This window comes from Phyllobates terribilis, unplaced genomic scaffold, assembly GCF_046119375.1.
Source record: "Phyllobates terribilis strain yellow unplaced genomic scaffold, ASM4611937v1 Scaffold_3__8_contigs__length_932513732, whole genome shotgun sequence".
NCBI lineage: Eukaryota > Metazoa > Chordata > Amphibia > Anura > Dendrobatidae > Phyllobates > Phyllobates terribilis.
In genome coordinates, this window is record NW_027362763.1 from 465405793 (window position 1) to 465549971 (window position 144179).

At 43.9% G+C, this 144179-nt stretch overlaps 2 protein-coding genes across 2 annotated transcripts; one reads left to right on the top strand and one right to left on the bottom strand.

Moving 5' to 3' along the window:
- Positions 1-765: 765 nt before the first annotated feature.
- On the bottom strand, positions 766-51426 carry RTN4IP1 (reticulon 4 interacting protein 1). Its single transcript, XM_073675790.1, has 9 exons — positions 50846-51426; positions 49645-49796; positions 45080-45148; positions 43146-43270; positions 42725-42773; positions 41581-41717; positions 29573-29756; positions 29334-29426; positions 766-4159 (listed from the first exon to the last, which is right to left on the bottom strand). Exons 1-9 carry the CDS (start codon positions 51102-51104, stop codon positions 4040-4042), a joined length of 1188 nt encoding a protein of 395 aa, XP_073531891.1. The 5' UTR covers positions 51105-51426; the 3' UTR covers positions 766-4039.
- Positions 51427-51455: 29 nt separating this feature from the next.
- QRSL1 (glutaminyl-tRNA amidotransferase subunit QRSL1) lies at positions 51456-111659 on the top strand. The gene is made up of 11 exons (XM_073675791.1): positions 51456-51586; positions 56238-56397; positions 61118-61216; positions 61467-61563; positions 90965-91141; positions 97744-97919; positions 97993-98105; positions 101880-102072; positions 105465-105582; positions 109513-109718; positions 110112-111659. Exons 1-11 carry the CDS (start codon positions 51563-51565, stop codon positions 110321-110323), a joined length of 1575 nt encoding a protein of 524 aa, XP_073531892.1. The 5' UTR covers positions 51456-51562; the 3' UTR covers positions 110324-111659.
- The last annotated feature ends 32520 nt before the right edge of the window (positions 111660-144179 follow it).

Genomic DNA, 144179 nt, shown 5'->3' on the forward strand with positions numbered 1-144179 from the left:
CACATAACACATCTGCATCTCTGGCTGCTATGGGCATAAAAGGGGACAAACTTATGGTGTGGCACCCATGCTCCCCTGACCTCAACCCCATTGAGAACCTCTGGAGCATCATCAAAAGGAGTGTCTATGATGGCGGGAGGCAGTTCACATCTAAGCAACAGCTCTGGGAGGGTATTCTGTCCTCATGCAAAACAATTGGAAGCAGAAAGCATCCAAAACCTGACAAATTCAATGGACGAGAGAGTTCAGAAGCTCCTTTCGAACAAGCGGTCCTATGTGCAAATGTAACATCACCTAGAATAAAGTTTTGAGTTGAAAACTGTTTGATTTCAGTTTGTAATAACCTGCTAATGCTTATAATTTCAAAAATGACCATTTTTTTGTTCTTTATTAAAATGAAAAGGTTGAAAACTCTGCTGTGCATAATAATTTGGAACATGCATTTTGAGTGCAGTTTGAGTTTATTTTTTTAAAAAGATACTGTTATCATAGGCAGTTTGTACAAAAACCTTTCAATTGTACTCTAATAGTTATTTGACTGGAAAATTACAATGACTGCAATTCATATAGGTAATTTGGGAAAATCTGAGAAAATATTATTTGCATAATAATTTGGAACACAATGTAAAGTAACACTGCCATCTAGTATCCAGGTGATGGAAAAGAACTGGAAGCTAAAATATTTTAATGTATTGTCAGTTACTAGATCTATTGATCTAAAATATCATGTTTAGCCAAAATAAATTGTGCAAAAATATTGAAACATCAAGCTGCTTGAATGAATTAGGAAAGCCTGCTGATAGAAGATTAGATACAACTAAAATTATATTTGAGGAGTGAAAGTAATGTCATATCCCCTCCATTACAGCTAACTAAGCTGTTTTTTTTAGAATATGTTGCTGTGTAAAAAGTTGTCTCCTCCCCATTTTGCTGGATCTCATCTTCTCTTACATAATTAGGGATCCATTTAACATGCGATCCAACCGTACCATTAATATTTCCATCCTTTCATCAGAGCCATTAGAGATGACCCTACTAAAATGGTCAAAAGGCACTTTAACATGGTTTAGTCAATCTGCAATTCTCAAAATAAAATATACTACCCCATTGTTATTTTTTTTCCCAAGAGCTTCCTATATTTGTACCAGGCTAATTTTTTGCCACTTGCGCATCAATTACAACCAAATTTGGTCTAAAAAAAAATTGGCATGTATTGCCAATGCAACACTTTATTGACTAAAAGATGAACACGTAAATGCACAAATAAAGTGTAAAAATATAATTTATTAAGTAAGGTGCAGGGCAAAATGGAAAAAAAAAATCAAAACCCCCATAACTGGCAATTACAAGTAGTTGAAATTCCCCCTTCCCCACCAAAAAAGGCAATAAAACCTGATCAAAATGTCATGTATACCCCAAAATGGTACCAATGAAACCCAAGCTTAGCAAGCAAAAAAACAAGCCCCCACAGAGCTCCATCAACGGAAAGTCAAAAAAGCTACAGGTTTTTTTAAAAAAAGAAAAAATGGTGACAAAATCAAATTTGCTGTAACTTTAATTGTAGTGACCTGAAGAATCATATTGCCAGGATTTTTCTGGTTATACTGCACAATGAACGTCGTAACATGAAACCCAAAAAACATTGGCGGAATTGTGTTTTCTTTACCATTTCACTGCACTCTAATTTTTTGCTCTTGATTTTCAATACCTTCTCTGGCAAAATGATTCAGCACAGTGGCTCAGTGTTTAGCACTGTAGCCTTGTAGCACTAGTGTCCTGGATTCAAAACCCATCATGGACAACAACTGCAAGGAGGTGGTATGTTCTAAAATAAGGACAGTGATAATGTCTTTAAAGCGCTGTGGAAATTAATGGTGATATATCAGAAAATAAAATAAGTAATTCAAAATTACAGCTCATCCCACAAAAAACAAGCCTTCATATGATAGCGGTCAACAGAAGGTAAGGAAAAAAACAAAAGCGCAAAAACAAAAGTCACATGTTCCTTAAGGACTTAATAACCCATCCAACATTCACTGGCCACTGTGGAGCAATGGCCACCATCTCTTTGAGAGGCCTTTTAACGGACTCATTTCCTTACCTTATATTTTACAGTTAAAAAAAAGGACACGTCTACCAAGTTCAACCTAGGCACGTGAAACAATAAGGGCTCCGTATGTAAAGTTTTTATTTTTTTTCCACTAATAGCAAGATAGACTTGAACAAATTGAAATTGATTATCAAAAAATTTTACAAGATATTCCTAAACTCTGCTTTTTCACAAATGTCTGCAAGAATTTCTTAACCATGTTTTCATTTCTGACATCTACTTAGAAAAATATTTGGGTAGTTTGTTGCGCGCACAGCCATTCTCAAATCCCCCCCAACGCATCTCGAAGGGATTCAGATCCTTGTTTTGAATTGGTCATTCAAGCCAATTTGTTAGCTTTCTTTCAATAACTCCTACTCTGAATAAGTATGCTGCAATGTCATTATAACACAACGGGTCATCATCTTGCATCAATGCCTTACGGTATCATAGGCAGATGGTACCTTCAAACCCACCCTTTAAAAGCAACCCGTTATTCTGTGCTTCAGGCAGCAGGATTCTGGCACTGGCTGCACTATTGCAGCTGTGTATGTTTTACTCTGAAATGATTCATGGTTTCAGAGAAAACATACTTTGAAAAGCCAGCCAGGAGCTATGCATCTTGGAAGATTGGTTTGAGGCAGGTCCCTGACTGGCTTCTCCCCACCCAATCCCCTTGACCAATAGGTCTCTACCTACGAATGTCAGTTTTGAGTGGTGGGGCTGGAAGAAACCATTGGAGACTTGCCTTGGACAAGTCTTACGAGACGCACAGTAAACGGGTGGGTTTTCTAAGTATGTTTCTCTGAAACAGTGTGGCCTCTAGGGTAAAAACCTACAAGCCAGTGTCTAAGTCACCCTGTCCAGTGTCAGACTGAAGTGCCAAGTGCCCACAAGTAACATTGACTCTGGGGTCCCACTGTATACAGCTATGTGCAGATATTACATTACCCGCTTTCACAAATTTATTTATGATTCTATATAATAAAAAATTAAATAGGTTGTTAAATGAATGAGGAGTTGCTTCTTTTGTCATAGTGAATCAACAGTATTGTGCCAACTATTGCTCATTTTGGGAGGTGAGGTACCCACTCTTGCTCAGAAGCCCACCGGGAAATTCACCTGTTCCCATGAATGAAAGTCCAAGCCTGATTCTCCCTGTGGTTTGGTGATTGGTTACCCTAAATGCTATTGAAATAAAAACATACAATTAATTGGGTTTGGAAAAATACATTGTGCATTATGACAGTTTCTCTATTAAAGACAGCACAAACGAATTTTGGGCTGTGGTTGAATGACCTTTTAAGATCCACTCCTATTGTATTTCAAATAAAGCTGTGTGATTAAAATAGGGTTGTCTAAGATTAGGAAACAAATGGTCTATGTATTTTTTTTGTTCTCACAAAAAAGTGAGTGTTGTAGCACGACCATGTTTACTTGAGTGAAGCTGAGCTAAGAGCTAAGATCTATGGACAAAAGTGATGCTAGAAAAAAAAAAAATAGGACTTCCCTCTACAAGCAACACTTTGCTCCACTCATCCACTCCACTCGTTACCCAAGGTTAAATTCACAAGGCCTGAAATTTTAGTTCCCTCATCCAAAATTACATGGCAGTTTTGTGTACAAATGCCAAACAATTATTGAGGGTGACATCTGCAGCAATTCCATTACTTATCCACATGAAAGACATGCTGATGTTGCAACGGATTTGCCAGGACCCAATTCAATTTATCCTAAGAAATTTCTGGATCTTGAACTCCTAATCAGAAAAGGATTTTTATCAGTATTTAGCTACTTCCATTAACCTACTTACCATGACCTTCTGATATCACTCATTATGGACAGAATTTAAAATGGGGCAAAAGATCGCAAATTAGAAAACATCACTGACTCCATGCAAAGAAAAAGCCAGGCAGATAAAAAATGAAGGAAGTACAAAAATGTTTTTTTTTATTTTTTAGGATCAACAACTTGGATGACCGTCTTTCCTCTAGCATGTCCTGCTTCTAACTTTTTGAAGGCTTGAGGGATGGCAGTAAATGGAAGTACTTCTTCAATTACAGGACGTATCTGGAAAAAAAAGAAAAATGGCTTCTGATTTACATGGAATAGTAAATGCAAATGCAATAGGTTAATAAAAGGGTTTTCCCACAAATCACATTTAATTTATTTTTAACTTATTATACCAAAATCACAATACAAAAGAATAGTACAATAAAACAAACTGAACATACTATTCACATGTGTTTTTTCGGTATTGTGTTTTTTTTTTAACAAATATTGAAGGCCGCAAATCATCAAATATATTACGTCAGAATTCTGGCATAAATGGCTTTGAAAAGTCGCAAAACTTTTGCGCAATGCCGAGTTGTGCAAAAATTTCCACGACATTTGGCGTTTTCACACACGTTTTTCCCAGATCTGCTAAAATGGGCCTAGCTGGGGCAGGTGGGGGACATGAAGTTACAGTTGTTCTAAATCAGGACAAGCTATGGCATTCCTTAGTCAGAAATACTATATTACGCCATTCTTTGACTGGAGTAAAATTTGTGGTGAGGCATACCGAGGCGCACGGCACTTGTCAGACACTCCCAATTCATTAAGACATGTGCGCCTCTACATGAATCAGGAGCATCTGACTCCACTACACTCCCTCATCGAGACTGACATGAAAGATCACTGGTCTTGATGAATTGGGGGCCACAGTGATGTTAGTGATTATCTGAGTATGTTACATTCCAAGAGGACCTGTCACCAGGTGAAAAGTGACTCTTATTGTATTCCTGCTGCACCCCTGAGTATTCTGGTTTTAGCGGATTTAAAAGTAACAATATGGTTCCAGAGATATGGGAATTTTTATTTAGTGCTAACTTTCATAGACTTTACAAGAGGGTGTGGCTAACAGGGGAATTTTGCAGAGCAGCCGAAAAACACCCCCCCCCCACCCCCAGAGAATCCTATGAGCCACACCTTTGGAACAGTAGCGAGTATTTGAAAAAAAAAAATACTCAGTTGGAGCAGTGGAATAAAATAATAAAATTGCCCACTTTTCACCCGGTAAAAAGTCCCCTTTAAATCAGATTCTTAAAGGGGTATTCCCATCTCCAAGATCCTATCCCAATATGTAGGAGGTGTAATAATGATGATATTAGCAAATACCTCCAATTAGAAATGTAGTATAGTATTTTTGATTCGCCATCTCTCTTTCCTCTTGTGCAGGCATTGCAGGACCTTAGGTATCCATGGTTACATCCAGTGATAAAGTGACAGTTAGCTAGCTGCTTGTGGTCGTAACCATGGATGCCTAAGGTCCTGCGATGCCTGCATATGAGGAAAGAGAGATAGTGTAGGTTTTCAGAAGAACATGAGGCTAGATGCATTCCATATTTTAGAGAAGGAGCCATTCCTTATTTTTACATACATTTTTTTTTTTTGAATGGTACAGCTTTGTTTTCTAACTTTCACATAGCCTGTTGGCGTCTTTCTATCTCCCATCTTTTTAACAGCAGTTGCTTTACATGCAGAAAAAAATGTCTCATGGGGAAACAGTCCTCATGATAAGGCCGTATCGACTCATGCATAAAATCTAGCAGGCAGATCTCTGGTGTCTGGCTGTTAATTTCTCTAATACTTATCACCCAAATTACCCCAATACCGTGTGCCAGAAATTGACATTGGGCGTCATAAAGGGGTGACATTTGTTCTGGTATAATCTCCCCATTTTTTTAGTTGTGAAGGTGAAAAGCTCCGCCACCTTTGTAATCATGTGGTAATGTATGGTAGCCACACAACTGCTGTTGAAGGTGGGTGCTCTGTGGTAGATTTTAATGTAGACATAGGAAGGTAACACCAGGCACTCCAATTCAAGGTGAAATATTTACGTGTTTATTTAATTTAATCAGAAAGAGGTCTGTGTGCAAATAAGCCAACGTTTCGGTCACATGACCTTGTTCACGGCCTAGGAAGATACAGACTGGTGTAGGCGGAAACGTTGTGACCGAAATGTTGGCGTATTTGCACACAGACCGCTTTTGCTGATGTAGACTTTCAGATTTTAAGTGGTTGAACAAAAATATCCTGTGGGTTGTTTCACAGAGTGTTTTGTGTTATTGTCCATCTGTACTGTGAAACACCGTCCAATCAACCTTGTTGCATTTGATTTAATCTGAGTAGAAAATGTACCCCTGTACACTTCAGAATTCATCCGGCTGCTTCTGTCTTTAGTCATATCATCAATAAACACTAGTGACCTAGTGCCATTGGAGGCCATGCATGCCCATGTCATCATACTGCCTCCACCATGTTCTACAGAGGATGTGGTGGGCTTTGGATCATAAGCCGTTTCAAGTCTTCTCCTCATCATTCTGGTACAGGTTGATCTTAGTTTAATTTATCCAAAGAATGCTTTTCCAGAAATGGGCTGGCTTCTTTAGATGTTTTTTTGGCAAAGTCTAATCTGGCCTTTTTCATTTTTAAAGGGAATCTGTCACCACTTTGGAGTTATCAGACCTCTACTATGGCCATACAGGGTATAGAAAAGTAAATCTATACATACGTGTATGGCCCATAGTAGAGGTCTGACTGCAGAGAAATGTAGTTTTATCTTCTTGGTTTTTCACAGGCTATCCCCGCCCATCTGCTTATTATTACACCAATTCTCCGCCTATGTCCACGTTTACCATACTCCCCCCCCCTCTCCCCGCACGTCACAGGGCCCTGTGACATGCACTTTTCTCTCTCACCTCCCGGCGCATGCGCAAAGCACGGCTCACAGGGAGTGCGCTTTGTTTCCTCCCGGGCCCGTTTGGATGAGCACAGGGAAAAAAGTATACGTCACAGGGCCCTGTGACGTGCGGGGTGGTGGGAAATATGGTAAAGCGAGTGTTCTTCGCTTGGGTGGATGTTGTGGAGGGGTTTTTCTTGACCATGGTAAGGATTCTGCAATCATCCACCACTGTTGTCTTCTGTGGACATCAAGGCCTTTTTTGAGTTCTCGTCCTGACCAGTGCGCTCTTTTTTTCACAGCATGTACCAAACTGTTGATTTGGTCACTCCTAACATTTCTGCTCTCTCTGATGGATTTCTTCTTTCTTTTTCAGCTTAATAATGGTCTGTTTAACTTCCATTGAGAGCTTCTTGGATCGCATGTTGTGAGTTCAAAGCAACAGCCTCCAAATACAAATGGCACACCTGGAATCTGCTCAAGACCTTTTACCCGCTTAATTGATGATGGATTAACAATGGAAAAGCTCATGCAGTCAATTAAAGAGCTTTTGAGATGTCCAATTACGTTTGGTCCCTTGAAAAAGAGGCAGCTACATATTAAAGAGCTGTAATTCTTAAACCCTTACTCCAATTAGGATGTGAAAACAATCAAATTAAAGCTGAGAATTTGCACTTTCTGCCCATATTGATTATATAACGGTATCTTGAATATGTTTTGGTAAAAATCTAAAATGGCAAAACTTCAAACAGCAGAAGATTGGCAAGATTTGTATCTTCCATGTATTGTCTACTATGAATTGTGTAGAAGTGAGTTTTGCCATCAGCAAATGTATCTATAATGCAGATATTAAGCCCCTAGTATCTTGAGAGCAGTATACACCTATTAAACGGCATTGTAAGGCTGGGCTGTCAGTAGTTAGGAACTGGCATGTATATAGGGTAGAAAGCGTTCGATAGGTTACACATTCCTGTAGCTTTGTAAAAGATTTGCTAGGATTATCAATGTGCACATTTCCTATACACTCCAAGCAGATGAGAAAACTTGGGAATGTGCTATAATGTACAACCGGGGGAAAGTTTGTGAGATCGGGCCACTTACTTAGCGGCATGCCATACCTGTATAGCCAAATTATCAAGCAAGAGACTATGAGGGTAAAGTGTTGGCTGCTTTAGAATAGCCCATAAAGATGGAGGTCTGTAAATAATAAGTCAAGCAATATTCATATGTGAGAAAGAGGTTCAACCCATTTGTTGAGGAACCTCAGACACCCAGATTTATACAAAAAAATTGGGTAATGCCCTCCCTGAGCCCTGTGCACAAATTACCATCAACTAGTTGCATGACTATTTGCATTGTTGCTCCATTATTGGTTTCAAATACACAGCCACTAAACAATCTAAAAATAATTAAAATATATATGTGTTTTATATTAAATATCATTTTAAATATATAGTTCACCAGTTCATCCTGTTTACTATATGGTCAGTCATATCAGGAATTTATTTGAATATTGAACTGATATTTGTATAATAAGGAAGCAAATGATTTGTTTTCACCAGAAACCAGAGGTCAGTAGGTTTGATCGATATCACTTCATCTCTTGTATTGTTTAAGTAATTCGATTCTATTCAATGATAAAAAAAACACTGAGACGTGAATACCAGAGTGGTGATCCCCTCCATCTAGCATTGCACAATTACGCTATTTGCATTGATCGGCGACATTGTGTATCTAATCCTGCAACGGCTGACCATACAGTGGGACAACATAACACTGAGCCACTGCTAAAATCAACTGAGTCAGTTGAAAGTCCTTCCGGTATTAAGGCAGCAGAGGCGGCGAAGGCTTGGTGCAGGATGAATGCACAATGATCAGGGGAGATTAGGTAAATAATAAAGTCACAGCCTATGTTCTGCAGAATATCAGATTCCTGGCACAAGGCACTTTTGTTGTGTTCTGGGAAGAGGGATTAACACGTAGGTCTACAGAGAGCAGGGATTAGAAAAATCTACATTTGTTTATGCAAAATTATCATGAATGACACAGAGTTTACTCTCCACATGGTGGTTACTTCCTCTATTTCTCCCACCACAAAATCATAAACAACGTAAAATTAAGTCTACACTAAGTGGAAATGCTCAATTACTAGAGTTAAAGAGGGTTGTCCATTGAAAATAAATTATACCTATCCACAGGATAGTCAGTAATTTGTTGATTGGTGGGGTCCGGCTGTTGGAATCCGCACTGATCGGCAGAATGGGGAACTTTAATCCTCGTTAGAAGGGAGCGGCAGTGTGCATGCCCAACCTGCCGCTCCATTCATTGCTTATGACTTTTTCGAAAGCTCCATAGAAAACACACGTCTGCGACTAAAAAGCTGTTTGATTATTTTCATATAATTTCCATCCTAAGCGTCAGGACTTGCCACAAACCTATAGGTTCTTCTGCAAACTCTGGTGTGAATCATCGGCAGGCAGCTTATTTTCTTTCCCCATTAACATCAATAGGAACTGCACGATTGGTTGGTGGCAGTCAGGTGGTTAGTGAAAGGTCCTTATGCTTTCAAGAAACTTGCATTGGAATTTCATTAATCAACAGTGTTTCCCCAAATTAGCATTATGGCTTTCCACAAGTGTATTAATTCGCCTTACCGTTTCTGTTTCATTTGTGGTGAATATACAGTGTTGAATCAACAGCTGAATATTACAGACTTTGTGAAAAAAGTATACTTAACATACTTCAGACTAAAACTTGGAGATCAAGATAAAGTTTAGGCGCCTCATAACGTGTGCAAATGGCGTGTTGAGGACCTCCGAAATTGGTTCAAGGATAAGAAATAAAGCTTTCCGTTATGGGATTCCTATCGTATGGCGAGAGCAAAAGAACCATAGTGACGACTGTTACTTTTGTTAATGCAACGTGAAAGGGTATAATTCCAAATGGAAGCATTCCATTTCATACCGCAATATTCACTCAGCAATTCGTCCCATCCCTCTTGGCACAGATATACCAGTACCCAAGGCCCCTGCTACCTTGGAAGAGATACCTAGCTCCGATGAAGGTGGAATCATACCTGAACCAGATGACGAATCAAGTTCTGACTTTGAAGAGGATACAAGACCAACATTTTTTTCCCAGGAGGAGATGAAGGATTTAGTAAGAGACTTGAATCTTCCCAAAGATGCCGCTGAGTTACCTGGATCAAGGCTCAAAAGCAGGAATTTATTGTTACCAGGAGTGTCTTTTACATGGTTCAGACATCGTGAAAAGGAGTTCATTCCTTACTTTGCCCAGGAAGAAAAGTTGGTTTATTGCATCGATGTCGAAGGTTTGATGGGTCAATTCAAAATCCAATATGATTCAGCGCAATGGCATCTTTTTATAGATTCTTCAAAAAGAAGTCTCAAAGCAGTTTTACTCCACAACGGTGGTTTTTACGCTTCTATCTCTGTAGGTCATTCCGTACACTTGAAGGAAACCTACGAGAACTTGGAATTTGTTCTTTGTAAACTTAAATATGAAGACCACGGTTGGCAAGTGTGTGGGGATTTGAAGGTCTTGTGCATGCTGCTCGGGCAACAAGCTGGGCATACCAAATACCCTTGTTTTCTGTGTCTGTGGGACAGTTGAGACCGACAAAATCACTGGACCAAGATGAGTTGGCAGTCGAGGGTGCTCACAGTTGGTGAAAAAAGGTCCTCCAAGAAACTTTGGTACCTCCCTATAAAATTGTTCTACCACCTCTCCACATAAAATTGGGCTTAATGAAGCAATTCATAAAATCACTTCCAAGAGATGGGGAATGCTTCAAATACTTGGTCACCAAGTTTCCAAGCCTCTCAGAGGCAAAATTGAAGGAAGGTGTGTTCGTTGGACCAGACATTAGAATGCTTATAGGTGACAAAGAGTTTGTCAATACCATGACGGATCCTCAAAAAGAAGGTTGGAATGCATTTAAAAAGAGGTCGTAGAGAAATTTTTAGGCAATAAAAAAAGATCCTAACTACAAAAAGATTGTCGGACGAATGCTGAAAGCATTTCAAGCTTTAGGTTGCCTGATGAGTTTGAAAGTGCATTTTCTCCTTTCCCACCTTGACTAATTTCCTGAAAATTTGGGAGCTGTGAGTGAAGAGCAAGGTGAACGATTCCACTAGGACATTAAAGAGATGGAAAGAAGATACCAGGGAAAATGGAGAATTACAACGATGGCAGACTATTGTTGGATGCTTCAGAGAGACATTCCAGATGCTACTCACAAGTGTAAATGTACCAAGAGAAGCCTCACAGGGGTAAAAAAATAAATAAATAAATAAATCGATTTTAGTGATTGTTAGTAGTGTTGAGCCACCCCCGTAGTGTTCGAGTTCGGTTCGGTTTGTCGAACACCCGTGTGTTCGCCGAACTGTTCGTCGAACACCTTCGAACACCGTTAAAACCAATGGCAGGCAAACAAAAACACATAGAAACACATAGAAAACACCTTCAAAGGTGTCCAAAAGCTGACAAACTGCTCAGAAGACACAACTAACACATGGAAAAGTGACAAGTACATATAGTCATGCGAAAAGAAAAGAGGTGGAGGAGTAAAAGGAGGGGGAGACACAGATATAGGCATGTCATGCCCTTCTAAAATCCAAAAAGTGAGAAGCCGACACGTTCAGTCCGCTCCTGCCCGTGCCACCTCCGCGTCGCCGGGTTTGTGCCAGAGCCGCGGTGAACCCTGACGGCCAGCCCCCCCTCTCCCAATACTGGTGCCTGTCCGCTGGTGGGTCGAGCGAGCCCCCCTGTGGTGGAGGCAGCTCTAAGCTTTTTAATTTAAATTGTCTCTCTAATTTGAATGAATACACTTTAAATCCATTTACAAGGATCTATTGGAGGGCAAGTCTCATGCCAGCAGCCGCGTAATTCCAGCTCCAGTAGCGTCCACTAAAGCTGCTGCAATTAAAAAGCTTTTATAAGGATCGAGCTCGGCTGTCCACCGCAAGGCATCCTACTGCCAGTCCCAGCCCATATGCCTTGGGGTGCCTCCTGATGCTCTTCACTGAGTATCCCATGGTCCCGAAGCATTTCCTTTGAAAAAATTAAGTGTCCAAACTACAGGTGGTGTAGCTTGCTTAACAGCCGGGATAATCCGCTGACTAGCAGACACTGCTACTAGGCACAAAGTATTTCCTGGGCTAGATGCAGTTAAAAATTTGTAATTAGATACTCTCGTTGGATGCTGAGAAAGCATTCCATAGAGTCTCCTGGCACGCCATATATGATTCTCTTAAAAAGCTTGGGGTAGGGGTCTAGGGGACCCTTTTATAGCCAAAATCACGGCCCTGTATCGCAATACGTCACCTAGGCTGAAGATAAATGGAACTGTAGCACCCTGAGGGCTCGGTTGCTACAGAGGTATTGCACCTCACCCAGAGGTGTGATATCTCACTCTCAGGTAAGGATGTAGTGTGGATCAGGACCCGACACCTGCATGCATTACACCACATTGCCGTGGGGCAGGGCGACCAATATGCCCCTGAGATGGGCACGACAGTCCCTGTCCCTGACTGGAGTGGGGGGAGGGAACACTGAGGAAGGGGAACCCTGTAGTGCAGGAGCAGGGAGGAAGCAGTTCCTGGGTGCATTGAGAAGGGAGTATAAAAGGTGGGCACCATCTTAGTTCAGTGCAGAGAAGTCTGAGCAGAAATGACAGGGAGCAGGGGCTCTGCATGAGCTCTGCTCCGGAGGCGGGCCTAGTAACAGAGGCCCAGGCCTGGAAGAGGGAGAAGGAAGGAAGAGGAGCGGAGAAGGCTCCAGGAACGAGGAACGAAGGGATCCCAGGGGTGCGGACGGGCGAGTCGCCACCGCACGCCCGAATCCACCTGCGTGGATGGGTCAGGCCAAAGGGGGAGACCGGTCCCCGAAACTAGTGGAGGCAGGAAACGACCCTCAGCTAGAAACAGGAGGCTGTGACATTTTATGTGGCGCAGCCCCTCGCTACACCCGCTAGGAAGGCACCACATAGGGTCAGGGAAACTGGCGCCAAGTTTACCAAGAGGAGGCCCGAGGCAGCCGGACAGAAGGGTTGGTAAGAAAGGCCAGACAAAGGACACACAAAGGGGGTCCTGTGAAGCGCTCCAAAGTTATCTGGGAGTTGTCTGAGCCCCTCACCTGGTGAGCACAGTACGACGTGGGCAGCCGTTACCTGCAGACGTGGTCTGGATAATAAGAACTGTGAGTAAAGGCCCTGGACTGCATCACTGACTCCGTGTCGTTACTGCTGCTGCCCTGCACCATCACCCCCATCCTCCGCATACACTGCCCTGAGGCTATACTCCTGCCGTGAGGAGTTATGCTACGCTCTGCTGCACCCACAACATCAGCCTCAGCGGTCTGCCCTGGAGCGGCGGTTCACTCTGACCGCAATCCACGGGTGGCGTAGTCGGACATTTAAACATCAAAACCACATAAATAGTTCCGCCACTGGTTTGACCGCCCTGAGCCACGGAACCGGGTCGCCGCCACGGAGACTCAACCACCAGCATCCACCAAAAAGGGTCCGGCTCCGGGTGTCCCAAGGCCCAGGGGGCGCGTCAGAACATTTTCATCACCTTTCACAATCACCAATGGGACAAGGCAGGGATGTTCTCTGTCCCCTCTCTTATACATCCTAGTGACGGAGCACCTGCTCTCATCAATTCGCCATAACCCCAATATTAGGTGGATTGAGGTGGGAGGCACCGAGTACAAGTGCTCTCTATTTGCTGATGATGTCCTAGTATATATCACTCAATCACATATATCCATCCATGCTGTTATGGCTGAAATAGATCACTTTGTTACATGGTCAAATTTTAAAATCAATGCAGCGAAGTCTGAGGCCCTCGATGTCTCCCTCCCCAAATCCATATAGGATTCCATCCAGTCCAACTTTCCCTTTGCCTGGCCCTCACAGGGTATCAAATACTTAGGAATTCCTATTCATAGAGACCTCTCCCATCTATGTTATCTTAATTTTGGGCCCTTTATTGAACAACTCCATACAGACCACGGTTGGCAAGTTAGAACTGTAAGATTCACTACGTGAACCACTGGTGTTTTGTGGAAAAGCACATGTACACTGTGTTCCAAATTATTATGCAAAAAGTGTTTAGGAGTGATAAGGGAAGAATTTGTTTGTCAGTTAAACTCATTGATGGTGATGTGTGTCAGGGCTCTTTATATCACTGTAAGCAATTGCAGACACCTGTGCTAATTAGTTTGGCAGGTGTGTCCAATGAAAGGCAAGACTACTTAAGAAGGCTCTCTCACATTATTAAGCAGCCTACATTTTCTGCCAAAATGGGAAAGAAAAAGGATGTGTCGGCTGCTGAGAAGCAACAAATTGTGGAATGTTTAGGTCAAGGCATGACTACAATCAACATTGTGCGATGATCAGGATGAAGTGTCTTGGCAATCAAGAAGTATGTAGCTGATTCACAGTACACACGTGTGCGTGCTGATAAGGGCAAATTGAGGACTCTTTCCTACAGGCAATTACGTCAGGTTGAAAGAGCAGCGGCAAAAAAGCCTTGTCATAGCAGCAGACAAGTTTTTGAAGCTGCTGATGCCTCCAACGTCCCCCGAACAACAAGATGCAGGGTCCTTCAGAGGTTTGCAGCTGTGCATACGCCATCCTGTCGACCTCCTCTATCCACTTCACACAAGCAGAAACGGCTCCAGTGGGCCAAACATTACATGAAGACTGATTTCAAAACAGTTTTGTTCACGGATGAGTGCCGTGCAGCGCTCGATGGTCCAGATGGATGGAGTGGAGGATGGCTGGTTGATGGACACCCCACGCAAACACGGCTACAGCGCCAACAAGGAGGAGGTGGAGTAATGTTTTGGGCTGGAATCATGGGGAGAGAGATTGTCGGCCCCTTTAGGATCCCTGAAGGCGCTAAAGATGAACTCCATAATGTATGTGGATTTTCTCAAACAGCACTTCCTGCCATGGTTCAAGAAGAAGAACCGTGTATTTCACAGCAAGATCATTTTTTTGCATGATAATGCACCATCTCATGCTGCACATAAAACATCTGCATCTCTGGCTGATATGGGCATAAAAGGGGACAAACTTATGGTGTGACCCCCATGCTCCCCTGACCTCTACCCCATTTAGAACCTTTGGAGCATCATTAAAAGGAGTGTCTATGATGGCGGGAGGCAGTTCACATCTAAGCAACAGCTCTGGGAGGGTATTCTGTCCTCATGCAAAACAATTGAAGCAGAAACCATCCAAAACCTGACAAATTCAATGGACGAGAGAGTTCAGAAGCTCCTTTCGAACAAGGGGTCCTATGTGAAAATGTAACATCACCTAGAATAAAGTTTTGAGTTGAAAACTGTTTGATTTCAGTTTCTAACAACCTGCTAATGCTTATAATTTCAAAAATGACCATTTTTTTAGTCTTTATTAAAATGAAAAGGTTGATCGAAAAGTTTGGGGGATCTAAGAGTGTGGCAACCCAGTAGTCATGATTACTTCGAATTCTGACAATATGAGGGTCATGCTGCAGGTAGTGCAGCAAGAAGGCACTTATGTGTCTTGCGCATCTCGGAGCCCCAAAATTATTTTCCGGGCTAGATGCAGCTAAAAATTATTATTAATTTTAAATCTGGTGAAGCTTTAGTATAGATGGCCTAATAGGATCAGTGCTGCACACTGCTACAAAGCCCAAATTATTTTCCAGTCAAGATACAGATAAACATGATTAGTAATTTTAAATCTGGTGGAGCTTATTATAGATGGCCTAATAGAATCAGTGCTGCACACTGCTACAAAGCCCAAATTATTTTCCAGCCAAGATACAGATAAACATGATTAGTAATTTGAAAGCTTAAAACGGTTGGTAGGGTGATTTTAACCAATCATCAAGCTTTTACTCTCCCCAGGATGACACAGGGGTAGAAAAGTCGTTTCGGATCCATGATTTGTTCATCTTTATGAACGTGAGTCTGTCTACATTATCAGTGGAGAGCCGCGTGCGCTTATCTGTCAGCACACCACCAGCAGCGCTGAACACACGTTCAGACAGAACGCTGGCTGCGGGGCATGACAAGATCTCCAAGGCGTAAGTGGCTAGCTCCGGCCATTTATCCAGATTGGAAGCCCAAAAAGAGCAAGGGTCCAGTGACACAGTCATGGCTTCAATGTTTACTTGGAGATACTCCTGTACCATCGTCTCTAGGCGTTGACTATGTGTCAGACTTCTTGTCTCCTGTGGCCTTGCAAAGGATGGGCTAAAAAAGTGGTGAAATGATTCCGCAAAATTGATGTTACCAGCAGATACTGTGGTTCTGTTACGGTTTGAGTGCTGAACACTTGACGGTCCCACGGTTGGCAAGTTGGAACTGTGAGATTCACTACGTGCACCACTGGTATTTTGTGGAAAAGCACATGTAAGATTCTGCAACAGTCTCTGCTGATACTCCTGCATGCGTGCATCCCTTTCTATGGCAGGAATAATTTCTGCAAATTTACTTTTGTACCGGGCATCTAACAGTGTGGCAACCCTGTAGTCAGGATTATTTCTAATTCTCACAATTCGAGGGTCATGTTGCAGGTAGTGCAGCAAGAAGGCACTCATGTGTGTTGCGCATCCAGGAGCACCAAGTCCCTGTTGTGTTGGTGGCGAGGTAACAATCATGCTTCCTTCCTCTGTCCTCTCCCCCCAACCTCGCACAACAGAAATGTGATCAAGGTCTCCCTCATCTGATGAGTCTTCCATCAGTTCGTCCTCCACTTCTTCCTGGGCTCCTGCACCTTCCTCACTAGTTTGGCTGCTACCATGCGCCCTGGTAAAACCATCTCCCCCACCCTCACATGCCTGCCGCCTTGGTGCTGCCGACCGTCTGGACCTTGCAGATGTTAGCCCTTCCGCATACAACTCCTCCTCCTCTACTTCCTCCACCTCCTCTTGTGCCACCACCTGACTCCGAATTCTGTTTAACATGTGCTCCAGCATGTAAATCACCGGAATAGTCATGCTGATAATGGCATCGTCAGCACTAAACATCTTCGTCGCCATTTCAAAACTGTGCAGAAGGGTGCATAGGTCCCTGATCTGAGACCACTCCTCCAGCGTGATTTGCCCCACCTCTGGATCTCGTTGGCCCAGGCTATACGTCAGAACGTATTGCACCAGGGCTTGTCGGTGCTGCCACAGTCGCTGCAACATGTGCAGAGTCGAATTCCACCGGGTAGGCACATCGCATTTTAGCCGGTGAAGTGGCAGGCCCAACGACTTCTGTAGAGATGTAAGTCGCTGAGCTGCGGGATGCGAACGGCGGAAGTGAGCACACAGCGACCGTGCCCTCTGCAGAAGGCCATCTAGTCTGGGATAGTGGGCTAAAAATTGCTGGACAACCAGGTTCAACACGTGAGCCATACAAGGCACGTGTGTGACATTGCCCCGGCGAAGGGCCGCACCCAGGTTTGCAGCATTGTCGCACACGGCCTTCCCTGGTTTCAGGTCCAGTGGAGACAACCATTCATGAAATTGGTTCTCCAGAGCTGACCACAACTCCTCAGCTGTGTGACTCACATTTCCCAGACATTTCAATGTAAAAACCGCCTGATGACGTTGAGCCCTACTGCCAGCATAGTAAGGAGGTGTGCAGGATCCCTTCTGCGCAGTTAGAAAGCTTGTGGCATGACCAGACAGGCTTTGGGTGCAGGTGGAAGACCGAGAGGAGGTTGAGGAGGCAGAAGCAGTGGAGGAACTTTGACATAAAGAGGATTGACGCACAACTCGTGGGGACGGCAAGACTTGGACAGCAGCCCCTTGTCCTGCTGTCACCATAGTTACCCAGTGCCCAGTCAGCGACATGTAACGCCCCTGTCCATGCCTACTCGTCCAAGTGTCTGTGGTGAAATGCACCCTGTCACACACAGAGTTTCTCAAAGAAGCGGTGATGTTGTGTGCGACATGCTGGTGGAGCGCAGGCACACCTTTCTTTGAGAAGTAGTGCCGACTGGGCATCTGGTACTGGGGCACTGCGACGGACATAAGGTCTCGAAAATCCTCTGTGTCCACCAGGCGGAAAGGCAGCATTTCTGTAGCCAAGAGCTTGCAGATGGTGAAATTAAACCTCTTAGCTTTCTCATGGCTAGGAGGAAATGGTCTTTTACTTGTCCACATCTGAGGGACCGAGGGCTGGCTATTGTGCTTAGACGGGGTTGATAAGGGTGTCCCCGGCAAACTGCCGGTCTGTGAGGAAGATGCAGGCGGACATGTTAGGTTGCCTTGATCCAAAGGTGGTGCTATCGATGTCGGACAGCGCTCAACACCAGCTGGTGTTACCACCTCCAAAGAAAATGATGACCTGCCAATCACGCTGGCTGTTGCGGGTAAAGAGGTGGCAGGTCTGCGCCCCAAAACAGGTGTGACTGCTGTCCCCCCAGTCACAGAGGATGAAGAGGCTGCGGATGCACAAGATATGGCAGACGGTGGTTGGCCCGGCCGGCTAGGCCGCATTGTAGCACACTGAGCTTCCCACTGCAACTTATGCTTCATGTCCATGTGCCGGTTCATGCATGAAGTACTCAAACTATGTATTTTTTGGCCTCTACTTAGCTTTTGCTGACAAATGTTACAGATAACACGAGTTGGGTCATCTTTATCGATCTGAAAAAATGCCCAGGCTATGCAAGGCTTAGCACCCATGCGACCTGAAGAGCCACCACGACTTGTGGTGAGAGGCAGAGTTGTGTTTGAGGATGCAGTTGTTGACGTGCTTCCAGTACTACGTCTCTGTCCAGGAAGGCACAACCTGACCTCGTCGTCACTAGCATCTTCCTCCACCTCCTCTGCTGACCTCATCTCTTGGCTGACTGTGGGTTGACAGTAAGTGGGATCTCCAACCTCATCATCATCACCCTGTGCGTTATCACACCCGTCGTCCTCAGAGCCAACCTCTTCCTGCCCTGACAAAAAACTAAAGTTGTCGCTCCAATCAGGTATTTGAGTCTTATCATCGTCTTCCTCATTGTCTCCACCAACAGGAGTTACAGTTTGGGAATGAGGGTCTACATTATGGTCAGAACCTTCTGCGTCTGGTCCTGGATCCGACTCATAAAGATTCTGGGCATCAGTGCAGATCATTTCCTCGTCTGGATTCACAGAAGCGCTGGAGTCGACCTCTGATTCCCAGGCTATAGTATGAGTAAACAGCTCTGCAGACTCAACCATCTGTTCTACCTCATACTCAGACGGGCAGCTGGAGATTTGGGAGCTGTGAGGAAGCAAGTGCGATTGGGGTGACACCTTTGAGGACTGGAGTATTTGTGATGTTGAAGTTGATGTGGAGGAGAGCCCACTTAAAGGAGCACTTGATATCCGTTGAAGCACCTGCTGTTTTTGTGCCTCATCTGGAATTTGTAGCGATTGGCGTGGCCGTAAGAAAGGGATCTTATCACATTGTCCGCTAAAAGAAGTAGACATTTTAGTTTGGCTGGAAGATGGTCTTTCTTCTGCAGATGTTACTGTTGCTTTAACACCTACCCCACGGACACAACCTTTTTTCCCCTTCCCAACACGCCTATTCCCCTTTCCACCAGCAGCAGGCCTTTTTCCACTCATTTTGGTGGTTAACTAATTCACAACTCTGGAGTTGTTTGCACAAAAAAACAATGGATGGGAACCGAGCAGAGCTGAGTGGCCAAACTGTGGTATTAGGCCACAACTATTGGCTGGGTTAGATGCAGAAAAAAATTATATTCAATTTGCAACCTGATGGAGGTCAGTATAGATGGACTAATACAACAAGTCCCACACACAGCTAGAAGCCCAAATATTTTTTCAGAGGTAGATGCAGAAAATTTTTTTATTCAGTTTGCAACCTGATGGAGGTCAGTATAGATGGACTAATAGAGAAAGTCCCACACACTGCTAGAAGGCCAAATATTTTTTCAGAGCTAGATGCAGACAAAAAATTATTTTGAATTTGCAACCTGATGGAGGTCAGTATAGGTGGACTAATAGAACAAGTCCCACACACTGCTAGAAGGCCAAATATTTTTTCAGAGCTAGATGCAGAAAAAAATTATATTCAGTTTGCAACCTGATGGAGGTCTGTATAGATGGATTAATAGAACAAGTCCCACACACAGCTAGAAGCCCAATATTTTTTCAGAGGTAGATGCAGAAAAAAATATATTCAGTTTGCAACCTGATGGAGGTCAGTATAGATGGACTAATACAAGTCCCACACACAGCTAGAAGCCCAATATTTTTTCAGAGCTAGATGCAGAAAAAAATTATATTCAATTTGCAACCTGATGGAGGTCAGTATAGATGGACTAATAGAATGATGCTATGCCCAAAAGATTTTACTTCACTAGGTGCAGTAAAAAAATTGGTATTCTATACACAGGTGGTATATCTTGCAACACAGATAGGCTACTCCACTGACTAACACACTCTGCAATAGGCCAAAAAGGATTAGCTTTGCTAGATTCAGCCAAATGCTGTGAAAAAAACTTGCACAGCACTGGCACAGACCTGTCTGTCAAAAACTGATAGGAACTGATGTAACCTAGTCCTGAAAAGGACTGCAATTACAATTAGTCTTTACTCCCACAATCTATCTATTTAAGAGCACAGACCTGCCTGATAAAAGTCGTAGGAAATGCTGTAACCTAGTCCTTAAAAGGACTGCAATCACAACTATTCCCTACTCCCAAGCTATCTGTAGATTTGTGCGAAAATTGGCTTGAAATTAACAAGGTATAGCGCACACAGCAACAGCGGTGCCGTCTAACACGCAGCTGCAGCAGTGAGAAAATGGTGGCGACGGGGAAAATGGCTTGGTCTTATAGGGCAAGGACATGTGACATACACTGCCAATGACACATGCCCTTGCTTGTGTGAAAAAAAGCACTTCGCTCCGTGTGTGTGCTGCTGATAGGCTGACAGATTGCACCTCCCCACTGTAAATGCGGGAAAGAGAAAAAAAAATGGAGATCTTCATTGTTCCTGCAGAGATCCATCCCCTGCCCCTCCCCCCACCCCGCTGTACACTCAAACTGCGTATTAACATTAATTTTCATCATTACTGAGAAAAAATCCAGTTATGATTTTGGTGCACGAACAGTTATCGAACATAACCTCGAACAGCCGAATTTTTCTCAAATTGTTCGTGTTCGCCGAACGGCTCGAACACCGCCCAAAACAGCTCGAATTTGAGATTGGCGAACAGTTCGAGTAGAACAACGCTCATCTCTAATTGTTAGTGAGCTCATTTCAGTTCAAAAATGATTTTCATGAAAACTTTGTAATAAATTTTTTTTTTTTATAAGTCTATTTTAATTTATTTTGCGTTATTGCCTTATTTAACATAGTTACCTAAATTGTCAGGACTCGTGATGTCCTATGACAAAACTGAAGTCTTTTTTAGATTCAGCGCACCAAAAAACAAAGATTATGTGGAATAACCAAAATAGCTCTTGAAATTTTATTTTTTGCAGACCTGTGAAATTAATGCATCAGTGATTTTTTCGTCCGACCTGCAGCACCAATCTGTAAAATGGGATAAAAGTTCCTTGTTTTGTCGATCAGTGTTTGTTCCAACAGTCGGAAACCTGCTGATCAACAAGTTATCACTAGTGTTGATCGATACCTTCAGATATCGGGAAATATCGGATTGGATCGGACCGATACCCACAAAATATCGGATATCGCCGATTCCGATACCCGAAACCAATGCAAGTCAATGGGACACAAATATCGGAATGAAAATAAACCCTTTCTTTCCTTGTAGGTTAATTCTACATGAAGGAAAACAACTAATAATAATGTAGAATGTATTACATGAAAAGCCGGCAATTCAGCAGGGGCATACACCGGTACCAGACAATTTACAACAGAAAGAATAGAACAACACACATAGATTAGATAGATAGAAACATGTCAGTCAATATATAAGAAGTACAATGATAGTGTTGATTACTGTACTTGTCATTTAGTGTTAAAATAAAGGATTTATTAAAAAAAAAATTGGCGTGGGGTTCCCCGTAATTTTAGTCTCTAGCTGAGGTTAAGGAGATGGCTGGGGCAGATGTTTGAAGCCTGGGAAGGGGGTAATACCCACGGAGCTTCCCAGGCTACTAATATCAGCCCCCAGCTGAATACCTAGCCTTTACTAGCTATTAAAATGGGGGACTCCCAAAAAATGACGTGGGGTCCCCCCTATTTTAATAGCTAGCAAAGGCTAGGCAGACATCTGGGGGCTGATATTAATAGCCCAGGAAGGGTGCCATGAATATTGGCCCCCTCCCAGGCTAGAAATACCAGCCGTCATCTGCCCCAGAAATGGCGCATCCATGGGATGCGCCAATTATGACACTTAGCCTCGCTCTTCCCACTGCCCTGTAGCGGTGGCAGTGGGGTAATAGGGCTGGGGTTGATGTCAGCTTATAATGCCAGCTGACATCAAGCCCAGGTTAGTAATGGAGAGGAGTCTATAAGACACCCCCATTACTAACCCCATAGTCAAAGTTAAAAAAAAACCACAAACACCCAAAATAAAGTCCTTTAATTGAAATCCAGCTTGCCATGCCGCAAACACTGAGAAGCGCAGGCATGCTTGCGCTCCTCAGTGTCTGGTTGTGACGGCATCCAGATGAGCAGAGTCCATGTCCAATGAACTCAGCTCACCTCATGCATGTCACTGACAGCGTGGGAGAAATCTCCTGCGTTCAGTGCTTGAGCAGGAGAATTCTCCCATGCTGGGATAGCATTGAGATGACAGGCTGGATCGCAGCTGAGTGCTGCCATCCAGCTTTTCATCCTTCAGAGACACTGCAGAGCGCAAGCAGCAGGGGAGCTGGAGGACGCCGGACCGGGACCACAGCGGTGAGGGGAACGGCGTCTCTGTCCGGCAGGAGTCAGAGACGCTGACGCTTCAGTACCCCCCCCCCTTTACGCCCCCTCTTCTTTAGGCCCGCAAGAAATTTTTCTAGAAGACGAGGGGCATGAAATGTTCTCCCTGGGCTCCCAAGATCTCTCCTCAGGACCAAACCTCTTCCAATCCACAAGAAAGAAAGTCTCTTGATGGCCAAAATGTTTTCTACCTCAAAAACGTCCTCAGCGGAGACTGGAGCTAGAGTGGTACATGGATCATCAGAGAAAGAATTAAGGACAACCGGTTTGAGGAGAGACACATGAAAGGAGTTGGGGATCCGTAAGGAGGCCGGTAGTTTCAGCTTGTAAGCCACTGGATTTATTTGGTTCACAATCTCGAACGGACCGATGAACCGCGGACTCAACTTGTATGAAGGTATCTTGAGATGGACATATTTGGAGGAAAGCCAGACCTTGGCTCCCGGATGGAATTGAGGCAGATCCAGACGTCTCTTATCAGCATGCTTATTCATCCGCTCGGAGGACTGAAGGAGAGCAGATCTAGTGTCTTCCCAAATCGCAGAAAATTCACTGATGAGAGACTCCGCGGCAGGATGGTCCACTGAAGAAGAGACGGGAAATGGAATCCGGGGGTGTTGACCGTAGACCACAAAAAACGGAGACTTAGCAGAAGATTCACTCACATGATTGTTATAGGAAAACTCGGCCCAGGACAGGAGCTCAACCCAATCGCTATGGTGAGCGTTGACAAAGTGCCGAAGAAAACTGGTAAGTATCTGATTGATACGTTCCACTTGACCATTGGACTGAGGATGATAGGTTGAAGAAAAATCCAAAGAGACATCCAGCAGCTTGAACGTGGCTCTCCAAAAGCGAGAAGTGAACTGAACTCCTCGGTCCGAGACAATGTGGAGGGGTAAGCCGTGGAGACGGAAGATGTGACGGATGAAGTCCTTAACCAGCACAGGTGCAGACGGAAGACCAGGCAGAGGAATGAAGTGAGCCATCTTGGAGAAGAGGTCAGCGACCACCCAAATGACAGTACAACCGGCCGATACAGGGAGATCCGTTATGAAATCCATTGCAATATGTTGCCATGGAGCGTAAGGCACGGGAAGAGGAAGGAGACGACCGGCTGGAAGGTGCCCAGGTATCTGTTAGGGCACAAGAGGAACAAGCCGCAACAAAATCCGCAACATCCTTGCGCAGGGTGTGCCAGCCAGTTTGAACGAATGGCCCCAGAGTAAGACCCTCCTCCGATCCTGAGCCACTACAAAGGTCTTACCAGGAGGTAGATGAGTCAGGTCAAATGGAGCAACAGTCATAATTCTGGAGGGGTCAATGATGTGTAGAGGCTCCTCCTCCAGGTCAGAAGACAAAAGAGCGGGATAGAGCGTCGGCTTTAATGTTCTTATCTGCCGGGAGGTAATGGAGAATGAAGGAGAATCGAGCAAAGAACAAAGACCATCTGGCCTGATGCGGGTTTAGTCTTTGGGCGGTCTGCAAATAAGCAAGGTTTTTATGGTCAGTGTAGCAGCAAGTAGCGCCATCCTCCAGCGTTAATTTGATGGCCAGCAGTTCTTGATCTCCTATGGAGTAATTGCGCTCAGACGGAGAGAAGAGTTTGGACAAGAAACTGCAGGTCACCATTTGCCCGGACGAGGATTTCTGGGTGAGCACTGCTCCGGCTCCGGAGGAAGAGGCATCAGCCTCCTGGAAGAACTGTTTATTGCAATCCGGACGGTGTAGCACAGGAGTGGAGGAGAAGGCTTGTTTAAGTGAGATAAAGGCATTCTCTGCCTCGGAAGTCCACTCCCTGGGATTTGCTCTCTTACGGGTAAGAGCAGAGATGGGAGCTGTCCAGGAGGAGAACTGAAGAATGAAGAGGCGGTAATAGTTAGCGAATCCCAAAAATCGCTGAATAGCCTTCAACCCCTCAGGTCGGGGCCACTTTAAGACGGCAGACACCTTCTCGGGATCCATCCGCAGTCCAGTCTCCGAGAAGATATAACCCAGAAATTGTAGGGAGGTCTGCTCAAAGAGGCATTTCTCGTACTTAGCGCACAGGCGATTCCTCCAGAGCCTCAGCAGAACCTGACGAACATCCCTCCGGTGAGAGGGCAGATCAGGGGAGAACACCAAGATATCGTCCAGGTACACCACCACACAGTAATACAGGAGATCTCGGAAGATGTCGTTTACTAACTTCTGGAAGACGGCTGGAGCATTACAGAGACCGAAGGGCATCACGCGGTATTCGTAGTGACCATCCCGAGTGTTGAATGCCATCTTCCACTTGTCTCCCTGGCGAATCCAGACCAGATTGTATGCCCCACGAAGATCAAGGTTAGTGAAGATCTTAGCGCCTTTTAGGCGGTCAAACAGCTCAGAGATAAGAGGCAGGGGGTACTTATTTTTGATGGTGATCTGGTTTAGGCCCCTATAGTCGATACAAGGACGAAGAGAGCCGTCTTTCTTTTTGATGAAAAAGAATCCTGCTCCAGCCGGAGAGGTGGATTTCTGGATAAATTCCCTAGCAAGATTTTCTTCAATGTATACAGACATGGCATGGGTCTTGGCCAGCGACAAGGGGTAAGTTCGCCTGCAAGGAGGTGAAGCACCAGGTATCAGGTCGATGGGAGAATCATACGGCCTATGAGGTAGTAGTGTCTCTGCCTCCGTTTTATCAAAGATGTCCGCATAGGACCAGTAGGGTGCTGGCAGGCCAGGTAGGTTAGCGGGAGTAGACGGGGGTCGAGCAGGACGAACCGGAACCAGACAAGTCTTATGGCATTCCTAACCCCAACGGAGCACCTCACCCGAGCTCCAATTCAGGACGGGCTCATGTCTCTGTGACCAAGGCAGGCCAAGCAAGAGGGGGTGAGAGAGACCGGACAGTACGTAAAAGGAGATCTTCTCCGAGTGCAGCATTTCCACCTGAAGAGTTACCGGCTCAGTGACCAGCAAGATGGTTTGAGGGAGAAGCTTTCCATCCACAGAGGAAACCGCTAAAGGATCCGCCAGATGTATGGTAGGAATCTGAAAACGCTCTACAAAGGCCTGTTGAATGAGATTCCCAGCGGCTCCGGAATCCAGATGGGCAGTCTCGAAGAAGCGGGTCTCACCACTGGAAACAGAAACGGACAGAGTAAAGGGCAGAGAGGAAGAACTCTTGCCTAGGACGACCTCTCCGAGCGGTCCTAGACACTGGAGTTTCCCGGTCTCACCAGGCAAGAGCAGATTTGACGCTCTATATTGCCACAATAGAAGCAGCTCCCCTTGGCACGACGGGTCTCCTGGCGAGACTTAACCATCTTAACTTGATCAATTTGCATAGGCTCTGGAGAAGACACCCGGGGGAGTGCAGGTTACGAGACTGGGCTTTGGAGGACGCGAGCGAGGCGCAGAGGTTTCCTCTCATGGGTCATCTCCTTAGCGCGTTCCAGAAAACGGATGTCAATCCGGGTAGCTAATGACACCATGTCGTCCAGGGAGGGAGGTATGTCATGACCGGCTAGATCATCCTTGATCCGTCCGGAAAGGCCCTCCCAAAAGGTGGACACCAGGGCCTCATTGTTCCAGGCAAGTTCAGATGCGAAGGTTTGGAAACACACAGCATACTGGCCCACAGATAGACTCCCTTGGCAGAGTCAAAGAAGTGAGGAGGCAGTAGAAGATTTTCGTCCGGGCTCATCGAACACCTTCCAGAAAGCCGCGTGGAAAGCCTGAAGATCAGACACCAGAGGATCCCCTCTCTCCCACAGAGGGTTAAGCCACGCCAACGCCTCTCCGGTGAGGTGAGACATGATGAATGCCACCTTGGCCCGGTCAGAGGTGAACTGGTGTGCCAGGAGTTCAAAGTGCAGCGTGCACTGATTTATGAAGCCCCGACATAGCACAGGGTCACCACCAAAACGTGGAGGCACAGAAAGCTGGGGTCCAAAGCCGGGTGCCACAGTGCCACTGGGTTGAGGTGCCGCTGGTGCCACTGGGTTGAGGTGCCGCTGGAGCGGGTGCCGCTCGGTTAGAGGCGGACACAGTCGGGGTGGACAACGTGTCCGAGCGGGAGTTGACTGTTCGCAGATAAGACAGGATGGTATCCTGTTGGGATCTCTGGCGAGAGACCTCTTGGTACAGGTCTGAGAGCAAAGGAGCTTGGGAGCCACCGGGTTCCATGGCCTGTGTAAACTGTTACAGATCCGGATGGTGGACCCTCTGTGCTGCAGTGCAAGGAGGGACCAGAGGGTTAGTCGACTCCGTGAACCAGGGAGGGACCGGGCAGGTGAACCAGGTGCCACTCTGGGACGGACCTTGTGTGAGAGCAGGCGACTCCCACAGGTCAGGTGGCTCAAGCTGACAGGAACAGCGGATGAGCACGCCAGGAAGCTTGACGGGTGATCCGGGTAGGCAAGCAGGCAGGCTCGGCAGGTAGCCAGACAGGTGATCCGGGAAGGCAAGCTGGCGGACACAGCAGGTAGACAGGCAGGTGGGCATGGCTGATAGACAGACTGGCGTTCACTGGAACCTGATGGGCTGAGGAGAGTGTTAGCGCACAAACAACAACCTTGCACTGGCACCTCCAATTTGGAGGAGGTGCTTTAAATAGGAGTGGTCCTCTGGCCATTGGCCGGGGACTCTTTAGGACGGCGCGTGCGGCCCCTTTAAGAGGGAGGGAGCGCGTGTGGCCTGAGCACAGTGCCCGGGAAGCTGCGCCCAGTGCGTGCAACAGCAGCAGCAGCAGGGGAGCTGGAGGACGCCGGACCGCGGCGGTGAGGGGAACGGAGTCTCTGCCCGGCAGGAGGCAGAGACGCTGATGCTACAGTATGCACTATTGCTTTTAACTTATATACTTATAGAAGGGTATATATTCATTTTGTTTCTGCCTTAGGTTTTGTCAGGGTATCAATTTTGCCTGAAGTATTCATTTAATCTCTACCAGATATGTGTAGAAGAGGTCCTGAGGCCTGAAGGAAATGTGCAAAGTGGGTACAGAAGTTGAGTCTACTCCATAGAAGTCGGGTGACGGCAATGTTATAGACCCGGCACCCGCTTGCAGCTGCTAATCTCGCAGTGGGAAGGTACTAAACTGCAATCTGTGATATAAAGAACAATTTAAAACTAAGGAATTTTCCACCACTTACATACTCTTTGTATTGAATAATAAAAAAATCAATACTGCACAACACCAAGAACCGATTCATTATTGCATTTGCACCTGTATTTTGTCGTATTTTGTTGTTTTGCACCTTTTTTTGGTTTAGGAGATTTCTCAACGACCCTAGTGTGTGGAAGATTAATAAACTTATAATTAATCACTATTTTGCAAAGAGCAAACAAGAACCCAAATTCAAATACCACTATATTCTTATTTTAAAACTTAATCTTTATTAAATATCAAAGTCTAAACAAAAATTAGAATGAAAGATATGCAGGAATAGCAACTCTCTCATTTCTACATACATATTAAATTTTGCTATATAGCCATGCATGGTACTAAATAATTGCCCATCAGATTTATACATGCCTGCAGGTTGCCGTTTGTTGTAATCTATCTGGTCTTAAATCATAAAGTCCCTAGTCCTATGTGTTTAAAATATTAATTCTGCCCGCCCTAATATGTTTCACTGGTTAAACCTGCTTCATCAGGGGTAGGGAGAAGTATGGCAAATTACGGTATTTCTGTTGTGTATTGAGGCTATAAAAGCTCGGTTAAGGCATCACTGGAGGTGTGTTAGTTACTAACCAATGAGAATATACTCTTACCATATTGTATGACTGACAAATTAAGTCGTCAAATACCGTAAATGCTATGAAAGCAACCAATGTGATAGATATCTCTGTGCATGTGTCCTGGGTCCTTCGACCATGCAATTGTGAGCCATTCCCCATGCATGTGCATTGCATAGTGGCGCTGTAATTCGGCACCATCATGCATTCCCCATCAGTACGTTGTGCCATAATACCACACACCATCATAAACCCGGCTTCTTCCTCATACAGATGTCCTTGAAAAAGACCATTGTACTGGTCGGAATAGTGGAGTTCATCTGTTTTCACTAATGCCGGATCCCAATAAATATATTCACGTTTGAAAATGCATCAATTTTTCATCTTTTACTATGCTGAGGTTACCTCTTGTGATATGATAAGACCACCATCCTTTTCTACTAAGCACAAACCTTTACAGCAGTGTTGCCTACCCCGTAACTATTTGTAATAGTATTTTATATGTGTCCTGATTTTTTTTTTAGCTAACTACTGTGGACGGGGTTTACGGCTTTTTACATGTTTTCTCCTAATTCATCCTTTGTGAGTTTTATAAGTTTGGTCGTAGATGTACATCAGTCACCTCCTGCAATTATTTCATGCATGCCAAAAATGTTTTGCGACTTTTTATGAAACGTGAGACTTTTTATCTCAAAAAGTCACAAAAACAGTTGAAGACAAAAACAAAAGCTTTTTTGGCTTTGAGGCAAAATCATGAACCATTTTGATGGATTTGGTGCAAAAAGCTTCAGTGATCAACACAAGACATGAAAAAAATAAAAGAGCTAAAAAAAAAATTCTCAAATGGGCAGAGTCATCAAAATGAATAAAGGTCTATGACCTAGTAAGAACTGCCACGTACCTTTCCAGTGTCGACAAGCTCTCCAATTTCATCTAGTGATGGACCACTGGGAGCAAAGAATCCCCATCGGTAGTGGATTCCTTTGTAGTAGTGCTAGAACAGAAAAAATGGCAGGAGACTTACTACATCTTAGCATAACACTAGAACCACTCTAATGGTTCCTGAGCACATATAGCAATATTCTTCTCAGCACTTTGCACAGATCTACATTTTGATTATTCAGAAATGGGAGACATTACCTTCATTACTTTTGATGCCAGCGTAACACCTGTACGCATCATGCCATCTGCTATCCCCAGCTGGTCGTTGTTATACAAGAAAGGGGTGACCAGGGTGACATATGTTGCTCCAGACCATGGTTTTAGAAACTGAAGAGCCAATTCTTCACTACTTCCTCCAATGTTATCTAGAATGGCATCAAATCTGAAAATGTAATTATAAAAACACTTAATAACCCCTTCGTGACCAGAGCATTTTCCGTTTTTGCGTTTTCATTTTTTTCTCCCCTTCTTCCCAGAGCCAAAGCCTTTTTTATTTTTGTTAAATATGGCCATGTGAGGGCTTATTTTTTGCGGGAAAAGTTGTACTTTTAAACGCCATCACTGGTTTTACCATATCGTGTGCTGGAAAACGAGAAAAAAATTCTAAGTGCGGTGAAATTGCAAAAAAAAAAATGCAATTCCACGGTTGTGTTTTTTTTTTTGTTTTTTTTTACCACGGTCATTGAATGCTAAAACTGACCTGCCATTATTATTCTCCAGGTCATTACAAGTTTGTAGACACCAAAGATGTGTAGGTTCTTTTTTATTTAAGTGGTGAAAAAAAAATCCAAAGTTTACTAAAAAAAACAAAAAATGGCGCCATTTTCCGAGACCCGTAGCGTCTCCATTTTTTGGGATCTGGGGCCAAGTGAGGGCTTATTTTTGCGCGTCGAGCTGACGTTTTTATTGATACCATTTTGGAGCAGATGTGATGTTCTGATCGCCCGCTATTGCATTTTATTTCAATGTTGTGACGACCAAAAAAAAGTAATTCTGGCGTTTAGAATTTTCTCGTTATGCCGTTTACCGATTGGATTAATTCTTTTTTTATATTGATAGATCGGGCGATTCTGAACGCGGCGATACCAAATATGTATATGTGGGGTTTATTTTTATTATTTTATTTTGAATGGGGCGAAAGGGGGGTGATTTAAACTTTATTTTTTTTCAGATATTTTTAAAAATATTTTTTTCTCCACTTTCTGCATGCTTCAAAAGTCTCCATAGGAGACTAGAAGCTGCAGTTATCTGATCGGCTCTGCTACACAGAGGCGATGAGCAGATTGCCTCTGTGTAGCAGAAATGCTCATGTGCTACGAGCACCGACCACAAGGTGGCGTTCATAGCAAGCGAGACATGACAACCACAAGGGTTTGCTGCAGACCCCAGGTTGTCATGTCCATGCATGGGTGACCCGCGATCACGGGGTCACCGATGGGCGGGGCTAATGCAGCGCTTCTGGTGCGGCGATGTTAAATGCCACTGTCAGAGATTGACAGCGGCATTTAACTGGTTAACAGCTGCGGGTGGATCGCGATTCCACCCGCGGCTGTTGCGGGCACATGTCAGCTGTAAGAATCAGCTGACATGTGCCCGGTTCAGTGTGGGCTCAGCGCCGGAGCCCTCACTGAACCGGTGGTGATGGCCTGGGGTGTACTAATACGCTGCAGGCCAGTAATGGGTTAAAAAAAAACAAAAAAAAACCCAAGAACTACACATTGATAAGGAAAATGCATGGGCTGTGCTTCCTACATGGGAAGGTCCATATTGTTTTGTTCTCATGTTGGGATGGTAAAGTTTGTGTTTTTTAAAATAAATACAAGTTTAGATTTTCCTTCTAGAATATGTCTAAATAATATTGGTGAAAGACTGCACATATATACCAGACACCACTGCCATAAAAAGACTACCGTGCCTAGCAGAGACGTGCCATGGTCACCAAATAGGTCATTACACAAGCAGATGGGTTACTGCCCCACATTCATATAATGAGCCGCGGTGACCGTAAGTATCACTACAGAAAGGGGATTTCTGCTAAGTGGATAACAAGTAGTGAACATACATGATTTATCTATGTACGCCCATGGATGAGCAGGGTCATGTTTCAAAAGTGGAAATCAAATGCAGATTTTGGTTGTGACCATCACCATATAATGGTATGCAATTTAGAGGATTGATTTACAAGGACACAGGTGGATAAAGTCAAGAAACTTTGTCATCCACTAGGCCAAAGAGATAGTACTTGGGCTTAGACATAGTTATACATTTTTGTCACTAAATTATCTATATCCCACAATATTATCTGTATCGAGGAAATCATCCAGCCCTTTTTTGAAAGCTGTTATAGTGTTGGCCATTACTACCTCTTGTGGTCGGCATTCCACAGTCTGACTGCTCTGACTGTAAAGAACCCTTTTCTATTTAGCTGCCAGAATCGCCTTTAGTCCACCCGTAATGAGTGCCCCCTGGTCCTTAGTATGGTCTTAGTATGGTCTTTGGATGGAATCAGCTACGTGCAAGTCCTTTGTACTGACCACACATGTATACAAAGGACTGGCACATGACTTATTCCTTAGACTATCATAAGTAAATCCCACAGTGTAAATGACTTATCACGTTTAGAGCACAGACTCCCAAGTTAAGAAGAAGGCCTCTACCCCTAAGGCCACATTCAGAAGTCAGTATATCTCATATGAGTGCCATCCATGTTTCTGACGGATAGACTCGTACCTATAATAGTCTGTAGGGCAGTTCACGTCGGAATTTTCCTTAGACTGAGTGGTCCATGCAAAATCAGGTAAACATGTGCGAGATTGATCCAAATGTCAGATCAAATGTCGGCAATGCAAGTCAGTGTGTGGGGGGGGGGGGCAGCGCCCGTGTACCATCCATGTGCTGTTCATTTTTCACAGACTGATACACAGGAGAAGCTTCCCCACCCCCATCAAAGAAACATTGATGAAAATCACTGATGAAACTTCATCCATTTTTCCTCGTAGTTGAAAAAAATGTCGTCTGAATGAGGTCCAAGTGTGTTAAGTACAAGAAAACACATTTTCTTTTAAAGCTCCTCTTTAGGGCTCGCTCCCACTGGAGAGTAGCCAGCTTATAACTCGGAGGAGTGCTTCCGATGTTTCATCAGATACCATTCGCTCCAATGTTATACTCTAGGGCAGCGAGTCGGCATGAGGGGGAAAGAAAAAATAAAATTGCTGCGACTGACAGCGGATATCAGACGGCGTGCACCGATACAAGTCTGCGGGTGCGTGCAAAACATCAGACTGCAGTCGGATGTCATCTGAGTGCAATCTGATATATGCTGACTCACAGAATAGAGAAGATGGAGAAATTAAAGTTCTCCATCTTCTCCGCACCTGTGATCCGATTCACACATGCGAGAGAATCGGATCACAGTAAGTTCGGATCAAGGTCGTAGCAGAGTTTGAGCCGAGGGTCAATGAGAGAATCATCGGATGCTACTAGCCACTGTGAGCGAGCCCTTGAGGTGCATTCCTATGCGGAAGTTTTCAATGATTGACAGACTTTGGTAAATATATTTTTCTTGAATGGTGGCATTTTTCTGTTTTGTTTTTTCTTATTGTGGCAGCCAAAGTGACACCAGAAAGTGGAGACATACTGGTTGTCACTTTTGCATTAGCTTTTCAGCAACTGAAGGCAAGTGGTCACCTTGGTATTGCCCGAACAAGCTGCACAGAGATAGCTGGATCTCCAACCAATATGGACATGTCTTGGTGTCATTTTTGCAAAGATGGCTGCCTTATCTAAATACAAAATGTCATTAGCAATAAAGAAACACCACAAGTAATAATACATTGAAGGAGAACTTTACTCCAGTCTCAAAATATTATCAAATTATCTCATCCGCTCATCTCATTCTAAAGCTATGTTCACATGCACCGTTTTTCACTGCCTTTTTTGCTGCAGATAAAACCTGCTATCATGGCAGTAAAAACACTATATACAAAATGTCCCGTCTGTTTTTCAACGTTTTCATGTCGGTTTTTGGATTACATTTGTGCTTTGTCCACAGTAAATGTTTAATTTAGCTTAATTCACCAAAAACGCTCCTGTAAAAAGCAGCTGTTAATTTGCATTAACAAAAATGCAGCAACAATGGTGCATATAAATACAGCCTAAAAATGTAAATTCCCAAGAAAGGGATAATTTTATGGTTAATTTACAATTACTCATACACAAGATAAAATAATTCATTCATTTGCGGGGTCCTGATGCTACAATGTGTGCGTGGGGGGACAACCATGACACAGTCAAATCATTCAGCTAAGTAGGAAAAGCCAGTTAAAGCTCCGATTTCCATGCCGCAGCCCACGTGGGATAGGACCATGGCGTAGGAGGAAATATACAAAATGATCTGCTTTGCAGCAGTATTTGTCAGTAGACAAGACAGTCATATTCTCCACACAATGAGAACATGTATTTGTGGTCAGCAAACAAGGGACTAATGACTTGTCTTTTGCATTAACCGCCTTACCAATTGTACTTACAGAACATCTGGCCCCTAAAGAATAAACAGCCAATTTCAATAAAAATGGAATATAATAATACACTTTCCTGAATATGGCCAAGCGGGCGGACTATGTGTCTCAGATGACAAAGCCGAGGCAGATTTCCACTCTGCTCCCTGTAAGACCACGTTCACACGTTCAGTATTTTACATCAGGCTTTGTAAGCCAAAACCAGGAGTGGGTGATAAATGCAGAAGTGGTGACGTGTTTCTATTATACTTTTCCCCTGATTGTTCCTCTCCTGAGTTTGGCTTACAAATACTGATCAAATACTCAACGTGTGAACATTGCCTAACTGAGAGGCATCTCCCTATGTGCGTATAGGGAGAGTCTGGGAAGTCAAAGGGATAGGGCAAGGTGGAACCTGCTGGAGACCTACCTGAGACAAGTCATCCGAGATGCATAGTCCCCTGGCCATAATTTCAGAGTATGCTTTCTCTTAAACCCCCCTGGATTTCAGAGTAAAACATAGCTGAACTCTTATTCGTGCTACCCGTGGCTCAAGCAGTATGAACCAGCTGACAGGTTCCCTTCAAACCAATTACAATTTCATATACTTAGTGTTTCTCTTCCTCACTATTTTAAGGCCTCCACTTGCAGACACTGAATGGAAACATTCATTTCAGCATCCATTGTCTTATAATCTGTTCTGATCATGGCTACCTGAAAAACTTCTGTCAATCTTCCGCACAGGCAGGCATCCATAGACTGGATAACCATTGTGATCAGTAAGGAGAACAAGCTCATTTGGGGAAGACCCAGTAGGAACAGTGGCATGACCTTAAAGGTTGTCCTCTAAGGCTGTGTGCACACAGTTTTTTGAGAAGTTTTCAGAAGGGCGTCCACTCAAAACAAAAAAAAACACCTGGAAAAATTGCTCAACAAAACATTTGAAAAGACGCTTCCTATTAATTTCTATGATGAAAAACCATTTTTCTGTTCATATGTTCAGTCTTTTAAGATTTTTTTTCCCCACTTCAGGTCTTTTCAATGGGAAAAATAAAAGTGCAGTTCACTTCTTTAAAGTGGCTTCTGATGGAATTCACTCTAAGCTAAGAACTTTCCAATTAAAAAGGCTGAAAAAAAAATCACTCCAGGAAAAAGAAAGTTCTTCCAAAAAGCTTCAAAAACTTTTCAAATCTGCTTCAGGAATTGAAAGTTCTCCAAAAACACCTGCAATGAAGCAGAGTTTCCTAAACCGGTTTCCGAAGTTTTCTACTCCCTCCAAAAACTCCATGTGCACATACTCAGCCTGTAGAATGAAACTGTCTTTGACTGCCCATTAGGCACAGGGACTGAATCAGGTCCAACAAAGATTGAAATTCATGAATAGTATAGGCTCAGAAGGCTGGCATTGTAAAGATAAATCAGGAGAGTAAGGATACCCTTTAGACAAGCAGACAGTCCCCATTTCCAATTCTTGGTAGGACTCCCCTGCTAAGCTGTAAATAGGAGGCATGGAGAATTTACCGAGGGTACAGACACAGCACATGGGCAACTGAGCATCATTCTCAAACTTAATCCCCAGAAAAGTTATTAGGGTGCAGTTCACAGTGTCGGAGACATGTCAGACCTGTGGCTTAAAGGTTTATTCCCATCTTCATGAATGGGCATCTTAGATTGTGCTTGTAAATATAAGTAATTCACATGTTCAACTGTTGTTGGGATATTGACACACAGATAGTTTCCTTGGAGACCGACCACCGTTAGACAGCTGAACATGTGCAGCATTTACAAGCTTTTTTCTATTGAGCTTGTAAGCACTGTCTTGAAGCTGGTCATGATCGATGGAGAGTGCTGTTACCTTCTATTCCCAGCCAGCTTCAGAGTCGAGCTTACAAGCTAGAGTGCTTACAAGCAGCAGTGGTCAGTCTCCTAGGTAACAGCTGTAAACCAAAAACTTCTAGAGTTGATGCAAATTTTAATAAAGTAGTAAGTTCCAAAAGTGATTCTTTTTACAAGAACTATCCGACAATATCAATTTATGAAGATGGGAATAAGCCTTTTATGTTGCTGCCTCGAAGCAGTACTGATCTGTCTGAATCTAGCCAGCAACCGGAAACTAGAATTAGACTTACTGGTAATTCAGTTTCTAATAACCCACCATGACAACATACCGGAGGATGTAACCCCACCCTAGTAGGGACAGGAAAAGACAAAGAGGTTTAAATAGCCCCTCCCACATCCTCCCTCCAGTGTTATTATAAAAGACCACAAGAGTAAATTATATTTTTATTCTCACTGATACGATAGTGTAAGAAATAATAAGCCAAAGGCAGGGAATTACCCGTGCTGTCGTGGTGGGTTATTAGAAACCAAATTATCGGCAAGTCTAATTCTATTTTCTCTAATAACCCCCCACGACAGCACACAGGAGGTATACCCAAGAGTAAACTAGGGAGGGACAATAGCCTGGAGGACTTTCCTCCCAAACGATAGATCTTTAACAGACATTAAGTCTAGTCTGTAATGTCTGGAGAACGTATAGACCGAGGACCAGGTAGCAGCTCTGCAAATCTGTTCGATGGAGGCGCTAGCTTTCTAAGTCCAGGAGACAGATACCGCTCTAGTGGATTGAGCCTTGAGCTTCTCTGGAGGTGGAAGGTTCTGACTCTGGTATGCCTGTGTTATTGCTTTCTTGATCCAATTGGCAATCGTGGACCTGGAAGTTTTCTTCCCTTTATCTTTGCCCTGAGAATGGACAATTAGATTCTGGTCCTTTCTCCACTGTTGTGTCTCCTGGAGGTAATGCAGAACCACTCTTCGAACATCCAGAGTGTGTGTGTGTGTGTCTTCTTTCTCATTTGCTGGATTATTGCAGAAGGAGGGAAGAATTATCTCCTGCGATCTGAGGAAATCCGAGACCACTTTAGGTAGGAATGAAGGGTCCAGACGAACAATGAGACGATCCTCAGGTAAGGTTCATTAATCGAGAGAGCCTTTAGTTCGCCCACCCTTCTGGCCATGGATATTGCTACAAGGAAGGCTGTCTTCCAGGAAAGTCTGTCTGTTCTTATGGTTGATAAAGGTTCCAAGGGTGGAAGAGTGAGTCCCTTAAGAACGATGTTAAGGTCCCAGGGGGGAATTAGGTTAGTTACTCTAGGGTGCATGCGAGAAGCTGCTGTCATAAATCGCTTCACTCACTGATGTTCAGACAGGCTCTGGCTAAAGTAGGAACTCAGCACTGCCACTTGGACTTTTAGGGTACCGAGTCTGAGACCCTTATCTAGGCCTTCTTGTAGGAAATCCAATATCTGGGCGATGTTCGCCTTATGTGGGTCTGGATACCTAGGCGCACTCCAGGATACAAAAGTCTTCCAGATCTTAAAGTATATAGCATTTGTCACTGGCTTTCTGCTCTTTTGGAGAGTTCTAATGACTCCATCTGAAAGCCCTCTGGACTTTAGTATTGAAAATTCAGTAGCCAAGCTGCTAGGTGTAGTCTCTCGGAGTCCGGATGATGTACTGGTCCCTGGAGAAGAAGATCTCTGATAGGAGGAAGGACTAGGGGGCAGTCTATGCTTAGGGTGGTTATAGTGCCGAACCAGCTTCTTTACGGCCAAAGAGGTGCTACCAGGATCACTCTGGCCCTCTAGGCTCTTATTTTCTGTAGGGTTCTTGGCAACATTGGAACTGGAGGGAAGGCATATGCCAGCCTTAACTTCCATTGGTGGGCAAAGGCAACTACACTCAGGCAGGGATCGTTTGGATCTATGGAAAAAAAACTGAGGTACTTTCGCGTTCTGATATCTTGCGAAGAGATCTACCTCTGAGTAGCCCCATCTTTTGGTTATAATTTGAAAAACCTCTGGGTGTAGACTCCATTCCCAAGGGTGAACCTCTGTCCTGTTGAGGAAGACGGCCTGGATGTTGCTTGAACCCTTTATGTGAAGAGCAGACAGGGAAAGAAAATGTTCTTCTGCCCAGGAGAATATTCTTGCTGAAATGGACTTTAAGTCCTCCGGTCTTGTACTTCCTTGGGGCCGGAGACGAGCTACTGTAGTCATATTGTCTGAGAGGATCTTCACATGGGAATTCTGGATCAGGGAACTTGCTGATCTGAGGACTTCTTCTACAGCTTTTAATTCTCTGAAGTTGGAAGACTGTTCCTCTCAGACCAAACTCCCTGGAATAATTCCTGGGAGACCATGGATCCCCATCCCCTTTTGCTGGCTTCTACCTGTATTGTGATCATAGAGTCCTGAATCTAAGGGACCACCCTGTTTTTTGGGCTTAGCCACCAGGATATGGAGGTTCTTAATTCCTATGCTGCTGAGAGTTTCTTGTTCAGGGACTGCGGGGGATCCATCCCAATTTGCCAAAACATAGGTCTGTAATGTTCTGGTGTGGGCTTGGGCCCATGCCACCATCTGAATACAAGATGTCATGGAGCCGATGACGGACATGGCACTCCTTAGTGACACCACCTCTCTGCTTCACAGTCTGCTCACCCTTGACTTTAAAACGATCTGCTTCTTTTTGGTCAGAAAAGATGTTTGGTTGTGAGAGTCCAATAGCACCCCCAGGAACATCTTTGTTGTGAAAGGAACCATATCTGATTTCTTGTGGTTCACTAGCCAACCCAGAGAAGTCAGGACTTGGGTTGTTAACTGTAGATGTTCCTGGAGTAATGATATTGAGGGAGCCACTAGTAGGAAGTCGTCGAGGTATGGTACAATGCAAACATCTTGATTCCTGATGAAAGCCATGATCTCTGCCATGATTTTTGTGAAGATCCGTGGTGCTGACGACATCCCGAACGGAAGAACATTGAATTGGTAGTGTATTGTTCTTTCTCCTAGGGCTACTGCGAATCTTAGGAATTTTCGATATGTTGGGTGAATAGGGACGTGATGATATGCATCCCGAAGATCGATTGTGGCCATAACAAAGTCGTGGCCTATCAGGGGAACTGTTGATCTTACGGATTCTATACTGAATCTCCTGTAAACTACATGCTGGTTCAGAGGTTTCAGGTTGATTATGATTCGATGGGAACTGTCTGGTTTGTTTATCAGAAAGCGCTTGGAATAGTGTCCCCTGTTTCATTCCTCTACTGGAACCAGGGAGATTACCCCCGAAGATAGTAGATTTCCCAGACCGGATATTAAAGTGGACTGTGGATCCGGTGAGGAAAGCCATGTTGTTCTTACCCTTCGTGGGGGATAAGAGGAAAGTTCTATTTTTACTCCTGTTTTAACCGCTTTTAGGGTCCATGGATCGGAGCATATTTTGCGCCACTGGGGGAAAAAATTTGAGATGCGGCCCCCACTTTTTCGGCGTCATGATTTATTCTGGCGCTGGTTTTGGGAGAGGAAAAGATTCCTGACCCAACCCCTTTTCAGATAAGCCTGACTTCCCTTTTCCTCTATATTGAGGAGTTTGCTCTTGGGAGGGGTTGGGCGGGGGCCTTTTCTCTTAACTTCTAGGTTCAGAAGGGATTTCTTTTTATCTGAGGTCTTCTTCAGCAGATCGTCCAGGGCTGGCCCAAACATGTATTTCCCCTTAAAAGGGAATAGAGCATAATTTCATCTTTGACGCTAAGTCCCCACTCCAGGATTTTAACCATAGTGCGTGTCTCACCGAGTTAGATAAGCCCGATGCTCTTGCCGCTACCCTTACGGATTCCGCCGGATGCGTCTGCCAGGAAGCTTTCTGGAGAAGAGGTAATGAAGCCAGGATGTCCTCTCTATGAGTACCTGAGGCCAGAAGTTCCTCTAGCTGACCTAGCCAATGGGACATTGACCAGGCGACACACGTGGTGACGGCATTTGTATTTAGCAGTGTTGCTGAGGTTTCCCAGGACTTCCTTAATAGTCCCTCCATCTTGCGCTCCAATGGGTCTTTCAGCTGGTAAGAATCCTCAAACGGCAAAGTTGTCTTCTTTGCCACCCACGCAATCTGGATGTCTACTTTTGGGACTTCAGACCAGCATTCTGCTGTTTCGTCATCTACCGGGAACCTATCCCTTAACTCTGCGGGAGTGTTCAGCCTCTTCTCCGGGGAATCCCATTCTTCTAGTACAAGGTCTCGAATATTCTTATGTATAGGAAAAAATAACTTTTTCCTTGAACATAGCCCTCCAAACATTTCTTCTTGTACTGACTGGGAAGTTTTTTCTTCCTCTACTTCCATAAGGAGTTCCTCCATGCTCTCTGAGGAAAAATAATACTTTTTCTGCTGGGAATCATCAGGGCCTGGACTTAGCTCGCCCTCTTCTGGAGGTTCTTCGGGGATGGACATTTCCCCCTGAGAATACTCGTCTCCTTCCTCTTCCAGGCTAATTTTTCTCTTTTTTGCAGCTGGGGGAGTAATGGGGGAGGTAGTAGGCTAGGAGAACAAGGCCATAGAAGACCTGATTTCCTAGTTGACTAAACCTTTGATTTCTTCCATTAAAGATGGTTGTTCCTCACTGATAATTTTTTTCAGTACATCCTTTACATAAAGATTTCTTGTAGGAAGAAGACAGTCTCTTTGCACACACTGGACATCTACATGATGACTTAGTACTGCTTCCAGGTGCAGGTTCCTTGTCCCCCTGCAAGAGAGGGGAGAAGGAAAGAGGGCTATAATATCTATTACCTGCACTCTGGTGGACTACCAGTGCCATACTTACTGGGACTGGAACAGCGCTGGGCTCCACAGATGCAGAGTGGGAAGACCCTAAACCATCCATGACAAACACAAAGATTTGGTCCTACCTTCAAGTGTCTTCTTATCCAGGGTTCCTTTATGGGCGACCAGATACAGCACCTCCCCCCTCTCCCAGAGGGGGCTCCTCCTCCTGGAGTCCAGGTGAATATAATTTTATTCATTTGTGGTCAATGCAGCCATCTCCTATTCCATGCGTTCCAGCGTGGAATGCAAAATTGCTGGAAGTGACGTCATCATCCACCGCCCGGCATCCGACGTCCCTTCTGAGAACATGCACGCCTCCCTGTGCGAGGCACCAGAAGCATGCCAGAGTCAGTTTACCGCCGAGAGGAGAAGGAGGAGGAGATGATGATGATGGGCCAGAGAGCTCACAGAGGCCTATGGCCCAAAAATCCCCCAGACCTTGCCAGAAGGTGCGGACTGGAGGAAGGAGTTCCGAGTCCCTGAGGAGACGGGAGCAGCGTTCGGGGAGGAGAGGGTGAGTCTGCTCTATCCCCTGATGCCCGGCTAAAAATTTTTATCTCCCGGTGTCTGCCACCGGCGCAGCACACCTCAGGGTGACCTCTTCATCCCTGATAGGGACAGGAAAAAACACTGGCGGGAGGATGTGGGAGGGGCTATTTAAACCTCTCCGTGTTTTCCGGTCCTTATTAGGGTGGGGTTACATCCTCCGGGGGGCTATCGTGGGGAGTTATTAGAGAAAAATTCTCTACAGTTGCCTCTGGAACTGACAGACACTAGTCAGTAGTCTTTTCAGGCAAGAAGAGGATTTGTTAACCCTTACAAATGCTCCAAGCAGCTCATATTACACTTACTTATAGTATGTGAAAGAGCTGTATACTGTATACATATACAGATATTTGTAATACACTATTTCGACAATTGGTGCCTTAGATATGATAAAGAAACCAGCATACAGATCTACACATATCATTAAGACAAAACAGAATACCTGAATCTGAACAAATCCTACCACTAAGATGTTTAAATTAAGTATAAACTTACAGATCCCTTGTCTGTAACTGGTCCTGTAACCTCGCTACAGTATAGTCAATTATGTCATCAGCTCCCAGATCTTTCATCAGGTTAAAGGCGTTTCCAGAACAAACGGCAGTCACATGGGCACCCCATGCTTTCAGCAGCTAAAATAGATGTATCTGAAGTTATTATTAAAGTAAGAAAATAAAAACAATTAATAAAACATAGCATTAATATGGACACATATAAATTGGTTCCTGAATATCGTAAATTGCATCAACATAGGTTTGAAACATAATATTCAACCTGCCACTAGAGGGAGCGCAAGAGCCTACTTCATAAAGTGTTATTATTGACTGCCATGTATAATAGTATGCAGTTAGCTCCCACTAGTGGTCGCTGCAGGTAGCCATATCATAGAGCACATTGGGGAACTTAAAGGGGTGGTCTGAAACCAAAATGTATTTTAATCTTAAATGTCTGTCTATTTAAGCTGATAATCTAATCTCTTTTCTAATATACTTTTTAATTAAAGTCTTGCATTGTTCCCTCACTACACTATCTAACTGTTTTTTTTTTTTTACTACTTTCTCTTCGATAACACTTCATTTGAGAATCCCAGTGCATACTGGGATACTTAATCAGGGCAGAGGCTGCAGTCACCAGTGACGTCCATTTCGGGGGCTGGGCTAGTCCCTGCTCTGCTGAGCATGTGTCGGTGTCAATTCCAACGTATGTTCAGTACATTTTTCTCACTGTGCTCCCCCACAGGCTCTGATCAGAAGTAACAAGCAGGAGAGCGCACTGTCAGTACATGTTGTAATACCCGGTGTGCAGGAAAAGAAGGGACCAGCGCCGCCCCAGCAGGCATCGAAGGCCCCTGCTGATGACTCGGTAGAGAATCCCAGTGCATACTAGTATAGTCAAACGAAGCATCAAAGAGGAAGCAGTAAAAAAACAAATAAAGCAGTTAGAATAGTAAGTTTAGAGTTCAGAATTTGTTAGACTTGGGAGTCAAAAGTGGACAAATAGTTTTTTTCTCCTTTTAGCCTGGAGGATGTGCTCAGGGGGGCTGTAGAGGAGTGCTGGGGGTATCTATCAGTAGGCATCTCAAGCACTTCAACTAAATGTGAGCTGAATTATACGGAATCATATTATAAAATACAAATACCTGAATGGCCGCTGTACCAACTCCCCCCGATGACCCAATAATTAATACACTATAAAAAGAGAAAGAAAAGGTTACTGATATCACCCGTCCTATATGCGGCAAATGATGCAGACTCTCATCAAGTCATTTTCCGTTATATTTTTTCTATTGTAAGGTAACAAAGTATAAAATAAATGAATAGATGAACTGTAACTATGTCATTTATGTCGCAGCACCTGAAAATGTAATGATAATCCATAAACTTGGGAGCAGGGCTCTCCCTCCTCTTTGATATATTGAGTTATGTGTTACTCGGAAATGTCTGATAATATTTGCACATGTCCCCTCGAAATTGTAAAGTGCTGCAGAATATGATGGAGCTATAGTAATGATTATTATTATAATATTATTAGCACAGCATTAATAAATGAGTGGCGCTTACCGCTTTCCTGGACACTTCTCCTTACTCAAACCACAGCTGTTAACCAGGGCGGCCCATGTAGTGAGTATCGCATAGGGTAAAGATGCAGCTTCTGTATGACTAAGTGACTTTGGCTTTAAGGATACCTGTAACCAAATCACACATTATTTAAACCCGTGTCCTTGGAAAAAAAACATAATTTTACCATACTAAAGACAAAATTTAGACTTCACTAGCAGAGTCGGCCAAACAATCCAAATGGTAGGAGCCCCAGCAATTAGAAAGTTATCCCTGGTCATGTGGATAAGGGACAATTTGCAATTTGGGGAAAACCCCTTTAACAAAAGATTGGAAAAATCAGACGGAACTTATTATTCAAATGTACCATACAAAGTATATTGCGCTTCACTTAGCATTATCAGAATATGATGCTTACCATATTAAATATCCTGATTTATTCGAGAGTCATAGTAAAGGAGATCAAATTCACCATCAATGGCCCAAGAAAATGCTAAATATGTTACTACCACTTATTTTTATTCAATGAAAACTATTTTTTTCTGCTCGGTTTTCTTGATTCAGACCCTATGAAATTAGAGATTATCATATAATTCCGTGTTGGATTATAAAGTGCATGATTGAAGGGACATCAATATTTTATTAGGTGTTTGTGCTTTGTGTCAAAAATTCTGCAACATTGACTTGTTGCATCACAAATTGGAAAGGCACCATAAGAACTGCTACATCAATGACACAAAGAAGTAGTATGCAGAAAAAGCTAGTGGGAACTACAGGAGCTTCTCACAAAATTAGAATATCATCAAAAAGTTAATTTATTTCAGTTCTTCGATACAAAAAGTGAAACTCATATATTATATAGAGTCATTACAAACAGAGTGATATATTTCAAGTGTTTATTTCTGTTAATGTTGATGATTATGGCTTACAGCCAATAAAAACACAAAAGTCATTATCTCAGTAAATTAGAATACTTTATAACAGCTTGAAAAATGTTTTTAAAATCCGAAATGTTGGCCTACTGAAATGTATGTTCAGTAAATGCACTCAATACTTGGTCGGGGCTCCTTTTGCATCAATTACTGCATCAATGCGGCGTGGCACTGCTGAGGTGTTATGGAAGCCCAGGTTGCTTTGATAGCAGCCTTCAGCTCGTCTGCATTGTTGGGTTTGGTGTCTCATCTTCCTCTTGACAATACCTCATAGATTATCTATGGGGTTAAGGTCAGGCGAGTCTGCTAGCCAATCAAGCACAGTGATACTGTTGTTTTTAAACCAGGTATTGGTACTTTTGGCAGTGTGGACAGGTGCCAAGTCCTGCTGGAGAATGAAATTTACATCTCCAAAAAGCTTGTCGGCAGAGGGAAGCATGAAGTGCTCTAAAATTTCCTGGTAGACGGCTGCGCTGACTTTGACTTGATAAAGCACAGTGAACCTACACCAGCAGATGACATGGCTCCCCAAACCATCCCTGATTGTGGAAACTTCACACTACACCTCAAGCAGCTTGGATTGTGGCCTCTCCACTCTTCCTCCAGACTCTGGAACCTTGATTTCCAAATGAAAATTGGAACTCTGGGACCTTGTGGAGTGTGTCAATGACTGCCTTCTGGACATCGGTCAAGTCAGCAGTCTTCCCTATGATTGTGGAGCCTACTGAAACAGACTAAGGGACATTTTTAAATGCTTAGGAAGCCTTTGCAGGTGGTTTTTGTTAATTATTCTAATTTACTGAGATAACGACTTCTGTGTTTTCATTGGCTGTAAGCCATAATCATCAACATTAACAGAAATAAACACTTGAAACAGATCAGTCTGTTTGTAATGACTCTATATGAGTATATATACGAGTTTCACTTTTTGTATTGAAGAGCTGAAATAAATTAACTTGTTGATGATATTCTAATTTAGTGAGATGCACCTGTATTTATCTTTACCTCATTAACACTGGCAACAACAAACTCTGAAAAGGTCCCTTGCTTCCACGGAGGGATCGCTGCCCACACCTGTTAAAAGAGACAAAGAAAAAAAAACTTACCAAAATGAGCATGAATGTTGTCATTGTTCTTTAGATCATTAAATTTCTATAGCTATTACACTTTTTACATGGAGGACTCCTTACTAATCAGCTACCATGGGTTACTTTGAGCTTTTCCATGGCTCTAAAAGCAAGTGCATCTAAAAGGCCTCAATGAGTGGCATGGGTTACGTCAATATTCTGAACCTATTCAGTGCAGAATATGGAGCCAAGTGTTCTTCTCTACAGATGGTCACACTTCTGCTATCTTGCAGGAATTGAATATTTTTTTCAATAGACGGTAAGTTTCATCAGTCGCCATATAAGAGGTCTGCAAACTGGTTTTGTCTTGCACAGCCTGACATTTGAATATACTGTAACTGTGAATGTGGCCTAAGACTATCTACACGGTGTTCCAAATTATTATGCAAATAATATTTTCTCAGATTTTCCCAAATTACCTATATGAATTGGAGTCATTGTAATTTTCCAGTCAAATAACTATTAGAGTGCAACTGAAAGGTTTTTGTACAAACTGCCTATGATAACAGTATATTTTTAAAAAAATAAAAAACTCAAACTGCACTCAAAATGCATGTTCCAAATTATTATGCACAGGAGAGTTTTCAACCTTTTCATTTTAATAAAAAACAAAAAAATGGTCATTTTTGAAATTCTAAGCATTAGCAGGTTATTACAAACTGAAATCAAACAGTTTTCAACTCAAAACTTTATTCTAGGTGATGTTACATTTGCACATAGGACCCCTTGTTCGAAAGGAGCTTCTGAACTCTCTCGTCCATTGAATTTGTCAGGTTTTGGATGGTTTCTGCTTTAATTGTTTTGCATGAGGACAGAATACCCTCCCAGAGCTGTTGCTTAGATGTGAACTGCCTCCCGCCATCATAGACACTCCTTTTGATGATGCTCCAGAGGTTCTCAATGGGGTTGAGGTCAGGGGAGCATGGGTGCCACACCATAAGTTTGTCCCCTTTTATGCCCATAGCAGCCAGAGATGCAGATGTGTTATGTGCAGCATGAGACGGGGCATTATCATGCATGAAAATGATCTTGCTGCGGAATGCACGGTTCTTCTTCTTGAACCATGGAAGGAAGTGCTGTTTGAGAAACTCAAAATACATTATGGAGTTCATCTTTACCCCTTCAGGGATCCTAAAAGGGCCGACAATCTCTCTCCCCATGATTCCAGCCCAAAACATTACTCCACCTCCTCCTTGTTAGCGCCGTAGCCGTGTTTGCATGGGGTGAAAATCAACCAGCCATCCTCCACTCCATCCATCTGGACCATCGAGATCATTTCATGCATGATAATGCCCCGTCTCATGCTGCACATAACACATCTGCATCTCTGGCTGCTATGGGCATAAAAGGGGACAAACTTTTATGGTGTGGCACCCATGCTCCCCTGACCTCAACCCCATTGAGAACCTCTGGAGCATCATCAAAAGGAGTGTCTATGATGGCGGGAGGCAGTTCACATCTAAGCAACAGCTCTGGGAGGCTATTCTGTCCTCATGCAAAACAATTAAAGCAGAAACCATCCAAAACCTGACAAATTCAATGGATGAGAGAGTTCAGAAGCCCCTTTTGAACAAGCGGTCCTATGTGCAAATGTAACATCACCTAGAATAAAGTTTTGAGTTGAAAACTGTTTGATTTCAGTTTGTAATAACCTGCTAATGCTTATAATTTCAAAAATGACCATTTTTTTGTTCTTTATTAAAATGAAAAGGTTCAAAACTCTGCTGGCATAATAATTTGGAACATGCATTTTGAGTGCAGTTTGAGTTTTTATTTTTTTAAAAATATACTGTTATCATAGGCAGTTTGTACAAAAACCTTTCAATTGTACTCTAATAGTTATTTGACTGGAAAATTACAATGACTGCAACTCATATAGGTAATTTGGGAAAATCTGAGAAAATATTATTTGCATAATAATTTGGAACACAGTGTACATGAACTCATAACTATCCTTGCTCTACAGAAGAAATATTGTTTGGCACAGACTACTAGTAAACGTTATTTCCATACGGTAGAAAAAAAATGTAAAAAATTAACCCCTCTACAATCCAAGGTGGTTTGCACATTAATGACCAGGCCAATTTTTACAATTCTGACCACTGTCACTTTATGAGGTAATTACTCTGGAACGCTTCAATGGATCCCCCTGATTCTGAGATTGTTTTTTGTGACATGTTGTACTTCATGATTGTGGTAAAATTTCTTCGATATCACTTGTGTTTATTTGTGAAAAAAACGGAAATTTGGTGAAAATTTAGCAATTTTCAAAATTTGAATTTTTATGCCCTTAAATCAGAAAGATATGTCACACAAAATAGTTAATAAATAACATTTCCCACATGTCTTTACATCAGAACAATTTTGGAAGCAAATTTTTTTTTCATTAGGGAGCTATAAGGGTTAAAAGTTGACCAGCGATTTCTCATTTTTCCAACAAAATTTATAAAACCATTTTTTTTTAGGGACCACATCACATTTGACGTGACTTTGAGGAGTCTTTATGACATTGCGCATGACCAAAGTATCTTCCTGCTGTCTGGTGACCCGGATGTTGTCATGACGACATCGGGTCGTCATGGCAACATCCGGGAAGCCGCGGCAGACAGCGTTGGATGCCGGCAGGAGAGGCGAGTATCCTGATCACCTCCCCTTGCCACCGCAATGCTGCGATCGACTTTGATCGCAGCATTGCGGGGGTTAATGTGCCGGGAGCGGTGCGGGACCGCTCCCTGCACATAGCACCGTGTGTCAGCTGTCACAATCAGCCAGTGTGCGGGCGCGATTGCCATGACATACTAATATGTATCTGGCTCTTAAGTCCCAGGGCGAAGATACGTATTAGTACATCTTGGGCTTTAAAGGGGTTAATTGTACCAACAATTTTGTCCGATGCATTCTTGGGTTTTTATGTGAAATTAGGTCCAATTTGCCTTTTTGTCTGTTTTTGTGTTGTTATGTGTGTATAACAAAACGTGTAATTTCAATAATTTTCTGGAATAATTTCAAGAGGGCCAACACCTTCGGCCATGACTATATCTCTACTTTTCATCCATACATGCACACTTTAATAACCAAATTATTAATGTAAATAGTCTTGATTGAAAGTGTTCTTCCTCTTTGTGCCTACAGCTATTATGTAGACCTGTGTTTCTACATACAGGTGCATCTCACAAAATTAGAATATCATCAAAAAGTTAATCTCCCCCAAATTTTTGAATGGCCTTTTCTTAACAATCCTTTCAAGGCTGCGGTTATCCCGGTTTCTTGTGCACCTTTTTCTACCACACTTTTTTCTTCCACGCAACTTTCCATTAATATGCTTGGATACAGCACTCTGTGAACAGCCAGCTTCTTTAGCAATGACCCTTTGTGGCTTACCCTCCTTGTGGAGTGTGTCAATGACTGCCTTCTGGACATCTGTCAAGTCAGCAGTCTTCCCATGATTGTGGAGCCTACTGAAACAGACTAAGGGCCCTTTTTAAACGTTTAGGAAGCCTTTGCAGGTGTTTTTTGTTGATTATTCTAATTTACTGAGATAATGACTTTTGTGTTTTCATTGTCTGTAAGCCATAATCATCAACATTAACAAAAATAAACACTTAAAATAGATCAGTCTGTTTGTAATGACTCTATATAATATAGGAGTTTCACTTTTTGTATTGAAGAACTGAAATAAATTAACTTTTTGATGATATTATAATTTGTGAGAAACACCTGTAGTAACCAACTTCAAACAAGCCATGGGTAGTCTGATCCACCTGTCCACTATGTCTTACTGACCTACTAAATGTGCATTAGCAAGAAGTAGGGGAAGATGGAAAAAAGAATATCTGCAGCAGGGATGTCAAACTTAAACACACAGAGGACCAAAATGAAAAACTTGGACAAAGTCAAGAGCCACACGGTCCTCCATACAGTAGAATGGGCCTCACACGGTCCTCCATACAGTAGAATGGGCCCCACACGGTCCTCCATACAGTAGAATGGGCCCCACACGGTCCTCCATACAGTAGAATGGGCCCCACATAGGGGTGGTGGTTCTGGTATCACAGGCCAAATTTAATCACCCTGTGGGCCAGATTTGGCCCTGGGCCAGAGTTTGACATGTATGATCTGCAGGATCAGACTACATTGGGTTTGTTTGTAGTCTGTAACCACGGAGGCTCAGGTCGATTTAGGAGCGGAGGACACAAAATCTTAGGGTATTTTTTAATTAGGACTACTTACAAAATTGTTTCATTGTATATTTTCCATGCGCTCAGACAAAGAAATGTCTTGCATATCATTTAAATGGGGAAATTAGAACACGTAGCCATGTCTATTGACATGCATTCAGAGCAAAAAAAAAGGTCAAATATAATCTTGAGATGCGTCAGAGAATACTAACATCTCATTAATACAGGAATATCTTTCTGGGTAAAATATTACCCATATACTTGCCTGATCCCCAGGTTTGAAGTACTGTACATTAAGTCCACATTCCATGATAGTTCCTGAAGCGTCTCTGCCCAAAATCATAGGAAATTCACTGCCAGGTGTCTTCATATGAAGAGGATCCCGAGTCATATTCAGACTTTTTGCTCCATAACCATCTTGAAATAAATTGAAAGAAAATGATTGTCTGGCACTTGCAGATTTCGCCTTGGACCCCGGTATTTACTTAGCGGTTCTGAGCAGAGCAACACAACTTTTGCACAGTAAAATTCCTGTATTAACACAAACATACAAATATTCTAATCTATTGATCAACTTAAAGGGAATGGTCAGTAGGATCAACCCTCCTAAGCCGTCTATATGGCCATGTAGGTCATAGAAAGCTGAATAAAATTATATCTTGTTATCTGTGATCTGGTGTCTTATTCCAGAGATCCTATAAGCTGTTCTTATATGTAAATGAGCTGTTCAGATCTATGGGCCGGACACTGATCTGCATGAGAACCTGCCTCCTGAGATTATTATAAATAACTAACACAGAACAGCAGAAGTGAACTTTATCTAATTACAAACACATTTGCTGCAGCTCTCACACCTCTGCTGTACTGTAACAATATTACACCCCATCTGCCTGTGAGATGGCAGCTGAGAGGAAGCTGCAGATGTGTCAGGTATAATCACACACAGCTCTGCAGTGAGATCAGGAGTACAGAGAGTGGCCATTACATGTAACACTGGTAATGCCCCCTTTTATAGAAAATAAGCTCTGAAGGGAGAGTGTCAGGGTGATGAATGACCAGCTCATAGATCTTAGCTCATTTACATTTAAGAAAAATGTGAATTTCTCTGGAATAAGACATCAGATCACAGGTATCATTGTATTCAGCTTCCTGTGACCTACATGCCCGTATAGACAGCTTAGGGGGATTGATTCTACTGACAGATTCTCTTTAAAGGGAACCTTTCACCCAAAAAAAGAAAAAAAAACGTTATTAACCTGCAGATATGGGGTTAATCTGCAGGTTAATAGCATTACTTACCTGCCCAGCGCCTGCACTCAGCCGGACAGTGTGGGGAGAAAATGCGATGTACAGCAGCAAACTGCAGTCCTTGACCTGTGTCGCTGCCACAGTTGCCCTGTAGCCCCAGCCCATCAGATTCTTATTGCGTGATCTTTAAAGACAAGCACAGTATCTTGGCCACTTACTTCTCATGTTCACGTCAATGGGATTTACACTTGCAGCGTGGACTTTAATGATCACTTCATTCGGATAGTTGATGATGGGCAAAAGCACGTTTTCATTGAAGCGGAGAACATCATTGTCCCCATATTTATCAATGACCCAGGCCGGCATAACCGTGTTCCTCCGACATGAGGAATGGACCCCCCTGTCTCTTCCTGCATCCACTATGATACTGGATCGTCTACACAGATGGGAAACAGCTCTCCTGCACACAATGTTCATCCTGATCAGCCTGGTGCTCCTCAGGAGCCCTACAATACATAAATTGACTCGAGCAGCACTGTCACATGCACGATCCTACAGAAACACTGTCACGAGTCTCCAGCTCTGCCCTTCATGTCATTAATATAGGAGCCAAGATACAAAGAGTGAATCTTTCAGTCCACTGTGTAAATCGGCACAGATAAGTCCCACGAGTGACGTCCTGTCACCAGCCTGCCGCCCTCCTGCTTCACTTCTCAATTCTCTACAAATTCATGTGTCGTCCCCTCTATGTCCTCTATGCACTTCCGCGTTCCGAGCCTCGTTCCTGCCTCGTCCAATTACAGCGTCGAATACTAGACTGTCAGCCAATCAGAAGCGCTCTAGTTACTGGTCACTTATTTGCCAACCAACACATGTCAGCTTCCTGTACTATGCCAGTCCTCTGTTTATGTAGTGACTGGCAGGTATTATAAGGCATGCTCGGCACCAGTTTGCGGGAGGTAAGTGCATAGAATAAAGTGTTGGACGGTTATTGTGTTTTTTGTTTCCTTTTTGACTGCAGCTGCCAGGGTTTTAGTTTAGGCTGCTGTAATGTGGAGATATATATAACACTCAGCACAAAACATAAATGATATTCTATAAAATGGTCATATAGTGTCCAAATATTACTATTCTAGCTAACAATATACAGTATGTACCCGAATACTGCCACTGGTCACAGCAGTTACACAGGGCGCCCTGCTATCAATGCTCCTGGCCTGATGGCAGAGGAAAGATCTGCCCGCTCTAAACTCCCTGAAGATTTCCTAATCCTGGGCATAAACCTAATGGGCATTGTGCAGATGGCAGGAGCGATAGAGCTCACTGATTGGCTGCAGTGCTGTCGGCGTGACATCAGCGCTGCAGTCAAACAAAGACCGGTGGAGGGTCGACAGTGAACTTGGGAAGAGTGAACAAAACACAGAGGCTTTTTTTTTAAACTATATACAGTACAGACCAAAAGTTTGGACACACCTTCTCATTTAAAGATTGTTCTGTATTTTCATGACTATGAAAATTGTACATTCACACTGAAGGCATCAAAACTATGAATTAACACATGTGGAATTATATACTTAACAAAAAAGTGTGAAACAATTGAAAATATGTCTTATATTCTAGGTTCTTCAAAGTAGCCACCTTTTGCTTTGATGACTGCTTTGCACACTCTTGGCATTCTCTTGATGAGCTTCAAGAGGTAGTCACCGGAAATGGTCTTTCAACGATCTTGAAGGAGTTCCCAGAGATGCTTAGCACTTGTTGGCCCTTTTGCCTTCACTCTGCGGTCCAGCTCACCCCAAACCATCTCGATTGGGTTCAGGTCTGGTGACTGTGAAGGCCAGGTCATCTGGCGTAGCACCCCATCACTATCCCTCTCGGTCAAATAGCCCTTACACAGCCTGGAGGTGTGTTTGGGGTCATTGTCCTGTTGAAAAATAAATGATGGTCCAACTAAACGCAAACCGGATGGAATAGCATGCCGCTGCAAGATGCTGTGGTAGCCATGCTGGTTCAGTATGCCTTCAATTTTGAATAAATCCCCAACAGTGTCACCAGCAAAGCACCCCCACACCATCACACCTCCTCCTCCATGCTTCATTGTGGGAACCAGGCATGTAGAGTCCATCCGTTCACCTTTTCTGCGTCACACAAAGACATGGTGGTTGGAACCAAAGATCTCAAATTTGGACTCATCAGACCAAAGCACAGATTTCCACTGGTCTAATGTCCATTCCGTGTGTTCTTTAGCCCAAACAAGTCTCTTCTGCTTGTTGCCTGTCCTTAGCAGTGGTTTCCTAGCAGCTATTTTACCATGAAGGCCTGCTGCACAAAGTCTCCTCTTAACAGTTGTTGTAGAGATGTGTCTGCTGCTAGAACTCTGTGTGGCATTGACCTGGTCTCTAATCTGAGCTGCTGTTAACCTGCAATTTCTGAGGCTGGTGACTCGGATAAACTTATCCTCAGAAGCAGAGGTGACTCTTGGTCTTCCTTTCCTGGGGCGGTCCTCATGTGAGCCAGTTTCTTTGTAGCTCTTGATGTTTTTTGCAACTGCACTTGGGGACACTTTCAAAGTTTCCCAATTTTTCGCACTGACTGACCTTCATTTCTTAAAGTAATGATGGCCACTAGTTTTTCTTTACTTAGCTGCTTTTTTCTTGCCATAATACAAATTCTAACAGTCTATTCAGTAGGACTATCAGCTGTGTATCCACCTGACTTCTGCAAAGCACAACTGATGGTCCCAACCCCATTTATAAGGCAAGAAATCCCACTTATTAAACCTGACAGGGCACACCTGTGAAGTGAAACCCATTTCCAGTGACTACCTCTTGAAGCTCATCAAGAGAATGCCAAGAGTGTGCAAAGCAGTCATCAAAGCAAAAGGTGGCTACTTTGAAGACCCTAGAATATAAGACATATTTCAGTTGTTTCACACTTTTTTGTTAAGTATATAATTCCACATGTGTTAATTCATAGTTTTGATGCCTTCAGCGTAAATGTACAATTTTCATAGTCATGAAAATACAGAAAAAAACTTTAAATGAGAAGGTGTGTCCAAACTTTTGGTCTGTACTGTATCTATACACTTACACTTACAGCCCAACGTTTTTTTTAAAAGGGGACACCCCTTTTAAAGACTTTTAGACAAGTCAATACTTGTGAACCAGTGTTCATATGACTTGGTCGTCGGTTGTAATGATTTTCATGCATACATAAAAACCATTGTTATTTCCTGTGTAAGCAGCTGACATGATGTTCTGTGCACACTGAATGATCGACTTGTGTAATCGGGCTATGACATTGGACATTCTCAAAATGCAACAAATCTATCACAGTGGCTCATGTTGGATAATAAATCTAGTTCCCTCTAGTCTAAGGGTCTGTTTACACAGACCAACCAGCAGCACGCCCAGTACGATTGCCGATCGATACAATTTTACCTATCAGCAGTCGTTTGAATACCTGTTTACACAAGCAGACCATAATGAACGATCCATCGTAGATCACTTAAGCCCCCGTCTCACATAGCGATATCGCTAGCGATATCGCTGCTGAGTCACGGTTTTGGTGACTCACCAGCGACCTCACCAGCGATGTCGCTATGTGTGACACTTTGCAACGATCAGGCCCCTGCTGTGAGGTCGCTGATCGTTGCAAAGTGTCCTGGATCATTTTTTGGTCGTTGGCCTCCCGCTGGCCAGCACACATCGCTGTGTGTGACCAGCGGGACCAACGATCTGGCTGGTAACTATGGTAAACATCGGGTTACTAGGGGCACGCGCGCACTTAGTAACCCGCTGTTTACCATGGATACCACTCTGCTACGGTGCTCGGAGGCTCCCGCGCACCGTAGCAGAGTGGTATCCATGGTAAACAGCGGGTTACTAGGGGCACACGCGCACTTAGTAACCCGATGTTTACCATAGTTACCAGCCTGCTCCTGCTTGCAGCAGGCTGGTAACGGGAGCAGGACATCGTGGAACGATTCTTTCCACGATATCGCTGCTCCCCTGATCGCTGGTGAGCCTGCCTGTTTGACAGCTCACCAGCGATGTATTAGCGATGCAGCAACGATCCCTGACAGGTCGTATCGTTGTCGGGATCGCTGCTGCATCGCTTAGTGTGACGGGGCCTTTAGTTTGCATAGGCTGCCATTGTTCTCAGCAGTGTGATTCCTGTTTATACAGAGCATGAACAGCCGAGAGTGATGATCTTGTATGCCACTTAAAAGATTATTCCACCTGATGAACAAGCGTTTTGCTAATGACCTCTTTTTCCCCTAATGACCTCTTTTTGTCATCTTCCTTTTTAAACTATTTTTTAAGCCAAAAAATGGAGCACACCCTTAGGCCTGGTTCAGACGACCGTATCTAAAGGCAGGCTACTCCATTCCACAAATTGCAGACGTAACTGTCTTCGTCAGCAGGGCAATGTGCTTGTCCTTATATCAAGAAGACGTTTGCATTTACATGCATTAGTGTGGCCTACAAAACAAGTCAGACTCTCTCATGCTGCAATTTTTTTTATTCACATGGTTCATTGGTCCATGTGAATAATCGCTGGTCTGTACAGGCCCACCAGTTGTTATTGGGTCGTTCAGCATTAGGACCGCACACTGACTGAAAATACAGCTGTCTGAACCCAGCCTAAAACCTCATTCAGACTTCTTTCTTTTTCTTGTATGAAAAAAGCAGGCTTATTTCCGTAAATGTGCGGGATCAGATTTTCATCAGTGCTTACCATCAGTTTTTGTCACCTCCCAGACCGACACAGCTCCTCCATATTCAGTGCTACATTCTGCCAGTTTCCTGCCATCAACATCCAACTGGGGTGTCACATGAATGCTGCAGCCAATCATCAACCATTGATTTCTTGTATTGTTCGCATTTCATCCAAGCCAAACCAGAAGAAACACTGACGGTACCTCTGGGGGTTGATGCCAGAAAGACCATCAATGGGTTGTCCCAGACTGTAACATTGGTATTAAGATATGTTAGGATAGGTCATCACTGTCTGATCTGTGGGGGTGTGACACCCGGCACCTCGCCGATCAACTGTTCCCGGTGTCCGCAGCGTCTAGAACCACTCAGCTATGGAGCTGCCCAACACAGCTCCATCCATGGAATAGTGGCCGCGGCTGGGTACTGCACATCCACCCCCTATTGATTTGAATCACTATTCTGCTGGCAGAGCTATGCTGTGCAGCTATGTAGCTGAGCAATTCCAGCCGCCGACATCGGGAACAATTGCTTGTTGAGGGTGGCGGGTGTCACACCCCCAGCAATCAGACATTGATTACCTATCCTAAGGATAGCCCATCAATATTAAAGTCCTAGACAACCCATTTCAGGACACACAGTGCTGAGAATGCCTGTCTGGGAGGTGAGTATTGCTTTTTATATGTGTGTATATACACACACTTATATTTTGTTTGTTTTTTACTTTCCAAGGTCTATTATTACAGGCTTGTACATTTATGTAGGTTTTGTATGTTTCTATGCACTGATCACATGCACACTTGCATATTAGAAAGGTGCAGAACTTTTCTATTTATACTTTACGTACATATGACTGGGAATAATGTCTGACAATTTGTCTTGTATTACACAGGCAGCTGCTGCCTTTAGACTTGGACAGCTGATTCCTACAGAGTTGTGCCAGAAGTGTCTATCATTTATTAAGGAAACATCATTTCTCAATTCTTACATAACTGTAACTGAAGAGGTTGCCCTAAAACAGGCAGCAGAAGCAGACAAGCGTTTTAAACAAGGTAGGTGTCACGCGTTTACCGCGACAGACTGGAATCAGAAGACCGCAGTGTCTGAGTGCACGTACTCCTGCATTGAATAGAAGCACTTCTCCCTCATATTAAATGGTGCTAGTTTCTTTCAGCAGTGCAGGAGTTAATCTGTTTAGCTTTGAGTCTCTGTAGCTTTTGTTTGGAAGTACTCAGCTGTGCAGCATCAGCCACTCCCCTCTCCTATATAGTCACTGCTCTGGCTATCTGAGATTGCCAGTGTTATGTCTTGTACAGCCTGGTGAGAGACGGAGGCGTTTAAGGAGAGTTGTTCTGTGACTGTTGCTTGGTGTTTTGGCTGTGTGCATAGTTCCTTCCTCTTCTATTTTTCTTTACCTTCCTAATCCCTTCGGCGTTTCCTGCCGTTGTCTGTGAGTGCATATTTTGTATGTTTGGTATTTTCATTTATCCCTATATGTCCTTCCTTGTTTGTGTATTTACATACATTATTCCTCACCACTTTCCTGGGTGGGGGAGGGGACAGATAAGGGCTGATTCAGGAAAACAGCAAGGTACATGGCCCCAGCATCTTCGCCATCTGAAGTAAGCTGAGTAGAAGGGATAGCTAAGGCGCCCACAGTGTTAGAGACAGGGTAGGAGCCCCTGGTCCCAGGTTGTCAGACAATAGCAACGTGACAGTAGGGTTTAATAGCAAAAAAGTATTAATCATTCTAGAATGTAAAGAAAATAAAAGGTATAGAAAATGTGTGAACTACGTGAGCATTTTCCTATACAAATTGAAAAAAAAATATATATAAAAGTAACAAATGTAGCCAGCTCCTTATGAGGCCCTACGCCTACTGTTTAAAGAGAACTTGTCAGCAGAATTGAGCCCTAGAAACTAAAGGAATGGCCATAATTGCACTGTGATGCTGATGCATCTGATACCTGATGTGAAGGGATCCGCTTAGTGGCTGCTGAATACTCACCTTATGACGTTTTCACAAAATGACGTCTTGTGAGCTTCGGGGCAGGATGTTGAGGCAGGGTCTTCTTTTTGTTCTCCGCCCCCACCAGCCTCCTCTGCTTCTTGTGCAGGTCATTGATTATTCAGTGACCTGTCTCCTTTTGAAAAATTCCGCACCGCAGCCATCATTGTGTGGGCGCAGTGTGAGTCTGCGTCCTGTGTGCCAGACTTCAATAAAATGCCGCCATGCATGCACAGATTAAGATTTCGGCTCTGAATTTTAAAAAGGAGGCAGGTCACTGAATGATCAGTGACCTGAAAAAGAATCAGGGAGGCTGGTGGGGGGCGGAGAACGAGAAGAGGACCCTGCCCCCACGTCCCGCCCCAATGCACACACGTCGTTATTTTATGAAAACTTCACAAGGTGAGTATTCAGCGGCCACTGAGTGGATCCCTTCACATCAGATATCAGATTAATCAGCATCACAGCGCCATTATGGCCATACCTCTAGTTTATAGGGCTAAATTCTGCTGACAGGTTCTCTTTAAAGAATTCAATTATTTTAGTTATTTAAAGGGGTTTTCCCACGAACAAAGTTGATTTTAATAAATAGATCTTGGAATAATAATAATTTCCACAATTGGATGTGTTGAAATAAAATGTTCCTGTGCTGAGATAATATTATAAATGCTCCCCTGTGTAATGACTGTGTCTGACTGTACAGAAACATGGTCTGATCATACCACAGCTCCTGGGTAGAAGAGGGAGAAAAAGAGTGTATAGACATTACAGCATGGGGTCGCAAATGATTCTTTCTTTGAAGTAAAACATTGTTTAAAAAAAAAGGCAGTGAAATGTTTTACCTCAGAATCAGCTGCGATCCCCTGCTGTAATGTCTGTGTACTTTCCTACTTTCATACCCCCCAACCCTCCCCCACCCAGGAGATGTGGTATGATCAGATCATGTTCCTGCACATTAAGAGACAACTAGTACACAGTGTCAAAGGGTCCTACTCCGGTATTACACAATCAACAGAGCGAGAAATGAGTGAACAGTCCCAAGAACCTTTGTTACAAGCAAACCAAAAGGTCCATAAACAATCCAACACACACAGGATAAAATAGTCCAGGAACACCAATGCAGTCCAGTAACGGGACAACTTCCCCTGGAGATGAGAGTCAAATGATCCAGCTGACAGAGGATGAAATAGTCCAGATACTTCTCCATATAGAGTCCTCCAGCAGTATTTCCTTGGTAATCCGGGTTTCTCCAAGTCACATCAGCGTCCCACAAAGGATCTATCTTACTGGTCTCTCTCCTCAGAAGGGAAGAAAATTCCTCTTTGTACCCACATTTGTGTTTCAGCTCATCATCCACAGGTCAGGGGGGAGGTGGCAGGGACTCATCTCTCATTGTTTAAATATTTAACCAACCTGCATAGTTTGTTCTCCTTTGCTCTGCAGGTCAACAACCCATAGGGTCCCATACAATGGTCACTCAACATACAGTTATATGAAAAAGTTTGGGCACCCCTCTTAATCTTAAGCTTAATGTTTTATAAAAATTGGTGTTTTTGCAACAGCTATTTCAGTTTGATATATGTAATAACTGTTGGACACAGTAATGTTTCTGCCTTGAAATGAGGTTTATTGTACTAACAGAAAATGTGTAATCTGCATTCAAACAAAATTTGACAGGTGCATAAGTATGGGCACCCTTATCATTTTCTTGTTTTAAATACTCCTACCTACTTTTTACTGACTTACTAAAGCACTTTTTTTGGTTTTGTAACCTCATTGAGCTTTGAACTTCATAGCCAGGTGTATGCAATCATGAGAAAAGCTACTTAAAGTGGCCACTTGCAAGTTGTTCTCCTGTTTGAATCTCCTCTGAAGAGTGGCATCATGGGCTCCTCAAAACAACTGTCAAATGATCTGAAAACAAAGATTATTCAACATAGTTGTTCAGGGGAAGGATACAAAAAGCTGTCTCAGAGATTTAACCTGTCAGTTTCCACTGTGAGGAACATAGTAAGGAAATGGAAGAACACAGGGACAATTCTTGTTAAGGCCAGAAGTGGCAGGCCAAGAAAAACATCAGAAAGGCAGAGAAGAAGAATGGTGAGATCAGTCAAGGACAATCCTCAGACCACCTCCAGAGAGCTGCAGCATCAACTTGCTGCAGATGGTGTCACTGTGCATCGGTCAACTATACAATGCACTTTGCACAAGGAGAAGCTGTATGGGAGAGTGATGCGAAAAAAGCCGTTTCTGCAAGCACGCCACAAACAGAGTCGACTGAGGTATGCAAAAGCACATTTGGAGAAGCCAATTTCTTTTTGGAAGAAGGTCCTGTGGACTGATGAAACCAAGATTGAGTTGTTTGGTCATACAGAAAGGCGTTATGCATGGCGGCAAAAAAACACAGCATTCCAAGAAAAACACTTGCTACCCACAGTAAAATTTAGTGGAGGTTCCATCATGCTTTGGGGCTGTGTGGCCAATGCCGGCACCGGGAATCTTGTTAAAGTTGAGGGACGCATGGATTCCACTCAGTATCAGCAGATTCTTGACAATAATGTTCAAGAATCAGTGATAAAGTTGAAGTTACGCAGAGGATGGATCTTTCAGCAAGACAATGATCCAAAACACCACTCCAAATCTACTCAGGCATTCATGCAGAGGAACAATTACAATGTTCTGGAATGGCCATCCCAGTCCCCAGACCTGAATATCATTGAACATCTGTGGGATCATTTGAAGACGGCTGTCCATGCTCGGCGACCATCAAACTTAACTGAACTGGAATTGTTTTGTAAAGAGGAATGGTCAAAAATACCTTCATCCAGGATCCAGAAACTCATTAAAAGCTACAGGAAGCGACTAGAGGCTGTTATTTTTGCAAAAGGAGGATCTACTAAATATTAATGTCACTTTTCTGGTGAGGTGCCCATACTTATGCACCTGTCAAATTTTGTTTGAATGCAGATTGCACATTTTCTGTTAGTACAATAAACCTAATTTCAAGGCAGAAACATTACTGTGTCCAACAGTTATTACATATATCAAACTTAAATAGCTGTTGCAAAAACACCAATTTTTATAAAACATTAAGCTTAAGATTAAGAGGGGTGCCCAAACTTTTTCATATAACTGTATTATCAAACATCGATTGTTCAATGATCCTGTGTCCCAGTCTTGCAAAGATAGCAGACAATACCCTATAGGAGCTGATACAAGATGGCAAACAGCAGCAATTCCAAAGTATCAAGAGTAAACTTTTTAAAGCTCATATGACAACAGTCTATAGTTCTTCAACTGCTGAAAATAGACATCTGGATAATTATGATTAAATGCTGGGTCTTCACATTAGAGAGAATACACAGAATGATACCCCACACACACCGTATCACACCATCACACACAGTACAGAGCAGGGGCACATTTATAAGATAATAACAATAATGTCTGTAAATTGTCTGAATTGTAAAGCACTGTGGAATATGTTGGCGCTATATAAATAAAAAGATTATTATTTTTATTATTTATAAGATTATCTCAGCACAGGGACATTTTATTTAAACGTATCCAATTGTGGAACTTATTATTATTCCAAGATCTATTGATTAAAATCAACTTTTTTTTTCGTGGGAAAACCCCTTTAAGATATGAATGCAGTAATATTATTGAATTTATGACAACCGTTGTCCTGAAGTGTACTGTACAGGTTTAGTGCAATTTTGTTTGGGACTCTCAATCTGGTGTTTTTTCCTATTACCTTGTAGGTCAGCCCCTTGGGGTTTTAGATGGAATTCCTATTGCAATTAAAGACAACTTTAGCACCAAAAATATACAAACAACATGTGCATCAAAAATGCTAAAAGGTAAGTATACATGTTAGAAAGTATGTTTGTAAGGCTGTGTTCAGATAAAACTGGGAATAGGGATTCCATAAGTTTTAACTTTCAAAATAACGCACCATGATTCTCTGTTCTCGCCATCAAAACACTGGAATCGTCGATGGAACCTCAACAGGCCATCAGGACAGAAGCCACTGCACAGATGTGATCGGAGCCTAAGATAAATGTGCAGATATCACTGTCAGTAAAGTTATGGTTTTGTTTTTTTCCTCAGGGTATATTCCCCCCTATAATGCTACAGTTGTCCAGCGACTTCTCGATCAAGGAGCAGTGCTTATGGGAAAAACAAATCTGGATGAATTCGGAATGGGGTAAGTAATTAGCTGACAACATGACTGTGCACATCATACATGGCTAATAAGTTTTAGACTACTATTAATAGCTGTCTACAAATATGTTAAGGGCTGTCACATTGTAGAAGGATCATCTTTATTCTCATTTGCACAAGGAAAGACTAGAAGCAATGGGATGAAACTAAATGGGAGGAGACACAGATTAGATATTAGAAAAAACTTTTTGACAGTTAGGGTGATTAATGAGTGGAACAGGCTGCCACGAGAGGTGGTGAGTTCCCCTTCAATGGACGTCTTCAAACAGAGGCTGGACAGACATCTGTCTGAGATGATCTAGTGAATCCTGCTTTGAGCAGGGGGTTGGACCAGATGACCCAGGAGGTCCCTTCCAATTCTACCATTCTATGATTCTATGATTCTACTCCTCACAGAATACAATGCAGGTAATTTTATTGCATTATTGAAGAAACAAAAAAATGTTCTGTTGTCCCAGAAAACTGTGTACATCAGGAGAGACTTGTCAATCAACTGAACCCAAGCGGGGAGAATTCGGATGGGGGATGGCACCAGACTAGTCTTGCCCCCTCCTTATAGTCCCTGGCCGGCTCTTCCAACCATGTTTTCTTGGGAACACCGGAGAATTTCAGAGAAAAACATACCTGGTAAGGCCCCCTTTTATCTAACCCCTTCCTGACATTGGACTTACCGTTACGTCCTATTTTGCAGTGAGTTCCCATAAATGGACATACCAGTATGTCCTGGCTATAGTGCGGGCACAGGAGCTATGCCCGCACAATCGCCGCCGGGAGCTCGCATTAAGTGAAAGCTGAGCCCTGGCTGTCACAGTCCACACTGCCCCCAGCTGTTTAACCCTCTAAATGCTGCGGTCAATAGCTATCGCAGTATTTAGTAGAGAGAGGGGGGCTCCATCTCCCTTCTGATCATCACCCCCGCAATTTAATCTAGGGCTGCAGATGGGAGTCGTGGCAACTTGAGGTTAATTCCTGAATTGCTGTTTATTTCTCATTCTGTCTCCCAAAAATCAGAATAGAAAGTGATCAAAAAATATTATGTGCCCAAAAATGGTACCAATAAAAATGTCAACTCGTCCCGCAAGAAACAAGCCGTCACATGATGTCGGCAGATATATAGAACAATTATAGCTCTCAAAATATGGCAATGCTAAAAACTTTTTTTTGTAAAAAAAAAAAAAACAACTTTTTTTTTTTTTTTTTTTTTTAGTGTGTGATATTAGCCAAACAGGAAAACCCAATATAAATCTGGTATCAATGTAATTGCACCAACCTGAAAAATAAACTGGTCTAATCACTTATACTGCACTGTGAATGTTGAAAAAAAAAAGAACAATTCTTGAACTGCTGTTGATTTGCTTTTTCTGCCTTTAAAAATTTGCTGTAAGGCTCGGCTCACATTTATCCTGCGCTCTACGTTGAGCGCTTATACCAGGGTTTCTGTGTAAATCTCTGAAATATCTGATTCAGACAGAACCCCCAGCGGAAGATTCCATATAATGAGGCAGATGTATTCAGTTTGAACTCTCTCTGACCTATGATCCAGCGGTGTCCATCTTTTTATATTCACTCTGTTTTATTAAACATCAATTAAGCATTAATTATTAATCATTTTACATTTTGCAAATCAAGAAAAATATATTGTATTCAATTTTGAAGAAAATAGAATTATAGAAAAACGTCCAAAGTTCAAATGGGGTCACTTTTTTCAAATGATTCAAATGGTAGTATATTGACAATATAATATTTGTAAGGTAACCGCCTATAAGAGAATCATATACCGTATTTTTCCCCTCCCCCAAGACAGCACACCTTGAGAGAGCGGATCCGCCCCACCAAGGACAGGAAACCGTCTGAAATAAAAGGGCGGCACCTCTCCCTCGCTTCAGTTGGTTTCCTGTCCTTGATGGGAACCTGTCTCAGGAAGAAAGAAGACTTACCTGGGGCTGTCCCGGTGTGGAAGAGCGGGCACTGGCTTTTGCACCGGGTTCAGTATCCCAGAAGCGCCGTCCGCAGCTTCCCCTGGGGTTTCTGCGCCGGAGACCGCGGCGCCGTCCTCCCCCTGCCGTGTGGCAGCGCTTCCGGGTGTGACGCGCAGGGCACGCTGGGGGCGGTGCGCTGGGTGACATCAGGAGGCGGCGCCCGATCCAAGATGGCGGCGCCCATCGGACCGTTCCAGGCCGGAGCCCCGGCCTGGGGAAGGGGGAGGGCCATGAACCGGAGGATGATGGATGGCCCTATTTTTAAGGGGGGGGGGGGGGGCTATCCTGGAAGCGTGGTACGCTTCTGAAACATGGCTGACCAGGGTAACCAGGAGCAGCAGCTTACCCCCCTCAGCAACGGAAAAAGCAGAGGGATGCATCGCATACAGACAGCCGCTCGAGTAATCGTAGTGGCAGCCGCAGGAGTAAGGCTTCAAGTGCCTCGGGACCATCCAGAATGGAATCATCGATTCCGCGGCAGCCTCCGAATCCAGTACCCGTTTGTGACCTCCGGGGATGAGTGAGCTTCGTGAATGTCACTGGTTAGTAACGGGAAGTCTCTTATGTGCTTCTTTTTTTTTAGGAGCCTAAGAAGAGTAGTGCCAAGCAAAAGCATAGGATGTGTGACCTTTGCCAAGCTTCCCTCTCTGTACAGTGGCAGAAACCACTTTGCCAGGGCTGTGTGACCAAAACCATAGCTGAGAATTCCCGGGATTTCGCTGCAAATTTGAAGACCATAGTGCACGCAGAAGTTCAGGGGTCCCTGAAAGGGTTCCTTAGAGGGAAGAAAAGACCCCGTAGAGAGGTTTCCTCCGTCTCTGATTCCTCCCAGTCCGAGGAGCAGTGGGATTCGTCGTCCTCTTCCTCATCGGGGGGCGGTAGACCCTGCTTCCCCATTGAGAATACAGACAGGCTGGTTAGGGCAGCAAGGTCAACCATGGGTCTGGAGGAAGAGAGAGCATCTAAATCCCGGGAGGACATCATATTTGCGGGCTTGGCAGAGAAAAAGAGACGCTCATTTCCGGTTAACAGTAAAATTCAGGGCCTCATTGACTGGGAGTGGAGGAGACCAGAGAGATCAGGGGCTTTACCCTCCTTTTCTAAAAGAAGGTACCCCTTCGAAGAGAAGGATGCGGAACCTTGGGATAAGATCCCCAAGGTAGACGGGACTGTAGCAAGGTCATCGAAAAAATCTTCCCTGCCCTTGGAGGACTCTGGCACCCTAAAAGACGCCCTGGATAAAAGAGCCGACTCCTTCCTGCGCCACACGTGGGAGGCGGCAGCAGGAGGCCTAAAACCAGCGGTGGCTGGCACCTGTGTGGCGAGATCCCTGATGGTGTGGCTCCAACAGCTGGAAGACCAGCTTAAAGATAAAAAGGTTTCCAGAGAGGCAATTCTTGCGGATCTACCTCTAATGCAAGCAGCATCGGCCTTCCTGGCCGACTCTTCAGCAGACTCGGTCAGGCTTTCAGCTAGGGCAGCAGGACTATCTAAAGCAGCCAGGCGGACCTTGTGGCTCAAAGGTTGCCCAGGCGACCTACCTTCAAAACAGAAGCTGTGCTCCCTCCCGTGTGACGGTAGACTCCTGTTTGGCCAAGAATTAGAAGACCTGTTAGAAAAAGCAGGCGATAAAAGCAAAGGGTTCCCGGGATTTTCGGGGGAATCAAGAAGATTTAGTTTTCAGAGGAGGAAATTTAATCGGGGTCGTCCTCCGGGAGACAAAAGGAGATGGGAAGCCAAGACCAAAAAGCAGTCGGGCTACATGTTTGGGGGACCATCCTCAAGTTCAAAGAGATCCTCCCAATGACGCCAGGCTGGAAGCGGGTGGAAGGCTTTCCCACTTTTTTCCAGCTTGGGAGGCGGTTACAACAAACCCCTGGATTCTGGGGGCCTGAAGATCCGGTTCAGCCAGACCCCCTGTCGGACCTTTGTGGTTACCCCCCCTACGGAAGGTCCAGGAAGAACTGTTAGCCCTGAAAACAGAGGTATTAGTGTTAGTTGGGAAGCGGGTCCTTCTCGAAGTACCAGCACCACAGAGAGGGAAGGGATTCTATTCCCCACTATTCATGATAAAAAAAAAACTAACTGGTCCTTAAGGACCATCATCAACCTCAGGAGTCTGAACCAGGTAGTAGAAAACCAGACTTTCAAGATGGAGTCAGTAAGCTCGGCAGTGAAGCTCTTACATCACAACTGCTTTATGGCTGTAATAGACTTGAAGGACGCATATTATCACGTCCCAATCCATCCGGAGTATCAGAAATATCTGAGAGTAGCCCTGTCTATTCAGGGGGAGCTGAGGCATTTTCAGTTTGCTGCCCTACCCTTTGGCCTCTCCATTGCCCCGAGAATATTTACAAAACTAATAGCAGAAGTGACAGCCTTTCTACGGATCAAGAACGTAGTGATCGTGCCATATTTAGACGACTTCTTGATAATAGGGAAATCAGAAGTCCACTGCTCCAGTCAGCTCCTAGAGGTCACGGAAGTGTTGCATCAGCTGGGGTGGTTAGTGAATTTCCAAAAATCAAGACTAACCCCCTCCAGGACTCAGACCTTTCTGGGTCTAATCCTAGACTCTCATCGCCAAGCCTGCTTCCTCCCAGAGGACAAAATCTGCAGGTAGATTGCATTAGTCTCGAAGGCCATTCAAGCTCCAGAGATGTCTCTGAGAGAGGCAATGTCCCTCCTGGGTTCTATGACGGCCTGTCTCCCAGCAGTAATGTGGGCTCAGGGGCATATGAGACGGCTTCAGTGGGAGGTCCTGTCAGCACAGAGGTCCTGCAACGGGCATTTAGAAGGCAGGCTCTCTCTCTCCCCAGAAGTACTAGATTCCCTTTCATGGTGGACAGTCAGGGGAAATCTGACAGCAGGCGTTCAGCGGTGCAGACCAGTAGATCAGATAATTACGACCGACGCAAGCAGTTCCGGATGGGGGGGTCATCTGGCAGAATTAGGTAATAAGGTTATTTTACTTGAAGTTCTGAAAGGCGTGAGATAAATGTTATATACAATTTCCTATTACCATGTCATAGCAATATATTTGAACTTCATGTAAGTTTAATGCACTTTATTTTCTGTAGTGCCGGCGTCCCTGCCCTCTGCTAGGCAGGGACGCTGTTCCCCTCACCGCTCTGCTCCGTGCCCGGCGTCCCTCTCCCGCTCTGCTGGCAGCGCGCGCTCCTTCCCGGCCACTGTGCTTAGGGCGCGCGCGCGCGCCCTCCCTCCCTCTTCAAGGGGCCGCGCGCGCCGTCCTAAGGAGTCCCCGGCCAATGGCCGGAGGACTTTACCATATATAAGTCACCTCCTCCAAAATGGAGGTGCCCGAGCAATGTTGTTGCACCGCTCTACTCTGCTTCAGCCCTCAGGTCCCGTTGCCAGTTACCTGCCAGTTACCTGCCAGATTCCTGCCAGCTTGCTGTCCTAATCCTGCCTGATTTCCTGTTACCTGCCTGCCTGCCTGAGGTCCGACGGTCTGCCTTACAACTCCGGTCAGTCTGTCTAAGGACCAACTTGCCCGCTCACCTGGGAGCGCACATCAGCTACCTGCCTGCTTGCCTGAGGTCCGACGGTCTGCCTTACAACTCCGGTCAGTCTGTCTATGGACCAGCTTGCCCGCTCACCTGGGAGCGCTTCTCCGCTACCTGCCTGCTTGCCTGCCCGGAGGCTCCGCTGTCACGTGCTGTGACCACCACCTAGTCCAGACTCTTGCCCGCTCACCTGGGAGCGCTTCTCCGCTACCTGCCTGCTTGCCTGCCCGGAGGCTCCGCTGTCACGTGCTGTGACCACCAGCTATTCCAGACTCTTGCCCGCTCACCTGGGAGCGCTTCTCCGCTACCTGCCTGCTTGCCTACCTGGAGGCTCCGGCGTCACGTGCTGTGACCACCTGCTATTCCAGAGACTCTCGCTTGCTCACCTGGGAGCACACATCCTCCATCTGCCTTGCTAGCCTACCTGGAGGTTCAGCCATCACAGGTCGTACCTACCCTTTACCTAGAGACTGCCCCGGTCACTTGCCGTGACCTCCAGCCCGTTCTTCCAGAGACTGCCCCGGTCACTTGCCGTGACCTCCAGCCCGTTCTTCCAGAGACTGCCCCGGTCACTTGCCGTGACCTCCAGCTCGTTCTTCCAGAGACTGCCCTGATCACTTGCCGTGACCTCCTGCCCGTACACCCAGAGACTGTCCCGGTCACCTGCTGTGACTGCCTGCCTGGTCGCCACCCGCTCCCTTACAAGGACCGCTCCCTTGTATAGTAGCCCAGAGGTTCCGCCTCCCAGACCCGTTACAGTTTGCTCGGGCCATGGAACCCGGTGGCACCCAAGCTCCCTCGCTCTCGGACCTGTGTCATGAACTGTCCCGTCAAAGGTCCCAACAGGAGTCCATCCTGGGTCACCTGCGGAATGTCAATACTCGCCTGGACACTCTGACTGCTCCACCAACAACCTCCGCCAGTGCCATGTCTCGCAATCCGGCAGCTCCGCTGTCCACTAACACCATGATATCCTACCCCGGACCTCTGCTTTCTGCACCTCCTCGCTTCGGAGGCGACTCAGCCCAGGCTCGGGGCTTCATAAATCAGTGCACCCTGCACTTTGAACTATTGTCCCACCAGTTTAACTCCGACCGAGCCAAAATTGCATTCATCATGTCCCATCTCACCGGGGAGGCCCTGGCCTGGCTAAATCCTCTATGGGAGAGAGGAGACCCCCTGGTGTCCAACTTGCCTGCTTTTCTCACGGCTTTCCGGAAAGTCTTCGACGAACCCGGACGGAAGACCTCATCCGCATCATCGTTGCTACGCCTCCGTCAGGAAAGTCTCACCGTGGGCCAATATGCCATACGGTTCCGTACACTTGCCTCGGAGCTGGCCTGGGATAACGACGCTCTGGTTTCCGTCTTCTGGGAGGGTCTGTCCGGCCGTATTAAAGATGAACTTGCCGGTCGGGACATTCCTACCACTCTCGATGACTTAATAACTCTTGCCACCCGGATTGACCTACGGTTCCAGGAGCGTGCCAGAGAGGTCACCCGTGAGAGGAGGTTACCACGTCTAGCTCCTACCTTTCAGAAACCAGTCACTCCTTCTGTCTCTAACCAGGTACACCCTCCTGAGCCTATGCAGGTCGACCAGACCAAGATGGTCAAGACCCGTCAGGACTTACGCCGTGCCGAGGGGACCTGCTTCTACTGTGGCAGTAAGGAGCACCGGATCCGTGCCTGCCCGGAGAGGTCGGGAAACGCCTGTGTCTAGGTTCGCTCAGAGAGGTCCACCTAGACAAGAATAAATCCTCTCCATCCCTGCTGTTGTCAGTTTCAATCGTCTACGGGGAGAACCGTTATTTCGAACTAGCCCAACTGGACTCTGGAGCAGCCGGGAATCTTATTTCACAGTCCCTGGTAGAGAAATACCGCATCCCCACCAAACCTCTGGCTGTACCCTTGTCTGTTGCTGCCGTGGATGGGGGGCTCTTACCACGCCCCATCCAACTCATCACCGAATCCATTACTCTGCAGGTGGGAATGCTGCATTCTGAAAGTATCTCCTTCCATGTTCTGCCTGGACTCTCTCACGCCCTCTTGCTAGGCCTACCTTGGCTCCAGAAACATGCACCCGTTCTTGACTGGCAGACCGGAGAAGTCCTTCGCTGGGGACAGGGCTGCCATAAGACCTGTCTGGTTCCCGTTCATCCCGTCCGTCCTTCTCCTACCCCAGCTAATCTACCTGGACTTCCAATTCCTTATTGGTCTTATGCTGATGTCTTTAATAAAAAGGAGGCAGAGACACTACCCCCTCATAGACCATACGACTGCCCTATCGACCTGTTACCTGGTACTTCTCCTCCCCGTGGGCGTATTTATCCATTATCCGCTGCTGAGACCCGGTCAATGTCCAAATATATTGAGGAGAATCTGGCCAGGGGATTCATCCGGAAATCTACCTCCCCGGCGGGAGCAGGCTTCTTTTTCGTCAAAAAGAAGGACGGCTCTCTCCGTCCCTGTATAGACTATAGAGGCCTTAACCAGATCACGGTGAAGAATAAGTACCCCCTTCCGCTCATTCCGGAGTTATTTGATCGTCTGAGGGGGGCTAGAATCTTCACCAAACTGGACCTCCGTGGGGCGTACAACCTGGTTCGTATCCGTCAGGGGGATGAATGGAAGACGGCATTCAACACTCGGGACGGCCACTATGAATATCTGGTAATGCCCTTTGGCCTCTGTAACGCTCCTGCCGTCTTTCAAGAGTTGGTCAATGACATCTTCCGGGACCTTCTCTACTACTGCGTAGTGGTGTACCTGGACGACATCTTGGTCTTCTCTCCGGATCTCCAGACTCACCGGAGGGATGTTCGTCAGGTCCTGCTCAGGCTCAGGCAGAACCATCTCTACGCTAAATATGAGAAGTGCCTCTTTGAGCAGACCTCGCTTCCGTTTCTGGGCTACATTATCTCTCAGACCGGCCTACAAATGGATCCTGAGAAACTGTCTGCCATCGAGAAATGGCCCCGACCAGAGGGGTTGAAGGCTATTCAACGGTTCCTGGGCTTCGCCAACTATTACCGCCTCTTCATCCCGCACTTCTCTTCCCGGACTGCCCCAATTTCCGCTCTCACCCGTAAGGGTACTAATCCCAAAGAGTGGCCGCCCGAAGCAGAGGAGGCCTTTCTTTCCCTAAAACAGGCCTTCTCTTCCGCCCCGGTGCTGCATCGCCCGGACGGCAACAAGCAGTTCTTCCTGGAAGTTGACGCCTCCTCCTCTGGAGCCGGAGCGGTACTTACTCAAAAATCATCTTCCGGGAGAATGGTAACTTGTGGCTTCTTCTCCAAACTCTTCTCCTCTTCTGAGCGCAACTATTCCATAGGAGACCGAGAGTTATTGGCCATCAAGCTGGCGTTGGAGGAGTGGCGTTACCTACTCGAGGGGGCTCTTCATCCGGTAATAATTTACACTGACCACAAGAACTTTGCTTACCTCCAGCATGCCCAGAGACTTAACCCGCGCCAAGCCCGGTGGTCCTTGTTTTTTGCTCGCTTTGATTTTGTTCTTCATTTTCGCCCGGCTGACAAAAACGTCAAAGCAGACGCCTTGTCCCGATCCTTTCTGGTGTCCGATCTCGAGGAAGAACCTAAACATATCATCGATCCCGCCAGAGTAATGCAGGTGGCTCCCGTGAGTCTAAATCGTCTCCCTCCCGGTAAGACGTTTGTTTCAGTACCTGATCGGGAGAAGATCCTACACTGGGGCCATTCGTCTAAACTAGCTGGCCACGCCGGTCAGAAAAAGACCCTCCAGCTTATTGCCCGGCACTATTGGTGGCCTACCCTGCACAAGGACATAATAGACTTTGTTTCTGCCTGTGTGTCCTGCGCCCGCAACAAAGTCCCGAGACATCTGCCAGCCGGACGCCTCCTTCCGCTTCCTGTACCTGCTGCCCCCTGGCAGCATATAGCAATGGACTTTATAACTGATCTCCCCGTCTCTGCCGGTTGTACGGTCATTTGGGTGGTCGCTGACCGCTTTTCCAAGATGGCTCACTTTATTCCCCTGCCAGGCCTTCCGTCTGCACCCGAGCTGGCTAAAGACTTTATCCGCCACATCTTCCGTCTTCATGGCCTGCCCCTCCACATCGTGTCGGATCGTGGGGTACAGTTCACCTCACGTTTCTGGAGAGCCACTTGTAAACTACTAGACGTCACCCTGGACTTCTCTTCCGCTTGCCACCCACAGTCCAATGGTCAAGTGGAGCGGATCAATCAGAACCTGACCAGTTACCTCCGGCACTTCGTTAATGCCCACCATTCTGACTGGGTGGATCTCCTACCATGGGCCGAGTTCTCTTATAATAATCACGAGAGCGAATCCTCCTCCAAATCCCCGTTTTTTGTAGTCTTTGGTCAGCATCCTCGGATTCCTTTTCCTGTCTCCACCTCTGTGGACAACCCGGCTGCGGAATCTCTCGTTAGCAAATTTTCCTCCATATGGGAGAGTACCCGGTCCGCACTCCTTCTGTCATCCGAGCGTATGAAAAGACACGCTGACAAAAAACGCCTGGATCCTCCACAATTTCGTCCAGGAGATAAAGTCTGGCTCTCATCTAAATATGTTCGACTCAAGATACCTTCTTACAAGTTAGGGCCTCGGTTCATCGGTCCTCTGGAGGTCATCAGTCAGATCAACCCGGTGGCCTATAAATTGAAACTCCCGGCCAACTTACGGATCCCTAACTCCTTCCATGTATCTCTCCTCAAACCCGTGGTGCTTAACTCTTTTTCCAAGTCTACAGGTACGCCTCCTGCTCCGGTTTCTACTGAGGACGAGTTTGAGGTAGAGAACATTCTTGCCACCAAAAGGGTAAGAGGAAAGACCTTTTTTCTGGTAGATTGGAAGGGGTTTGGTCCTGAGGAGAGAACGTGGGAGCCCCGGGAGAACATCCATGCCCCTCTCATCCTAGCTAAATTTCTATCTGGCCTAAAAAAGGGGGGTCCTAAAGGGGGGGGTACTGTAGTGCCGGCGTCCCTGCCCTCTGCTAGGCAGGGACGCTGTTCCCCTCACCGCTCTGCTCCGTGCCCGGCGTCCCTCTCCCGCTCTGCTGGCAGCGCGTGCTCCTTCCCGGCCACTGTGCTTAGGGCGCGCGCCCTCCCTCTTAAAGGGGCCGCGCGCGCCGTCCTAAGGAGTCCCCGGCCAATGGCCGGAGGACTTTACCATATATAAGGCACCTCCTCCAAAATGGAGGTGCCCGAGCAATGTTGTTGCACCGTTCTACTCTGCTTCAGCCCTCAGGTCCCGTTGCCAGTTACCTGCCAGATTCCTGCCAGCTTGCTGTCCTAATCCTGCCTGATTTCCTGTTACCTGCCTGCCTGCCTGCCTGAGGTCCGACGGTCTGCCTTACAACTCCGGTCAGTCTGTCTAAGGACCAACTTGCCCGCTCACCTGGGAGCGCACATCAGCTACCTGCCTGCTTGCCTGAGGTCCGACGGTCTGCCTTACAACTCCGGTCAGTCGGTCTATGGACCAGCTTGCCCGCTCACCTGGGAGCGCTTCTCCGCTACCTGCCTGCTTGCCTGCCCGGAGGCTCCGCTGTCACGTGCTGTGACCACCAGCTAGTCCAGACTCTTGCCCGCTCACCTGGGAGCGCTTCTCCGCTACCTGCCTGCTTGCCTGCCCGGAGGCTCCGCTGTCACGTGCTGTGACCACCAGCTATTCCAGACTCTTGCCCGCTCACCTGGGAGCGCTTCTCCGCTACCTGCCTGCTTGCCTACCTGGAGGCTCCGCCGTCACGTGCTGTGACCACCTGGTATTCCAGAGACTCTCGCTTGCTCACCTGGGAGCACACATCCTCCATCTGCCTTGCTAGCCTACCTGGAGGTTCAGCCATCACAGGTCGTACCTACCCTTTACCTAGAGACTGCCCCGGTCACTTGCCGTGACCTCCAGCCCGTTCTTCCAGAGACTGCCCCGGTCACTTGCCGTGACCTCCAGCTCGTTCTTCCAGAGACTGTCCCGGTCACCTGCTGTGACTGCCTGCCTGGTCGCCACCCGCTCCCTTACAAGGACCGCTCCCTTGTATAGTAGCCCAGAGGTTCCGCCTCCCAGACCCGTTACATTTTCTATACTTGATTGTGTCTTAAAAGATGAAACGTTTGTTCAATAAAAATTAACCTGATTTTAAAAAGGAAAAAAAAAAAACTTTCTATGACCTGCATGTTCATGTAAACAATTTAAGGCCACGGCCCCACTATCAGTATTTGGTCAGTATTTGATCAGTATTTTTTCTCAGGAGTTGGGAGCCAAAACCAGGTGAGGAACAATCAGAGAAAAGGTATAATAGAAACAAGTCACCAATTCTGCATTTACCACCCACTCCTGGTATTGGCTCCCAAGGAAGGAAGGAGCGCCATATTATAGTGCAGGTTTTTGCTGTTATGGTTTGCGGGTGCCATGACCCACTGGAAGAGCCCCTGAGGTATCAGAACAACAGAACTCCCCCCGACCCCCATACACCTCTCAATGCATTAATTTAAGGGTGCAGTGAACATATTGACACCATGGGTGTGCCACAGAATTTTATACCTTTTTTATAGCATTTTACAAGGAAAAATGGGTAAAAATGGCAACAAAATGTGTCACACAATTCCTGATGAATGTGGAAACGCCCCATATGTGGCTGTACAGTACTGCTTAGCCACATGGTGAGACTTGGGAGGGAAGGAGAGCTATTTGGCCCTTGGAGAACAAATTATCGTAGAATAGTTGTGGACTCCATATACAGAGTCCCTAAGTGCCAGAAGAGCAGAATCCTCCCTCAAGTGAAATGATTTTGGAAATTACACCCCTCTGGGAATTTATCTACAGGTTTACTGATAATTTTGACTCCATGGGTGTTTTCCAGAATCGAGCTGCATTAGATGTTGCTAAGTGAAAATTGCAAATCTTCCATTGTAGTACCCAGTACATTATGCCCAGCTCGTGGTTCTGGAGACATGGACTCACGGGCTCTCATCGCTACATAAATGCCAAACATGTGGATGTTAAATGTGGTTTAGGCACACTGGGACTCAGAAGGGAGGTGGGCATTTGCACTTGGGAGTGTACAATTCACTGGATTTCTTTTGGGGGGTGACGAGCCATAGCACTTTTCCAGAGCCTTTGTGCTACCAGTAACGTGGAAGCACCCTATATTTCCACTGACGGATGAGACGGACCTGAGTGGGGGCTTTTTTGTGGATTGAGTTGAAGCATTTTACATCAAATTTTGGATCACATTTATCCAGTCCTCTACTCTGACTACTACTCTACATCTGGGTTTCACTCTAAATCTCCAAATGACGTGATTCAGATGAAACCCCTGAGGGATCCATTCACTATAATGAGGCAGCAGAGTTACTCTGGATTCCATTTGGCCTCTGTTTAGCGGTGTCCTTCTTTTCAGAAGTGCACAAAACTGTGGCCAACCACGGTTTTATGCACGAACAGACGGACATCGCCGGATCATATGCACAATTGGGAGGTATTCAACAGAAACTCTGCAAGAAAATAAACTGTATGGAAATGTGCCACTCAGTTTCTCCATATTCTCATATACATTAGAACATAGCATCAATTGAGAACCTAAAATAAAACCTTTAATATAAATACATTATAAAACCAGCCAACATTATCAAAAATAACCGATATCCATCATAAACAAAAAACTTTAAAAAAAAAAAAACAGTCGACAAGAGGTCATGCATCAAATATACAGATAGTCGATGGTCACAGTGGTCACCTTACTGAACAAATAACAAAATGTATAATTAGAACAATCTCACCAAGAGTCTTTCAGTATTCATTGGGGGCGAGTAGTGGTCCAGGCACTCAATAATAGACTTCTTCAAACCAATAGGGTCACTGTCAGGTGGAGCAGGAGGAGAGATCCTATTAAGCCCTATATAGACTATTCTATCCCTCAACCCCAAAGCTCCTTCCCTAACAAGGGCAGTCCACAGCTATCCCTTATACGTAGAAGACCCTATAGTAGTACAGTGTGCGTCTCCTGACACGTTTCCCCTCCCGGTTCATCAGGGGATCTAAAGTGCACGGTGTAATTATAAGGAACAACCCAGTTTCCTGGCGGTGAAACAAAGAAAGCAGTGGCTTAACGCAGGATGCTGCTGTGTGTGGTACTAAGCAGTGGTGGAATTGTTTTCAATCTGCTGTAGCTAGCAGGGAGTGGCTGTCTGGGGATGATTGGGAGGTATTCAACACCTGATCATTAGGCGAGCTATTTAACCCTGCTCAGTGCTTGGCTGTTTATTGCAGTTCCTATGTGCTGTGGTGGTGAGCAGTGCTAGCATTAGTGTTGCTATCTTTTCAAGGGTTTTCTCATTTTCTCTTCTGGTTTCACTTCCTGGGGTTCTTGCAGAGGTACTCACTTGGTTTTTGACTAGGCACCGACCGTGTCACCAGACGCCAGCTGTCTGGCGACACTGGGCCTGGGAAGAGCTCTGCCAAAGTCCTTCTTCCATTTACTGGGAGCTGGGTGAAGAGTAAAGGGCTTGCCTAGCTGGGCAGTTTGTGCCAAGTGCGTCTGTGGCTGCGCCTCTGCTGGTTTGGGTGCTATCTCACACTGAAAAAAGTGATTTTTTTTTGGCAAGCATCCCCATATTTTGAGCTATACATTTTCCATATTTCTGCCAACAGAGTCATGTGAAGGCTTAATTTTTACGGGCGAGTTGACATTTTTATTGGTACCATTTGTGGGCATGTAAATTTTTTTGATCACTTTCTATACCAATTTTTGGGAGGCAGAATAAACAAGAACCAGTAATTCGGGAATTGTTCTTTTGTTTTTCTGATGCCGTTCATCGTGTCGTAAAAGTGATAAGGTAGCTTTATTCTTCGAGCAAGTACATTTACAGTGATGCCACATTTCTATAATTTTTTTTTTATGTTTTGCCGCTTTTACACAAATACTATTTTATAGAAAAAAGAATTGTTTTGCATCACTATATTCTGAGAGCTATAACTTTTTTATTTCTCCACTGTCGGAGCAGTATGGCGGCTTGTTTTTGTGGGTCAAGATGATGTTTTCAGATTTACCATTTTTATTTACATTTGACTTTTTGATTGCGTTTTATTCCATTTTTTTGGGCAGTATGATGAAAAAACATAGTTTACAATTTTTTTTACTTAGTCCCTCTATGGTACTTTAACTTGGATCACTGCTATAATGCATTTCAATGCATTATACCTGTCAGTGGTGCATTGACAGAAGCCTTTTAGACCAGTGTTCCCCAATCCAGTCCTCAAGGCCCATCAACAGGTCTTGTTTTCAGGATTTCCTTAGTATTGTACAGGTGTTAATTGCAGTACCTGCACAGGCAATAATTCCATCACCTGTGCAATACTAAGGAAATCCTGAAAACATGATCTGTTGGTGGGCCTTGAGGACTGGAGTTGGGAAACACTGTTTTAGACCATGCTCTCAGCATGGTCTAAGCAGGCCACCATCGCTGGCAGACCCAGAGGTCATCATGACGACCTTGGGTTGCCATTGCAGCGATCAGGCCCTAGCGATGACGTTGTGGGGGCGCCTATCTGAAAGGAAAAGGAGCCCACTTCCTCTCCCAACCTTCTAAATGCTACAATTGCTATTGATCACAGCATTTAGGGAGTTAAAGGCTATTAGGGAGTTAAAGGCCAGGACCATTCTAATTTACTGAGATAACGACTTTAGTGTTTTCATTGGCTGTAAGCCATAATCATCAACATTAACAGAAATAAACACTTGAAATAGATCACTCTGTCTGTAATGACTCTATATAATATATGAGTTTCACTTTTTGTATCGAAGAACTGAAATAAGATATTCTAATTTAGTGAGATGCACCTTTATAAGAAAAACATTGATTTTTCTGTAATAAGACCCTGAGATCTGCGATTTGATGTATCACTTTATTCAGCTTCCCATGACCTACATGCCCATAGAGACAGCTTAGAAGGGTTGAGCCTACTAACAGATTCTCTTTTAAATATTATATTTTAGCTTTATTCTATGGATCAGTGTAATTGGGGTATTGCCAAGTTTAAATAATGTTATATTTCAGTCCTTTACTTTAGTAAAAGCGCATAAGGAAAAAAATTGTGTGACCACATTCTGAGACATTCCTTATTTTTTGTAGGTCGTTTTTTTTGCCACCGTTTTGTGGTGTGTATGTATAATTGTTTGACTTTCATTCCTTTTTATTGGGGAATTTATTTTTTTGGGCACACTGTGGGCTATGTGGATTAAATTGTTATAATGCTTCAATATTTTTCTTTTTTGTATGGGTTGTTACAGCTGCAAAGTTAACAAGTTTATTTTTTTTCTTTATTGACATTATTGTGACCATTTTTTTTTTTGTCTGACTAAGGAACTAGAGGCTGCAAAGGCACCAGCCTACATGCGGCCCCTGAGGCTCACTTGTGCGGCCCTAAGGCACCTGAGACAATCACATCCAGCGAGCCAAGGGCCCCCTGACGTCAGCGTTTCCTCAGACGCAAATTCAAGTGAAATGCATTGCAGCGCTGAGAACGGTTCTCTGAATGACAGCCGGCCAGTCAGACGCCAGCAGCTGACATCCGTGGCTGCACATGACGTCATTGCTAAGTGCCCTGACTGTGGAGGAGGAAGAGGACAATGTTCGCCGACATTGCTAGGTCAGATGAGAAGAATTATTTTTTTATGTGTATGTAAAGAGTAGCAGATTGGGGGACATTGTTACAAGAAGGATGGGGACATTACTATAAGATGGGACTAGGATGGGGACATTACTATAAGATGGGACCAGGATGGGGACCTTACTATAAGATGGGACTAGGATGGGGACATTACTATAAGATGGGACCAGGATGGGGACCTTACTATAAGATGGGACCAGGATGGGGACCTTACTATAAGATGGGACCAGGATGGGGACCTTACTATAAGATGGGACCAGGATGGGGACCTTACTATAAGATGGGACCAGGATGGGGACCTTACTATAAGATGGGACCAGGATGGGGACCTTACTATAAGATGGGACCAGGATGGGGACCTTACTATAAGATGGGACCAGGATGGGGACCTTACTATAAGATGGGACCAGGATGGGGACCTTACTATAAGATGGGACCAGGATGGGGACCTTACTATAAGATGGGACCAGGATGGGGACCTTACTATAAGATGGGACTAGGATGGGGACATTACTATAGGATGGGGACCTTACTATAAGATGGGACCAGGATGGGGACCTTACTATAAGATGGGACCAGGATGGGGACCTTACTATAAGATGGGGACATTACTATAAGATGGGACCAGGATGGGGACCTTACTATAAGATGGGATCAGGATGGGGACCTTACTATAAGATGGGATCAGGATGGGGACCTTACTATAAGATGGGATCAGGATGGGGACCTTACTATAAGATGGGGACATTACTATAAGATGGGATCAGGATGGGGACCTTACTATAAGATGGGATCAGGATGGGGACCTTACTATAAGATGGGATCAGGATGGGGACCTTACTATAAGATGGGGACATTACTATAAGATGGGACCAGGCTGGGGGACATTATTGCAGGCTGAGGGACACTATTACAAGATTGGGGATTTTATTACAGGGTGAGGAACATTATTACAAGACTGGGGATATTATTACAGGATTGGGGCCAGAATTACTATATGGAGCTGATTGTAAAACTGTATTAGGCTATGTGCAGACAGTGCATTTTTTTGTGCGTTTTTGATTCGGTAAATCCATGCAGAAATGGCCCCAAAAACACATTGCAAGCCTACTGTATGGTGCCAATTGGGGGTGTAAAAAAGGAAAACTTTATAAAAAAAAAAAAAAAAGTAAAATAAAGGATGAAAAAATGGAATAATATATGGCCACTAAAAATGCCATTTTATGTAAAACTTGAAGTAAAAGAGAAGACCTGTACAATAACCCTTATGATAAAAACCATTAAAAAGAAAAAGAAACACTCAAAAAAAAAAAAAAAAGTGTGATCAAAAAGTCATATAGAAACATAATGGTGTCACTAAAAAATGTAATCTTCTTGCGCAAAGAACTCGGCCCTTCATAGTCAGTTTTTTTTATGTGCTGCTCATTTACCCGGCTGAGTTTGAGACCCCTGAGCTAAAGTGTCCCCCTCATTCTAATATTCTCCAGGTCTGGTAGCTGGGTATGATGACTTTGGTGGCTCAGTGATATAAGCAATGAGCAATGTTTCTCTTCTGCCAGTACGCTAGCTGCTCTGAGAGGTAGCGTGGGACAAACACCAGTCTCTGCTGCCATCACTGAACCACTATAATGTTTTCACTGCCAGTGTGGAATGAAAGCCATCTTTCTTGGAGTACTTCCCTCATTCAGGGAATCTCTCCGATATTCCATGAAAGACGGCCCTACGAAATTACTATCTTTTCAGGAAAAGAGCATCTATGCAATTGGATTTTATTACCTTTAAGTGGTTTTAGTGGCTATATACAACAACCCAAGGTGAGGTCCTTTCCTGCTAGTCACCAGTATTTTCCTTGCCGATTACTAGCAGTGGTCTTTTTTCTTTTTTTTACTCTGCTTGCCACGTTATCTTGGGTATATCGCCTTACATACAGCTAAATTCTCATCCAGTGACCCAAATCAGCTGCTTTGAAGGGATGAGTTTCCTTTTTGTTTTATTTCTATGGTTTGTCTCTTGCAGACTATTGCTTTGGGTGCACAATATGTTTATACTTTGTTAGTTTTACCTGTAGTTTATTTTTCTATATTTAACATGAAGTCTAATTGAAAACCATAATTGTTTTCATGCACCTGCATTTTGGTGTGGATAAATAAAGAGGCAGCTGCTACGTACGCTCATGAATGGCTAATAATTTACTTAAGTACACTGTGACCACAGCCTGCCTTCATTGCTCTGAGAAACAAGGAGATTTGATACTTTCCATTAAAATCCCCAGAACGCTAGGACAGCAAACTGAACTGCCTTATCTTGTTCCATGTGAAAGCAGACTTGTCAATACTTTATGAGAAATACTCTCTGTGCTGGGAAAGGTAACACGTACTTCTTCCATGCTTTACACAAGATTTCAGATCTGGTCACAAGAACTCACCTCTGCCAAAACAGCATGTTAACTGTGATACAGATCAGTGGCAGGCAACCAATTGTAAGTTATAACATTTGTGGCTTGATACATTAATAGATAGAGATTATATAAATCTATTATAATTTTTTAAATTAAGTTTATTAGCCTGTATTAAAAACGTATTACTGAAGAAGCCAGAAAGATAATAGAAAAGAGGCAGTAGAGACTCCCACTGCCATGGTTCACAGTAGAGGCCTTTAAAGATCATCTAAGACGAATGGAAAAAGGTAAGTACGCAGACAGCATCAGTGAAAGACTAAAGAGATCCATTCTAGCAGACAAAGAACTTTATTACCGAAATATATGTACAGAGATAGAAAGCGAACATCTGAAGGACAAGACCAGGAAGGCATACCAAAAGAGATATGACAAAAGTTTCAACCAAGAGTGGGAATGTTGAAAGACGCCAACAGGAACAAACTAACTGAGCCAGAACAGATCAAGGAAAGATGGAAAGAATACACGGAGCACCTCTATAGGAACGACTCAGTGACGCTTGAAGAAACTGAGACTGGAAATTATAGTGAACCGGACATCTTGAAAGATGAAGTTGTTGCTGCGATAAAGCTTCTGTCAAAAAAACAAAGGGCCTGGATGTGATAATATTCCAATAGAGCTAAAAAAGTCTTCTGAAGCAGCAGTTGCTGTCATCACTCACCTGTGTTAACAGATATGGACAACTGGTAAAATGCCCAAGCACTGGACAGAATCGATGTTTATTCCTATTCCGAAAAAGGGAGATGCTACCAACTGTGTAAACTATCGGACTATTGCGCTCATGCCAATAATACTGAAGAACCTACAAAGACGACTACAGCCTTACTGTGACAAATACCTGCCACAGGAAAAAAACATTTAATTTTTATGCCCTTAAACCTAAGAGTTATGTCACACAAAATGGTTAATAAATAACATTTACTGCATGTCTACTTTACATCAACATCATTTTTGAAACATATATTTTTTTGCTAGGAAATTAGAAGGGTTAAATCTTGATCAGCAATTTTTTTCATTTTTCCAAACCAAATTTACAAAACCATTTTTTAGGGACCACATCACATTTTGATTGACCTTTTGAGGCACCCCACAAAGTGCTCCAAACCGCATTCAAGAAGTTTATTAATCCTTCAGGTGCTTCACAGGAATTAATGCCATGTGGAATGAAAGAATGGGAAAATGTTACTTTAACGCCAAATTTAGCTTTTTCACAAGGGTAACAAGAGAAAATGCACAATATACTTTGTTGTGCAATTTTCCAGAGTATGTCGATACCCCATATGTGGTGGAAAACTACTGTTTGGGCGCACAGCGTGGCTCAGAAGGGAAGGAACATCATTTCACTTTTGGAGAGCAAAATTGGCTGGAATTGATAGCGGACACCATGTTGCTTTTGGAGAGCCCCTGCTTTGCCTAAACAGTGGAAACCCCCCACAAGTGGTCCCATTTTGAAAATTAGACCCCACAAGTAATTTATCTAGGTGTGTGGTGAGCACGTTGAACCTCCATGGGCTTCACAGAATTTTATAACATTGAGCTGGGAAAATAAAAAAATCTATTTTTTTCCCCCAAAAATTTTGTTTTAGCCCCAAATGTTTTATTTTCACAAGGGCATCAAGAGAAAATGGACCCCAAAATTTGTTGTGCAATTTCTCCTGAGTACACAAATACCCCGTATGTGGTGGGAATCTACTGCTTGGACATACTACTAAGCTCCAAAATCACGTTTTCGAGTGCAGACTTTGATGGAATGGTCTGTGGGAACCATGTCACGTTTGGAGACCCATGATGTACCTAAACAGTGGAAACCCCTACAAGAGACCCCATTTTTGGATACTACACCTCTCAAGGAATTTTACTTAGAGAGACAGAGTAATTACACCCCAATTGATCGGTTCATTATTTACTATGGCTCACTGTCTGCTAAATAATTGTTTTTAATTGTTTGTCAGCATATATGTAAAATAAATGGATTTATACTTTTTCATAAAAATTGCTGCATGTGTAATTACTCTGTCTCTCTAAGTAAAATGCTTAATAATGAAGTTAGCATGATTTATATCAAAGTCTGGTTCTTTTTTTTGGTACATTATACCTCTCAAGGAATTTTCTGGAGGCATAGTAATGATAATAAAACTTTTGGTTTTACTGGTGTATGAATTTATAATGTTGTGTGGAGTACATCAGATTATAAAAGTGTATTGGGTTAACACTGTATAATCAAATTTTATCAACTTATGGACGTGTGATACGCTTTGAAGCAATCTTTAATGCAAAGGCCAGATTTATCTGAAGTACTCTTGCACAGCTTAATTCCATATTTTTCCCTCTTATTGGGCAAGTATTGTCAAAATTTTAGCCTCCCTTTTGAAATGAACCAGAGATTCATCTATACAGGTGTCTCTTTGGGGGTTGTACACCTTAGTAATTTTTTTGCTGAGGTGTTCAACTACTAGCCGAATTTTATATAGATGATCAAAGTTTGGATTATCTTTTAGAGGACACTGCACATTATCCCTAATAATGCAAAAAAATTTGGATAGCTTAAAATTGTGTCCTTGTCATGGCCATCCGGAATACCGGTGTGCTGAAGAGAATCAGTACTGCAGTATTGCGGAATCTCTGGTATTTGACTATGCCTATATGCAGCACAATGACCCCAAATGTCATAATTTCTGCTGCATTTACAGGGGTCTATATGGCGTATGAGGATGTGGGATTTTGAGTGAACAGTTTATGTGCATACAAATTTGTCTGGGCCATCATAAAATGTATTATATCTTCGCTGAAAAAGAAAATTTAAGTGAGGCCTGTAGCGTCAAATTGAATTTTTGAGCTGCCCATTAAAGTGAACCTGTCACCAGGATTGTGCTCACTAAACTACATACACTGTCAGGTGGGCGATTTTACACTTATTAAAATGATACCTTGGTTGATGAAATCCATCCTGTTGTTATTGTGTAATCTTTACTTTCAGTTTGGAGATAATGATATGCTAGTGCTTCGGGGTGGCCTGTGGGTTGGGCTCTATCTGGTGCTCTGCTTACTTATTCATCTATATGTGCTTATGACAGGTCACTGATCTTTCAGTGACCTGGCTCATATTTTACATTAATGCATCTAGTAGTGTGGGGTTAGGTAAAAAAAAAAAAATGTGCGATAGCAGCTATCGCTTGTTGATAGATGCTATTGCGCATGCGCCGCCGCTCTTCTTGCTGGGGCTAAAAAAACTATAATTTTTTTTTGCTCCAACAAAATGGTTGCGGCGCGTGCGCAGTAGCATCTATCAGCAATCCATAGCTGTTACTGCGCATGCGCGGGCATTTTTGATGGATTTAAAAAAAGTTTACCTAACCCCACACTACTAGGTGCATTATGTAAAATAGCAGGCTGGTCACTGAAATAAAGATTACCCAAGATCCACGGGACGGATTTCATCAACCAAGGTATCATTTTAATCAGTGTAATGGCGCCAACCTGTCAGTGTATATAGTTTACTGAGCACAATCCTGCTGACAGGTTCGCATTAAATCCAGAATATCAGGCTGATAATTTTGGTGGAGTCCATATGGGATCGATTGCTGAAGTGGTTTGCTGGGGGTCCCTCCTCACTAGATAAAGAGGAAGAAAAATGGAGGAATGTGGGATCTTCCTCTCTGCCTGAATCTGTGTCGAAGGCAAGGAAAGTCTATGGCTCCTCTGCTGAATAGCGTCTTCTTGATTAATGGGCCATTTTTATTTTGTTTATTGTAATCAGTGGGGATGTGCGTGTGAGTGGTTCTTTTACACGTGTATTATGTGGGGCGCATGTGAAGGGTACTATTTACGATCAAATTTACTATAAGGCCACGTTCACACATTCAGTATTTGGTCAGTATTTTACAACAGTACTTTTAAGCCAAAACCAGGAGTGGGTGAAAAATACAGAAGTGGTGACGTGTTTCTATTATACTTTTCCTCTGATTGTTCCACTCCTGGTTTTGGGTTACAAATACTGATGTAAAATACTGAACGTGTGCGCTTGGCCTAAATAGTAGAGAGATAAAAAAGGAAAAATTTAGAGGCAACACTTAGAAAAAAAATGAAAAGATAAATCAGTAGAAGTAAGAAAAAGGTTGTATAAAAAAGCTGGAAGAGGGACACAACAGCAGGCGATCGGAGCAGGAACACACTGGCCACCAATGTTTTTCTTTAACTGAGAGTTATACAGGGGCTATACAACCGCTCTGCATGCCAGATCTGAGGAATGGATGGGTTACAGAGCGGTGATCGTTATTTTAGATCAACCCTTTTGGCACCGATTGGTCAATAACTATTGTTTAGCCAATTGTTGATCGGGCCAATAACAGCAATCGCTGAAGCTGGGGGGGGTACAGCCTCCCAGGGCGACGTGCAGGCAGGGATGGTCTGCTGACAGAGACAGCAGCAATCTTAACTTAATCACCACACGATGCAATGCGGTGACCGGGAATAGAGGCTCCATACATGTACAGCGGATGTTGGAAAGGTTTTAAAATATGGATTGGTTTCTAAAACAGGAGGCATGATCCAGCGTATCAGGCTATAAACTTGAATAAAACATGGCTTTTATTGCGCCATTAAAAAATGCTGCTATGTTTTATTCAAGTTTATAGCCTGATACGCTGGATCATTCATCCTATTTTCTGATACATGAACCTGGCTGCTCTGGCTGGATCCGAGCGAGGCTGAGACTGCACCACATCCAATGGTGAGCGGACTTTACTTACTTTTTTTTTGTGGATTGGTTCCTCTCCCAGAATAAAACTAAACTCTTTGTACCAGGGGTGGGGGGGGGTTGATGCTGCCATGATTTCATTAATATTATTTGGGCCTGACAACTTTTGCACATTGGTTGCTGACTGCCTCGGAGTATAACCCAGCGGTACATATAGAACGTGCGATAGTGGGTTCAGAACGAACACTTAGGTGATTTTCTATTGAGAGGCCCAGTATTCGGATATCCCTGCCCCCATGTTGGTACCCTAGAGGTATGGCATATGACTTTCCATCTGACTTATGGGAGGGAAACTTTATAGTCACCCCAAACACCACTGTGGTTAAACCCCATCTTCCTCATCTTGGTGGCCTACCTGCAATCTAGCTCTGGAAAACACATGAGATTTTTTTCTGTTTTTTTCTTTCTGACATCATAGAGTAAGTTACATTTTAGCTATAAAAATTGAAGTCTGGCCTTCATTGTGCCAATATTATCGATTGAAGTAGTAGAGCATGGTACTCCTGACAGCAGGTGCACAAGTAGGAGCCCAGTCCGTAGTATAGTATCTATGAAGAACTTGGCACTCAATTGTTGTAGAAAAAAGATGATTTATTTGCAATCCACATTGAACATACAGGTGCATCTCACTAAACTAGAATATTATCAAAAAGTTAATTTACAAAAAGTGAAACTTATATAGTCGTTACAAACAGAGTGATCTATTTCAAGTGTTTATTTCTGTTAATGTTGATGATTATGGCTTACAGCCAATGGAAACACAAGTCATTATCTCAGTAAATTAGAATACTTTATAACAGCAGCTTAAAAAATGTTTTTAAAATCTGAAATGTTGGCCTACTGAAATGTATGTTCAGTAAATGCACTCAATACTTGGTAGGGGCTCCTTTTGCATCAATTACTGCATCAATGCGGCGTGGCATGGAGGCGATCAGCCTGTGGCACTGCTGAGGTGTTATGGAAGCCCAGGTTGCTTTGATAGCAGCCTTCAGCTCGTCTGCATTGTTGGGTCTGGTGTCTCATCTTCCTCTTGACAATAACCCATAGATTCTCTACGGGGTTAAGGTCAGACGAGTTTGCTGGTCAATCAAGCACAGTGATACTGTTGTGTGTAAACCAGGTATTGGTACTTTTGGCAGTGTGGACAGGTGCCAAGTCCTGCTGGAGAATGAAATTTCTATCTCCAAAAAAGCTTGTCGGCAGAGGGAAGCATGAAGTGCTCTAAAATTTCCTGGTAGACGGCTGCGCTTCCTTTGGTCTTGATAAAACACAGTGGACCTACACCAGCAGATGACATGGCTCCCCAAACCATCACTGATTGTGGAAACTTCACACTAGACCTCAAGCAGCTTGGATTGTGGCCTCTCCACTCTTCCTCCAGACTCTGGGACCTTGATTTCCAAATGAAAATTGGAATTCTGGGACCTTGTGGAGTGTGTCAATGACTGCCTTGTGGACATCTGTCAAGTCAGCAGTCTTTCCCATGATTGTGGAACCTACTGAAACAGACTAAAGGACCTTTTTAAAAGCTTAGGAAGCCTTTGCATGTGTTTTTGTTAATTATTTTAATTTACTGAGATAATGACTTTTGTGTTTTCATTGGATGTAAGCCATAATCAACATTAACAGAAATAAACACTACAAACAGAGTGATCTATTTCCAATGACTCTATATAATATGAGTTTCACTTTTTGTATTGAACTGAAATAAATTAACTTTTTGATGATATTCTATTTTAGTTATATGACGTTTTGGTCTCCCTTTAGACCTTCTTCAGATATACGTATTGCCATAGAAGAATATAGGACTTGATGCTGAAACTGTACAGGATGTAGTGCATCTGGAAAGTGGTAATACCAATAAAGGTATGACACATGCTGACTTTCAGCAATTTGAAACATTATTTTTGCAAATATAAATATGCCGAATATTTGATGCCAATTTTCTGATATTTATTTAGAGGAAATGTTGCAATATTTCAAATAACTAAAACATGTCTGAACACTATTGGAAATTATAAACTGTTACAGAAATTGCACTACAAAATTTGGTCTTCACTCGGGGACAACTCTTTTTTTGCTTGTCTCTTGTACTCCTGCATCTGATCATCTCTTACAGTTGTACAACAGTAATCTGCAAACATTGGGTGGATTCCATTTTCCTTGATATCTTTTCTCCATAGCCACAATATCTTGGTGAAATCTCTCACCGAACTTGTCGCTCACTGCTTCGCGGTTTGGTGAAAAAAGGTCTAGATGCGAATATAAGAAATTAACCTTTAAGGACATGTTACATCCAAGATCCTTATATGTTTTGAGAAGATATTCCATCAACTCTTCATAGTTACCTGCTCTTGATTTTCCCGAAAAATTAGTCACCACTAATGTGAATGCTACCCATGCAGTCTTTTCCTTGCCATGCAACAAACGGAGAAACTCCTCATTTTGAAGACTCTTACGAATCTGAGGTCCGATAAAGACTCCTTCCTTTATTTTTGCTTCACCCAACCTTGGAAATGTGTCAATGAGATAGTTGCATGCTTTTGCTTTTTTATCCATTGCCTTTACAAAGTTCTTCATTAGGCCAAACTTGATATGCAGTAGTAGTAACAAAATCTTATCTGGGTCAACAAGTGCTGGATACTGGACATTTTTACTCCCTGGCTGAAGTGAATGTCAAGAGAGGCCAGTATCTTTTATTGTAGTGATATTCTCCTGCACTACTGTACTTTGTGTATCCACCCTGGACCAACCACCTTTAAGTTACCACAGAGGAGCCACAAATGTTGGTCATAGTTCAGGCACCTTAACAGCTGTTTCATGGTGTCATAGGGTTCTTTTATGTGGACTCCATAACCGACTGGAATTGAAGGTAACACATTGCTATTATGCAGCAAGATGGCTTTTAGGCTTGTTTGGACGAATCGACGAAGAGCCTCCATTCCTCTGGATTATGACTTATCTTTAGAGCTTCCATTAAACTATTGATTTTATTGCATGTCACAAGATCATCCTCCATGAAGACGTATTGGACAAGATCTTTATCATGGTTGTGGAACAAAGAAATCCGAACATCGCCCGCTAAGTTCCAGGTTACAGCAGTGGACTCTCCTAAGAGCTCAGCCTTACTTTTAGGCAAAATCCAAATCTCTAACAAGATCGAGGGGGTGCGACAGCCGCCACTGATCATTTATTGCCAGCAGCGACCAGATGTGCCGGAGCACAGAGGCTATATCATTTCAATAATGGACACAGCTGGGTACTGCAGATCCACCCCATATGCAGATGGTCCTGTAGTACCCGTCTGCGGCCACTATAGTTTTCACTGAGCTGCTGTGTTACTGCAGCATCCGAGTACTTTCTGCCAGTGCTGGTAACAGCTGACCTGCGGGAGTGCCGGGTGTCAGCCTGCTGATCAGATTTGTTGATGGATAGGCCAACAATTAAAAAAGTACAGGCAAACCTGATTAAGGTCTCCTACATGTTAGATAAAAATAGGCCTACTAATGATCGTTTGTCATCTACTTCAAACACATCACCCAGATCAAGTACATCAGCCAGAATTGGATTTTTTAAGTCAATGATGCATACAGTGGTGATCATTGGCCATAAAAGTCAAACACCTGTAACTGGTGTTATGAACAATTCTAAACATGTCAGTCAGTTGAAACCATTGTTTGCTTCACCAAACCAGCCAAAGATCACTCTAAAGTCCTGTATGGTCAAGAAGTTTTGAGTAATGCGTATGTTTACCTTTGGACTTATCCTGTGAAATATGCCAAACTTTAAAGGCCCCGTCACACTTAGTGACGCTGCAACGATCCCGACAACAATATGACCTGTCAGGGATCGTTGCTGCGTCGCTATGTGGTCGCTGGTGAGCTGTCAAACAGGCAGGCTCACCAACGATCAGGGGAGCAGCGACATAGTGGAAAGAATCTTTCCACGATGTCCTGCTCCTGGTTACGAGCCTGCTGAAGCAGGAGCAGGCTGGTAACTATGGTAAACATCGGGTTACTAGGGGCACACGCGCTCCTAGTAACCCGTTGTTTATCATGGTTACCACTCTGCTACAGTGAGCGGGAGGTTACCGCTCACTTTAGCAGGCTCGTAACCATGATAAACAACGGGTTACTAGGTGCGCGTGTGCCCCTAGTAACCCGATGTTTACCATAGTTACGAGCCTGATCGCTGCTCCCGCTGGTCACACACAGCGATGTGTGCTGACCAGCGGGAGAGCAACGACCAAAAAATGGTCCAGGACACTTTGCAGCGATCAGCGACCTCACAGCAGGGGCCTGATCGTTGCAAAGTGTCACACATAGCGACATTGCTGGTGAGGTCGCTGTTGCGTCACCAAAACCGTGACACAGCAGCGATCTCGCTAGCGATCTCGCTATGTGAGACGGGGGCTTTAGTCATGTGGGGTTTTAAAATATTTGTCCACTTTTACAAAATAAGTTATGTAGCACCTTATGTAGTCTTATAATTTTTCCTCATTGGTGCCCCCTCACTTCTACGATTCTGAACTGTATACATATGAAGTCATACTGTTCAGAATGTAAATGTTAATTTTCCTTTTGACAGCCCCCTACCCTCAGGGTCCATTCTGCATATAGATCAGTCCTGCCCTGCACAGCGCTATAACTCTGGTATAAAAAAATACAACCAATAGATGTAAATATAACCTATTGATATGAAGTATGTTGTGACAGAGCAAGGCGCCTTCTGAAGTTCCTGCTATATAGATTCTTTGAGTGACCTATAAGAAAGCAGATGAGTAATTTGGTAACTGAGGTATCAGGGTTGGTAAAATACCAGTTCTTGATTTTACTCTAGAATTGCTTGATATGGTCAATTTTAATTGAGATGTCTGTGCCCTGACTAGTTATTATCTAGTATGTTTAATTTTTATGACTTTTGTAAATTATATTATTAGATGTGTACTATCAGAACAGTATGTGCATGTTTACAGGGAAGCTATCATCAGAAAAAGATGTATTGTTCAAATCCAGGTTTTTTTTCCTAATTTTTTTTTTCTAATTTTTGGCAGTATTTTTTTCCACATCAGTCAATTAAAAAATTATTACTTTTGCAATTTTCACACTAGCCGCTGCATAGTTTTTAGACTAACTTCTTGCAGCACATGCGCATTAGTCACAATTAACAGATTCTCACCCTATCTTTTGTATTGGAGCCTTTAATGAGCATGTGCAAAGGCCATTGTGATGGGAGGGAGAGATGGGTCAGTTATGAAATCTCCTACTGTAATTGGTGGTTCCTTTGTTATCAGCTGTGTATAGAGGTATTATCAGTAGCGATGAGAGGATTAATTCGCAGGACTCTGCTCCAGCGTCCAGGTCAGTGGTACCTGGCAGCTAAACGGGAGACCCGCAAATTTCTTATCTTCTGACATCCCCGGTGCGGCTTTTGATTAGCCGGGGCTAGCACGACATCATATGTGCATCACACCATCCCTGATAAACCAAATGCCATACGTTGAATGCCGGGAGGTCAGAGATTCGCAGAGCTCTTATCCAGCTGATGGGTAAAACAGATCTGGACTCTTGATGTGAGTCCCATGAATCGATCCGCTCATCTCTAGTTATCAATCATTGTAATCCTGTCTTTGATAGAATGGAGCCTGGTGAAAACACTTCCTGAAAAGACAGAGTATGAGCCTAAAAAAGTGGCCAGAGTGAAAATTGCAGTTTTGTAATAATTATGATATGAAGTAAAAAAAATACTTCTAACACAAAAACCTGATTTCATAATTGATCATGTTATATTACAGCTTCCCTTTAAAAAAAAAATAATAATAATAATCCACGTCCCATTATAAAGTTTATAAACTCTTTTCTGTATTGTATCATTTATTGACTTTTGGGTTGATCAGCCTAATAATATAGCTGCAAGCGCAGTTCTGTATGTGGAAACTGACTCTCATCATTTCTGACATGAAATCTAAAGTTACACTTCTTTTGTTTCCCGTAGATCAGGCAGCACTGATAGCATATTCGGACCAGTGAAAAATCCATGGAGCTTTTCAAAGAAATATCGAGAGAAGAGAAAAGACTGTTGTCCTGATGGTGATGAAAATTCGGATTGGGTGATAACTGGAGGAAGTTCGGGAGGCAGTGCTGCTTCAGTGTCCGCTGGAACATGCTACGTGTGAGTGACTGGACATGGCAACAATGGTTTCCTTTAACACATTTCTTACTTTTTGTTTATAGATTAAGTTTAGTGCTTGAAATGAAATAAGAGGTTGCATTGTAACCTTAATAATTCTTTTGTGCATCCAAGGACATGTTTTTTTTATCCTTTGTATTCATTTTTCATTGATTAGTGAAGTCTAATAAAATTCCTCTATTTCGGTATGATTGGGACTCATGCTGGCTGGATTATGAGATATTCTAGACAATCCAGTAGTGGTAGGAAAGTGCTTGTTATCATCGAAAACTGTGTTAAATAAAGTGAGGTCATCCTGTTAAAGCAATAATTATTTTTACAGGTGGTGCAAATATCCTATTATAGTATGTTTCTCTGAAAAATGCACAGTTAGAAAATGACATAATATTTTAAGCCTTGAAAAAGCACCCATCATTCAGTTTTCGGTATTTCTTTTTTCCTCCCCTCCTTTCAAAAGCTAAAGGGAATCTGTCAGCAGGTTTTTGCTATGTAATCTATAGACAGCAGGAGATAGAGGATGAAACACAGAATTTAGAGATGTGTCACTTGTCAAAGTACGTGCTGTCATTTACTAACTGTGAAGGGTTTATGACTAAGAGATTAACATTGGTGAACTACATTAGTCCGGCAAAGCCCCCTCCTGTGATCAGCAGCTCACGGTCTGTGGACTTTGTACACAGAGAGCCTGGTGTGGGCGGAGTTAGCTTTCTTAGCTCTGCTTCACTCTAAATTTAATAGCTCTGTTTGTTTGTATCAGGACCACTGAATCCAGTAAACTAAGTGATACATCGTTGGATTCAGGTTCTCTTTGCCTACCTTACGCTGCTCTCGGATGAGGTAGCAAAAACCTGCTCACAGATTACCTTTTAAGAACTTATTTTTCCATCAACATAACTGTATCATTCCAAGTTAAAGTTGAATGTATTTTTGTCTGCATCTTGGTTCAAACTTCAAGCATTACCATAAAGAATATTATTTTTCCTTTTTTTTGTATAAGGATGGGATGAGTTGTAGGTTTTTTTTAGAATCACCTTTTAATTTACTGAATGATGTATTGGAAAATTAAAAAAAAATCTTTGTAGGATGGAATCACTGTCCGGTAAAAATGTTAATTTTGTTGTACGGGTCAGTACGGTTAGGGTAATACCAAATTTCAGTGTCATAGTACTTAAATGAATTGGTTTGTTTCACCAAGCTGTATTTTTTGTTGCTACCATTCTGTCCTACTTGTTGTATGCGTGATTAGTTAATATGTTGTTTTATTCGTTTTTATTAGATACAACTTTTTATATTTATTTTTATTTAATGATTAGGAGAAGGTCAATTTAAATTCTCACTATAAACACCCTCTTTGAAAAGTAAGATTTTTATCAATGCCTCACTGAGTACAAGAACAATTTTGACAAGACTTAGTTTCATAGAACGCTTTTTTAACCCATGGCATGAAAGCAAGGTTAATAGTGATGAGCGAGTATGTTCTGTTAACCCTTTCGGCAAGCATGCTCGAGTGCTCGCCGAGTATCTTCAGAGTGCTCGGTTGTTATATTTTAGTCACTCCGTGCTCATGATTTGCGACTGTTTGATAGCTTTCATACATGTGAGGAATGCCTAAGAAACAGGCATTCCTCACGTGTATTAAAGCTGTCAAACAGTCGCAAATCATGAGCACGGAGTGACTAAAACATAACACCCAAGCACCCTGAAGATACTCGGAAAACACCCGAGCATGCTCGTAAATCTCGAGTAACAAGCATTCTCGCTCATCACTAAAGGTTTACTCAAATTAGTTGATGCAAAAATGAATAAACCCCACATTAAAAACTACTACATCTAGTATTTTGTATGACCTCAATTATTTTTAAGGACATTACCAGGTCTTCTAGGCATGAAATGGTCAAGTTGGCGACATATTGCAACATCTTTATTTATTCTGCAAGAACAACCTTTTTGACAGCTTGGGTGCTGGATGGAGAGAGATGCTCAACTTGTCTCTTCAGCATTCTCCACAGGTGTTTTGGTTGGGCTCAGATCAGGAGACACACTTGGCCATTGAATCACTTTCATCCTGTTCTTCCTTAGAAATGCAATAGATGTGTGTTTTGTCATGTTGGAAAAGGGCACATATAACAAGGGCACGGAGTGATGGTAGCATCTTCTCTCTCAATATCGAGCAGTAAATCTGTGAATTCATGATGTCATCAATGAAATGTAGGTCCCTGACACCAGGAGCACTCATACAGCGCCACATAAGCACAATGACAAAACCATGTTTCACTGTAGGCGCCATGCATTTAGAAAAATGTATGGTGCTTACAGTGAAACATGTTGGTGGCAGTGTCCTTATGTGGGGCTGCATGAGTGCTGCTGGTGTCAGAGAGCCACCTTACAGTCACATGCCGATGAGCTGCTCTCCCTAATTTTCTCAATGTTCAGTGAAAAACTGAGAGAAGCAGGAAGAAAAGCTAGTTATCATATGAGTGAAATGGCTATGTCATGACTGACTGAACGTGCAAGCAGAGATGAATCCTGGCTTGTCCAGGTTTGAGATGAAAGTCAGCAGTCACTCTAGGTGACTACAGGCTTCTGAATTCTCACAGCGCATGCACTGAACACTTTTAGGATTCTCCTTTGCACAAGTATGCGATTTGTATACTTCTGGCCACATTTCGACTAGATTTGTCCACCCTTGCTTAATTTAATTTTATTGAGTGAGGCAATACATGTCTAGTCGGCATGTAACTGCATGTATACGAATCGCCAGCACCAGAGAGTCCCCACACGGTGCTTTTAAAGATAGCAGTGTCATTGTAATGCTCCTGAATAAAAATATCTGCCCCACGTAGAGCCCATGAATTAATAATTGCCCCTCTCTATGTTCCCCACACAAAATATGACACACACCCTATCCCTCTTATGGTGCTATCCACATTGCCCTATCCTTTCCATACTGGGCTCCCTCTGCACACTGTGTCCCCCCCCTATGGGGCCCATACTGTTCCCCCTCACCACATTCACCCCCCCCCCCCTTTGGCTTACTATCCCTTTCTGGTGGTGCCTTACACTGTCCCTCCATGCTATCCCCCCACACACTGCTCAGTCTTCATTCTGTGCCCACTCACACGTTTTTCCCCTCAATAGTCCCCTCACGCGTTTCCCCCTCCGTCCTCATCAATTTACCCTTTCACTTTCCATACTGCCCCCTCACACATCCCCCCCTCCCCGACTCCCCATACTGTGTCCGCACCCATCCCATCACCCTCGCTTCCCTATACTGTGTTCGCTTACATTTTTCCCTCGCTCCTCATACTGTGTCCGCACCCATCCCCCCACTCACCATACTGTGCCTGCACCTACTGTGTATCCTTGCTCCCCAAACTTATGTCCTCAAATCTTCCCCCCCATTACACTAAATCTCCTCCAACACACAGTAAATCTCTCCCTGCCCCGTTACGCTAAATCTCCCTCACACAGTAAATACCCTCCCACACAGAGTATATCCCTCCTACTTACAGAAAGTCTCCCCTTACCCCCCCCATTACATATAATCTTCGGTGTCTTCAGCTCCAGCGTGGAGCACTTGCCACCGATGCTCTTCCCTCTTCTGGGCGCCGGCGAGTGACGTCAGCAGCATAATCACATGACCTGATCACGCTAGTGGCATCGCTCTGAAAGACGCAAGTACAATTGATCACTGGACTCTGGGAGCCGGCGTGCTTCACGTTCTATGAGCCGGCTGTCAGTTTGACAGCCGGCTCAGAGAACGGCCGACTCCCAGGTCAGAGGCGGCAGAATGCAGCCACCAGGGAAGATACTTCGGAACGCTGCATTAGTTGGCCCGACTGCGCCCCCCTAGATACGCCTCTAACTCTGAATGTGATACACACGTACACACATCAATATGTACTATATACACAAAGCACATATACCCATACACGTATATACTTGCAGCACACACATACAGTGGGTGAAATTAGTATTGAACACGTCACCAATTTTCTAGGTAAATATATTTCTAATGATTTTCTTGAAATGAAATTCTCATCAGATGTTGGTAACAACCCATCCAATCCACACAGGCAAATAACTTAAATTAAACCATAGCTGTCCATAAATTATGTGTAATAATGAGAAATTACATAGGAAAAAAGTATTGAACACATGAAGAACGAGAGGTGCAAAAAGCTATGGACAGTCATGAAACCATGTGAAATCTATCAGTAATTAGAAAGCAATCCTTCCACTTAGTGAAAAATATCAGATTGTTCAACTGATGGCCTATAAAAAGGTGTCTCATTACTAAAGTGCTACGCCAGAAAAATTTCATGATGGGTAAAACTACTGAGCTGTCTTAAGACCTTCGCAACCTTTGTTGCAAAGCATACTGATGGCATTGGTTACAGAAGAATTTCTAAACTATGGAAGGTTCCAGTGAGCACTGTTGGAGCCATAATCCGGGAGTGGAAAGAACATAATTTCACCATAAACCGGCTGCGACCAGTTGCTCCCCACAAGATTTCAGACAGAAAAGTATTATCAGAAGAATTGTCTAAGAGTCAAGGACCACCTGTGGAGAGCTACAGAAATACCTGGAATCAGAAGGTACAATTGTTTCAAAGAAAACTTTAAGTAATGCACTCAGCCTCAATGGTCTTTATGCATGTTCACCACGCAAGATTCCAACAACATTTAGACAAGCCTATGAAATACTGGGAGAGTATAGTCTGGTCAGATGAGACCAAAATCGAACTTTTTGGATGCCATAATAAACACCATGTTTGGAGGCCAAAAGGCACTGCATATCAACCCAAAAACACCATAACAACAGTGAAGTTTGGAAGTGGGAACATCATGATGTGGGGCTGTTTATCAACATATGGCACTGGCAAACTTCATATACTTGAGGGAAGCATAAATGGACACTGAGACATTCTTGATAAAAATCTGCAGCCATCTATCAGGATGATGAAGATGAAACAAGGGTGGACATTCCAGCAAGACAATGATTCCAACACACGACCAAGGAAACTCTCAATTGGTTTCAATGAAAGAAAATAAAGCTGCTAGGTTGGCCCAGCCAATCACTTGACCTGAATCCAAAAGAAAATTTCTGGAAGGAACTAAAGCTCAGCGTTCATAGAAGGATCCCATGGAACTTTCAGGATTTGAAGAGTGTTTGTGTAAAGAATGGGCCAAAATCACACCTGAGCAATGCATGTGACTAGTTTCTCCATACAGGAGGCGTCTTGAAGCTGCCATCACCAACAAAGGCTTTTGTATGAAGTATTAAATAAATTTCAGTAAGCGTGTTCAATACTTTTCCCCTGTATCATTGCTCATTATTACACATAACTTAATTGATGAACATCTGTTTTGATTTCTTTGACTGTGTAGATTGGATGGGTTGTTACTGACATCTGGTGAGAATTTCATGTCAATAGCACCTTTAGAAATCTATTTAATTAGAAAATTGGTGAAATGTTCAATACTTATTTCACCAGCTGTATATACACACAGCACATGCATACACACTGTGGTAGATTAGCTTACTCGATTGTACACAGGTTAAATTTCTTGTTGGTTTATTATAATGCGGTATAAACCGACATAGAGTCCATCAAAGTAAACATGGCCCTTTGGGTAAAACAGGAAACACAAAACAAAGTGGTAACACAAAGCACAGTCCTTGTGGTAGCGGGGATCCTCCCGCTCAGGGTTTAGCAACTCCACGTGGTTCAGGTTAGCTCAACACAAATTTATCTGGAGTTCACCTCTCCAGACCTACTGAACACTGAATGCCTCAGCAGGCCGACTATTTAAACCCCAGACCACACCCTGGAGTGGAGATATGGTGAACGACCTCCCACCCGCTCTGTGGTCATTCACAAAAATCCCAGCCCCCTTTACAATGGCTGCTTAATCACTTGCACCACTTTAGTGTGCAGGAGCAAATCATCTGGATTTCAGATCACTGAAGCTAATAGCCTCCGTGAAACATACCTCCCCTCCAGCCCTTTGCCAGTGACTTTGTCACAACACACACACACACACATTGTAGAGAACTTGCCAGTTTGTCTTCTGTCCCTTCCTCTTCAGTTCCTTTAGAATTCCACAGTGTAAAGGACCTTTGGTGAGATAATGGTCACATGACCGTGATGTCAACACAGGTCTTGCTTCAGTTTCAGCCTTGGAAACTACACTGATAAATCGGAATTAACATTATCTATGCAGTTTATTTTTGAAACTTTGGGACCCTTATGGAGGAGGGAGTCCTGGGCAATTGGCCAGGCTGCTCCTCTGACAAATGCACGCCCTTTCTGCAGGTTATTAAATACTCCACACAATCCTGTTTTGTCACTGACCGTTCCTGCCTGCGATTCTGCTACTTTATTTGATCTCCCGTTAGTAGAGAAGCTCTTCCTCTTCTGGTCTCCTCTGTTGATGGGGCGTCTCTGCTGATGTCACACTTATATATTTCCCTTTAATTTTCATTAATTCAATATGATGCATTTTTTTATGCTAGATGTTTTTATTATTTTAATATACAGAAAAAATGACCATTAAACTTCTTCTTGATTATTAAACAGGGCACTTGGATCTGACACAGGAGGATCAACCAGGAATCCAGCATCTCACTGTGGTATAGTGGGCTTGAAAACAACGTATGGACTTGTGTCCCGCCATGGACTTATTCCTTTGGTAAACTCTATGGATGTACCTGGCATTTTAGCAAGATGTGTGGATGATGCTGCAGCTGTACTAGGTAATATAAAGATGTTTGTAACTGTGAACTACAAGTGTTACTTTTACTTTTAACAGACATCTTGTTATTGTAGGGGTACTTGCTGGTCATGACCCACAAGACTCAACAACGATCCAAGATCACTTCCAGCCATTCACTCTTCCTGATATAATAGATGTGACTAAGCTATGTGTAGGAATTCCAAAGGTAATACCCAACTCATGAATACCAACCTAGTTCTTGGCAAGCATCCAGATGGTCTTTGCAGTAGCTTAGCTACAAATGTGTGTTTTGAATATGGAATTTTTGCCTTATGTGCATCTGACATGGAAACTTGCATTTGGTTTTGCTATAAATACTGACATATTCTTACCTAAAAAAAAATAAAAAATAGCACTGTATTTTAAGAAAGCCAGGTAAGACCGGGTTAGAACTTATCACTGGGTGTCCTGATTCCATGCACCTGGCTAACTATGTCTAGAGCCAGGCCCTGTGTTCATTAGTTGGTTAGTCAGCTAGGGGAGCTGAGCTTTGTGCATTGTGTTGGAGCAGGAGAGAGACATGCCAGAATCTCTCTGAGAGGAGACTGTGCAGGTCATGTGCACTAAACTGCAAGCATCACTGATTGCTATGGACGATAGCCGATTTGTGTGCCAGTAAAAGGCTGTTCTTCATTTAAAGAACTCTGCACATTTATGGTGTTCGATAAACTTCACAATTGGTCCTGGTGCAGCAGCAAATGCAGCAGATGGCTACCCTGACAGAAGCTGTCCGGGCTAGGGATACGGCACTTTCCGCCCTATTAGTCCCGGAGCAAAGTGTGCACCTCTGGCACTACCAAAGGGACAAACATCCTCGGTCCCAGATGTTTGACCTGTTACACCTGTTGTGAAAATGGCCGCAGTCTGAGACCTGCTCTCTGGCACAGATGGAGGAAAGAATGGTAGTGGAACAATTTATCCACTCTCTACCTAGGTTCGTGCCCAGCTAGGTTGCCCAGGAAGATCCCCAGAATGCAGATGACTTTGTGAGTCTCGCGGGAAGATACTTAGCTGTGTAGAGCAGTTAAGGGAGCCTGAGGTCAACTTTTTGGGACATCCAAAAGAAGGGGCACAAGGCCACGTCTGAGAGGTGCTTACAGACCCAGTAGGGGTCAGAGACAGGTACATCTCGTACCTTTGTCTATTGGATGTTTCGTGCCACAGGTCCTTTATCAGCCCATTGGTCACTGGTATCAGAACCCGTGGACTGCTCCATAGGCCAATGCTTCTCATATCTTGGACACCCCACGTGCAGTGCCGTACCACACCCTGGTGAGGGGACCTCAGCTGTACTAGGTAAATGGTGTTACTGTGACTGGACTCTAGGACCTAGGGAGTTTGGTGACCCTAGTAATGGCCACACTTTCATATGTGCTAGTCCCTCGGAAGGAGGTGGGCTTAAGGTGTCACGCCAGGTGTTGGAAAGACTTAGTGCAACACAGAGGGAAAGGGAGCCCAGACACTAGGGAAAGGGGGAAGTGGAGACCTCCTAGACTCATCTAGGGTCACACTGTCTCAACTACCATCCCTATATTGCCTCTTCAGCAATCGCTGCACGCGTACCTCGCCCTGTCTTTCCCTGGTTTATGGCTAAGGCTAGGGATGGGAGGAGATGAGCACTAGTTGATCTCCACTAAACTCTATAAACAACAAGGGTAGACAAACAGGGGGAGAATGCTTAGCTTTAGACAACTCCAGACAAATGCGAACTCGGCCTCAAGCTCCAGAGAGGACGAAGTACTGCTCTTGCTAAGCCTTCACAAGTAGAAATGAATATAGCCAGCACCTCCCTCTCAGACACACCAGATATATACACCCAGGCCAGGGAGCTAATTACCAGAAGGAGGTAGCCATTAGGTCTTGGAGACGGCCTCTGATCTAAGAAGATGTCTGTAATGCCAAACGTAGACATCTCCTGCAACCAACTGCAGGGCTACTGTCTGTCACCTCTGATACACCCGTGACATAAGGTGTGTCTATGGAGACACAAAAAACTATCCCATGGCCTACGTCGACATACGAACAGACTGTGGTGTCATGTCCCACGAAGTCGGAGTGGTCAAGACTTATTGCATGCTATTGTTATCGATCGTGACTTTCTGTTGTTCTGGGACTGATGGGCTATAGCTGTAGTGCTCAGTAGTCCAGTATACCGCCAGGAGTCGGCTACGGTATCAAGGTCACATGATGTAAATAGTGAATTTCCTTTCACTGTGCTGGCTAGAAAGGAGGATGAAGGAGCATCCCCTGATGCCAATGTCCATGACCCAGAGGAGTCTCACGACCACTTTGGGACTGCCCAGCTCAGAGACTAATCGGTAAATGTAATTGTGTTAAGTAGCAGGTTCTCAGCGTTACCAGGTCAAAGCATTCCAGAGAGGGAGCGTTTTGGGAGCTTAGACTGGCCCAATGTAGGCACTGTGGGTTGGCAGACCATGCCCAGCCCCTGACTTTGGGCAGAGGGGTAGGATATGTAGGAAACCCGGTAGGACAGGGTTAAAACCTAGCTCTGAAGGTCCTAATTTTGTGCACCTGGAAAGCTATGTCTAGAGCCTGGCCCTGTTTTCATTTGTTGGTTGGTCAGTCAGCTAGGGGAGATGAGCAGTGAGGGTTGTGTTGGAACAGGAGATAGACAAGTCAGAATCTCTCTGAGAGGAGACTGCACAGGTCGTGTGCACGAAACTGCAAGTATTACTAGTTGCTATGGACAATAGCCGTTTTGTGTGCTGGGAAAAGGCTGTGTTTCATTTAAAGAACTGTGCAAATTTATGGAGTTCAATGAACCTCACATTGTTTTGATACAATAATCTGGTGCCTGTGTGAACTCTAGTGCCTACCTGAGAGCGAACCCCTACAAGATGTACTCTTGGCAGTGATGCCAGTAACTGTGGCACATGACTTTTGAGGATAGTGCTTGATGCCCGTTTCACTTGCTGGTATGTCATACCATCACTGAAGATCTGTAAACCAAGTCTTTTAGGTGCCCATCTGAGCCGCTCCACTGCATCAGCGAATGTTGAATTGAGTCTTGTTTATTTTTTATTTTAGTACATTTGTTGCTTTTTTTTTTCTACTTTTTGGACAACCTGTTTAAAAAACTTAAAACAAAAAGAAAACTAAAGCCAGTTTGCTAAAGCTTTTAAAACTGCTGACAAAAGTACATAACCCTATACCACCTCTGTAACACAAATTGCTTGTCTGACAAGAAAAAAAGCTATGTAGAATAGAGCTGCATTTACAATGAAATATATTCATGAACCAGCTTTCCTAAAAATCCTCGTTTCATAATGATCTTTAAGTGTATCAGGCTGCCGATCACCCGCTGACGAGCAATACACTTTGTTTAGTGGGTGAAATGATCTGTTGCGCAGCATAAAAGATCATCGTTCTCTACAGCGAATCGTTCTGTGTAAATTTAAAGGGATCGCACTGCTAAGAACAATGGCAGCATATGCGCACTGAGCATCGTTGACTGCGGTCTGCCCGTGTACTCAGGCAATTAAACGACCGCCGATAGGTAAATGGTCACTGATCAGCAGTCGTTTAGTGCCCTTGGTCGGTCCATGTAAATGAACTCAAAGGGTCCGTACACAGTAGCCACAATTATCTGCTTTGTGTCTGTACTGTAGCCCTTATTTTATTTTTTTAATGCACTTTTTCCTCACAGATTTTAAGAGATATGACATGAGTGCGAAATGTTTCATTGCATGCTTTATCATGGAGAAATTATCCCCCAGAGTCCTGTAGGTGCTTTGTGGAGCACTTTACAAGTTTGTGAACCCTAAGAAACAAAGCATTAAAGAACACAAGCATGTTTCATTATTTGGGTGTTTTGTTCTTTTAAATCAGCCTAAATGAGTTATTGTTTTGCAATCTGAAACTTTTCTGTTCTCTTATTTTACATTTTTTAGCTTTTGCTTTGTTTTGTTTTTTTTTAAAGGAATATCATGCCCCAGGATTATCTACAGAAATACTCTCTCTCTGGTCAAAAGCAGCAGATATGTTGGAGAATGCTGGAGCCAAGGTGGTTGAGGTTTCAATGCCTCACACACGCTATTCTATTGTTTGCTACCATGTCTTGTGTACAGCTGAAGTAGCTTCAAATATGGCTCGATTTGATGGACTGGAATATGGTAAATATTAGTTCATTTCACAATAATAAGGTTATGTGATCAATAGAATTGGACCAGTAACTTCTGAAATTGTCTTATGTAATGCTTTACTGCTTTAATTATTCCTGTTGCTAAAACTACAGGCAGTATAAATAAGAGCGTGGCTGCACAATAGTAGCCTTGTATGTTTTCTGCCATTTTAGGGAAAACCTAGTTTGAAGATCCTGCTGAAGTCCATAGGGAGAGATGAGACTAGTCCAGCACCGCCTCTGGGCCGGCTTCTCGCCACATCGCTATAGCAGACTGACAGGCCTCTCCCATGTGTGTACATAGTGAGACAAGCTTGGAGCAGCGCCAGAGCATTTCGAGGAAAAACATGATTGCTGCCAGGCTTTAACTCGTGCTGCCTTTGGTTCGGGCAGCATATATCGACAACCCGCTTCCCTCTTAAAACCTTTAATTTTACTCCTTAAGCAGTCTGACTTTCTCAAGTGAAATGTCCACTTTATGCTTCATTTCTGACTATTTGATGAGCCCTTATTGTCTTTCCCTCTTTCATCATTAACCCTTTCCTGCCATTGGACTTAACACAAGATCCTATTTTGCAGTGCGTTCTCGCAAATGGATCTACCAGTATGTCCTGGAGATTAAGCGGGAACAGGAGCTGTGCCCGCATGATCATTGCCAGGCTTAAGTGATAGCCGAGCCCCAGCTGTCACGGCCAGGGGCAGAGCGGGCACTGTCCAGTCCGTTTAACCCTCTGCTGCGATCAATAGCGATCGCAGCATTTAGAAGGGATGGAAAGGGAGGGGGATCCCTTTCCCTTCAAATCAGCACCCCCACAATGTAATCGCAGGCTGACTATTGTTGTCATGGCTACCCGAGGTCAAATGATGACTTCTGGGTCTGCCAACTACAGTAGCCTGTTAGACCATTCCAGCATGCCAAAGTGTTTTTATTATGTAAAAGCAGCAAAACAAAAAAAATTATATGAATGTAGTATCGCTGTAATCGTAGTGACACGAAGAATAATCCTGTCTTATAATTTTTATCACATGCGGTACGGCATTAAGAAAAAAAAAATCCCAAAAAATACAATTCCTGAATTGCTGTTTTTTGTTCTTTCTGCCTCCCAAAAATCTGAATAGGAAGCGATCAAAAAAGTCTGGTGCCCGAAAATGGTACCAATAAAAACGTCAACTTGTCCTTCAATATACAAGCCCTTACATGACTCTGTCGGTTGAAATATAGAAAAATATGGTGATGCAAAAGCAATTTTTTGTAGACAAAGTTTTTCTAGTGTGTGATAGTTGGTTTAATGTTTTTTTTTTTTTTTTTTTTTAAACCATCTCAGGACAGACAAGAAGAGATCTATGTTGTAATAAAAACTACATAAGTTTATTAGAGAAATTCATAAATTGAAATTGCATAAAAAAAACATATCATAGAACAAGGAATACCTCAAAGGGGCATTGCACACCTGGATATGTACAAGACATACTAAATTGGGCTTAAGAATACGCATCTATATATAGGTATAGAAAACGGTGCTCTGCCAGTGCACTCTCCATCGGCACCACGGTTATACTCCTCAGGTAACACCTTCTACCAATAGATGCATTTTAAAGAGGAGGGTAATGTGTACTGATGCCTAGTTTCCATACCAAGCAATAGGGCAAAATCCTCATTAGATAGGTTGAATAGAAAAATATCTGTGCACCTTTGAAAAGGACACCGCTGAACAGAAGCCAGACGTAGCCCAGAATAACTCTGCTGCCTCATTATAATGACTGGATCCCTCAGGGGTTTCATCTGAATCACGTTATTCAGAGATTTAGATGGAAACCCCGATGTAAGTGCTCAGCATAGAGCGCTGGATAAATGTGAACCAAAATGTTATGTAAAATATTCCCATAAAAGCTTCAACTCAGTCCACAAAAAAAAACAAGTCCCCACTCAGGTCTGTCATTTATCAATGGAAATATAGGGGGCTTCCATGTTACTGGTAGTACAAAGGCTCTGGAAAAGCCCAAAGGCTCCTCACCCCCCAAAAGAAATCCAGAAAATTCTGCACTCCCAAATCCAAGTGCCCCCGTCCCTTCTGAGCCCCAGTGTGTGCCTAAACCATAGTTAGCGTCCACTTGTTTGGCATTTCTGTAGCGATTAGAGCCCGCTTAACTTATGGGGTCCATGTCTCCAGACCCACCAGCTAGGCACAATGTACTGGGCACTACAATGGCAGATTTGCAATTTTCACTCAGCAATATCCACTGTTACTTGTTTCTGGAAAACACCCATGGAGTCAAAATCGTCACTACACCAGTGGATAATTTCTAAAATGGGGTCACATGAGGGGGTATTTTCCTCTTCTGGCACTTAGGGGCTCTGTTTAGAGTCCACAAACTATTTTATGAAAATTTGTCCTCCAATAGTCAAATAGCGCTCCGTCCCTCCCGAGTCTTGCCGTGTGGCTAAGCAGTACTGTACAGCAACATATGGGGTTTTTCCACATTCAGCAGAAATTGTGTGACAAATTTTGTTGCCATTTTTACCTATTTCCCCATGTGAAAATGTAAAATTTTGGGCTAAAACAAAATTTTTGTGATAAAAATGTAATTTTTTTTTCTTCACTGCACAATGGTATAAAATGTTGTGACACACCTGTGGTATCAATATAATCACTGCACCCATAGATGAATTCAATGAGAGGTGTAATTTGTAAAATGGGGTCACTTATGGTGGGTTCTGCTGTTCTGGCACCTTGGGGTTTTTCCAGTAGGTCATGACACCTGCAAACCATAACAGTAAAATCTGCACGATAATATGGCGCTCCTTCCCTTCTGAGCTTTCCACTGTGCCTGAAAAGTAGTTCCCGATTTATATATAGGGTATTGGCTTACTAAGGAGAAATTGCACAACAAACTGTGAGGTCCATTTTTTCCTATTAGCCCTTATACAAATTGAAAATTTGGGGCTAAAACAACATTTTAGTAATAAAAATGTAATTATTCTTTCTTCACCGCCCAATGGTTTAAAATTCTGTGAGGCACATGAGGGGTGTAGTTTGTGAAATGGGGTCACTTGAGGGGTTCTGCTTTTCTGGCACCTCCAGGGGCTCTGCCAATGTGACATGGCACCCTCAAACCATTCCAGCAAAATCTGAACTCCAATATGGAGTCATCCCTTCTGAGCTTTGAACTGTGCCTCAAAAGTAGTTTTTGACCACATATGGGGTATTAGCAGAAATTGCTTAACAAATTGTACTGTTCATTTTCTCCTATTATCCCTTTTGAAAACTTAGGGCTAAAGCTATTTTTTTTGTGGGATAAAATGATAATTTTCCATTTACTCAACCCAATAACGTTGTTATTTTTGCATATTCAGCGATGTGTTTTCTTTTTAATGCTTTGCAGGGCATCGGGCTGATATTGAAGTTTCCACAGAAGCCATGTATTCTACAACCAGAAGAGAAGGTTTTAATGATGTTGTAAGGGGAAGAATATTATCTGGAAACTTCTTCCTTCTTAAACAGTAGGTCATTGTTTTTGCAAGCCACTGTTGGCAATGTCATCCTGTTTGTTCAGCTCCTTCACACAATGTTTTCTTTTCCTTGGAACTGCAAGAAAATAATTAATAAAAAAACTCAGGCACAAAAAAAGACTAAAAGGAGTTATCCCTCTATTAAATTAAATGTATAAAATCCCAACCCCTATCCGCCAGGCTCTTCTTCCAATGCATTTCTAAATGGCTAAAAAAAACCACAACCCTTTGTTTATGCCAAATCACCCCTCAGGGATCTCTCCTGCCTCTTTCAGCTATCTTGTGGAGTGGGACCCCCTCGTTGCGCCAATACTACGACCACTCAACTTACACATTTTTTCCTCTCCTTCGTTGGGAATTCTGATTTTGCTCGTCTTTTATCCCCATTTGAAAAATTGTGCATTTCCTCTTCAATGCTGGAATACGCGGTCTCAGTTTTATACAGATTCCTGTCAACTCCTGAACTGGAATGTTTTCCTCAGATTTGCAGCACCTGGGAAACTGAGCTGCCACTGAAAATCTCAGTTGAACATTGGAGAAGATGTTTCCATCTTTCTCATAAATGCTTATCGCAAACAAAGCTCAGGAGACAAACTATAAAATTGTTTCCAGATGGTTCCGGGTTCCTGTGGTTTCCAAGTATTTCCAATTTGTGTTGGTGCTGCGTAACGCATGAAGGCACAATGGCCACATTCTGGTGGTTTTGCCCGGTACTTGTACCGTTTTGGAAGGGAGTACTCGAGGTGGGGTCCTAGCTTTAAAAGATAGCTCTTAAGACACTTGCTTCAAGTAGCGATAACGATCAACCCATGTCATTGGAAATCATCGGCTGCTCCATCTATGGAGGAATGGTTTTCGGAAATAGCTGCAGCCCAGTGTATGGATTTGCTGTTTACCCACTCCCTCGAGGAAAAGGTTAAGATCACTAATAGATTGCTTCACTGGGACGTCTTTCTAGCCTCACCGCACTACAGGTCCGTCCGCGGGTATAATAGTCTCAGTTTTGGCCGTCTGCGACGTGCTATCCTAAAAGTCCTCTTCCAGGTCTCGTGTCCGCTCTCTGATCGCCTCTAGTCCTACCTCCCCATTTGTCTGCGTCTTCTCCCTGGTGTATCTTCAACAATTATTTTATCTTATTGTCTCATCGACTGTTTTTACTCTCTTCTGTTTGTCCTGTAATTGCTTGTTGAATTTCCTTGATATGTTTATAATTTTCAAATTCATGTTTTTATTGAATTTTTTTTTTTAAAGTCCCAATTTTAAAAAAAATTGTGACGCTGTGTAGAATGTAAAGAAGACATGGATGCAATGATTTAGAAATCTCTTATAGCCATATTTTATTCACAATGGAACACATATCTGAAGTTGAAAGTTAGATATTTATCCATTTCATCTGAAGAGATTAACTCATTTACAAATTGATGGCAGTGCCTTTCTTTACATTTTACACAGCATCCAAACTTTTTTTGCAATTGGGGTTGTAAAAGGTAAGCAATATTTCCATTTACATACTTAACAATTAGCTTCAATGAACAGAAAATGAAAAATGTTACAAGTCTTGGAAAATGGCAACACAATCCCAAAATGTTTGTTGTTTTTTTTTTTTTTTTTTTACAAATTTCATATTTCTTTTTTTCGCCACTAAAATATTAATAAAAAAACTGGACAAGTTTGATATTGCTGTAATCATACTGACCTGAAAAATCATGGCGCCAGGTCATTTTTATCGAACACTGTACTTCGTAAAAAAAAAAAAGCAATTTGCAAAGAACAGTATCGGAATTGCGTTGGAATTTTTTTTTTTTTGCACTTGGAATTTTTTTCCTGAGTTTCAGTACACAGTGAAATAAATGCTGTCCTGCGAAAAAAAAGGCTGTGGACAAAAATTTAAAAAAAGTTCAAGCTCTTTTAAGGAGAGGAGGAAAAAGCGAAAATGCAAAAATGGAAATTGGCCATGTTGGTAAGGCGTTAAAGATTCTATAAAACTACAGCAATGCGGAAAAAAACAAGTGCTCATAGCAATGCAACTGAAAACATTAAAAAAGTTATACTTTTTAGAAGGCTGAGTTAAAAGTTAAAAAATGGAGGGAGTTAAATAAGGAGTAGGACCATTATAAGAAGAAGAGATTAAGAGAAGCCCATGACAGGGAGGAGGGAGATGCTGCAGCAGTGAGGCTGTAAAGTGTGAGAGGGTAAAGAGGGCATAATCATATTAGTCAATCTGACTCAACCTGTCTGATACTGCAAGTGAATGGATGGCATTAATGTTGTGTTGCCACCTTCACATGTGGTTGTTTTGAGGAAGGAGTCGGATTTGACTCTTAAACGTGTTGACAATTAAACCACCTTCAACTAATTTGTTTATGATCCGTTCTTGAATCAGCAGCTCTATTGAAGTCCACTCACTCTGGCTTTCTCTATTGATACTGCAAGTGAGTGAGAGATGAGGGGGAGGGCATCTAATGGGTCAGACAAAACTGCACAGCTCTGACATGCCAGAAAAAAACCTAACCACTCTCTACAAATATTCATGGGCTGCACAGTGACACAGAATTGCAAACTACCTTGTACAATTGCTAAACAGAATCTGCCAAACTTGTGTCAGGTAATCTATTCAGGTTGAGAAACATTTCTGGATACAGTACAGTTAATGTCTTCCTGGCTGGGAAATTTCTACTTTCTTTCCCACCCCCTTCTTCCAACAGCCAAAACTTTTTATTTTTCCATCCACATTGCAGTGTAATGGCCGGCAATAGGCCACCTGAGTGCTGCAGCCTAACAGTGTCACACAGCGCTGACATTGCTGAAATGGTGCCAGACCAGGAGGTCTGTATATGGTGTTTTTATTTTACAAAGGGCGCTGTTGCATTTAAGAAGTGGTTGTTCAAGTAACGGATAACTTCTTTAATATACCTAGACCAACATGACTAGGTCGCATGACCTGATAAAGCGACTTTCAGCTAACATCCACACTAATCCCTACTTCCCACTCCCGGCTCCAAGACTTCTCCCAAGTTGCATCTATTCTTTGGAATTCTCTACCCCAAGAAATTAGGACGAACCACAACTTGCACAGTTTTAGGCGCTCCCTAAAAACACATCTGTTTAGGGCGGCCTTTCACGTTCCTAAAATCTAAGTCCTTTTTATATATAGCCCATTCACTATTTCTCTGTACAAAATTCTCCATCAAACTCCACCGCACCCAAAAGCACAACACATACTGGCCGGTGATGAGCTCATGCAGCCTTTATCTATCCCCCATTCCCTCAAGATTGCTGGACCATCATCGTAAATAAGCCCCTGTACTTTGTGTCACCCCCATCTCATTGTAGATTGTAAGCTCTTATTAGCAGGGTCGTCATTATTTTTGCCTTAATTATTATATTATCTTTAACTATGTTACTTATGACTGTTGTATGTGAACCTCTCAATTGTAAAGCGCTGCAGAATATGTTGGCGCTATATAAATAAAGATTATTTTTATTATTATTATTATTATTATTATTATTAAAGGGACATCTCAGAAAAAAACTAATACTCTGTGCTGTGTTCTGTGCTCAGCCTGCAAAAAGTGATCCTAGACTTCTGTTTTTGGTGTTTTTTTTTCAAATCTCTAATTCTTTTATCTGTTCATCAGCTCCTGCACTAGCTATAACACATAAGTGTATAGATTTTTCATAGTGTTCCTGCTTCTGATATATGGCAATACATTTTTCTGCAGCCTTTGGAGCTGTGCTGCCCATGGCCCATATACATTTTGTGCAGTTTCACCTGTATGTAAGCGACACATTAAGGAGTGCCCATTTTGCTTTGAAAATATTCAAAGTGACTTTTCTAATATGTTTTAATATTTTTTAAGTCCCCAGCTTTGTCTAATTTGCACAAAATCTCATTGCGAATTGTCTGCTGGTTTGTTTCAGAAACTATGAAAAGTATTTCCTGAAGGCTCAGAAGGTGCGACGTTTGATAGCTGATGACTTTGTGAATGTGTTCACATCTGGAGTAGATGTCTTACTTACTCCAACCACCCTAGGAGATGCAGCTCCTTACGTAGAATTCATCCAGGAGGATAACAGAACTCGCAGTGCTCAGGAGGACGTCTTTACACAATGTGCCAACATGGCTGGTAAGCATTATTTAAAAATTGTCTTGAATACCATAGTCATGAAAAATATTACATCACAATTGATTACTATTTGTGATGAGCACAAGTGCTCGTTACTCTAGTTTGTCTAGTGTTCTCGGGTATGCACCGAGTATCGCGGGTGCTCAAGTGACACATACATACTGTACATATTTATATATAGTATAAAGTAGATTAGGAGATTGCAGGTATCATTTCATAAATCTACTGGAGTATTAAGCCTAAACCAGATTTTTGTCTTTAATGTTTAGCATAGAACAATTATTGTAACTATGTAATATATGTCATTTAGATTCTGATATATTTCCTTTCAATATGTTATGTTAACTCTGAAATTGCTCTGTAGCTTTAATGTCTTGTTTCTCCTCTGACAAGGTGTTCCTGCTATAACCGTTCCTGCAGGTCTGTCTAGTAGAGGACTGCCTCTCGGCCTCCAGTTCATTGGACAAGCCTTTTGTGAAGAACAGCTTCTAAGTGTCGCTAAATGGTTTGAAAATCAAACTAACTTCTGCCCATTAGAGTTTCATAAAAGTCATGAAAATGGACACATAGCTACGAGACAAAGTAAATCTGCTTCTTCATTGTAGTCAATAAAAAATAAAGTTTTCCACTGCTATTTATTATAGCTTGAACTTAAAATACATGTAGTCCGTACATGTTGAGTATCCGCTCAAAAATGTACAGGATGGAAATTTTGGTAAATTGACTTGGTTTGTTATGCTTTACCGGAGGAAAGCTTCTGAATTCTCCCATTGAGTTTCCAAGAACCACTTTACATTCAACACTTCCATAGCTTCCTGAACTTGTTTCTTTTGGAGGATTGCCACTATCCAGTTTCCCTACCATGATGTACACAAATAATTGTGCTTAACAAGAGGCATCTCAGTGTGTCATGCATGTCATCAACCTCACCTGTATCCTAAAAGACACTCACGGCAACAATGTAGTGTGGCTTGTGCCAGCTGTAACACTATTGAAGAGTGGAAAGATTATTTTCTTTTCAGGTCTTACGACAGGAATATGTTGTGATTGTGATCTGCTGTAGAATATAAAATCTGTGTACTTTGAAGTATTTTATTGGCAATTATCCTTTTCACTCCCAATTTGTCAAAGCATTATGCATCATCTGCCAAAATTGTCTGGATCTTGTGGCTACTTGTGTTTCTATCAGTTCATTGCTGTGGAGGACTTATAAGTGCATGTTGCATTAATTGTACTGGTAACTTGCTTTTTATCCCCTTCCCGGCGTGACCAATTCTCTGTTTTTGCATTTTCGTTTTTTCCTCCCCTTCTTCCCAGAACCATAACTTTATTTTTCTGTCCACATGGTTGTATGAGGTCTTGTTTCGTGCTGGACGAGTTGTACTTTTGAATGACACCACTCATTTCGTCACATAATGAACTAAAAATAAGGAACAAAATTCCAAGTGCGGTGAAATTGTGAAAAAAACGCAATTCTGACATTGTTTTTAGGGAGTTGTTTTTACGACATACATTTAGTGGTAAAAATGACCTCGCAGTATGATTCTGCTAATGAGTATGGCTACGGTGATACCAAACTTGTCCCTTTTTTTTTATTACTTTAGTTGTGAAAAAAAAATCAGCAGTTTGAAAAAAATCTACATATATTTTGGGATGTGTCACCATTTTCCGAGACCCATAACGCTTTCATTTTTCAGTCGATGGAGCCATGTGATCGCTTACGTTTTTATTGATACCACTTTGAGATAGATACAACGTTTTAATCGCTTGTTACAGCATTTTTCTGTGGTATTACATCAACCAAAAAAACTCCATTTTGGTGTTCTTGAATTTTTCCATTTAAGATGATTACCGATTGGGTTAATTGTTTTTATATTTTGATAGATCAGACTTTTATGAGCGCGGTGATCCCATACAGTGGGGAAAAAAAGTATTTAGTCAGCCACCAATTTTGCAAGTTCTCCCACTTAAAAAGATGAGAGAGGCCTGTAATTGACATCATAGGTAGACCTCAACTATGAGAGACAAAATGAGAAAACAAATCCTGAAAATCACATTGTCTGATTTGGATAGAATTTTTTTTCAAATTTTGGTGGAAAATAAGTATTTAGTCAATTACAAATAAGCAAGATTTCTGGCTCTCACAGACCTGTAACTTCTTCTTTAAGAGGCTCCTCTGTCCTCCACTCATTACCTGTAGTACTGGCACCTGTTTGAACTTATCAGTATAAAAGACACCTGTCCGCAACCTCAAACAGTCACACTCCAAACTCCACTATGGTGAAGACCAAAGAGTTGTCGAAGGACACCAGAAACAAAATTGTAGCCCTGCACCAGGCTGTGAAGACTGAATCTGCAATAGGCAGTGAAGAAATCAATTGTGGGAGCAATAATTAGAAAATGGAAGACATACAAGACCACTAATAATCTCCCTCGATCTGGGGCTCCACACAAGATCTCACCCAGTTGTGCAAGACGTGTCCCCCTGCTTAAGCCATTACATGTCTGGGCCCGTCTGAAGTTTGCTAGATAGCATTTGGATGATCCAGAAGAGTATTCGGAGAATGTCATATGGTCAGATGAGACTAAAGTAGAACTGTTTGGTAGAAACACAACTCGTCGTGTTTGGAGGAGAAAGAATGCTGAGTTGCATCCAAAGAACACCATACCTACTGTGAAGCATGGGGGTGGCAACATCATGCTTTGGGGCCGTTTCTCTGCCAAGGGACCATGACGACCGATCCATGTACATGAAAGAATGAATGGGGCCATGTATCATGAGATTTTGAGTGCAAACCTCCTCCCATCAGCAAGGGCATTGAAGATGAAACATGGTTGGGTCTTTCAGCATGAAAATGATCCCAAGCACACCGCCAGGGCAACGAAGGAGTGGCTTCATAAGAAGCATTTCAAGGTCCTGGAGTGGCCTAGCCAGTCTCCAGATCTAAACCCTATAGAAAACCTTTGGAGGGAGTTGAAAGTCTGTGTTGCCCAGCGACAGCCCCCAAACATCACTGCTCTAGAGGAGATCTGCATGGAGGAATGGGCCAACATACCAGCAACAGTGTGTGCCAACCTTGTGAAGACTTACAGAAAACGTTTGACCTCTGTCATTGCCAACAAAGTATACAGTTATATGAAAAAGTTTGGGCACCCCTATTAATCTTAAGCTTAATGTTTTATAAAAAATGGTGTTTTTGCAACAGCTCTTTCAGTTTGATATATGTAATAACTGTAGGACACAGTAATGTTTCTGCCTTGAAATGAGGTTTATTGTACTAACAGAAAATGTGCAATCTGCATTCAAACAAAATTTGACAGGTGCATAAGTATGGGCACCCTTATCATTTTCTTGTTTTAAATACTCCTACCTACTTTTACTGACTTACTAAAGCACTTTTTTTTGGTTTTGTAACCTCGTTGAGCTTTGAACTTCATAGCCAGGTGTATGCAATCATGAGAAAAGCTACTTAAAGTGGTCACTTGCAAGTTGTTCTCCTGTTTGAATCTCCTCTGAAGAGTGGCATCATGGGCTCCTCCAAACAACTGTCAAATGATCTGAAAACAAAGATTATTCAACATAGTTGTTCAGGGGAAGGATACAAAAAGCTGTCTCAGAGATTTAACCTGTCAGTTTCCACTGTGAGGAACATAGTAAGGAAATGGAAGAACACAGGGACAGTTCTTGTTAAGGCCAGAAGTGGCAGGCCAAGAAAAACATCAGAAAGGCAGAGAAGAAGAATGGTGAGATCAGTCAAGGACAATCCTCAGACCACCTCCAGAGAGCTGCAGCATCAACTTGCTGCAGATGGTGTCACTGTGCATCAGTCAACTATACAACGCACTTTGCACAAGGAGAAGCTGTATGGGAGAGTGATGCGAAAGAAGCCGTTTCTGCAAGCACGCCACAAACAGAGTCGGCTGAGGAATGCAAAAGCACATTTGGAGAAGCCAATTTCTTTTTGGAAGAAGGTCTTGTGGACTGATGAAACCAAGATTGAGTTGTTTGGTCATACAAAAAGGCGTTATGCATGGCGTCAAAAAAACACAGCATTCTAAGAAAAACACTTGCTTCCCACAGTAAAATTTGGTGGAAGTTCCATCATGCTTTGGGGCTGTGTGGCCAATGCCGGCACCGGGAATCTTGTTAATGTTGAGGGACGCATGGATTCCACTCAGTATCAGCAGATTCTTGACAATAATGTTCAAGAATCAGTGATAAAGTTGAAGTTACGCAGGGGATGGATCTTTCAGCAAGACAATGATCCAAAACACCGCTCCAAATCTACTCAGGCATTCATGCAGAGGAACAATTACAATGTTCTGGAATGGCCATCCCAGTCCCCAGACCTGAATATCATTGAACATCTGTGGGATCATTTGAAGAGGGCTGTCCATGCTCGGCGACCATCAAACTTAACTGAACTGGAATTGTTTTGTAAAGAGGAATGGTCAAAAATACCTTCATTCAGGATCCAGGAACTCATTAAAAGCTACAGGAAGCGACTAGAGGCTGTTATTTTTGCAAAAGGAGGATCTACTAAATATTAATGTCACTTTTCTGGTGAGGTGCCCATACTTATGCACCTGTCAAATTTTGTTTGAATGCAGATTGCACATTTTCTGTTAGTACAATAAACCTCATTTCAAGGCAGAAACATTACGGTGTCCAACAGTTATTACATATATCAAACTGAAATAGCTGTTGCAAAAACACCAATTTTTATAAAACATTAACCTTAAGATTAATAGGGGTGCCCAAACTTTTTCATATGACTGTATATAACAAAGTATTTAGATGAACTTTTGTAATTGACCAAATACTTATTTTCCACCAAAATGTAAAAAAAAAATTCTTTCGAAATCAGACAATGTGATTTTCAGGATTTGTTTTCTCATTTTGTCTCTCATAGTTGAGGTCTACCTATGATGTCAATTACAGGCCTCTCTCATCTTTTTAAGAGGGAGAACTTGCACAATTGGTGGCTGACTAAATACTTTTTTTCCCCACTGTATGTGTATTTTTTCTATTCGCTTTAGTTTTAATGGGGAGAAGAAGGATAGGAGATGAACTTTTATGGGTTTTGTTGTTTTTTTTTTGTTGTTTTTTTTTCCTTTACTTCTCACGGCATTTGTTAGTTTCCTTAGAGCACTTTAGCCTGCAATCGTCTTATCGCTTTTGCTATAGTGAAAATCACAGTCTCCTTTGAAACCTGGCCACAGGCACTTTGTTAGTGTCAGAGTTTGACAGCGGCATTTAACAGATTAACAATCGAGGGCGGCACTTCAAGGTAGGACTTGACTGTAACACACAGCCCTGACCTGGCAGGTATGGGGCGAGCTCTTGCTGTGAGGTCACTCCATACACCCACTACATTTTCTACAGCAGAAGCGTATCATTGAGATGACTATCCGAGCTGCAGCAACTACAGCAAGAAGCCTAATAAGTGACCCAGCATTAGTATAGGGGTTTCTGACCCTACTTTATTCTTTTTCTCTCTGAGAAGTCTGCGTTTACATATATTATTTGTTTCTATAACATTGCTTTATTTGGCAGTCTATATTTTAACTATTTATGGACTGCCAATAGACTATATACATCTGGACAGTCCACACTTTGCATTGCACTAATGTTCTAAAAGGTTAATGCAATGTAAGCAGCTTGCAAAATAACTTGAAGCCGAGGAGGTGGGAAGTTGGCTGTCAAACACAGTGAGACTTCCCAGAGAGAAGATAAGCATTGTGTATTACCATGTTTACCCTCTTAATATCTGTATACATAGTACTGAACCAGCACTGGGATAAAGAGGTACTTAGGCTGTGTGCCCACGTAGCGTTTTTCAAGCGTTTATGCTGCGGAATTTCCGCAGCGGAAACGCTTGTAAAACGCTAGGTAATCCGCACCCCATGGTCCCCAAGGGGATTCCGCATGTTCTATGCACATGCTGCGGATTTTTCCGCAGCGTTTATGCTACGTACAAAAATCCGCAGCATGTCATTTAATTTTGCGGAAGCGCAGCGGATCTCCCGCCATTGACTTGCACTGAGACGCACAGAAACCGCGACTGTACATTTTTACAAGCGGCTTCTATGCGTCTCTATGTGCGGATGGTACCCAGTTCTGGAGGAGAGGAGACTCTCTTCCAGACCTGGGTACCATTGTACCTGTAAAAAAAGAATAAAATAACAAATAAAGTTTATACTCACCTGTCCGGCGTCTTCTCTCTGAATGCCAGCAGCGCTGAAGGACCTGCGGTGACGTCACAGTCATGTGACCGCAGGCCCTTCACCGCTGTGTCTCGCGATATGCCGGCAGCCAGGAACCAGACAGGAAGCAGCGCTGCAGCACACGCCGGGGCCTCGGGGGTGAGTATAGCTTTATTTGTTTTAATTTTTACGGTTCACACTGTATAAATCCATGCTGTTTGCATGGATTTATACAGTGTGACCTAGTTGTCAAGCACTTTCCAAGTGATGCTATCGCCTGGAAAGCGCTTGTCAATCTGCATGCGGAAACGCATGTGAACCCGCATGTGGATCCGCATGTATTCTGCAGGAAAAACGCATGCACAATCTGCATGCGTTTTTTTCTGCCAGGGAGATGCAGAAATGCTGCAGAAATTTTCTGCTTCATTTCTGCATCGTGGGCACATAGCCTTACATGTGATTACTGGATGTATGGAGTGAGCAGGAGCTCCCTATGGGTCGTAGGAGACCTAGTCGGCTCTGCTATGCAGAAAGAAGGTTGAAACTATAACTTGATCTAATATAACAGACCCTGTTACCGAGGAAATCAGCAATGAGAAGAATGTTAAAATGCCCCCCAAAGGTATTTTAAAATGTTATAGGGGTACAGTGTGTAAAATAAATGGGAGAAAAACAAACCGAAACAAATAAAGCATACAAAGTAAAACCTCAGTTTTTCTTTTTTAATAAAGTTGCAAAAATTTCTACATTTCTGCTTTTTTTCAGTCAAGATGGGGTGCAGAGTGTACATTAATGAGAAAAAAAAGTGAACTTTTAAGAATTTACCCAATGGCTGCAATGAAACGAAGAGTGAAAAATTTAAAGGGGTCTGAATACTTTCCGGACCCACTGTATTTCTTATTTCTATTTATATTTTCCCCTGATAGCAAAAAAACAAATATAGAAATTGCATATGCAAATTGCCTTTTCAGTGAAAAAGACTTGAACTCCATAGCGCCACCTATTGGAAGCAGCAATCCTACAAGTCACAATCAACCCTTTAACAAGTCATGCAGTATGATTTAAGATAAAAGCCAAATCAGAATCTCAATTTGCAGACACGGTGTTTCGGGCTGTTGGCCCTCGTCAGTGCAAAGTATGAGAACTGATTTGGCTAGATGAGAGGCTCAGGACTGAGGTCTAAGGGTAACGTTTCTCCTTGTGGAGAGTGACATACCGGCTCTGGCATGTCAAGGTAAGGAGGCTTATTCGCCGTGCCATGCTCCTCTGGGAAATTGAATATGCAAATTGCCTCTTCAGAGAAAAAGAGGACTTGTACTCTATAGCGCCACCTATTGGAAGCAGCAATCCTACAAATCACAATCAACCCTTTCAATGAGTCATGCGGTATGAAATTGCATAAAAATTAATAGTAAGAATAATCTGTATTTCTATAGCACCAACGTATTGTTGCAGAACTTTACAATATAGAAGGGACATGTACATACAATAAAGACATTACAGAGTAACATACAATTCTACAGTTACCAAGAGGAGTGAGGGCCCTTCTCGCCAGCTTACAATCTGAGGAAATAGTGGAGGCACAAGAGGTAAATGTTAAAAAGTGCTTGTATTGTGTGGTCCAGCCTTCAATATAATAAATAGGGTATTCAAATAACACTGCATAAACCGGTCACCAGCCAGTAGCTGTACAAGTATAGACACAGAGTGCTCTTAAGTGCATGGAGGGTGGTTAAACAGATGCTACGAGGGACCAGATTTGGAGGAAAATTTTGAACGGGCAAAATGAGAATAGTTAGATAAGTGAGGTGAGGTGATGGGCTAGCCTAAAGAAATGCGGGGGAGAGTTTTAAGTTTATGTTGGACTCTGTAATGGATGGGCCACCAGTGCAATGACTGGCACAGGGTGGAGTTATTGATGTAGTGGTTGGAGAGGAATATAATCCTTGTTGATGCATTCAGGATGTATTGAAGAGGGGAGGGTTTAGTAGGAGGGAGACCGATTAGTAGAGTTACAATAGTCCAGATAAGAATGAATAAGAGTAACCGTAAGCAATTTTGCAGAGTCAAATGTGAGAAAAGGTCGGATTCTAGAGACGTTTTTGAGGTGCAGGTGACCTAAGCGGAGATCTAGAGGAGGAAGGATCTGAGTCAAATATAACCCCAAGACAGCGGGCATGCTGCTTATGAGTTGTGGTAGAACCACACACAGAAATGGCAATATTGGGTTTAGGAAGATTAGTAGAGGGAGGAAACACAAGGAGTTCAGTTTTTGACAGATTCAGTTTTAAATAGAGGGAGGACATGTTGTTAGAGACAGCAGACAGACAATCACTGGTATTTTATCTGAGAGATAGCGGATCAGATGGGAGTAGACCAAATGTTACAGAAGTTTTAGGTTATGTGCACATGATGCGGTTTTTATGCGTTTCCGCAGCGGTTTTCACGCCGAGGATACGCATTAAAACTGCATGTTAATAGGTCTGCCATGTATAGCAATGGTAATCCACATGTTCTGTGCACATGATGCGGAAATTTCCGCTCCGGATTACCATTGTGGTAAAATCCACATCATTACCATTTCTAATGCGATTCCGCAGCGAATTTGCGCCCATTGACTTGCATTGAATCGCAGCAAACCCTCAGGTAGAATATCCATACCTGCGGAATTGCTGCGTTTCAATGAAAATGAATAGGCGTCAAATTGCGTCGGAATTGCGCTGCGGGTGGTACCCGGGTCGGGAGAGGAGGCTGCTACTCCTCTCATCCGACCGCTGCTCTGGCTGATAACAGCGAGAGCAGCGTGGATGGGAGAAGCAGCAGTCTGCTTTTCCCAGCCCGCGTGCCCATGATAGTAAAAAAAAAAGAATAAAAAAGTAAAAATAAAAAAAATAAACCTTTATACTCACCTGTCTGGCGGCCCCTGGTGGTGTCCTCCTGGTCCCGGGTGGCCAGTGGTACACTGCAGGGCGCGAGTTCGCGCCCCGCAGTGTGCCAAGCTGCCAGGACCTTCAGTGACGTCACGAATCAGCTGATAGTCATGTGACCATGAGCTGATGCTCACCCTGGGAACATTTGCAAGAATGTTCCTACGGTGGTTAGCTCACAGGGGCTGATCAGCTGATCAACCCCAGTGACCTCCTGCAGCCTGTATACTGACGGGGTGATTTTAGACCCCTGTCAGTATACATTGCTTTTTTCTACAGCACTGACATCAGTGCTGGCTGATGTCACTGCTGTAGAAGTGACCCAGATCGTCGTTGATGGCCGACAGGTGAGGAATATGCTTGTTTGTTTTTTTGCATTCTTTTCAGGAGATCGAGGGCTTCGCGGCGGCGTGTAATAAAAAAAATTGTAGATCCGTGTGTGTTGTATTTCATTAAAATACTTTATTCTGGCCATGTCTTTTATTGAAAAAGCGGCAACTATTTTACTACGCGGTTAGTAATGGGGGTGTCTTATAGACTCCCTCCATTACTAACCTGGTCTTCACGTCAGCCGCCAATACATGGGTGACGTGAACCCCAACCCCATTACCCCACTCGCCACCGCTACAGGGCAATGTGGAAGAGCGAGGCTAAGTGCCAGATTTGGCGCATCTTATTGATGCGCCATTTCTGGGACTGCTGAGGGGTGATATTAATAGCCGCAGAGGGGGCTAGTATCCATTGCCCCTTCCCTGGCTATTATCAGCCCGCAGCTGTCTAGTTTAGCCTTTGATGGTTAGATTTTATAGGGGGACCCCACGTCAATTTTTTCTGGGGTTCCCCTGTAATCTAGCCAGTAAAGGCTAAACAAACAGCTGTGGGTTGTTATTAATAGCCAGGGAACATTTTTAGCTAATGGCTTTCCCTCTGCTGGTTATGAAAAAGACGCTGGAGCCCATGGCATTTTTTTTTTTAATTTTAGGCTCTGTGCCCACGATCCGAACGTAGCAGCACTTTGGACGCTAATTTTTTCTGCGTCCAAAACGTTGCATTCTATTGAACGCAGGTAAATCCACATGTGTTCACTGAACCATGCGTATTTACTGCATTCAATACTTTCTAGTGGTCAAATTTCTGTTGCGCAGACTAGCGACTCCGCAAGAGAATTTGACATGCTGCGGTCCTGAAAGATGTGCTGCATGTCAGTGTCCACGGGTGATGCGCTGCGCATCACCCGTGGACACTGACATGCACGGAAAGTGGACATGGGATTTCTAGAGATCCCATCCACTATGCTGTAACATCTGGACGCTGCGGGTTTGACGCTGTATAAACATGCAGCATCAAACCTGCAGCGGCTCCTGACCGTGGCCGAATACCCAAACTCACCCGCAGCATGTCAGTTTCTGTAGCGGACACGATAGTCTCCGCTGCAGATTTTGACTGATTGAAGTGTCATTATATGCGGTGGATTCACATGTACCGACAACAAAAGTGCGGCATTAGAACACCGCACTTTGGTCACAACATAAATATGTTGTGTCCAAAGCGCTGCTGAGTGCTGATCGGGGGACATAGCAGCTAACGAACCAGCTGTGAAATGTTTATTAGGGCAAGGGAAAATGTTTGCTTAATGACACCTTCCCAGGCTAAAATTAACAGCTCACAGCAATCGCATGAATTACATGAATAGAAATGCTAATGAAGATTGGGTGAATGGGACTGACACCCAGCTCCTTTGTTTGGTTATGTCAAGGTGTCAATCAGACCTTTTCATGACCAATAGTGATGAGCGAGCATACTCACAAGTACTCGGTACTCGCCAGAGCATCTCAGTACTTGAGATGCTCGGAACTCGCCAAGTATTTGCGAGATGCTCGGGCAGATGCTCGGGTCCCCTCCCTGCATGTTTGGCGCTCTTTACAGAGCCAATGAACAGGCAGGGATTGCCTGCCACTCACTGTAATGCCTCAGCCATGTTGGCTGTGGCATTACAGTGATTGGCTGGCCAAACAGCGTCATCAGGTCTATATCAGACCTGGCGCCGCTGTGTTCATCAGTCTATTCCAAAATCAGACAGTGTAGGGAGAGGTGCGCGTCGGGGCATCCCTGCTCTACGTGCGCATCATCCATATAGACCCCATATCTTTTGATTGCCCCGCGACTGTCTCATGACGTTGGCCCGACATCCCTGGTATGTATACAGTGGTTGTTCTGGGGACTATACACGAGTTTGAGGCAGTGAGTGGTAGGAATAATCATTCAATTACTCCATCCTTGCTGTTAGGGCATTGCAGTGGACATATGTTCTAAATCATTAAAATCATTATTGGCATGTTTGTTATTTTATGAACATATATGGAGATGCTATCTGTTGTTATTCCTCCATGGTGATGTTTCCTCTGTTTCTATATATTTGAAATCAATGACTTGATCATGTGCAATGTAGGGTCTATCTTGGAGGTCGCTATGTGGAGAGGGTTGTTTTAAGCTTCGCCTATTGTATCTGCACCTACCCCTGCTGTGTGCCTAATTATTCATAATAAATTTGTTATAACTAGTGTTGAGCCACCCCCGTAGTGTTCGGGTTCGGTTCGGTTCGTCGAACACCGGGATGTTCGAGGAACTGTTCCTCGAACTGTTCGTCGAACACCTTAGAACACCGTCGAACACCGTTAAAACCAATGGCAGGCAAACAAAAACACATAGAAACACATAGAAAACACCTGCAAAGGTGTCCAAAAGCTGACAAACTGCTCAGAAGACACTCTCTTTAAAAAAGCCGGCCGGCAAATTCAGCAGCGGCATACACCGGTACCCGACAATTTAGACAAGAAGGAATAGAGCATCACACATAGATTAGATAGATAGAAACATGTCAGTCACACATATAAGAAGCACAGTGACAGTGTTGGTTACTGCACTTGTCATTTAGTGTAAAGGATTTATTAAAAAAAATATTAGTGTTTTCATGCACCGTCTCTTTAAAAAAGCCGGCCGGCAATTCAGCATCTGTACCCGACAATTTAGAACAGAAAGAATAGAGCTTCACACATAGATTAGATAGATAGAAACATGTCAGTCACATATATATGAAGTACAGTGACAGTGTTGCTTACTGTACTTGTCATTTAGTGTAAAGGATTTATTTAAAAAAATAATAGTGTTTTCATGCACTGTCTCTTTAAAAAAGCCGGCCGGCAATTCAGCAGCGGTACCCGACAATTTAGAACAGAAAGATAGAGCATCACACATAGATTAGATAGATAGAAACATGTCAGTCACATATATATGAAGTACAGTGATAGTGTTGGTTACTGTACTTGTCATTTAGTATTAAAATAAAGGATTTATTATTAAAAAAATTGGCGTGGGGTTCCCCTTAATTTTAGGCTCTAGCGGCGGTTAAGCAGACGGCTGGGGCAGATGTTTGAAGCCTGGGAAGGGGGTAATACCCACGGAGCTTCCCAGGCTACTAATATCAGCCTCCAGCTGAATACATAGCCTTTACTAGCTATTAAAATGGGGGACCCCCCAAAAAAAATGACGTGGGTCCCCCCTAATTTAATAGCTAGCAAAGGCTAGGCAGACAGCTGGGGGCTGATATTAATAGCCCAGGAAGGGAGCCATGAATATTGGCCCCCTCCCAGGCTAGAAACACCAGCCGTCAGCCGCCCCAGAAATGGCGCATTCATAGGATGCGCCAATTCTGGCACTTAGCCTCGCTCTTCCACGCTGCCCTGGTGCGGTGGCAGGGGGTAATAGGGTTGGGGTTGATGTCAGCTTATAATGCCAGCTGACATCAAGCCCAGGTTAGTAATGGAGAGGCGTCTATAAGACACCCCCATTACTAACCCCATAGTCAAAGTTAAAAAAAACACAAACACCCAGAATAAAGTCCTTTAATTGAAATAAAGACACAATCCTTTATTGTTCTAAATTAAACCATACTTACCATCACGCCCATTCCAGCTGAAGCCAACGATCTCCTGCAATAAAAGAAAAATAATAAAGCAACCTCATCCTTACCTTTCCATGGTTCCCACGACAGCTTCAGCTCTGCTACATCGAGATGACAGGCTGGACCGCAGCAGAACGCTGCCATCCAGCCTGTCATCCCGCAGACACTGAGAAGCGCAGGCTTGCTTGCGCTGCTCAGCGTCTCTCTGTGACGACATCCAGATGAGCCGAGTTCATGTCCAATGAACTCGGCTCACCTCATGCACGTCACTGACAGCGTGGGAAAATTCTCACGCTGAAGCGCTGATTGCAGGAGAATTTTCCCACGCTGTCAGTGACGTGCAGGAGGTGAGCTGAGTTCATTGGACATGAGCTCACCTCATGCACATCACTGACAGCGTGGGAGTATTCTCCTGCACTCAGCACTTCAGCGTGAGAATTTTCCCACGCTGTCAGTGACGTGCATGAGGTGAGCCGAGTTCATTGGACATGACCTCGGCTCATCTGGATGCCGTCACAGCGAGACAGTGAGGAGCGCAAGCATGCCTGCGCTTCTCAGTGTCTGCGGGATGACAGACTGGATGGCAGCGTTCTGCTGCGGTCCAGCCAGTCATCTCGATGTAGCAGAGCTGAAGCTGTCGTGGGAACCATGGAAAGGTAAGGATGAGGTTGCTTTATTATTTTTCTTTTATTGCAGGAGATCGTTGGCTTCAGCTGGAATGGGTGTGATGGTAAGTATGGTTTAATTTAGAACAATAAAGAATTGTGTCTTTATTTCAATTAAAGGACTTTATTCTGGGTGTTGTGTTTTTTTTAAATACTTTACTAGAAATTCATGGCGGTCATGTCTAATACTGGCGTGACCCCATGAATTTTGGGCTTGGGGCCAGCTGATAATACCAAGCTGGCCCTAACCCCTTTATTACCCAGTGAGCCACCGCACCAGGGCCCTGGATGAGTTGGGTACAGCGCCAGAAGATGGCGCTTCTATGAACGCGCCATTTTCCGGGGTGGCTGCGGACTGCAATTTGTAGCGGGGGGGGGGGCCCAGAAAGCTTGGGCCTCCCTGCGCTGCAGATTCCAGCCCCCAGCTGCCTAGTTGTACCTGGCTGGACACAAAAATAGGGCGAAGCCCCACGTACTTTTTTTTTAATTATTTCATGAAATTCATGAAATAATTAAGAAAAAAAGGCCTTCCCTATATTGTTGTGTCCGGCCAGGTACAAATAGGCAGCTGGTGGATGGGGGCAGCCCGTTCCTGCCTGCTGTACCTGGCTGGACACAAATATAGTGCGAAGCCCCACTTCAATTTTTTTTAATTATTTCTTGAAATTCATGAAATAATTAAGAAAAAAAGGGCTTCCCTATATTGTTGTGTCCGGCCAGGTACAAATAGGCAGCTGGTGGATGGGGGCAGCCCGTTCCTGCCTGCTGTACCTGGCTGGACACAAATATAGTGCGAAGCCCCACTTCAATTTTTTTTAATTATTTCATGAAATAATTAAGAAAAAAAGGGCTTCCCTGTATTGTTGTGTCCGGCCAGGTACAAATAGGCAGCTGGTGGATGGGGGCAGCCCGTTCCTGCCTGCTGTACCTGGCTGGACACAAATATAGTGCGAAGCCCCACTTCAATTTTTTTAAATTATTTCAGGAAATTCATGAAATAATTTAAAAAAAATTGACGTGGGGCTTCGCACTATATTTGTGTCCAGCCAGGTACAGCAGGCAGGAACGGGCTGCCCCCAACCACCAGCTGCCTATTTGTACCTGGCCGGACACAACAATATAGGGAAGCCCTTTTTTTCTTAATTATTTCATGAAATAATTTAAAGAAAATTGACGTGGGGCTTCGCCCTGTTTTTGTGTCCAGCCAGGTACAACTAGGCAGCTGGGGGCTGGAATCCGCAGCGCAGGGAGGCCCAAGCTTTCTGGGCCACCCCCGCTGCAAATTGCAGTCCGCAGCCACCCCGGAAAATGGCGCGTTCATAGAAGCGCCATCTTCTGGCGCTGTACCCAACTCATCCAGGGCCCTGATGCGGTGGCTCACTGGGTAATAAAGGGGTTAGGGCCAGCTTGGCATTATCAGCTGGCCCTAAGCCCGAAATTCATGGGGTCACGCCAATATTAGACATGACCACCATGAATTTCTAGTAAAGTATTTAAAAAAAACACAACACCCAGAAAAAAGTCCTTTAATTGAAATAAACACACAATTCTTTATTGTTCTAAATTAAACCATACTTACCATCACGCCCATTCCAGCTGAAGCCAACGATCTCCTGAAATAAAAGAAAAATAATAAAGCAACATCATCCTTACCTTTCCATGGTTCCCATGACAGCTTCAGCTCTGCTACATCGAGATGACAGGCTGGACCGCAGCAGAACGCTGCCATCCTGCCTGTCATCCCGCAGACACTGAGAAGCGCAGGCTTGCTTGCGCTCCACAGTGTCTCTCTGTGAGGGCATCCAGATGAGCCGAGTTAATGTCCAATGAACTCGGCTCACCTCATGCACGTCACTGACAGCGTGGGAAAATTCTCCTGCACTCACCGCTTCAGCGTGGGAGAATTCTCACACTGAAGCGCTGAGTGCAGGAGAATTCTCCCACGCTGTCAGTGACGTGCAGGAGGTGAGCTGAGTTCATTGGACATGAGCTCACCTTATGCACGTCACTGACAGCGTGGGAAAATTCTCCTGCACTCAGCGCTTCAGCGTGAGAATTCTCCCGCTGAAGCGCTGAGTGCAGGAGAATTCTCCCACGCTGTCAGTGACGTGCAGGAGGTGAGCTGAGTTCATTGGACATGAGCTCACCTTATGCACGTCACTGACAGCGTGGGAGAATTCTCCTGCACTCAGCGCTTCAGCGGGAGAATTCTCACGCTGAAGCGCTGAGTGCAGGAGAATTTTCCCACGCTGTCAGTGACGTGCATGAGGTGAGCCGAGTTCATTGGACATGAACTCGGCTCATCTGGATGTCGTCACAGAGAGACGCTGAGCAGCGCAAGTAAGCCTGCGCTTCTCAGTGTCTGCGGGATGAGAGGCTGGATGGCAGCGTTCTGCTGCGGTCCAGCCTGTCATCTCGATGTAGCAGAGCTGAAGCTGTCGTGGGAACCATGGAAAGGTAAGGATGAGGTTGCTTTATTATTTTTCTTTTATTGCAGGAGATCGTTGGCTTCAGCTGGAATGGGCGTGACGGTAAGTATGGTTTAATTTAGAACAATAAAGGATTGTGTCTTTATTTCAATTAAAGGACTTTATTCTGGGTGTTTGTGTTTTTTTTAACTTTGACTATGGGGTTAGTAATGGGGGTGTCTTATAGACGCCTCTCCATTACTAACCTGGGCTTGATGTCAGCTGGCATTATAAGCTGACATCAACCCCAACCCTATTACCCCCTGCCACCGCACCAGGGCAGCGTGGAAGAGCGAGGCTAAGTGCCAGAATTGGCGCATCCTATGAATGCGCCATTTCTGGGGCGGCTGACGGCTGGTGTTTCTAGCCTGGGAGGGGGCCAATATTCATGGCTCCCTTCCTGGGCTATTAATATCAGCCCCCAGCTGTCTGCCTAGCCTTTGCTAGCTATTAAATTAGGGGGGACCCCACGTCATTTTTTTTGGGGGGTCCCCCATTTTAATAGCTAGTAAAGGCTATGTATTCAGCTGGGGGCTGATATTAGTAGCCTGGGAAGCTCCGTGGGTATTACCCCCTTCCCAGGCTTCAAACATCTGCCCCAGCCGTCTGCTTAACCTCCGCTAGAGCCTAAAATTAAGGGGAACCCCACGCCAATTTTTTTAATAATAAATCCTTTATTTTAATACTAAATGACAAGTACAGTAACCAACACTATCACTGTACTTCATATATATGTGACTGACATGTTTCTATCTATCTAATCTATGTGTGAAGCTCTATTCTGTCTGTTATAAATTGTCGGGTACAGATGCTGAATTGCCGGCCGGCTTTTTTAAAGAGACAGTGCATGAAAACACTATTATTTTTTTTGATAAATCCTTTACGCTAAATGACAAGTACAGTAAGCAACACTGTCACTGTACTTCGTATATATGTGGCTGACATGTTTCTATCTATCTAATCTATGTATGATGCTCTATTCTGTCTGTTATAAATTGTCGGGTACCGCTGCTGAATTGCCGGCCGGCTTTTTTAAAGAGACGGTGCATGAAAACACTATTATTTTTTTTGATAAATCCTTTACGCTAAATGACAAGTACAGTAAGCAGCACTTTCACTGTACTTCGTATATATGTGGCTGACATGTTTATATCTATCTAATCTATGTGTGAAGCTCTATTCTTTCGGTTCTAAATTGTCGGGTACCGGTGTATGCCGCTGCTGAATTGCCGGCTTTTCATGTTTCACTGTGAGCACTGTTCCCATCGATTTGGGCAATCACTGTAATGCCACAACCACCATGGCTGTGGCATTACAGTGAGTGGCAGACAATCCCTGCATGATTGGTGCTCTAAATAGCGCCAGACATGCAGGACACGCTTTTGGTGCACGAACAGTTATCGAACATAACCTCGAACAGCCGAATTTTTTGCAAATCGTTCGGGTTCGTCGAACAACTCGAACACCGCCCAAAACAGCTCGAATTTGAGATTGGCGAACAGTTCTAGTCGAACACCGCTCATCTCTAGTTATAACCTTTTCAAACCTAGAGGCTCTTTTATCGTCTTTTTCTCTTGTGCTCTTCATGTCTATTCGACGATGGAGCCTATTTAGTCCACAACATGGTAGTATTGAGTATAGTATTAAATGTAATGGTGATTTAAAATATACACCCGAACTGTGGTGTACATACTATCCTTTCCATGAATTGAGTCTATTAGGTAGAACAATAGTATATTACACATATCCATCTCAACAAACAGTCCTTCTGGGGACTAATCCATCTGCAGAGATATCAGGCAGGGACTGTATATAGCAGACTGCAGTGCATATAGCACAAGAGGCTCCATTCCAGTTCTGATATAATATATTGAATTCGCGCTGAACTGTTGCATACATGAGCTAGAAATTGAATAATTAAAATGAATGATTAAAAGACACTTTATTGATATAAAATCGTACAACCAAAATTAATAAAATATCGTTTAGGACGAGAATAAAAGGATAAATAGTCCTCCGATGTTGGGTGTATTAGACTTGATGAGTTTAAATCCTATTGCTAGAGGTAGTGCTGTGGATTTGGAGCTAATGGTGGTTAGTAGTAGGCCCTAGATAGAGGGAGTAAGTTTTTTAGATATGGAGATAGGCCTCTTATCAGGACAAACTACTAAGTATGAGCACGTACGTTACTTACCCATGTGGGGTAGTAAGAGGAAGGTTGCCGTAATGGTGCTTCATCACATGATAGTCACGTGACCGTGACGTCACGTCAGGTCCTGCTCGTTCAACCTGCCTCAGCACAAGCAAACGCGCCAACGAGCAACATACCACTGAAGCACGAGTCACCAGCTGGGACTCTGCCTATCAACACCACCAGCCAGAATCGCCTCACTTGCCTTCCCTCAGAACCCTCGGACATCGCCGAGGAAAACGACCTCTATAGCCACGCATTGACGGCACATCTACTGAAGCAGCTGTATCCTATTCACGCTGCACTAAGGTACTGCAAGCACTATAAACGCTACACACGGACAGTGCACTTACTGGAGGTAAGACTCTCTTCACAGGTTGTGCCAATACTGATGACCGCACAATATATCTAAACCGCGGCATCTTATATTGGAAACTTCCCCTATGTGCCTCTTACTTTCCCGCAGCAGCTGCAACAGTATCACGGTGCTACAAGGGTCTGCCAGTAATAATTCATGCCCATACTATCTATCCAGCTCTGACCATCCTGGAAACTGAGCCATACCATATTGACTGAACATATTTTTCAAAACATCTGCAAGGATCCATGCGGATCACCTCAGTATAAACTACCGCCTATGAAGGAGGAAGCCTAATTCTTGTAATACCTTATCAGCCTATTATACGCTATTGCACATACATTCAGGTATTAATATCACTATACCAATAGGCACTTTGCTACAGTCACACCCCTATACCCTATTTAATAACGGTTGTACCCTTCATATTCCAGTCTCCAGCAGTTCTGCACTTTAACTTGCACGGCTTTGCAACAACAGGCACCACACGGGTAAGTAACGTACGTGCTCATACTTAGGCCTCTTATCAGGACAAACTACTATCCCCATATCTAAAAAACTTACTCCCTCTATCTAGGGCCTACTACCAACCACCATTAGCTCCAAATCCACAGCACTACCTCTAGCAATAGGACTTAAACTCATCAAGTCGGATACACCCAACATCGGAGGACTATTATCCTTTTATTCTCGTCCTAAAGGATATTTTATTAATTTTGATTATTGATATAAAATCGTACAAAGTGTCTTTTAATCATTCATTTGAATTATTCAATTTATAGCTCATGTATGCAACAGTTCAGCGCAAATTCAATATATTATATCATATTTATTTACTCTACCTTTTGGGCAAACTGTGGTATTGCCTCTGAATTCGCAGTAGTCCTGCTGGCAAGATCCTTCTAGCGCCACTGTCATACATCCTCCATTCCAGTTCTGTCTGCTGCTGCTGCTGTTAGACATTTCTAGACATAGGCCCAGGTCTCAGGGGCCAGGAATCATTTTTTTTTGGCTCTTAATCCTCATTATTTGCTTAGAAAGCAGTCCAGAGAACACCGTTTTTCTGCGTTATTTGCTTGTTGGCAGTGCAGCATACAGCCAGGTCCTTTCCATATTACAGTGCTTAAAATCCAGCTTTTTAAAACTGTAGTTTCTCCGTCACATGGATCACATATACGTTTTCAGAAAATACTGCCATTTATAGCCTCCATTTAAAAAAAATTTCAGTGTGTCAGCGAAGTTTTTGACACCGGTTTGCAGTTCAAAATAGTTACCTACAGGCCAGGTATTTAAAACTGTGGTTTCTCCATCACACGGATCACATATATGGTTTCAGAAAATACTGCCATTTCTGGCCTCCATTAAAAATTTGTAGCGATGCCCAAATATTTGAGCAGCCACGGTCACATGAAGTCGACGGTGGGAAAGTGTCACAAGAGGTGGACGATGATGAGACACAATTGCCTGAAAGTCAGGAGGAGGACCAGGGTGCGGAAGTGGAAGACGAGGTGGTGGATGATATAGTAACTGACCCAACCTGGCAGGAGGACATGCAAAGTGAGGACAGCAGCACACAGGGAGGCAGAGCACCCCAATAGGCAGGAAGAAGCAGTGTGGTGCCCGCAGACAGAAGGCAGGCAACCGTTCCCCGTAACACCAACACGAAGGAAGTTGCCAGTACAACTGTTAGGTCTTCCCGAGTCTGGTTGTTTTTTAAAGACTCTGCCAATAACCCCAAAAAGGCCATTTGCACCACCTGCCAGGCCGGCATCAGCAGGGGTGGCAAAACTACCAGCCTGACCACCACCAGCATGATCAGGCACATGGCAGCAAAGTACCCGACTTTGTGGGCCAAACCCCAAGGTCCAGGAACAGTGTCTGTGGGTGGCACCACTGTTTCTTCCGCTGTTGTGCATGCAAGCCAATCCCCTGTCCATAGTGCATGCGAAGATGCCTCCTGCCCTGCCCTGTACCTGTCGTTGCACACTCTCAAGTAGCAGCATCAGGAAGCACGTCCACGTCTTTGTCTCAGTGCAGCGTTCAGTTGTCCATACCCCAGTCCTTGGAACGCAAGCGCAAATACGCAGCCAATGCCCCACAGGCCACACTACTAAATTCCCACATTTCACGACTGCTTGCACTCAAAATGTTGCCTTTTAGGCTTGTGGAGACGGAAGTATTCCGCAACCTGATGGCGGCGGCCGTACCTCGGTACTCGGTCCCCAACCGCCACTATTTCTCCAGGCGTGCCATCCCCACATTACACAAGCATGTGTCCCAAAACATTAGCCGTGCCCTCAACAACGCAGTTACCAGGAAAGTCCACCTAACCACGGACACGTGGACAAGTGCTTGTGGGCAGGGACGGTACATCTCACTGATGGCACACTGGGTTAACATAGTGGAAGCCAGGACCCATGCGGACCTTGGGACAGAACACGTCCTCCCGACGCCAAGGATTGCGGGCCATAGGTCAATCAGAGTTGCCCCCACTGTCTACAGCTCCTGAACCTCAGCCTCCTCCTCCTCTTCAGCCTCCATTTCCGAAATGACCACATCAGTCACAAGCTGGAAGCACTGACTCGGCCAAGCAGCAACAGGCTGTGCTGAAGCTAATATGCTTAAGTGACAAACCGCACAATGCTGAAGAGTTGTGGACAGCTCTGAAAGAGCAGGCAGATCTGTGGCTCACACCGCTGAACCTACAGCCAAGCATGGTCGTGTGTGACAATGGCCGGAACCTGGTGGCGGCTCTGAGGCGAGCTCACACACGTACCATGCCTGGCCTGTGTGATAAACCTCGTGGTTCAGTGGTTTCTCAAATCCTACCCGGAGCTGCCGGATCTGCTTGTTAAAGTACACCGCCTGTATGCCCATTTTAGAAAGTCACCTACAGCTTCCGCCGCCCTTGCTGTGTTTCAGCAGGTTTTGCAGCTTCCGGCTCCGACTGGTGTGTGATGTCCCCACAAGTTTGAACTCTACACTGCACATGTTGGGAAGGATTTGTGAGCAGAAGAGGGCAGTTGTTGAGTACCAGCGTCAACAAGGCTGTCGATATTCAGTTAAGACTCCACACATAAGACCGCAGGAGTGGACATGGATGTCAGACATATGTACCACCCTCCAAAACTTTGAGGACTCCACTAAGATGGTGAGCGGCGATGACGCCAAAATTAGCGTCACCATCCCGCTTCTCTGTCTTCTGAAACGCTCTCTGCTCTCAATCAAAGAGGATGCATTGCAGGCGGAGCACGATGAGATGGAGCAAGGAACCATACAGGGTGATTACACACAGCCCAGCCTCATCTCATCCCAGCGTGGATTGGGTGACAATGAGGAGAAGGAGGAGGAAGAACACGAGCTAGTTTCCTGTGCTATAGACAGTGCTACCTGCACAACTGTCATACCGTCTGTTCAGCGTGGATGGCCTGAGGACAGAGAGGAGGAGGAGAGCATGGTCAGTCATTCTCTTGGTGAGGACACAGAAGTCTTGCCTGTTAGCAGTCTGGCACCCATGGCTGAGTTTATGTTACGCTGCCTTTCCCGTGACCCCCGCGTTCTCAAAATTTTGGGTGACAGTCATTACTGGTTGGTGACACTTCTAGACCCACGCTACAAGGAGAACTTTATATCTCTTATTCCTGAGGCGGACAGGTCTACAAAATTGGGACAGTACCAGAAGGCCCTCGTTGCGGAACTATTAAAAAAATTCCCATCTGAAAATGCTGGTGGCAGAGGTCACAGTTCGTTGGACAACCAAGGACTATAGGCGAGAGAGACACAACTCCAATCCAGCAGAAGCAGGGGAACCCTGTCAAAGTTCTGGGAGAATTTTCTCAGTCTCTCCCATCGCACAGGCCCTGAGGCGCGGGGTACTCTCACAAGGAGTGCAAAGTTTGGGAAGATGCTGAGGGAGTACCTTGCCAAACGTACCAACGTCCTCCGTGATTCCTCTGTGCCTTATAATTATTGGGTATCCAAGGTGGATACGTGGAATGAACTGGCTCTCTACGCCTTGGATGTCCTGGCCTGTCTTGCCGCTAGCGTTTTATCAGAGCGGGTTTTTAGTGCCGCTGGTGGAATTATAACTGATAAGCGCATCATCCTCTCAACTGAAAATGCTGACAGGCTGACTCTTATAAAAATGAACAAGGGTTGGATTGGGCCAGACTTCTCAACACCACCGAATGATAGCGTAACATAAACTCAAATCCAGTGTCTTTTTTTGGGAGGTGTATTCCCATGCACCTTTTCACACCCACACATGGGTATATGCTTCCTGATTTTGGCTATTTGCTCTTGTCCTCCGCCTTCTCCTCATCCTCATGCTCCACCACCATATCACCAGGGTGACCGTGGTCCGTGATGCAACACCCACATAATTTTGTTTAAAGGGTGTTTATGATGCCCATAAAAAAAAAATTTATACAGTATGTTCATGTATACCCCCCAGGGGTAAATGTTTGTTAGCCCATACACTTAGTGCATGGGCATTACAAGTATAGGAGACCCACTCCTTTCTAATGGGAACATTTTTTTATGAGGCCCTCCTCCACGTCTCTTCCAAGGGGCATTGGAGTGCCTCCCAATTTTTGGCAGCCCTTGCATTCACTGCATAGGCCAACACTATGGGAGACCCACTTAATAATAATGGGAACATTTTTTCATGAGGCCCTCTACGTCTCTTCCAAGGGGCATTGGAGTGCCTCCAATTTTTTGGCAACCCTTGCATTCACTGCATAGGCAAACACAGTGGAAGACCCACTTCCCAATAATGGGAGCATTGTTTTCAGGACGCCCTCTGACCTCCACGTCTCTTCCAAGGGGCATTGAAGTGCCTCCAAATTTTCAACAACCCTTGCATTCACTGCATATGCAAGCACAATGGAAGACCCACTTCCTAATAATGGGTACATTGTTTTCAGGAGGCCCTCTGACTTCCACGTCTCTTCCAAGGGGCATTGGAGTGCCGCCAAATTTTTGGCAACCCTTGCATTCACTGCATAGGCAAACACAATGGGAGACCCACTTCCTAATAATGGGAACATTGTTTTCAGGCGACCCTCTGACCTCCACGTCTCTTCCAAAGGGCATTGGAGTGCCTCCAAATTTTTGGCAACCCTTGCATTCACTGCATAGGCAAACACAATGGGAGACCCACTTCCTAATAATGGGAACATTTTATTTCAGGAGACCCTCCTCTAAGTCTCTTCAAAGGAGTATTGGGGTGCGTCCAAATTTTCAAAGGGGTATTGGGGTGCGTCCAAATTTTGGGCAGGCCTGTCACTCACTACATATGCAATAACAGTATAGGAGACCCACTCTTTAGTAATGGGAACAACAAAGCATAGCCGGCTGATGGCTCTCTAAGAGCTGAGGGCCGACTGCTGGCCCTTTAAGAATAGTAAAGGCCGCCTGATGGCCCTATAAAAATAGGCTTTGTGACTTTCAGAGTCCCTCCTTTATAAATGAAACAAGATGTGTCTGATCATGTCTCACACACCACATGGCCAGATAAGGTTGTAAAATGTTAAAATGACATTTCCTGGTGAATGCATTTGTCACAGTTGAAAGCAATACAAAAGTACAAAAACGCATCAAAAACGCTATGTGAACATAGCCTATGGTGTGGAGTAACATTTTTGTTTTTGGTTATTTATTTTGCCTTATATACAAGTCATTACCCTGGAAAGGATGTTCCTTAACATATTTCCCAGGAAAATCCATTTTGTTTTCGCTTTTGTATGTTTTATTGTGAGTCCGTAAAATTGGCGTAATACCTATGACAACTTTGTTGACAGGAGTGACCTGGGAGTCAGGAATGCTTCCAGGGGTCTTCCCCATGCTGTTCCCATGCCATTTGAGCACTGTTCCCATCGATTTGGGCAATTTTTAGGCACTCTGCAGACCACCGGGGGGGAGCCGCCTGAAAAATGCTTGAGTTTCCCATAGACTTACATTGGGCTCGTTGCTCGGGTATTGCAAAGTGCTCGACCTGAGCAACGAGCACCCGAGCATTTTAGTGCTCACCTATCACTAATGACCAAACAAAGTAAAGAGTTAAATAAACACACAGATACAGTGTAAACACTTTATTTGAATTACAGCAGACACATTCTTTAATCATTTCAATGAACCAATATACTCACCCCAGTTCTTTGGTAATCCAAGGGTTTAAGCAATGTCCCACCAAATAACTTTATTTAGCTCCAAAAAGCATTCATTGATGTACAAAAACTCTTCAAAAACGCATGTAAAAAACGCATGCGTTTTTTCTGCCAGGGAGACGCAAAAACGCTCAGGAAATTTCTGCTTTAAATCTTGAACGTGTGCACATACCCTAAAGTTGAAGGAGAGATTAGAGACAGGTCTGTAGTTAGCAGCGCAGTTCTGGTTGACTGATAGTTTTTTAACTAATGAGTGTATACAGGCTTGTTTTAAAGGAGGAGGGAAAGATACCAGATGAGGGAGAGAGAGAGGTTAAATATTTTAGTTAGATGAGTGGTGACAGCTGGGGAGAGAGACTGAAGGAGATGTGTGGTAATAGGATCAGTCATGCATGTAGTAGGCCGAGAAGAATCGAGGAACCTGGTAACTTCTTCCTCCATGACTGGTTCAAAGATGGAAAGTGAGCTAGATGACATGTGGAACGGAAGAGAGTGTATGATATTAGGATATTGGGAGAAAATTTCCTGTCAGATATGGTCAATTTTTTCTTTGAAATAATTGGCAAGATTGTCAGTGCTGAGTTTGGTGGTGGGGGCCTCTCTTGGACTGAGAAGGGAATGAAAAGTGTCAAAGAGATGTTTAGGATTGTTGGATAGTGTGGTGATAAGGGTGTTCAAGGCTTGTTTGGAGAGGTGAAGGGCAGAGTTTTAAGCATAAATTTATACTGGATGAAATCTTCATCCAAAAGGGATTTTCTCCACAGACTTTGGGCTCAGCTTGAGCACCACTATAGAAGACATATTTGCAGCATGTGCCAGGGTTGCCGCCACCTGTGACTAGTTGTTCTATGTGTAGGAGGTGTTGTTTCATCCAAGGCACTTTGCAGAGTTTCAGATAATATATACAGTACAGACCAAAAGTTTGGACACACCTTCTCATTTAAATATTTTTCTGTATTTTCATGACTTTGAAAATTGTACATTCACATTGAAGGCATCAAAACTATGAATTAACACATGTGGAATTATATACTTAACAAAAAAGTGTGAAACAACTGAAAATATGTCTTATATTCTAGGTTCTTCAAAGTAGCCACCATTTGCTTTGATGACTGCTTTGCACACTCTTGGCATTCTCTTGATAAGCTTCAAGAGGTAGTCACCGGAAATGGTTTTCACTTCACAGGTGTGCCCTGTCAGGTTTAATAAGTGGGATTTCTTGCCTTATAAATGGGGTTGGGACCATCAGTTGTGTTGTGCAGAAGTCAGGTGGATACACAGCTGATAGTCCTACTGAATAGACTGTTAGAATTTGTATTATGGCAAGAAAAAAGCAGCCAAGTAAAGAAAAACGAGTGGCCATCATTACTTTAAGAAATGAAGGTTAACTTACTGTATGTCTCAAAGGCTGCTAATGTTATTGTCTTCAGAATATTGATAAGTGTTAAAAATTAATAGAAATTCAAGAAATCTAAATGCATAATTTTAAAGTAAATTTGACATTTTAATCTCTTAAGAAAAGTGTTATTTACCTCTTTCTGACATGGGGCGTACTAATACGTATCTGCGCCCTGGGCCTATTGGGCCAGATACGTATTAATACGCCCTGGCTGTGCGGGCTCGATCGCCTCCGGGTCTCAGCTGACACCCGGTACTATGTGCACATTAAACCCTGAAATGCTGCGATCGAAGTCGATCGCAGCATTCCGAGAGCAAGGGGAGGTAAGCGCCGTTACTTACCTCCTCTCCGGCGTTCCGCGCTGTCTCTGCCGGGTCCCAGTGGTTGTCATGGTGACCTGATGTTGTCCTGACGACACCCGGGTCACCAGACAGCAGGAAGTTACTTTGATCATGCGCAGTGCGCGATCAAAGTAACTTCTCCCTGTGCAGCGCTGACAGCCTGGATAGCATAGAGATGCCGCTGCATCTCTGTGCTATACAGGCGATCAGACTGCAAAAAGTGAAAGTCTCATACTGGGACAAAGTGTAAAAGTAAAAAAAAAAAAAAAAAGTATCAAAAAGTGAAAAAAAAAATTGTAAAAATATTTTTTGAAAAATTAAAAAAAAATAAAAATAATAATAAAAAATATATATACTGTACCCATAAATAAATATTATGAAAAAAAACAAAATAATAAAAGTATACATATTTGGTGTCGCCGCGTCCAGAACGACCTGACCTATAAAACTTTCCCACTAGATAACCCCTTCAGTGAACACAGTAAAAAAAAAAATAAATTGAAAAAAATGATGCTTTATCATCATACCGGCAAAAAAAAATGGAATAAAACGCGATCAAAAAGACGAATGTAAATAAAAATGGTACAGCTGAAAACGTCATCTTGGCCCGCAAAAAAAAGCCACCATACAACTCCATCAGCCGAAAAATAAAAAAGTTATAGCTCACAGAATAAAGCGATAGAAAAAAAAATTTTTTTTCTATAAAATAGATTTTGTGCAAAAGCGCCAAAACATAAAAAAACTTTATAAATTTGGTACCGCTGTAAACGTACTGACCCGAAGAATAAAGCTGCCTTATCAATTTTACCACACGCAGAACGACCTAGAAAAAAAACAACCCTGTATTGTTGTTTTTTGTTTATTCTGCCTCCCAAAAATCGGAATAGAAAGCAATCAAAAAAAGTCACGTGCCCGAAAATGGTATCAATAAAAACGTCAACTTGTCCCGCAAAAAACAAGCCCTTACTTGACTCTGTCGGCCAAAATATGGAAAAATTATAGCTCTCATAATATAGCGATTCAAAAACTAGTCTTTGCAAAAAAAAAGGGTTTTTTAGTGTATGACAGCTGTCAATCATAAAAACCCGATATGAATCTGGTATCGCTGTAATCGCACCGACCCGAAGAATAGAGTCGTCTTATTACTTATACCGCACGAGGAGCGGCGTAAAAAATAAACTCTAGGGTTAGGGTTGCGCTAGGGTTAGGGTTATGCTAGGGTTAGGATTGTGCTGGGGTTAGGGTTTTGCTGGGGTTAGGGCTGTGCTAGGGTTAGGGTTTTGCTAGGGTTAGGATTGTGCTAAGGTTGGGGTTAGGGTTGTGTTGGAGTTGGGATTTTTTCAAAAGTAAAGAAAAATGATAACGATATGGCGACTAGTGTTGAGCGCAAGTGCTGGCTACTTGAGTTTGTATCGGGTGCTCGGGTATGCACCGAGTATCATAGGTGCTCGAGTGACGTGCTTGAGTCTCCGCCCCATATGTTTCATGGCTGTCATAAGTGTCTCCAATTCATTCATTTTGTTTGCAAGACTTCTTGAATTCACCAGCAGATATTTAAAACTATTAGAACATTTATTAATCCTAGTCGCACCCCTACTTTCCTTGCACCTCCCAGCCCCGTCTAAATCCTCATAAGCCCCTACTTTCTCCCACTATCATTCTGCTCTTTCTATCCTCTTATTTGCAGAACAACCTTCCCTCTTCCCAGATCCTACTTTAAAAGCTCCTCCATCCGTCTGACCATTTTTTCCCTCCCCGTTGAAGTGCAACCTGTGCCTACTGTAGAACCTGTAAGACAAAAAAGGGGGTGGGGTGGAAAAGCGCAGTGCTTGTGTGAACCTGTATGGAAATAGAATATACATGCAGATACAGTGGTCTGCTCACCTTAGTGGGTTGTGTTGACCGCACAACCCAGGTTAAACAGCTACTGGCGCTGATAGCGCTGCCACGATGCCTTCAGTGTCTCCTCTGGATTAGCAGATGGTGATTAAGGGGTTAAATTCTCCTTTGGCACCTCCCATTGAGTTCCTTTGTTTTATGTATAAAGTGCCTGTTTCTGCCATTTTCCCATAACTCCACCTGATGAAGGCAGCAGACAGCTGCAGAAACGCGTTGTGGGCATTAATACTTCAATAAAAAGGTTTGTTTTATCCTTTTCCAGCGCCTTATCCAGTTTCTAGCGCCCCACTGACCACTTCAATTTGCATACTGTAGAACCTGTAGCCGACAGAGAAGTTTGACCAGTTCTCAATAAACCCAAACCCTTCCTTCCTTCACCAATTTCTAAGCCACTTATTTATCTTCATAAACTCCCGCTGTCTTTCTAGTGACTTTTGTGGCACGGGTAGTATTTCTGAAAACAGCACCTTGGAGGCCCTGACCTTCAGTCTCTTTCCTAGTTCCCTGCAATCGTTTTTAAGGACCTTCCACCTCTCTAACCTTGTTATTGGTACCAATGTGTACCATGGAGGCTGGGTTTTTCTTAGCCCCACCCAGCAATCTGTCTATACGATCCGTAATATGCTGAACCCGAGCAGCCGGCAGACAACACACTCATAGGCGGATTATAATGAGGGCAATCTGGGCTACCGTCCGGGGCCCTGGGCCTCCAGGGTGTCTATGGCCAGATTGCCCTCATTATATGTGCTGTGCGGCGCCGTGGCACATACCGGCAGACAGTGGCGGGGGTGCCCCCGGACCGCTCCCCCAGCAGCGGCGCACGGCCGCTACTTCTTCTTCGGCTGGGTCAGCACTGCAGCTGTTAATTTCCCTGTGCTGGCCTGGCCGCGTCACAGCTAGGAGACACGGCCCTGTGCGCGGCCGTGTCTCCTAGCTGTGACGTCACACAGTGCGCGCCCGGCCTGCACTGCTGCACCGGAGAGGAGCAGGAGGACTGTAGCCAGGGGATGGTGAGTGTGTGTGAGTGTGTGTGTGTGTGAGTGTGTGTGTGTGAGTGTGAGTGTGTGTGTGATTGAGTGAGTGTGTGTTTGCAGATATCATTGTGTGATGTCTGTTTATATGTCTTTTTGTGCTTCAAATGTGTTTATGCGTGTATGTATATGTCTGTATATGTTTGTGTGTGCGTGACTGCGTGCGGCCTCCCGCTGTCTCTGGGGGGGGCGTCGTGCGGCCTCCCGCTGTGTATAGATGGCACCGTGCGGCCTCCTGCTGTGTATAGATGGCTACGTGCGGCCTCCTGCTGTGTATAGATGGCGCCGTGCGGCCTCCTGCTGTGTATAGATGGCTACGTGCGGCCAACTGCTGTATATAGATGGCTATGTGCGGCCTCCTGCTGTGTATAGATGGCTACGTGCGGCCTCCCGCTGTGTATAGATGGCTACGTGCGGCCTCCCCTGTATATAGATGGCTACGTGCGGCCTCTTGCTGTGCATAGATGGCTACATCTGGCCTCCTGCTGTGTGTAGATGGCGCCATGTGGCCTCCCGCTGTGTATAGATGGCTACGTGCGGCCTCCCGCTGTATATAGATGGCGCCGTGCAGCCTCCTGCTGTGTATAGATGGCTACGTGCGGCCTCCTGCTGTGTATAGATGGCTACATGCGGCCTCCCGCTGTATATAGATGGCTACGTGCAGCCTCCTGCTGTGTATAGATGGCTAAATGCGGCCTCCTGCTGTGTATAGATGGCTACGTGCGGCCCCCCGCTGTGTTTAGATGGCTACGTGCGGCCTCGTGCTGTGTTTAGATGGCTACGTGCGGCCTCCCGCTATGTATAGATGGCTACATGTGGCCTCCTGCTGTGTATAGATGGCTACGTGCGGCCTCCTGCTGTGTATAGATGGCTACGTGCGGCCTCCCGCTGTATATAGATGGCCACGTGCGGCCTCCTCCTGTGTATTGATGGCTATGTGTGGCCTCCCGCTGTGTATAGATGGCTACATGCGGCCTCTTGCTGTGTATAGATGGCTACGTGCGGCCTCCCGCTGGGTATAGATGGCTACGTGCGGCCTCCTGCTGTGTATAGATGGCTACGTGTGGCCTCCTGCTGTGTATAGATGGCTACGTGCGGCCTCCCGCTGTGTATAGATGGCTACGTGTGCTCAATATTGAGTCATACAATTAATGTAAGGCTATGTGCCCACGATGCAGAAATGCTCCGGATTTTTTTGAGCTTTTCTGCATCTCCCTGGCAGAAAAAACGCATGCGGATTTTACATGCGTTTTTCCTGCCAGGGACAAGCGGAAGTGGAGCGTTCTTCACATGCTTTTCTGCACTATATACATGCAACCAGCATGGATTTATATAGTGTGACCATAAAAGAATGGTAAAAAATAAAAAAGAAATATATAATTACCTTCTGATGGCCTGCCAACGTCAGCGGTCGCGTGACCTGTCACATGACTAAATGACATCACGGCAGGTCCTTTTCAGACCATCACAAGCTGCCGGTAAGCCAGGACGCATCGGATAAAGACACCGGGGGCCATCAGAAGGTAAGTATAATATTTATTTTTTATTTTATTCTTTTTTTACAGGTTCTATGGTACCCTGGTCCAGAGGAGAGTCTCCTCTTCTCCAAACCCGGGTACCATCCGCACATTGAAATGCATGGAATCTGCATGTACAGATGCAGTGATGCGGATTCCATGCGTTCCAATGCAATCAATGGCGGTGAACACGCCGCGCTTCCGCAAAATAATTGATAATGCTGCGGATTTTTCCGCAATGATAATCCGCAGCGGAAATTTCGGCAGCATGTGCACAGCACATGCGGATTATCATTGGGGAACATGGCAGACCTTCTACCTAGCATTTTTTAAGCGTTTCTGCAGCGGAATTGCTGCTGCGGAAATGCTTAAAAATCGCATAGTGGGCACACAGCCTTAAAAAAATTATTAGAATTAATATTGTTCCAAATTAATTTGACGTAAACTATCACGTGATCTATCACAGGGGATCATGTGACATGTGATACATCAGGTGTGTGTGTGTGTGTGGGGGGCCCACGCCTTCTAAACTGCCCGTGGCCCTTGCTACTCTTAATCCACCCCTGAACACACTGTTCGGCATTCACAGTCTCGGCATCAGATGACCCTGTCTGTCCGCTTCCTAATTATAGATTGCACTACCACAACTAACAGAATGGTTTTTAACAGGGAGAAATGAAAAGTCCTACACCTGGGCAAGAAAAATGAAAAAAAGTATATACAGAATGGGAGGAATAGGGCTAAGCAACAGCACATGTGAAAAAGACTTGGGTATACTAATAGATCACAGACTATACATGAGTCAATAGTGTTATACAGCAGCAAAAAAGGCAAACACAATTCTGGGTTGCATTAACAGAAGCATAGAGTCTAGATTATGTGAAGTAATTATTTGGTCAGACGTCATCTGGAATATTGTGTCCAGTTCTGGGCACCACATTTTAAAAAAGACATGAAGAAACTGGAGCAAGTTCAAAGAAGAGCAACAGAATGGTGACCTGTCTACAAACAATGTCCTATGAGGAACAGTTAGAGAATTTGGGAATATTTAGCTTGCAAAAGAGAAGACTGAGAGGAGACTTAATAGCTGTCTGAAATATCTGCAGCGATGTCACACTGTAGAGGGATAATAATAATATATTTTTTATTTATATAGCGCCAACATATTCTGCAGCACTTTACAATTCAGACAATTCACAGACATTATCAGCACTGTCCCCATCTGGGCTCACAATCTAAATTCCCTATCAGTATGTCTTTGGAGTGTGGAAAGAAACCGGAGAACCCAGAGGAAACCCACGCAAACACGGGGAGAACATACAAACTCCTTGCAGATGTTGTCGTTGGTGGGATATGAATCCAGGACCACAGCGCTGCAAGGCTGCAGTGCACTGAGCCACCGTGCTGCCTGGATCAGCTTTATTCTCATTTGCACAAAGAAAGACTAGAAGTAATGACATGAATGGTAGAAGATACAGATTAGATATTAGAAGAAACTTTTTGACAGTGAGGGTGATTAATGAGTGGAACAGGCTGCCACGACAGGTGGTGAGTTCTCCCTCAATGGAAGTCTTCAAACAGAGGCTAGACAGACATCTGTTACACGCACGCCGCCTAAGTTCAGATAGGGGCGAGACCGGTTACATGAATTCGTTTGAGCAACAGGCTCCAGTAATAATAGTACAGTCTACTTTGCAGCACAGCAGTACACAGTCTATTATCCGGTAGCAAAGTACAGCACACTCAATGCATACTCAACCACAGGCTTATCCTTCACAAGGACTCAATAGTACACAGCATTCTTTATCCTGCATGGAGATGGAGGGGAGGAGGGTTTGATGAGGGAGATGATCCCTGTGACACAATTCCTTCCAGTTTTTATCTTCCTGGCTGATAATACTCTACACTGTTAGCTCATGGAGTCTAACTGACCTTTGTTTAGCTTCCCTCCTGACCTGAATTCTGTTCCCTTGCCTTCTGTGAGATACAGATCACACACCCCCTGGGGCTTTGCTAAAACACCCCCCTTCTCCTGTGGCTGTGTTAACCCCTCTAGTTGCTGGATGATTCTGGAGCACAACACTTCCTGTCTCCTGTGCTTGTGTTACTTCTAATAGTTGCTGAATGCTTTTAAAGCAATCGCACTACTTCTGCATGTCACACTCTGCAACAGCACTACTTCTGCATGTCACACTCTTCCCTCCTTTTTGAATGTCATCCTCGACATTCGTCTTAATTGGTCGATCTGACCAATTCTGAGACAGTGGTGAAAGTTGAGTAACTTTATATACAAATTGGCATTGTCAAATTGGTATAACATTCATTAACATTGATAACAACCTATTCTTATGACCTTTTTCTTGCATGACTCCTGTAAGAAATAAGCAATTAACACATTTAAAACAATCAGCGTCTCTTCAGCTGGAGCTTTTTGTACGTCTTCAACCAGCTCTCTCTCTCTCTAGGCCTTAACAGTTCTTTGTTTATACAAAGTCTTTTAAGGAAAATCAAAGCATGAAAACAAGTCTTCCTCCCTGGCAACATCTTCCATACTGCCTCTCGGTGGTGAATACCACTCCAGTGGGCTTACCTGGTCCGTAGGCAGAGATACCTGTTTCCAGTCGACAGTCCTTGGCACTTGACTCGGTTCATCAAGTGTCTCATACGTCAACATCACGGGCCTCCTCACTTCTCGAGTCGACATCCTCCTGGTGGGTTGTTCCTCAGATACCACAGGTTCTTCAGTCACAGGAGTTTCTTCCACCGCACTCATTTCCTGTGCTTCCTCAGATGCTCTTGGAGCTGCTTCTGTAAGTTCCTGTACTTCTCCTGAGTCGCTTGTTTCCGCACGGTCTGTTAATTCCGCTCCTCCAGAGGGTCGATCGGTCTCTTCAGGGACCGGTGTTCGATCATCGGATCTGAATTGGACTTCTTCTGTACTCCTTGGTACGAACTGGAGCCTCAGAACTTAGTTCACTCTCCTGAGGATGGTACATCCCTCTCCTTGCCGGTCCGAGAAATACAACGGTGTGTTCTTCTCCATCGGAACTTTCAAGGTCACTATCCACCTCCGGAGCTTCTGTCTGTGGTGGTCCCTTAGTCGATCTCGGACGATGTTGGTCTAGTTCTGGGAAGTCTTGTTGTGGTGGGAGATAATCACAGGGTAGTAGTAAATTCTGATGGACTATTCTGGTTTTCTTGTCTCCTGCTTCCAATCGGATTTCATACACTGTCATCAGCTTTCCTCCTTACGACCACATACACCTTGTCTTCCCAGTACGAACAAAGCTTTCCTGGACCGCCTTTCTCATGTATATTCTTGACTAGCAC

What these genes read in the sequence shown, in the direction of transcription:
- RTN4IP1 (XM_073675790.1), bottom strand. Translation starts at nt 51,104, where the DNA reads ATGAACATTGTGTGCAGGAGAGCTGTTTCCCATCTGTGTAGACGATCC. An exon ending in ACTTCAAACCTGGGGATCAG is followed by an intron (nt 45,149 to 49,644) that starts GCAAGTATATGG and finishes CTCTTTTAACAG; the next exon opens with GTGTGGGCAGCGATCCCTCC. An exon ending in CAGTTACAGACAAGGGATCT is followed by an intron (nt 29,757 to 41,580) that starts GTAAGTTTATAC and finishes TTACATTTTCAG; the next exon opens with ATTTGATGCCATTCTAGATA.
- QRSL1 (XM_073675791.1), top strand. Translation starts at nt 51,563, where the DNA reads ATGCTCGGCACCAGTTTGCGGGAG. An exon ending in AGACAAGCGTTTTAAACAAG is followed by an intron (nt 56,398 to 61,117) that starts GTAGGTGTCACG and finishes ATTACCTTGTAG; the next exon opens with GTCAGCCCCTTGGGGTTTTA. An exon ending in TGCATCAAAAATGCTAAAAG is followed by an intron (nt 61,217 to 61,466) that starts GTAAGTATACAT and finishes TTTTTTCCTCAG; the next exon opens with GGTATATTCCCCCCTATAAT.